The following is a 139,350-nucleotide window of genomic DNA, read 5'->3' on the forward strand; positions in this document are numbered from 1 at the left end:
TACTGTAAAAAATAAACTACTAAAAAAATTAAATGGTTAGAGATTGTCATAAGCACACGACTGCCCAGATTATTAGTTGCAATGATGACTGTCTACTGCCAAGTAATCTATGCTTTACAAGCCCCAGTTGTCAAGTGCAAAGACAATGTTTGCTCTTTTTGCAGCGCATGTACACACGGGATTTCCCTGCCCCGTATCCCAGCGCCCTTGCAAGGTCCGCACAAGCCCTGCTTTGCTCACTTGCTGCAGAGGGAGCATTCCAGGGGACATAAAAAACTGAGGGTGCACGTTGCAAATGTCAGGAGGATGATTTTGGCTGCGGAGGGCCGCTGAGACCAGACCCTCAGCGCATGAGGTGTGAGGGTTTGCTACTTCCCAAGCTGCCCCTGAGAAAATACTTCTGCCTGCAAAACACGACGCACGTCACTAAGCAGCCTCCACTCTTCCTGCAACCAGACCAAGCCCACAGGTACGTTGTGTGGTTGGGTCTTTGCTCTTCCATTTTTTTCTGAACATCTCTTTTCTGTACGGTGCCTCAGGACCTGACCATGATTTCCTTGAAGGTAGCTTCAGCTTGGCCTCATTTTCCCTGACCCACAAGCGTATGTAAACACTCCTCTCGCTCGCACGCCCGCAGCCCTGGCCATGCTTTGTGCTCCCTATCAGTGACACTCCTCTCTCATTTTGCTCATGATAATCTTATCTACGCTGACCACTCCTTGGTTGTGTTTGGGCGCTGAACTACCTCGCCCCTCATAAAATTATCTTGCTTCACGTCTCCTAGACCTTGATCCCACTAAACTTTCCAACCTGTTTTGCTGTCTGGCTCTTCCCCATCTTTTTCCTTATCCTGCTGCTGGTGCAGGCCAGGCGGTTCTTCCCTTTTGAAACCTGATCCCACCAAAACCAGACATAAACACAGTGTTGGATCTATCTAAACCAAACCTTTGCTTTCTGATGCCAGAACCATCACCATAAATGCTGGAAGACTCCAGCTGGAAGTCACAGCGCGTCCTTCTCCCCATGCCACCCAGCTTGTCCTAAAGACTCTGCTTGCTTCTTTGCTACAGATGCTCATCCAACTTGCTATCTCTCTTTGCACAGTGTCCAGTATTGGAATATCATTTGATTTTCTTGTTTAAACCAATGGCCCTAATAAACAATGACTTTCCCCTCTTGGCGCTTCCTTCTCCAAACCCACAGCCATGTATGTATACAGACCAATGACTTCATGAATCTCTTATTCTTGCTAACAGCTAAATAAAACAATTCATGACCTTCTCCAATGGGATATGAAAGTACAACTGTTACATCTCCAGGCTTCTGAAATATACTCCTCTCAGTAAATTTCTTTAGTCCCTTTAAAGGAAGGGACAAAGAACTTGCCCTGATGCTGTTGGGACCTCAGACCCAAAGGCAAGGCTCCTGTTTCTTCTACAGAAGGCACGCTGCCTCCCCAGGGAGAGGAGAGCTCCCTGCTCATGGCCATTGCACCCTTACCACAGTCGCCTCCTGACCTTGCTGTCCTCTCTCCTACACTCTTCCATACCATCCTTCTCCCCGCCCCGACAGAGTACCCAATTTAAATCTGTCCCTCAGGCTTTTAAATCTTCCCCTGAGCTCCCTCCAGCTGACATAAGTGACAATAACTCTCTGCTATCCTGCTTCCTTCTCCGTGTCAGGCAGTCCACAGCGTAAAAGCCTCCCCCTGCCTGCGCTCCCAACCATTTCACACCGCTCCCCTGTGCTCTCCAGCTAACCAGCTTCCAGCTGAAACCAGTCCAGCTCAGCTAAGTAACAAGAGATTTACAAAGCTCTCCTCTCCTCCTTGTCATCTTTCTGGGGATACTGAATAAGCAATTAGCTATCAATTAAAATAGCACAAAGCCACGAAAGAGGCAATGGAGGTGAAGAAGCCAAAACATCTGAGGCACTGCCTTTGACATAATCTTTTTTCAGTGGGTGACTGGAAGGCCAAGACATGATGACTGGAGACAATGGTTAGGACTGTGGACCAGGGTACATCAGTGGGGTCCATGGCCATGCATGGGTATCAAAAAGACTAATCAGCCACTTCTTCACCTTTCAGACCTGTTTTGTTCCTTTAGGCTAGGAGGTCCTCGGTGTCCCCAGTGCCACCGGGTGCTGGCATCCACCTGAGGGTTGGCTTCATCCCACATTTGCCAAGCAGCACAACTGCAACCCCTCAAAATCCCAGTGCCAGTCTGTGCAACCCTGGAGGCTCTGGTGAACTTCAAAGTAGGGGGCTGTCCTTGCCTATCATCACCCATCTCCACCATCATCCATCAACCACTGCGGAATTACCGAGGTGCTCAAGGCTTCTCGTAGGGGATGGTGCTCAGCAGCATTCTCCCAGCCCCAAAATCTGAAGGCCTTTTGTGTTCTGCTTTCTCTCCTCAAGGTGATTCAAGACAAACAGCTACTTTCTAGAGGGCTTCAAGCAACCCTGCCACATCTGAGAGGGACTCAAAAACGTAAGCACAACGACCAGGTTTATTCCAGCTACGAGATATGGTGCAGACTGCAAACGCACTGTCGGCTGAGCCAGGCAGTGCCCTTAAATATCAGTGCAGACAGAGCCTTGGTGCTGTTCGGTGTAATTGCAGTATTAGCTACCGTCGTTAATACCCACGTATAGCAGGGAGTAACTTCCACAGCAGCAACAAGGAACTGTCACCAACCACGTTCCCGTAGGGTACAGAGATCAGCTGTAAACGCCTGCTGTGTCAGAGCATGGATATGAGCCAGCGGCCACATCCACAGGGCATCACCTCCCCGAGCGCCTGCTTTGCACCGCTCCTCCCACAGCCCCAGCAGCGCCTCCACACCACCCATCCCCGGGGCTGCTGGCCCCAGCCTGCTCCTCAGATACCTGCAGAACCATTAAAACCACTGCGTTCCACCAGGACCTTCCCTTCTCTGATGCCCAGAGACATCACGGTGCCCATCGATGCCAATCCCCAGCACCACCATGCTTTCCACTTCTGAACATCGGCAGTAACGGGGCCAGTGACAAACCACCACCCCCGAGAGTGATGGGAACTGGTGCAGGAGGCAGCGGTCCCCATCACAGGGAGCATGGAGGAGCGAGATGGTTGGCACAGAAAAATAATTTGTTATTTTTGGCCCCAGCCCTGCAAAAGGCACTCTGAAAACGATCCTGGCACGTGAGCTTTGTGGATTAAATACAAGCTTCGTGATTAAGACTTGGAGCCTGCTACAGCTAGGGGAATTTTGTTGTGTTGGAAATACTGTCCCTGTCAGAAACTGCCATCACTTATACGAGGATGCTGTGTCTAATTAATTTAACCACCTTTACAGTACCTGTCTCTGTGTGGGATGATGCCAGCAGCTTTCCACACAATTAGGTGCTGGATGAAGACTTTATATAACACGTTATTTGCAGCACCAATGCCTTCTCATACAAACAAGAGCTTTAAAGCTATATACACTGAGATGTTTACTGTACACCTTGACCTCTGACAACCCATTCACAACAAAACAACTTCCCAAACCTGGAAATTCAGTTGTGACACTGATTTTCTACTGATTTTGAGGGCTGAGAGGATTGACAAATGTGCACAGGCTAGTGCTTTCCAACTTGAAGCAGTTATTTTACTGTATGTGTATATTTAACACAAATGTCACAGCACAGGAAGAGTGAACGGGTCAGGAAAGGGCAGGGGAGATCATTGCCTGTCAATTCATATATATTTGCTCTTAAATGCAAGAACTTTTCATCAAGGGATGGGTGTCCTAACTCCCCACTGCCCCAGATGGTACCTATTATCCATCTGATGCCCACAAAAATGTTTTGACAGAGCTCAGACTGTTCCTTAATATGCCAGCAAAGTGCCAGCACTGGGCTGTGCTAAATTGAGGCATGGTTCCCCTTGATTTAGCAAGAACCTATTGACTTTTTTAAAACTCCTTTTCACGAGCTGGTTTTCCCTTAGGGCAGCTGTATTTGCACCAGCCAGGGTGGGCGGGAGGGGGGGGGGGTCTCTGGTGGCATCTCCTGCCCCTGGGGTCACTCTGTGCGTGGTCCCACACACGGTTGCCACACTGGGTGCTGCAGCACCCCTTCTCCCTCCAAAATCACCTCCTAGGACCCTCCAGACAGGCTCAGTGGTGGGTGCCTGGCAGGTCTGGGGAGCTCCAGGCTCCTTGCTCATTTTGAAATTAAGACCTGAGCCCTCCAGCTGGCACCAGCCACTGAGCGATTCCAGCCGGAGCTGACGGGGCAGGCAGGCAGCCAGGCACCTCCTGGCACGGCCGGAGCTCCTGCCGCCGGCAGAGTGACACCCCCATGTCATCTGCCCTCAGCCACGTGCCCTGGGGAGGTCCCACACACAGCCCCTGACCGCGGGGTGCTGAGCGCCCAGCTGTGGCACGCACGGCCCACATACTGCCGCTGCCTACGGGATGCAGAAATCAATTAACATTTGTTGGGGCTTTTTTACTTTTTTAACCCTAAAGTTTTACATCCTGAAAAGGCATCGAGTTTGTCAATGTTTCTTCAGTTCCAGGACATTTTTGCAAGCGTGCAGCTAAAGAAAACTGTATATATTTCCAGGAAAGAGCATGAACTGCAAGAAGTGTTCTGGTTTTCGGTGACGTTATCCTGAGCCACAGTCATTACTGGAGTAGCCCAGAGCGGGTTAGGGCCACCTTTTGCACCTCCACCAGAGGAGAGGTCAGCTCACCAGTCCCGTCCAGAGGCATGTTAGAGTAGCCTACGGCAGCCCTAAATTACCCAGGGTAATTGCAAACTTTTCCTCCTGGCGCTCACAGCCAAAAAGGGCCATCAAGTCACATGCTGGAATAGACCAGCCTAGGCAGTGGGGGCCTTCAGGGATGTAGAACTGGAAGACATCATCTGAGATAACGCCTCCAGCCCTGGGAGCCCCCACCACATCACCTGCTGGTCCCAGGAAGCCCAAAGCTTTGCTGCTCGCCCCATAACTGCTCAAGAGAGCAGCCTGTTTGGAACAGCCCCAGGGCATCCCACGGCAGCCCCGCAGCACCCTGACAGAGATGCTGGGGCCTGCGCGGGGAGCAAGGTCCTCGGAAACCAACATTTGCTCCCCTGAAACCAACAGCAAGCAAGCACAGCCCGGAGAGGAGCAGGCAGTGCCAAATTTCATATAAGGTGAGGAAAGATGAGTGGCAAAAAAAGCCCAAGTCCATACTGGACAGCGACGCCCTACCCATGGCTGCACACTCCTGAAAACACGCTTCACTGGGAAGGACAAATCCTTCCTTGCAAATACATATCCAATAACTCCAGTGGCAAATCACACCCCAGCCCCGGGCATGGCCAGCAGCATCAGCACAAGGGGGGGTCCTGCCAGCTGGTAGCCCCTCTCCTGTACCTGAAGCTGCTCTGCCCATGGGCAGGTGCTGCTGGGAGCCACCGTTCCCCAAAACTGCACCCGCTGCTTCGGATGCTGATGTGCGGAGGTGCTGCCAAGCGAGGCATGAAAATCCCCACCCCACCCCCGGCCCAGGGAAATCCTGGCCAATGCAGGTGAATGTCCTGGGGACAGGAACCAGCACATGCAGCAGCCTCGGTGCCCATTCAGAAATGGGTCAAAATGCGCCGCATTGGGAAAAAAAGAGAAGGCAAGGGGTGGTGTAAAACCATGATGGTCAACAGGGCTTAAAATGCGAGAGGCTGACAGAGCAGCTGGTGTTTTCTCACACAGGCAGTGAGCTCAAGAGTCTGAAACTCAGGGCAGGGACCAGCTTTAAGATGACAGCTCTCGCCTTACTAATAGGGGCAGGTGAGTAACTGGGCAGCCAACACCAGAAAACCCACTTCAACCTGCTGTGATTTTGCTTCTGTCACTCAAAATGCCCTGCTCACCAAGGTTTTTAAAGCAAGTCAGTGTTATTATAGGGCAGTGTTTTCTTTTCACACCAGGATGTGGTTAATCATTCCCTAAGCAGCAGCACACGGTGTACCAGACACCGTGGGTAAGCCCTGCAGCCCACGGAGAGCTGTCCACGCCGCTTCCACGGGGCGTAACACCCATGCGCCAGGCAGGGTACCACTCCAAAGCCCATGGAGCCCCCAGCCCTTCCCACATGCTGGACAGGATAGACCTCAGCAGCGTGATCCAGGACTGCCTGAGGAGTTGACTTTCAAATTCTGCATCTTAGCAAACACCTTTCACATTACTGGCGGTTTGTACTGGGGATGCGGGGATCCGTGGGATGGGTTGGGGTCACTCTCCACGCAAGCATCCTCCTCCCTCCCCGCCGGGGAAGCAGCGCATCCCCGCCAGCACTGCTCCTTACCTTGATGTTGCAGAAGACACTCGGGGAGCAGGTGCCGGACCTTTTGGGGACATCAGCTTGGGATTTGCTGGCTTCGGGGCGGACTCCCATCATGGGGGCTTCCCGGGGAGCCCCGAATAGCTGGGCTGTGAGTGGGCTCCCGTCCCTCCCTGGCCTGTCCCACTGCTGGCAGCCCACACAGCCTGTGCCGAAAACCCTCCAAGCCTGCGAGTGAGCCAGGCAGCGTGAGCGCAAAGTTTTTATAAGTCTGCTCTCGGTAACGATGATGAAACCCTTTCTCCTCCCTCTTTTGCTTTGTCCGCCGAGGGAACTTTAAAGTCGCAGGAAGCTCACACCAGCGCACAGGGAGCAGGTGGGAGCAAGGGCTCGCTGAGCCCCAGCCGGTTTGGGGAACGGGAATACAGCGGGGCAGCGAGGCTTGCCCACCCGTGGGGGACACCCAGCACCCCAACCTGCTGCTTGCCCCTGCAGCAGCTCTCCTCTGCTGTGCGCACGTCCAAGGCTGCAGGACGCCGCTGGACAAGGCACCGGCAGCGCAGCCTTCCTTCAGGGAAAGCAGCGGGGGTTTTAGTTCAAGTCCCCCTGATGGGATGAGAGGAAGGGGAGGCACCTTTCAGCAAACCAAGATTTGGCTCCCAGGTGGTGGGTGGGGGGAAACTGGGTGGCCAGATGGAGAAATCCCTCCCTGGGTTAAGGGGTTACGGAGAAAGAAAAAAACCTTCTCCTGCTTTTCTTTTGTGGAAAAAACTGCATTTGTGAAGCCCCTAAGCACTGGTTTTTTACTAACACCTCTCTGGGACTTTGTTTATGCAAAGCGCTGATTTATTTTCCAGGCTCTTCACAGGGAGGAGGGAGAAGGGCAGCTCAGTCCCAGCTGAGGGGAAGCCAGCTTCAAGTATTTTCTCAAAGAGATTGCTTTTCCCTGCACAAAGCAGGGCAGGGAGAGAGATGGGGGGACCCCGTGGGAAGCAGTGGAACCTGTCTCGGGGTGCCCTGAGCCTGGAGAAACCAAATCCGTGAACAGTTTACCCCACAGGAGAGCAGGTGGGTCCCTACATATGCATCCTGGTACGATGCCAAGGAGCTGAGCCCCAACTCCGTGGGCACCCACTGACACCCTTGCCTTGCCCAGGCACCCGCCATGGCCACTCGCCACGAGAGGGTGCATTGCACCCGTGGGAGAGGCTCCTTGGGCACTCCCTGCCTCTTACCTCACCCAAACTGACCTCCAAGAGGACCCCCAGGTCAGGACCTTTGGGGTCCAGCACCAGTCTGACCAGACATAGGGCTTGAAAGCGGTGTGAAGATTAGCATTGCTAATATAAGACAAAAAGCTGATATTGGCTGCAGCTTCCCGATTTCTAACCCTGTCCCAGGAGCACTGCTTTCAGGGACAGGTAGGTATCACTAGCCTACGGGTGGCAAAAAAAGCATCCTGTTTTCACATCTCTTTTTCCACTTCCATCCCCAAATTTGCTAGATCTGAGGTCAGGATGCAATGTGAAGAGACCTTTTCCCCAACCAGAGTTCGACGAGCCCTTTTATCTGCCACTCAGTGACAAGACACAGAGTTTCAGCCTTACTGATAGAAAAACTCAAGCAATCCAACAGCTCCCCTGCTCATCTCTCATCCTCCTTGTAAGCCTGACGTGCTGCTGAGCTTATTTTTCAGGCAATGCCTAACTTGCTCGTTAATGGCCCTGTCTTTACAGTTTATTCTGCAGAGACCCGTGACTCTCACTTTGTTATAACAACCACCTCTACGCAGCAGCTGTTTTGGCCCCTAACTTCAGCTTTTCCACACAGATTTGTCTCCATGTAGCAAAATGTACTGGGGAAGAATCACAATGCCCAACAAGCCTGCGCCCTGCTTTAGCTGGCAGAAATGCCCATGCTCTGATGCCACATCCCATGGATGGGGTTGGAAACCCCATGCTGGTGGGGTTAGTAACCCCTACAAGGGGAACAAAAAGGCTGTGGTGAGTCAAAAGGGAATCAGGGCTCTCTGTATGCAGAGTAAACACTGCCCCAGGCTGGAAGTCTCTGCCCCACAGGGATGCAGGTTCTTGGTGGGAACCGACCCCATGTCCTGGCTGGCCAAAGAAGGGACAGAGGCTGGGGCAGCCTCTGATGTGCTCTGAACCGAAGAATCTGGGTCCCCAGGCAGCACAGTACTCCCCAGGTCCAACCACCTCCCAGCAAGCCGCTACTAGATTTTGGACATGGAGGGATGCCCCACTGAGGCTGATTTTCTGGAAGGCAGGAAGAAATCATGCTGGCAACACGTGCTGCCATTGTATTTCTCAATCCGCAGCTCCTGCAATACATAAGGCAAGAAAACACTTGCTTCACACCCAGATAGAGCCACTTAAAGAGCTGGGGAGCTCCCTGCAGGGCTGCACACCTTGCTTACCTATGACATGTAATGCCTTGATCTACTCTCCCATCAATAATACTTTGGCAGCTTATGTAGCTGTAGTAAATAATACAATAAAAGCTGACAAATCTGAATTTATAAGTCCAGTCGTGGTGGTTCCAGTTATTAGAGGCAGACACAATTCAAGGATGCATCCAGTACGTGGTGTGCTGCAGCAGCTCCATGAGGTTCCCCTTGGCCAGCACAGGTGGTTTGTCTTGCAGCAGAAGCAAAGGGCTATCCTGAGCAGGCTCTGTCGCCCAGATGGGACCATCAGAGAGCATTACTGACATCTCCCAAACTTTTATCCCACTGGAAGATAAATTCTCAGCCCTGAGACACAAATTCAGCTCTAGCTTCCTTACATTGACATCGCTTTTAAATTACAGACCTCAGACAACAGATTGTGCAACAGAAGTAACAAAATTAGATGCACACGAGAAAATAGGACGCTTGCCTCTTTTTGAGGATTCTCTGCTGCCTTTTCATTCCCGCAGGGCTACAGTCTTGGCAAGAAATGGTCCGGCCTGCAGACAAGCACACAGGAGGAAAGTGATTTACAGCAGCGCTGACAAGGGGAGGAGAGTTTACTTTCAAATTCTTCTCATCATGCTTTGTTAGGGCGATACGGTTGATGTTAAGTGCCTGGTAGGAAAGATCACACGTTGACAGGGTTTGGTTCATTTTACATGGCTCCTGGGGCTGTATTTCTTTCTCAGCCTTTGAAATGAGTTCCTCCTAGAGCAGTCATGCTCCCCTGGCCAAGGCGTCGGTTGGAAGGAGACGACCTCGCTGCTGCTAACCGAGCAGGAACCAGCTACTTCAACCAGCAAAGCTGAATCAGGCCCGCAGCTCTCCATGTACACCACCAGTTCATCCTCCACCCCACCACCTCCCCTCATCCAAAACAAGCTGCCACCTGCCCACTGGGCATGTTTCCCATGGGCAGATCAAGCCTGCACTGCTGCAGCCATGCAGGAACCGAGCAGGTCCCTCTTTGCTACCAGGGGATGCTCACCTTCCTCACAGAACATCAGAACCCTCAAAAGCCACTTTTCTTCTGCTGGGGAGGAGATTGGGTCAAACGCTTTCAACATGACCACAGCTTTTCTCTTTCCCCACATCATCCTCATCACTTCTTTCTACCAAGCAGTGAGTTGATGGGTGAGGACACGACCAGCCCTGCTTTACCACCTGGTTTCAATCTGGCAGGGACTGAAGCATCCGTTTTCCTCCATGGTATCTCCAACTGTTCTTCTCAATGATTTTACCTGTTGGGTTTTAAAAGGCAATGCATACCCACCAACAATGAATCCTAGAATATCTTGAGTTGGAAGGGACCTGTAAGACCCACTGGGACCTAAGTGGGAAGACCTTCGTGGACCCTGGGAAAACTTGTTACTAGATGAAGACACTGCATCCCAGCATGGAAGATGATTTCCCTCTGTGCTACACATGCATAGTAGGACAGTCTCTGCTATGTTTGAAGCTGGACCAGCAGATCCTTCTTAAAGGAAGGTGTTTCTTTCCCAGCAGCCTCCCTATCAGTGACTTAGGGCTGAGACTTTGACTTTTGCAGTCAATATGTAATTTCATACAGACTTGATTGAAGCATCACCCATGATCTGGAGCCAGAAAGTGCCGTTCCCAAGAGAACGATGGGCCAAGGAACTCATTTTCCTAACTTGGAGTTGGCAAAATGTGAACTGTGTGGTCAGACATCCCAAGGAACCTGGTTTCTGCTAGGTCAGAAGTTATTTCCCCACGTCCAAAGGAGCGGATCCAGAAGACTCACCTGACTTCCAAACTCTTTGGTAGTTGCCCATAGCAAGCCTGATGTATCCTGGGAAATCCTCTCTTACTGGATAAAACTAGAAGCTGGAGAAGGGACTGGACCTCAGGACCTCTGGCTCAGCAGGAAGAAGTGAGAAGTGAGCCAAGTGAATTTCTGGTCTTTTCAGACATAGCAACAATGAAGATCCCACCACAGATGTCAGCCGTGGGAGATGTGAGGATGGACAGATACTCTGAGAGACACATTATGTTGGAAAGATAGTGGAAGGTTCTGCAAGAGGGAAAGGAAGGAACAAAACCAGGATCAGGGCTCTACATACAGCTGCATGACCTGGAGGTTACTGCCCGACATGTGCTGGGTCTCCTGTTTTGTGGGTGGTGCTGTCGCAAGCAGGATTAGGAAGGGAGCAAAAGGTGACCCCTGTATTTATTCAGAAACCTCACTCAGCTTAAAACAAACTTTCTGGAGCCACGTGACCCCTAATTTACTTGCTGCACACCAGTACCAGGACAGCACAAGCCTCTGTGGAAGCAAACATGAAGCCCGCAGGGCTCCTGGAGGGTTTCAGACTTGCAAGTACAAACGTTGCTCTGGGAATGCGGATTAAAAAACAACTCCCCCTGCATTACCAGAGCCAGTCCCTGGGACTGCAGACCGGCACACCAAACCCACCCTCTGGAAACTCCATTTATTCTCCAGGGCCAGTGGTGTGGCAGAACGTGGGACGAGGACCAAAGGGGATGGGGCAGGCAGCATGCACCAGTGGCTCCTGCCAATGCCTGTGGTTGCAATGGAAATTACAGACCGTGACAGGCTGGGTTTAATTTAACAACAACATGTATTTGATCTGGAGCAGAAACACTGGTCAGAGGGAGGTACACCGCCATACCTGAAGAACAGGCTTGGCTGGCTCACAGCCCCACCGGCTCCTGGGGATGGAGAGTGAGGGGAAGGTGGTTTACCAGCGCCCAAGGAGCTGGTCCAGCCCTCGGGGAGGGTGGTCCCCACAGTGGAGAGGCACGTACAGAGGAACTTTTGGGACAAGTAACAGCCCAGCCCCAGAGTGGTGACGTGACACTGCTCTTACCCTCCAGCTGAGGCCACCACCAGCCCTGCAGGGAAGCCAGCCACGCCCAGAGATTAGGAGTGAGGTCAAGGTGGGATGGGAGAGGAGGTAATTTATACTGAAGATGATGGCAGAGGTGCATGTCGGCATTAAGCCATCCCTCCCATGGTTGGCTGCCCACAACCAGCTAACCTGAAGCAGAGGACGTTTGTCTGCACTGGTGACTAATAAATACATTAAGCAACTCTTGTGCACTCCATCCCATATGCAAACCCAGTCAGTGAGACCTCCTGCAGGACACTGGCAGGAGAAAGGTGCATTCTGGAGGAATAAATGGGAAGGCAAGCTTTGCAGGGCTGCAGTTGCACCGTGAGGGTGATTGCAGAGCCTCGCAACTAAGAGGCTGGGATTTTGGCAGGCTGAGTCTTTAAGAGCAGAGAGGAAAGCAGAAAGCTCCTCCACTTCTAATAGTTCTGTAAGTGAACAGGGGAGTGGAGGAAGCACTTTTAAATGAGCTCTGGTATGCTTTATGTCACATTTCTTAAACAGCCACTTTCTTTTCCTCTGCCTTTTCTGTTTTAAGTAAGTCTTGTTTATAACTAGGCCACTTGGGTCCATCAGTTGAGCACCTACCATAATATACCAAAGGCTCTTCAGTTAAACTGGAGATGACCTGATGTGTGGATTATTTTTGTGGGTCCCCACTGGACCAGACCACTCTTCTTTCTCTGTAACAGCTTTTGGAGATGCCAGCCCCCCAGGTATGATGACGTCTGGGGCCTTTTGCTCAGCACATTCCAGAGAAGAAACTGATGGTTGGTAAAAGGAGGAGGTGGGAGATTGGAATTAAGATTATTTATTCCACGCCCTCCCCAGATAATCATTTGCATGACATTTACATGCACGATAAACGCTGCCCCACCATAAACATGAGCCATCACAGGGATGGAAGATGATGTGCATCACTCAGTGCATCGTGGGTTCTGCAAATACCAGGGGCCAGCACCCAGTAGGGCTGTGCCAGCAAGGACCCCGCAAACCCTCACACCCTCCAGCCACCACTGTAAAGCCCTCCTGCCACTCACCAAGTACAGTATTCAAAATAACCAGATGTTTGAAGCCCTGTCCTTTGCTGCAGGATGTGTTCTGCAAACCCAGAACAAAGAGACAGTCCTTGCCTCAAAGGATTTGCAATCTAAAGCATCGGTATCCTGTAGTAAAAGTAATTAAATGAGGCAGACAAGGATCTGACTGTGCCATTCAAATCGGGATTGCATTTCCTTGAAATTGCTTCAAGTGATCGTGATGAGACAGTCTAATTTAACTCTGCCCACTGCCAATAAACTCTACAGTTGGTAAATATTTCATGAACAGTGCCCCTAAGCAAGGATTCTGCGGCCCAGAAAGGTAGAGAGTCAAATACTTTTGTAAAATTCCTTAACTGATTCCTCCAGGAATTTACATACCCAGGAGAGACAGACTTTTCCAGGATCTCCTGTGCCTTAGTATCAGTTGCAGGGCAAATCTGCTATTTCACACCAAAAAGACTGCATCCAGCAGCACCAAAATCATTTCTCCTTATAGGTATGTTGTTAAATCCCTGGCAGCTCTACAGAGTTGACTTCCTAAGGGGTGAGGGTGTGACTGAACTAGACTTTGAGCAGCTCAAGGAGGGTCCTATCCAGAAGGATATCCCACACCCCGGCTGCTGGCACATCCCAGCACAGGGAAGAAGTTGGTGACACCTTGGTATCACCTACCTCAACAACTGCTCTCCGTTGGGTATAATCCAGAGGCCCCGGCCTCCCCAGGAAAAGGGCCAATGCAGAGCTCACATTTCAGTCTCCTCCCCCTGTTGCAAAGGTCCAGCAGGCAACAGGCGAGATGCATCACCATGAGCGATGTGACACCCTCTTACCTTACTCATTCCTGGTGGTGAGTCTCTGCTCTCTGACAGGCAAGGGATCAACAAGACTACAGAGTCCCCACAAAAGCCCCAGGAAGGGCAGAAGGGCTGAGATGGTCTTCATGGTTTCAGAGATTGGGGGAGCCGTGTGCCCACAGCTGTCACACCCCACTGGAAATCTTCACCTCCTTGAAGAGCTAATGCTTGTTGGATATGTAGACCTTTTACCTTGGAAATGGTTTTATTTAGCTGTTCTGCCACCTCTAAAAGACCTCAGAGGGCTCTGGCAGCCACCATTCAAATGGAAATTTTTAAAAAAATAAAATAAGTACACAAAAGGTTTAATGAATTACATTACATGAAAGGAGCTAGTCCAAACATTGTGTGGCGATCATAGCTCTGATTTGCTCCCTCCTGATGTTGTGGTAAGGACAGTTAAACCACCAGGTTTGGACGCTTGTCCACTTCCCTCTGGAAAAAAAGTTAAATTCAATAAAAAGAGGATAAAAGAGAGTGAATTCAGCACATCTCATTCCTAATATCTGGCCACAAGGCTGTACTCATACTGCCGCAAGTGCTGAAGCTCTGGGCACTGTTAAATATGGAATGAGTTATGTGTTTGCAAGGAAAATGGTTCAGTCTCCACTAATATGCAGCAAAATATTTTTATTATACTATATATTGACTTATTTAATAACGATGGCAAACAGAAGTGCCAACAAAGTTGCATAATCATCTAACTTATTTTTTTTGTCAACTACTTAGAAGTTTCATAAAAACTCCTTGTTTGCTTCAAAATCTTCCAAGTTTCTGAGAGTGTGAGTGTGTGGTTTGGCTGTCACAGTGTAAGGGTCAACCTACTAAATAAAATAGCCTGAATTTCAGCAAGCAGCAAACCAAAAACAAACCAATAAAACCTGTTCTCCTCATGCTGGGCGCAAGGCAGAGGCGGTTGTGAGTAAGACACTGAGATTTGGCAGCCATCAGCCCCTGCTGACACGTGTTTTGTAGGGCTCTACTGGAAATTGGTTTTGACAGACCCATTTTTGCATGCCTAAAGCAGTTCAGATCTCTGCACTCCCCTCCTCCTCCTCCACAGAGGCCTTCCCAGGAGAGACTGCTGCCACATGCTCTTTACGCCCCCATGTAAAATACTTTCGCAGGGTGCCTCTTCCCAAAGGGTTCGCTCCAGCATTGATACTCAGCAGTTAGAAGCCCAAAATTAAGTGAAGGCTTGGTCATACCTTGCTGCTGGCAGCTCTGGTTCCACCTCAGGCCGCAGCCCAAGAAGAGGACCCGGGCGTCACCCAGGACAGGATGGAAAGCTGTGATGTCCGTTGTACAAAGAGTGCTGGAAACTTTGTTTGGAGAAGCTGAAATCAAAACAGCAAGGTTTTTGATCACAACAAGATCCTCTCCTAACTCCAAATGTGCAGCAGGGAAGGGCTGATTTTGAGACGGTATCAGTATTAGCCATTTCAAGTCAAAATGTATTTGTTTTCCTTGGAACAGGCAAGTTGAACTGGAACAATGGCTGGAACTGACATTTTGCAAGGAAAGATTTTGTTTCATCTTGAAAGGCTGAAACACCTTGAAATATTTTCCAATGGAAATGACATTTTGTTTCTGCTGATGCACATGGGAGTCATCTCATCACAGTTTCCATCCTTCTCTAGCCGCTCCCACTTCAGCAGGAGGGACCCGAAGAGCCGCCGAACACACATGTGGCATGGACTGAGAGTGATGGAAGGCCGTCCAACCATCACGCCCAGGGCGATGGAGGGCAATCCAGGTAGTCACCATGGGCACAGCTCATTAAAAAAAAACCTTTTTAAGGAGAAAAGAGGGGTAAAACACCCAATGAGATCCATTTTGGTCTGCCTGAGCAAATTATGAGAGGAGCTATAAGACCTTGAGGGAAGGTGAACAAATAAATAATCCACCTGTAATCTAAACGGGCTATGAGCAAGAAAAACACAGGTACTAAAATGTGGTAAGACTTCTCAACTCACAAAATAGGTGAACAGCAGACATGGAAATAGTTTTTAAAGTTCTTGATTTATACCTGAGAGAAGGACGCTGCCTCTTTGCATCTCCTTCTCAGGCTGCTGGAGGAGGTGAGTGTGGGACCAAGCCCCTACAAGAGCTGTGTCCAGAGGCACTGGTGCAAGGTTAATAAAGTCGAAGAGATCCTGTTTTAATTTTTGTGCGGGTACCAGAGGGGCACTGGAAAGAAGAAACATCAAAAACCCTGTCAGTTTTCCATAAAGAGTGTGGCAGAGGGGGAAGCAAAAGATAGTAATTCAGAAATCTGAGTGAGTCTTGCGTTGTTGTAGCCTCAGATGTCTTGTACCTGGAGAACCTGTGAAACCTCTAACCACTCCCATCTCAAATCCAGACAAAAAGCCCTATTCTTGAAAAGCCTCATCAACAAAGGAAAGTTTCAATCTCAGGTTGGCTGCAACATTTCCCTTTCACAATTTCAAAACATTTCCTTTAGATCATGGCTTTTAAGTACTATGGGATTAGTTCACATTCCTAAACAATCATTTCAGAGCAAAGTAATCTGCCACTGTTTCCTTTCAAAAATGGGCTGATGACACTGAAACTGCTGCTTTTTTTTTTTTTTCCCCCTCACATTCTAAATGAATGTGAAAAGTTTTGGATTTGAAACAAAATGTGTTGCTGGGTTTTTTTTTAATACATGAGAAAAAAAAGCTGTCACAGTCAAACAGGTTGGAAACAGCATCCTTTCTTTCATGTTCTTTATTTTGTGAGGACAAAACAAGGAGCTCCCAAGCTGGGGAGATGCTTGGGCTCTATTTGTGACAGGTTGAAAAACAGTCTTCACACAGCCAGCACTTTCCTCCCTTTAGTGACCACGTCTCTCAGTCTGGATGCTCTAAGTGAACATCAGTGGCGGGACACAGTCCTCTGAGCATGGTGTGACGCCATGGAGCGAGGATTAAAGGCTGGTGTTTGCAGTACTGGTGGACCTGAGCCTTGCTGTCCTGCTGTGCCCAGCGCACTCACGAAGAACCAGAGATTTAAGACAGCAGGGTTTTCTTTCTCGCTTTCATTGTCTTTTTCTAACCACATGACCGAGACTTTGGCCAGAATCTGAAGTTCTTGGTACTCCTGAGAAGAAGCTGCCCCGAGTCTTCCTGAAAACCATGCCGGTTGTGGCGAGCGCGGTCACGCTCTGCAATCCCTCTGAGAACAGCCTGTTGCGGAAAAACGCATCTGCTCCCAGACCTCCTCACGCACCACTGCGTCCTCTGCGGCAGGGCTCGCCGAGGGAGTGACTCACCCACTGCATCCTTGGACCAAGTCCAGCCGGCACGGTCCTCTACCTCTAACTGGGTTTCAGCACTACCAGGCCAGCTTACATTTAATGTCAGCAGAGAAACCAGACTATTTATAGCTGCTTTAAGAAGAGTAATGATCATTGACTGATGTACAAACAAGAGGGCAGAGCATCAAGAAATAAACACATCTGGTGAGGAGCTGTCAGCTCTGATGATACTCACAGCGTGTCTTCACACTTCACTGGTGCTTGCTTCAAAGCCATCCCGTCAGATGACTGATTGTCTTCTCAGCCAGGTATGCCTCTGCCATGGCTGCTTAACTTCACCCTAGAAAACAATGCAAATATTTATTTTTTTATGGGGAAATCAGTAAACTCTTCTGACAGCCATGATGGAGCACTCCTATACCTAAAAGAAGTCATTTGACCAAGACAGATACCATGTTCCTGATAGCGATGAATTTTTTCACCTCAGAAATTAATCATTTTGAATCAGAAACATTGTGTTCCTAGTCTGTACCTGACAACTGTTTGAATCCCAGAGCAAAAGGCATGGCTGAGATTTCACTAACAGGAGCCACGCTGATTGCTGGCACAGAGACCCCACTTCAGCTCTCTGACATCCCAGCACAGAGCTGGGAGCTCGAGGAACCGTAAGGGGAGGTACGCCCCAGCATAAAGAGGATGGGGTCAATGGTGGTCCACTGAAGATCCTCGGAGTCAATCATTTCAAGAGTGAGCTAACAGCTCAGGGAGCAAGCTAACTGTTTTCCCTTGGAAGTGGCATTTTAAATAGTTTCCCTGCACCCTGAGCAAAAGGAGATGCTATTCTTTAGAGAAGAAACTCCCTTGAGCTCCTCACTTGAAGGGAGGACCACCCACCACTGCTGTATGGGTGGGATGCCAGAGGCCAATGCCTGCACTAAGGGGGTTTGGTCAGCATTTAGATTGCACAGTCCTTCTGCAGTTCCATTTTTTCTTCAGATCTCCTTGTGGAGCTGGTGTTAAGGAGGAGTTGCTTCATCTGGCAGGGTTGGTCAATGCCTGGTGAGAACAATGGAATCTGCATGGACACCAATGCACATTTTGGGGCCAGCTGTCAAGCTCCACAAACAGCCTTTAGAGGATGATGTCAGTGGGGGCTGTTAAGCCATCCCTTCCTGAGTGCTATGTTCCTTTCAGTGAGGAACCACTTAAGTCCTCATCCCACTCGGCCCAGATGCCCTTCTCCACAACGCCCAAGAGACACCAGAAATCCCACACCCTCATGCTCCCCTCAGCACCGCGAAAGGAAAAGCTCTGACTCACACCGAATGGCATGTTATCCTTGCGAGTTCATTGATTTCAGCAAGGGATTGTTTCCTCAATGTCTCTTCCTGTTGTTTGACCCCTGGCTTCACTTTTCTTTCTTTTGCAAGGACAGCCGTTGGTCCAGGTCATACCAATGAGAAATGTCAAGCTGGTTCTGGGAACTGCTTCCTGAAACGTGTCCATCTGTGTTATCCGTGTGTGCCGGCATGACTGAAAGAGCCACTTGACTGGAAACATTCAACTGGGAAGAGAAATGGCTCATCCCATCCCGCTCCTGCCTCCTCCCTGCTCCTTTGGGGAACCACTGTAGGAAACAAAAACCAGTCCCTCACAGACAGGATGGCCAGCGGCACGTTGGGGCTGTTCTGGCACAAGGTCTTCATCACACGATGGCTCGTCTCGCCACGGCACCAAACATCAGACAACAGCTTTCATCATCTGACATTTTATTCCTGATTTAAAACAGGACACAATGGGAGTGCAAAGACAAAAATAGTGGTTTAAATTTAGGTAGACTAGACTGAGAGGCACGGTCGACACTTCCCCTTCCAGCGACAGCACTCTATGGCCAGGAAGAAGCAAACAAAACAGGAGGAGCCGCCAGGACAGCTGTAGGATGCAGTTGCTGAGAAGATAGCCAAGGAAAGAAGATATTATATCTGCCTGTCCCATGGAGACTCTCTGGACAATGACTGACTCATTGCTCTGGGCTTGAGCGGTCTCCCCTGCTAGACCAAGCAAGGCAGAGGCTGTTACATAGCTGGAATAGGTGGAGCCCAGGAACAGTTCCTCTCTCACATGACTCAGGCTACCTCCTCCCATCCCCAGAGGTCTTTGAATTTGGGGTCTTCCAGGGACCCAAGCTGCCCTCTTTGACAGCTCCAGATGCCAATAGAAGGCCAAAAGCACCTATCTCCTTTTCCAGTCCCACCAGATTTGCTCTCAGATGAACACCACCGCCTCAAACTCAGTCTGGGCACAAACAGAGCAGCAGTGGTGTGAGGGGAAGATGCCATGAGGGATTAAGATTAAGCCAGTCCCCCTCTGCCTCCACAAACAGCAGCACACATCTCACTCAGTCCATCCAAGCAGCAGGAAGTGGGTTCTTAACTCACCCAAATTAAGAAAAATTAACTCCTGCAGAGGTTGTTGGCACTGGCTGCTGGTGGGGAGCACACGCTCAGATTAACGTCCCTGCTGAAAGAGAGCTCTGCTGTTTCTGGTCTGCAGAGCATCAGCCAGCCACCACACGCACTGTCCCATCCCACCGGTGTGTGCTGAGCTCCAGCTGAGTCCCCAAGTGCTTGCTTCTCCTGTCCTGCCCACAAGGGAGGAGAGCAGGGCCGTGCAGGCGAGCTCAGGGCCAGAACACGCAATGCCATTAAAAAACAGCAGCTCATCTCCAGCCTTCATCATCCCCACCGCCCACCGAAGGCTCTCTGCAATTTTTCAGGACAGTGATGGAGCCAGACGGCCATCACTAATCCTGACTCACCCCTGGGCTGTTGCAAAACCCCACACCTTTCAGACAAATGCACGCCTGGCCCTCTGTGCCTGCCTGCGGCCCTGTGATGCTCTGTGTGCCAGAGTGAGACCCAGTAGAACAACGGTCTTCCAGGCTGGTGGAGACCCCAAACAGAGGCAGGTGCACATAGCACCCTGCAAAGGGCTCCGGGATGTGAAAGGACTGTTGTCCAAAGCCTCAACCAGGCTGGGAGGAGCAGTGTTTGGTTTGGATTCAGTGCCTTGAGTGCTGCTGCCCCTCCAAGAGGTGGGGGAAGACCCAAGGACAGGCACATCAACCAGATTAGTTACTGACTTGTCCTACCAGCCAGGAAAACTCTCCAAGGAGACACCAAGGGTGCAATACAAACCTGGGGATAAACAGAAACTAGAGAAGCTTTAACAATTTGTTCCATCTGGAAAAAAAAAAAAAAGAAGGGGAAGGTTACAGCCTGGTGTGAAGACGATCCACTGAATGAGCATCTGCGCTGCAGATGGTGCCATCCAGATGGACAAAAAGCTGGAGAGTGCAGCTGGATTTTCCTGTGGTTGCAAGGCATACCTCAGTCTATGATGTAATTGTCCAAAGAGATAGATACTTGGGAAAATAACTATTATATCCCTGATAAAAGAAATTGGGCATGCTCAGGTCTTCAACACAAGAAGTATTGAGAGGGCAGGGTGCAGGCTGTCTTCCCCTTCTTGCAGGGGACTTTGCTCCCCAGGTAACAAGCCGACAGACCTTCCCTGCCTCCACCATCCTGCACCCCTGGAGCCAGCCCTCATGGTATCAGCACAGGCTTGGTTCAGCCAGGAAGTTTCACAAGAGAGCCCGGCAGCACCAAAACAGGAGAAATCGTTCTGTAAACAGCCTGCTGTTTGCATCCCCAGCTGGAAGCTGGCCCGGGACTCCTCGTTCCGCAGCACAGCTCTCCATCACCAGAGATAAGAAGCTAAGCCACTCACAAAGAGCTGAGTGGCAGCCAACAACTCTCCTGGAGGGACCAGCCATGGGAACCTCATCTTTAGCACCCAAATCCCTTGTGGAGGGCAGCAGGTCGTGTCCCTCATCATGCTTGTGGTGAGGAGAGCATCTCCTGGGCAACAGCTGTGAGAGCTGCGGGCTGCATTTCTCCCACATGTATCCGTGTGGGTCGTTCCCCTCCAGAAGCCTGTGGCCACCTCCCTGAGTGCTCCTGGGCATGGCAGGGCTCTCCTGCAGGGAAAGGACAACCTCGTTGGGCAAGCGGTGCTGGGCTGGGGTCACACTGGAGCACAGGCTGTTCCAGTCATCTTTGGGACAGTCCGAAGATGCTTAATAGGGAGAGTTTGGCGCAGCTACAGCTCCCCAGGGTTGCTGCAGACAGATTAAGGAGTGTGCAAGATGCCGTGTATTGGTTGCCAGCTTGACCGTGCAAGCACTGCTGGGTACCACAGATGGACAGCGCAGACATAAGACCTTACGTGCGGTTTGATTTAACGTACTCAGTATGCAATAAGGCCCTTTTACAAGCAATTCCTCACTCATTGCTCAACAACGTACCCTGACAATTCCAGGCCCTCTCCTTTCCTGTCATAGTGTCCAGGAGCACAAGATATCTCTGATGAGTTCCCCACATCTCCCCCTGCAGCACAGAGTCCCTTTGCACTTACTAGACAACACCAGTATTCACAGAAGCAGCATGTTCTTATGACACAGAGTAAACCCAACATACATGGGGTGAGAAGAGGGAAAGCAGTAGCTCCTTACAGTAGAGCCTCCCCCACCATAAAGTGCCAAGTCTCAGATGTTTCTTACCCTCTTTCGCAACCCCCATGCCAGGAAGCCTCACCTGTGCTGCTGGCATCTTCTCGACTCAGCAAAGTGCCAGGACAGTCTTACTTCAAGCCTTCCCAAAGCCTTCCCCTTTTTTGGGGGGCCAGGTGATGCCAGGACATCTCCCATCTTCTCCTGCAGCCTGCGGAGGCCAAGAAGAAATGTAAACAGGACACTCGTCGGGCTCACACAGAGGGTGTGTGCCCCTCATCAAAAAATATTTTGGAAAGGATGACTGTAATGCTGGTATGGTTTCCTCTGTTTGTCTGACTGGGGAATTTCCCCTTATCACTGACAGGGTTTGGACCAGGACCAGACAAAGATGTGGCTGTACGCTGCCAGGTTGGTTAACACAGCTGGAGGTACACATCTGGGTGCTGGGTTTTATTTTCTCCCACCAATACATGATATAATAAGCACTTGTGAGGAGGGTGCTCCTCGGGTAAGGATTCAGCACTCAGGATGAAAATCAGCAGTTGCAGGATAGAGACACCCAAATCAAGTATGCACCCAGCTAAAAGCAGGTGTAAAGAGGCATCATTTTGCCCCCAAATTTAATTCTCCAGTTAAATGGGAATGTGCTGGACTCCAGCACAATGGAAAACAGCAGAAATGAGACAAAAAAAAAAAAAAAGGCAGAAGTCAAGGAAACCAATGTGAGCACACATAATTTGGAAACATGCATCGTATATTCAAGGGGCAGGATGGAAATGGAAACTAATGACCCAGTAGTAGAGCAAATGAGGACCAAGGATCTACCATCACAGCCATGTTTTTGCCAGCTTAATGGTGCAGTTTAAATAAAGAACTCCCTTTATAGTCATCACAAAAAAGGCTTATTTTTCTCTGCTAAGCCAGGAATACTCCACAATGTAACACAGATATTGGAGGGGAAATCCCTTCTGCCCCCCAGCAGGACATCTGATGGCTTTCTGTGACCAGGGTGGGTACCTTCCATGCCTACATTCCACAGGGCTCCAGCGCTTTCTGGCCCTGCCTCCCAGCGTCAGCCGCTGGTGGCCCCATCCAGAAACGCGATCCTGGGCCCGGTCTGGCCTGATCCTGTATCCTACCCGGCTGGTCCAACCCTGGGCAAGTGAACACGTAGGGTATGCATAAGGGCACGTGCTCCTGACGCAGAGACAGAGCGATAGGGATGTCACCGTGTTTTCAGTTCAGCACTGCACACCAGGCAATTATTCAAAATGCTCATTTCACATACATCTTGAGCTTTGCCTGCCAGAGCAGCACACCTGCTAATGCCAGGCTGTTATCTGTGCTGGCACTCGTCACAGACCGCGGGCAAATCACCTCCCCATCCTTCCTCCGCTTAACAAACAGGTCAAGGCTGGGAAGACACAGAGGGATGCGATAAGAAAAGCCTGCATGCCGTTAGCAAGGGAGGAGATGCAGACTCCCCTGATGCTGCTCCAGGCTCACCTCTGCCACTGGTGCTAGCCCCGAGAGCCACGGGCCACCGTGGAAACCTGGCCCAGAAGACACCCCTGAAGGACTGGGGCTGTGATGCTGCTGCCTCTGGGAAGAGGGACTAGAAGCAATCCCAGCATTATTTTTTTGCTTTGGGAGGGAAAATGAAAACATATCACAGACTATTTTAAACTCGCTCCAGCCTCTCTTGCCAAGTCTGGAAAGTCACCGTATAGCCCAGAGAGTCGGGTGGTCCCTTTCTTTTCCATGGCAGATGGAAATGAGCAAGGTATGAGTGGGACAATTTCCCTGCTTCATTGTTTTCAAGCCATTTCAGAAGCTAAATGAGTTTCCAAATAGAGGGGTGGATTGGCATCACCTTAATGAAAACTAATTAAACATAATTATTTAGCCTGTTGAAAATATTTGTGCTCGAGCAGGAACACCCTGCAGTTGGCTGTTAAAAGGCAGGAAGAAACTACTTTTTCCAGAAGCAGGTTTTCACAGAGGTTAGTCTGGTGGCTAGAGCTTCTCATCAAGGCTTTTCAAGCACTGTCTGCTTACAAACGTCAAGATGGCAAAGAGTCTGCACAACCAACCTGATCCCTGAATTTTTGGGGGTATGGAACTCCCCCACCCAGTTTTGTGGGCTTAGGAAATGCACAGGGAGGTGGGTAGTGTGAGGTTTGTCCCCACTTTTTTTTTTTTTTTTTCCCCTGAAAGCTGCTGGATTTGGGGGTGAAGGGAAGTGTTTTCAGAATAAGTCAATTCTTCCCAAGAGACATTCTTAGCTAGAGCAACTCCAAAACCATTCAGGCATGAGAACAAGCAGCCACAATGGAGTAATTTTGTCTAAATCAGTAAGTTTTATCAGATGATCTCAGTTTACAGGGAAGGCCATTTCTCAGAAGCAAACAGCCAGGGAGCTGTCAGCCCCTTGTCTGGAGAAACAGATGAACACCAAGCTAAGCTCTTAGTTTATTAGGAAGATTAAGCGGCCTGGTTTCCAGTGAATCTGTGTTTACATACATTACTTCCTCCTCTGCTATGCCACAGCTCCGCCCCAGTGATGCCTGGCTTGGGATCAGGGACATGCAGCACGTAACCGGCAAGGTTCAGGGGTCCAGGCAGCAAATGTCACCTCTCTCTCCTTGGGATGCTTCCCTCTGATCGTTCTGGGGAGCTGAATTATCCCCAAGCCCTTTGCAACTCATTCAAAGGGATCTCTCAACAGCCACGTCCCACGTTCCAGAGGGGAAAGGCAAGCGTGGCGTGGTGGCGTCAGGGCTGGCAAGCCTGGCAGCTCAGAGCAGCGCAGAAACTACCGGCACATGCTCCAAGTCTGCCCAAAATGGAGGAAACCATGAGTAGAAAGGCTGGGCTGGGTTCTCGGCACCAACCATGCTCTTCCCAGTACTAAAATAACATGAAAAAACCCCCTGTATGTTGCAAACTGCCAGATAGTGCAGGCAGAGTGCACCACAGCAACCTGGCCTTGGACAGGCTTTGCCCAGCAAGACCCCAGGGACAAGGGCAAGAAGCAGCAGAGACAAAACCCATGGATTCTTGGAAGTCAGGCTTTTCATAATCTAAGTTCCATAGAAAATATACAATTTTTAATTGAAAGAAGTCTGAAGTTGCCACCACTCCAACACCTGTGGCTGGTTTGGGGCAGAACCTGCTGCAGCTCCACCTTCTCCAGAGGCCTCCAGCCACACCAGTCCCCTTCCCTCCAAGGCTACTTGCCTCCCATCCCTCTCTCCTTGCAGCCACTGCCCATCTGTTCTCACTTCAGGCACAGCCCCCTCACTCTGAGCCACAGAAACCAAGCAAACCTCGGGCAATTCCCCGTGGTTACCCCTTGCCTGTTCTCCAGAGGCTTTGCAATAGTCCTGCACACGCAAAGCCTCATCCTTCTCGACTGTTGCGTGGAGCAAAAAAGCAAAGTGTGCCCACAGGGGGAAGCAGCCAACAAGCTTGATGGATTGCCTCCTCCCCTCCTCTGGTTGTTCTCCCTTATTACTGCTCCAAGGGCTTTCAGCTACCTGGCTCGTTGGTATCCGCACTTACAGACTACCACAGATGACCTTCAGCAAGATTTTCATGCTGGCTTGCTTCTCACAAAGCCCTGTTAAAACTGGATGAAAGTGACAAAAATAATCAAGTTTCTATTACAAAAAACAACTTCCATCTGATAGGTAAAGGCTTTCAGTCCCTTCTCCAGACAGGCTGCTGTACCCTTGAGAGGTGAGGGGGCTCCTGAGGGGATAACCAAGCCAAACCTCCTTTTGGGGTCTGTCCCTCACCTCTGCTCACCATCTACACAGGGGTCTACACAGCCCTTAAGCAAAACCAGGGTCGTATTCTGAGTGGAGATCTGCCTCAGGTACCTTGTTGTAGGCTCAGCCCAAACCCAGGCTGGGGCCTGTTTTGGAGAGGTAACAGTCCAGGATCCCCTCAGCCTCTAAAAACCTGGCTGCACCAGCAGCAACTTACCCCTACAACGTTCAGAGGGGTTTCAAAAGACAAGCCAAAAGAAAAACTTGAAGCACAGACCCCACTTCTTAATGGACAATGTAGCTCTCAGATTCAAGAGAAGACCACAGATGTTCAGAGAGAAAGAGGCAATTGCAGCAGTGTTAGGGCTGGGGAGAGGACTGGGCAAGTGCATTGTGGCCCCTGGTTGTCTGTCAAGAGAAGCATCTTGGAAAGGAGCAGAGGACAAGGTGGGACAAGCAGGAGAACCTGGGATGATCATCTACAGTTCCCCCATGGGGAACACGGAGGTTGCAGTCAGGAAGAGAGGAGCTAGCTGTCATTGCCATGCCAAGACAAAGCATGCAAATACCACAAGCTTGGCCCTGAAGTCCAGGAAAAAGGATGTTTAAAAAAAAAAAAAAGCCAGACCAACCAATCACTCACTTGTGTGGTTTTGAAAACACCTGATCCCATTCTCATCCTTCACTCCTGTGCCATGAGGCTGGCTGAACCTTTTCAGCTTCCCCAATGCTTCGGGTCATAGCACCTACCAGCACCAGTGTCATCAGAGCACTGAGTCTGTGGAAGAAAGAAACATCTTTTTTAATATTTCTGAACAAACCATCACCTCTCCTCTAACCTTGCTAAAGGTATGCACATAACTTCCCATAAGTCTTCCCAGTTTAGTGTCTACGGAAGCTTCTGGCACGCTTATGGTAATTTTCTCCAATTTGCTAATTATGCAAAGATATTCATCCAACTGAATTCTGAATGGTCAGATCTGGTCGTGGGTCTCCAATGCCCAGGCTGGGCAGCTGGAGCATTCATCCCCCTGGCTAAAGCCTCAGTGTGGGTGCGATGTCCATACCAGTTTGGAAATGGGTCCTCTGGGAACATCCGTTCTTCATCCCACAGTGTCTCCAGGACTCACCCCGTTGGGCAATCCCACCTTGTGTACCCACAACGAGAGTGTGCCAAGAACCATCACCCCACTGCTTGTCTGTGGGCAGGAAATGAGAGGCATAAACCCAGCCTCAGCAAATCAAAAACAAACCAGACAGATATCACCTAGAAAATGTTTTTTCCACTGACCCCTGGGGTGCCAGACAACACACAGGGCTTGGTCAAGAAGACAATGTAATACACAAGAGGATGCCGTGGGCTCGTGCTGTCTTTCTCAGGGCTATGAACTTGCACGCTATTTCTCTTAACGTCTCCCTGTTTTAAGAAAAGTGATCAAAGGAGGGGTTTTGGTGATCAAGTGCAGCTTTTATGTTTACAAAGAAAAAAAAAATGGAGTCATACAGCTCAAGTGTACCCTCTGGACCAGAATTTCAAGCAAGAGAAACTCCCTGCATACTTCTGGATGCCTCATTTGTTGGGGGAGGGCTGAATCATAGTATTTGACTAATCACACTGAGGAACCCAGCCTTCTCCAGAAAAACTCACCATGGCACAACTTCTGTTATTTCCCCTCCTCCACACCAAGAAATAGTCAATATTTCCCTGGAGATCTGAAAACTTGAATGCTTTGCTGAAACTCTTGCCTGGTGGATATCATCCAACTTTCAGTTTCCAAGGCTTCAAAAATACATAGTCAGGAAGGAACACAGCCCAGTGCCAGTGGTGCAAACATAACAAAAAGGGACCCTTAGTCAAGACATCAAGTAATTTGCTCCCATAGCTACTTACATGCTTTTGCACTATCCAGGGGTGGGGGGCAAATGAAAAGAAAAGAACTTAGTTTGAGAAGTCAAAGTAACAGTTTTACAGATTCCTTTGACCTTCCTAGCCATGGGCTTTCGGCTCTAGGCAGGGACCTGGAAACAGCTCACAGAGTTTCCACTTCCCAGGTAGGACTCAGGTTGTGCTCTAGGACAGTATCCACCAAGTTGCTTTCTAAGCCAGGAAAGAAAAAAAAAAATCCTTTCAAAGCTACTTATGATAACTCCTGGCTTCCTCTTCTTTTGTCTCCTCACTCCACATACTTTGCTGCCTTTTTTTTTTTTTTTAAATGAAAAATATTTTAAGGACAGTAAAGCTAGTCCTGCCGAGCAGCTGAGCCCAGGGAGTGGAGCAACTTGCGCCAGAGAGGTGGCTGCCGCTAAGCAGCAGGGCGAGAGTCATTTCCCTTGCGGGAAGGGTTGACTGCATTGACCGAAGACCTCGAGCTGCTTGGGAGCTCAAGTGCCACAGCAGAATGGACAGGATTTCCAGCTCGGAGAACAATTGCCATCAGGATGTGTTGTTAAGGTCATAAGTGGAAGCAGAAGCGCCAGCAGCTCAGCCTGGAAGCCATGGTCTCCATGCCAAGATTCCCCAGAGAGCCTTTTCTAGGCTCCAAAGCTAAGCAAGGCTTTGCAAGACAGACACAGAGGAGCTGGACCATTCCTGCAAGCAGCAACAACGGATGCTCAGGCTTCCTCAAAGCAGCAAGTGCAATTCAGATCACCCTTCACATCTCCTGATGCGTAGAGGAGGGATCAGTCCACAGCAGACCTTGGGTGTTGCTCCTGAAACTTATTCTCAGGAGAAAAGCAGCAGAGCTGAGCATAAATTGGCCAATGCCAAAAGCGACCTGGGCACGGCTTCCAGGGAGCATCCTGAAATGATCCCTCGAGGCAGGACAGTGATGTCCAGAGCTGGCGCAATCCCGACAGGGCTGAACAGCTTCTTCAATGATACATAATTAAGGAAAGGACAAAACACAACGCCTCTACCCTAGGCCTTCAGACAAGAATGAGAGGAGAGCAGCAGTCACCCAGCTGTAGAGACAACATCCAGGTGCCCACGTCAGCAGTCTCAGCTGGCTGGAAGGGATCAGGAGAGGGGTCAGAAATGCAGGTGAAAAGCTTATTGGGCACATATGGACCCTCAGCACAGGCAGGGGAAGGGAACTGGGCAGCACTTCCCAGCAAGCTGGATGTGTAAGGTGACGTTTTCTCCCCCCATCAGGGATGCTGCCTGACCAGGTGGACCTGGGCATGAGTCAGCCATCAGCTTCTTGGGCTGGCCCACGCTGCAAAGGAGCAGTGTCCCTCAGAGCTGCGCCCCTCTCTTCTTCTCTTCTTCTTCTCCCCCTTCTCCCTCTGTGGTTTCAGTGCAATGTTCTTCTGCTAAGCCTGCAAGCACACGCGTATGCGGAGACTTGCCCATTCCTCCCCAAAAAGCCCCCTGAGCCATGGGATTGACGTCAGCAGAGCACCAGCTGTCAAACAATGGAGATTAAGGCTTGGCAGGCATTGCCAAGCCATGCGAGCATGTGTGCCTCCCCGGGCAGGTGAGCAACATTCCCCGCCGAGCAGGAACAGGCATATTGCATCAACCCGGCTGCCTGCACCTGGACACAAGACCAAACCTGATCTCCGGCAGGGGCCAAGTCATGCCCAGGCAGCCGGCAGGGCTCGGTGGTCCCCATGTGCACACCTGGCAGGACCCCCCCGGGGCAAGGGCACCCCTGCCCTCCGTCAGGTCTGGGAAGAGGCAGAGACCTGGTACTGGCTGCTGTGGCTCCAGCCCCTGTAAAAGGTTAGTCTGCGTGCCAAGAGATGTGCGGCGCTGGGAACAGGCCCAGGGCACAGTCCCTCCCTGTTCTGCCCAGCACAGGGACAGAGGCAATGACATGCTGCCTCTTGCAGAGCCACGGCTCAGCCCAAGCCAAGTCCTTGCTCCACCCAGACCTCAAGAAGTTCAGCCCTGGGGGTCTGGAGCGGGGCTTCTCCTGGGGCAGACAGACATCTGCGGGACACAGGGTCCCAACCTGCAGCCAGAGACGGCATCAGGGCAGGCGTGGGGCACGGCCAGCTTTGGGGAGCAGCTGGAGCCTTGAAAAGAGGATGGGAGCTGCTCCTAATCATCATTTGACTGCCCCATGGGCCTGGCTTTGCACGTTAACCCTCCTGCTCCTGATGCTGGCACAAGGTGCCCTATTGCCAGCAGGTGCTGGGACCTGTCTTCTGCCAAAGCAAAGGCAGGAGAAACACAAACACAGAGGTCACCCAGCACAGGGAACTCTGTTCCTCACCACTTGTCTCCCAGGCGGGGCTTGACCTAGAGCTGGGAGCACTTAGTGGCTGGGACAGAGGACAGGCAGAAACATCCTTGTAACCAAAGCTGAACCCAAACCAAAGAGCAGAGCACCAGCCTTCCCCCCGACCTTAACTCCTTACCAAACAAGCAAACCCAGGAGGGCACCTGAGGTTACCAGTATACGACCTACAATGAGATACGGACACGCAAGGATTTGACAGTCCCAGCATGAGTCCTGCTGGACTCCATGCCCTGTTTGCTGTGATGATCTCCCAGCTTGGTGTGTCTGCAGCAGAACAGGAGCTCCAGTGGCAGGAGCCTGTCTCCTTGCTTGTACTGGGCAGGGCTCCTGTAAATCACACTACCCATGGGAACACCCTTTGATGAGGTTCTGCCACTAATGATGGTGACATCAGAGTGACACAGGCTGGCCCACGCTTCCCCAAGGAGGAGAAGGAAGGGAGGGCCGCAGGGCAGAGCCCATAGCAGCTCAGCTGGACCAAACCCTGCCCCAAAGACCTCAAGCTCGTAGGAAGGAGGACATGCCCTTCAAAAAGCAACTTTAAACGTCACAGTGCCCTCACACCTCAGGGTTTAATAAGGCACGCAGCTTAGAGGAGCCATCAGTCGGTCCCTCATTGCTCTCCATGAGTTGGGTCAGCTGATCTGTGGGTCACAGGGGATGCACCCTTCTGCCAGGCTTGCCTTCCCCAGCTCCACAGACCAGCACAGGTACAGAGAGGTCAAGCCTAATCCAAACTGGCCACATATGCTGGAGTCCCTGCCATACAGGCCAGCTGGGGTGGGCTTCAGGAGGTCCACCAAGAGCAGAAAGCAGGTGACCAGGGCAGGAGCTGCTCCAGGGGCAGCAGCCTGGGAAGGACAGCAGTTTCTCATGGGCTCTGTTGACTTCTGCTCCCCAAGATGGGTCCCTGGTCTGGTGAGATTCAGGAGGCCCCTACCCTGCATGCTGCACCTTCTCACGCCCTTCACACCAAACCTCCTGGCACGCTTTGCCTTTCACCCAACCTTATCACAGGGCCTGGCCCAGCACAGCCGGATGGGAGGGGAGCAGATGGCCTGTTCAAGTCCTTCCCATTTGTTCTCCCTCAAGACACTCTCAAAGGAAAACCCTTGAGGTCATTGTTCTATTTTCATCAAGCAAGGGCATCCAGCAAGACTCGCGTTAGGAGGGGCTGTGCTGAACGCCACCACTCAAGGAGAAAGGTCTGACTAGAGAGGCTTAGATGGAACAAGCCACCCAAAGTCCAGACAGCCATGACCACATCTCACTCACCTGCCTGGAGTATCTGCCCGTGGCTGATGAGACACCTTAAATGCTTCACATCACCTCCACCAAGAAGAAAGAAAATCCAATCCCCCCTGTATTGCCCTCTGCAAGCCATCCTGGAAGACAGCACCCCCCCCCCCCCCCCCAAGGAACCGTGCTTTGCAAGTGTCAGCGTTCAGCAGAGATGGTGTTGGAGTGACTCACACTTGCAAGGAGTGTTGCTGTGCCCCAGACACACGGGGCTCAGTGTGCTGAGCTGGTCAGGCTGCCTTTGTCACTCCCACACGTGGTGACCCACGGCACCTCAGCGTGCACAGGCAGGCAGATATCCAAACCTGCGTCAGGTCTGCTCCCCCACCGCGGCTGTCACAACCCTCCCTGCAGAAAGGGCTCTGACAAGGTTGTTCTGCAGATCATTGAGGTGGCAGTTTTGACACCATGGGTTTTTGTCCTGTGCTTCTCAGTCAAAATGTTTCCAGCCTGTGGGAGGAAAGTCCTGAGGGCTTTGCTGAGACAACCAACTTGAAGTGTCTATGTTCAACCCCAGGTTCTTTATCTGCTTGGTGTTGTGCTGCTCCTCTTCCAGGGCCTCAGTGCCACCAACATTACTGCAGCAGAGCTGATCTGTCCCATCAGATTGCCCCCAGAATGGCAACAGGGATGGACAATGCCATAAGTCAACAGCCAGGCCCTCCTCTCCACAGGAACATCACCAGGGCTGCCTGCCACCACCAAAGCCTGGGGTGGGGGGGAAGACAACATCAGAGGAGCAGTTGTAACACAGCTAGAGCTGCCAGCTCCTCTTCCAGCCACAGAAGTAGTGCAAAGAACCCCTGCGCATCTCTGGGATACCAGTCCACCAGTAACAGATGACCACCAATGAGACACAAAGTCAGGACACCATCACCAGCAGCACAGCAAGAGATGCAGCTGTCAGAACCGGCCACAAGTGAGAAAACTCAACAGAACCTTAAGTAGGGGCCCCAATAACAGATATATAACAGCAAAAAAAAAAAGATATGGGACCACCAGGCCTGCAGACCATGACACCTCTAGGAAAGGGAAGAGCAGCAGCTGCCACCAAAAGCCCTGGGTGAGAGTTTTCAGAGAAAGGTGCAGTGAATATGCCAACCCATCACCAAGGCAGAGCTGCAGGTAAGACCCACGGTGCCCACAGAGCCACCATGCAAAGCCCAGCTCTGCCTTCCTGTCTGGGCTTTGGATCATCACAAGGTCCTCAACACCCCAGAAGACCATCTTCCACTATCACCACGACAGCCAAGAGGGCTTTTCGTGACTACACAGCTCCCTGGATGGAGATCCCTCCCTGCACAAAGACGGTACAGGGAGGGACCAGATGACCCATCCTGACGGAGCAGTTCGGTAAACACCCGGCTCCACGCCGGGGCGCGGTGCAAACAGGCGGCAGCCAGCCACCGAAACCCCGGCGCTGTGTCACTCTGGTCAGACATTTGCTGCTCCCAGCCCTCCCCACACGTGTCTCCGTGCTATCTGAATCTCTCTCAGGTCCAACTCCACACCTCCCTCGTGTGTTCCCCACTGGGTTTGCTATCTTTAAAAAATACATCTACAAGTGGTTTGTGCTCATCCAAGTAGTCCTCCATCTTCTAGGCTGAAGTTTTTCCTCCTGCTGGCCCCAGGAGATGGATCTATTTTAGCACTTGTCAGTCCATACCACTGCTACCTCCTGCGAAGCACCTGTGCAGAGCCCAAGCCTTCACTGGGTGCTCCTTCTCTTCCAAGGGCAGAGCTTTCCAGGAAAATGCTTAACTGAAAGTCTGTGGCAATACTGACTTTGGAAAAAAAAAAAAAAAAAAAATTAAAAATTGGTGTTTCCACTAAATGGTACAGACAGGGATGAAGGAAAGAGGAAGGAACACAGTTTGTCTTCATTCACCCGGGAGTTGCGCAACAGATTGATGTCCCCTGCGTAGCTGTAAAAACCCCACGCGCACAGCAGTATATCCACACTGGCGAGCTCACGCTAGACTTATCTTTGTCAGCAAATAAACTAAACAGCTGCCAAACAATTTAATGGGGAGGATGTTCTGCAGCTCTCCCTTATCCTTGAGCACAGAGCAAAACCGCAGCAGTGACGCAAGCCTCGCCTCCCTCCCGCAGGGACGCCAGGAGATCACCACGCTCGGTACGCGTCCCACGTGCCACCTACCTCCGCAGCACCACGCTGCCGTGACACACCAGGGAGGTCTCCTCCGCCCGGACGGGCGATGCAGTTGACATCTGCCAGCTCTTCCCAGCCCAAATCTGACCATCCTCAGTGCTGCTGGGCAGAAGCATCCCTTCGCCAGAGAGAAGGTTGATGACCTCTCTGCACGGTGAGGGAAGCGTGGGGCAGCTCGGAGAGATGCTGGGAGGGCACAGCGTTTCCTGGGCTCCTTGCTGAGCAGCGACTTCCATGCTGCCTCCTGGCAGACTGTCCTGCCATCCCCTCCTCTCTCACAGAGGTTTCTCAGGTTGTGTTTGCAGTGTAGGGGCTGCACCCAGCTCTCAGCCTGCTGCGAGCAGATGTACGAGACGGTCCAGGACGTGACATGCAAAAAGTGCTGCTGCACCCTTACTGCTCTGGTCCTGAGGGGCTGGGAGCAGCCCTGGATGCATCAGCAGGGACAGGTTACTCAATGCTGCACTAGAAGCCTGGGGGTCATTAAGGAAGCAAAGCCAGGTCATCTCTGGGGACTCTCACACCTCTGCTGGGGGCAAACAGAGGGTAACATAAGATTTGCTCCCGGTTCTGACAGTCCTGGGAGCATGGGATGAGGCGCCTCTAGCCTGAAAATCCTCTTGTCCCCACATCGCCCTCCTGCTGGCTGTTATCTTGGATGCTGCCCCACAGGTGGTGCTTCACCTGGCCAGGGCACATGGCACCATCCTTGGGGTTCAGTGGAACTGCCCTGTGGGTCACTGGAGGTGTGTCAGCTGCTCTGACCTCTCTCTGGGACCTGCCCAATTTTCAGACCAGCAAGCAAGCTGTTTTATTTCTAGAGGCCCTTACCATAAAGGTTACAGCTCTCATACCTTTATTTTCTTTAGGCTGACCTCTGAGCACTGTTAGTGCTTCCTTCTCCGATCACATTAGCCACCTGCTTTTGTTTAAACAAGTGAGGTGATGAGGCTTTGCAGGGCTGGAGCCTGCTGGGCTGGCACATGCCACCCACAGGGACAGCTGCTTGGCAGACACTGCAAAGGGGAAGTAAATTTTGAAGATGTCAGACAAGTTCCCATGCCTTTGGTGGCACTAAACCCTCTGCAGGTTTTAACCACTAAACCAGGATACAGCCCCGCAGTGCAAAAGTGCCCTGTGTGGCCTCAGGGGAGCACAAGGTACATGAGAACTTTGGGCATCCCCTGCTTCTACTTGCTGCCCTCCCAAAAGCGCAGCCAAAGGGCTTGGAGAATTTTGGATCTCTTTAATGGGGGCCAGGAACCAAGGACCCACACAAGCAAAAAGCATTTACAACTCATTTGACAGTTTTTCATGGCTCAATTACAAAATAATTCACCCTAAAGACCCCATCCAGGGTGGGGGGGATGCTCATGGCCAAACCTTGCAGAGGATTCACAGGGTCAGGGAGACATCGCTTCGCACCACCTCCTATCAACCCAGCAGGATTCACATGTAAGGGCTGCACCTGCCCGCTCCTCACCAGGCCCCTTGCTGGGTAACATGCTTTCACAGGGGAGTGGGGGAAAGGGGAACCCTGTCCAGCCTTTTCCCATCCTCATTTACCTTTAGGGACCACTTGGAGCATCACGTGCCCACAGCTGGGAACAAGGGCTTTGCTCTGCAAGGCACAGTGACGGTGAGCAGCTGCAGGGTATCCCCTTCCCAGGGCATGTGCTTGGCCTTCACTGCTGGCGGTGGCACAGCAAGCCTGAAGCATCTGAGGGGCGCATGCCTGAAGGAGCAGCTCAAAGTAGCTCCAAGCCTGTCCTGACAGCAGAAATCCTGAACAGAAAGCTCCAGGACAAGCCACCCCGCTCCCAGGACAGGCAACTGCCAAGGAAAAGCATCGTGTGCTGCAAGCAAGGAGACACACAGACACTTCTCCTGAGGCTTTTGAGTCACACCTTGAAGCTCCTGGAAAGGCTGTGGGATTTTGCAAAAGGCAGACAGACACAACAGCTGAACAAAGTGGGCGACCTAAGCAGGCATCTTGTGTGGGAAAGAATGAAAACTTGGGATTGGAAAATTAAAATGTACAGAACAAAAAAATTAAGCCCAAGCAATTAATCAACACTTAAAACCACTTCCTCCACCAAATGGTATCAAAAGATTACGGTAGTTTTGCAGTTTAACACCAAGCAGCAACAATTTCCTCGTTTCCTGTGCTAGTGCTGTCCAAGCAACGAGGGCGATGCTAAAGAATTTACGTGTTACTGGTAACTACTCCACACGTGAAAACACTTTTCCTCCAACATGGAAAAAAAAAAACCCAAACCCAAATTAAAGGCTTTTAATTCCAGGGTGAAATTAAGGTGTCTCCCCTATTAGAGCCCATTTACTTTCCAGTTTTGGCTGTTGTTCTGTTGTTTTGGTTTGGGTGTTTGTTTTTTTTGTTTTTTTTTTTCCAGGGCTAGAAACTTGCTGTAGTTCCTTGATGAGATGTTCACATAAGGACACTTCTCAAGACCTCAGGACTTCTAAGAAAGCGGATTTGGAGAAGCACTAAAAATCATAATTTGGCAGTTTTATGCTTTGTGGCTTCCCTTCTGTTCTTTGCAGAGCTCACATCGATGCTGGGCTGGGCTGTCACAGACAGTAACACTAGTTCACCAAATCTGGGCTCTGTCCCTGGAATGACCTGACCACACAGGGACAGGAGAACTAGGAAACCCTCAGGTTTCTGAGCCACAGAGACCTGCCAGGCATCAATGTCAGATGAAAGAAGCCTAAATTGATTTTTAAAGCAGTAAAAGGAGATGCTGTTCCTGGCCGAGGAACCAGCAGTGGGTTTCTGCCCGGGCCAGCACAACCAGGATAAGCATGGAGGAGGGGGTGTACGTACGGCAGCCAAGTATCAGCTCTGCACATGGTCCAGCCATGGATTTTTGGCCAGCACAGCCAGGTAGCCCCAGGTTTCCACCAGTGCTAAGCTATCAGGGTCCAACCACCAAGACTCCTGTCGCACCCAGTCCAGCTGGAGACACGTCTTCACCAATGCCAGCGGAGCAAGAGGAAGAACAATTTCTGCTCCAGGGAGATGGAGAAAAAAAAAAAAAGCAGGCCTGACGCCCATTAATGTCAGATGAACTTTGTCAGGACACAGCAACAAGATAAAAAAAGAAGCGGCAGCACTCAAGCTTCCTGCGACTACGCGGCACCTCATCAAGAACTTGCAAAGAGGAAATATATTCGTGGGAGGGATGACTGCTTAACATGCTCTCCCACCCACCTCTCCTTCCTAATGGCTCCAAATTTCCCCGCTGGGATTCGGCAGCTATTGAGAAGATATGCTGAGAAATAGGATATTAATTCACTAAAAGCTAAACACCAGAGTTTTGAGCTGTTCTGGTCCAGATCAAGCAGAGATTCAAAGAAGGGATAATGGTGAAAATATTTCTGCTGTTTAAGTGATCATTTCATAAGGACAAAAATCAGGGGTTCTGTAGCCAGCCATGTAGTCTGGTACCACACCTCAGAAGCAACGCCTAAGAATACGTGTAAAAAATGGTTTAATTAACTTAATTTTTTTCCTTAAAGCTCACAGATTTCAAGATTAGAGAAACACACCCAGAATGGCTCTTGCTATCCCAAGGAACAAAGGAGCTTTGAAAGAGTTATGTGTTTCTATAGACTCGGAGACAATATCCACAAGTCCCTTCTTGTAGCAAAACTTAGAGCTCTGCATGTACAACCAAGGTCATTAAGCTTTTTATTATTGTTAAAAGTGTTGGGGTTTTTTTAACTTGTTTGGGAGTCATACTTAAGCTTTCCAGTATAGATAATTGTTCATGATGAGATGCATTCCTCATTACATGAGTGTTACACAAGGAAAAAGGGCAATCCTAATGCAGCTTTGCAACCAGGTGTTAGAAACAGCATTTTAATTTATCCCTGAAGACTTAAATGTACTTCCATGAAAATATCAGCTCCATGAAAATGTCAGCTCCTTAGCAGAAAACTTGAGCATGAGGTGTTGTGCAGACAGGATCAGAGGGGGAAAAAGACGACTACAAATTTTATTACATTGGTAGGTAAATCCACAGTTTACCCACAGCAGGCATTGTGTGCACATTTATGGCTCCCCAGTCCTTGTAAAATCGGTGACTTACAGGGGATATCCAGAGCTCTTCACACTCGAGAGGGGACTGTGTTCACGGCCTCCTCCAATGCAGCCAACCCAGGGCATCCAAAGGAGATGAAAAGGCAGGTTTGGAGCAAAAAAGAACAAAAATAAAACTAACCAACCAACCAACCAACAAGAGATGGTTCCCCACTCAATAGCCGGGCTGCAGAGCTCCTTGCAGGACACTGGAGATGTCAAACACCCACAGGGTTTCAAGGGAAGACTGGACAAGAGAAATTAATGTCTTAATCGACAGAAGCGTCATATGGCTCGGAAAATCATCCAAGCTGGAAAGGGCTGGAGGCTGCAAGAGGACTTAAAAGAATGCATTGCAACAGCCTGCCCTGCTCTTCCTCCTCTCCATGCATCCGCTTTGACCAGGGCTGGGGAGAAGACCAGGCCCCTGGATCTGCCCCAGTATGGCTGTTCTGAAGTCTTTAAACTTGGCCAGTAATTTTTAATGTACAAGGGAATGGGACTGCATAGGGTAAGTTAAGGCTGTTGTTCTGCTTCTTGTATTAACTTCAACACTGGCCCAAGACAAATATCAAAACTGTAATATGTCAGAGCAGAAAGGTGAATTTTTTATCATTGAGTTCTCCCAAAAGAATTAGCTCACTCTTTTGCCAAGACTCCTTGCATGTACTGGTAGGGTTGATAAAATTTGCTCACTGGAGCCAAACAATAAAAGGAAGATGTTTCAGGGAAAGCATTAAAGCACCTGAAAAGGTGAGCTGGCCTAACCCCAAGTGGGAGGGTGGCAAACACACAGCCCCACCAGTACCATCACTGAATTAAAATCCAAATTCATGCAGAAGATACAGCACTGAGAATCTCTTTTGTGGGTCCACTGTCACAATCAGAAGGAGAATTCAGCTAGAGAGATGGTCCTTGCCTAAGTAAGCACACGTCTTAAGATCTGTGACGCTGATGCGAAGGCAGTTTGTTCTGACCCAGGGAAGTCCTCCAGTTTCTAGGAAGAAGTGTTCATGTTGCTCCCAAGTACGCTCTTCTGGCTGAGAGTCTTCAGAGATCACAACCGAAAAGCCAAGACTCAAGTTGCGTGTGCAGTCAGATGTTCAGCAAAGTTGGCACTGCAGAGAGAGACTGGGTAGCAGCCAACATCTTCCCAAGCTGCATCAGTACAGAGGAGTCAAGCACACATCACTGCAGATTCCCCGAGGCACAAGAACTCCCTGCAGAAACGCAAAATTGGCTCTGACGTACAATAATATTGTTCTCCCCAAATGCTGAGCGGTGCTGGAATTCACAGCTTTTCCCAGAACCCACATTCTTTGTTATATCCCAAAACAAAGCTAGGAACACTCTCCACACATAGGACTGAGATATCACCACTTAAAATAACATCAGAGAAGGAAAGGTGACTGACCTGGAGTAGCCTGAAGCTTAACTTGTTCCCCAAGAACAGCAGCTACAAGCAGCTGAGATTTCTGTTGGACATACTGACACCAAAAGCACCTTTTTCGATGGACACAGCCTTGATTCGCACTGACGTTGCTGCTATCATACAGGCTACAAATGGCATTTTCTGAGACCAGCTGGACCCATAACTCAGCTGCCAACATCATCCTGCCTGAAGAGACGATGAATTCGGATGAAAATAGTCTTACTAGCAAGTTTTTCAATAGGTGTTCATCATCCCAGTGTGTTGCTGTAAGAGTTCAAGGCCAATGGTCTCCATCTCCTCAGTCCCTTTAATAACCTGCTCTTTGCTCTGGAGGCAGAATTTGGTAGGTAATTTATGACGGCATCCTATGGAAGGGCCACTTGGAGGTGCAGTATAGGTTTTTCCCCTCCCACCAGTCCCAGAGAAGCTGTCAGGAATTGCCTCTTCACATGTTTTATTTCCCCTGCACTATTCCCCATTAATTGATAACTCTACCTATCAGAAGTGGTGAGCAACTAACAGTTTTCTCCTATTTTTTTTCCTTAGCACAACACCCCTGTAACACAGGCGAGCGCTTCCTGAAGGGGAAACCAAGGTCTCAAGAGACTGATCAAGCCATCTCATGTGGCAGAAGCAGCAGGGAGCAGAGCAGCTAAATGAATCTGAGTCTCAATCACAGGTTAGCTAATTTTTCCCCCTCTCTCCTTTTGCCTACAGCAAACAGATTTCTACGGTTCCCCCTCCCCGAGTAGCAATCTCACTGCTGATGCACTTTGCTATGTCAGTTCTGTCCTCAGACTTCATCTGTATGGCCCAGACTGCCTTGCTACCACACCACTCCTCCCTGCTCCTGGAAATCCTTCAGCAAGGCAGCCTCAGCCACACATTTCTTTCTCTTATTGTGTGAAATAATTTTATTTTTTTTTAAATAATTTTTACACAACCTTGCCCTTAGTGATTACTGCTTCTTGGGAACCTGAATATTGCAACACAGGGGATGGATTGTCCACCAGCTTCGGCACTTTGTTCCTTCTCAAAATCCTTCGCTTTAAAACTAATTTTCTTTGAAGAAAGTGAAAGTAACAATATTTAGTCTGCCTGAAACCCTCCCTTTGGCCTTACAAAGCAGACATCACCACTCTGAGGGTGGTGAAGCACACAAACAAAATGAGCTTTAGAAGTGTGAAAAAAAAAAAAGATGTCACAGAGCTGTGCTGCACTCTTCCCAGGCAGGCAGCAGTCCTGCCTCCCCCTCCTGTCTGTACATCCCAGCTGCAGGTGCTCCCGGCTCTTCTCAGTGCCCTCCGCTCCCTCCACAGTGCCCGGCCGGAGCATCACAGCACACCACCGCTGGAGGCTTCTCACCGTACTCCAGCAGCAACACCCACACAGCAGTGTGCCCTGTCCCTAAACATCACAAATATCTCCTATGTGCTTTTATCTACTGACAGGTAAATTTCTGTCAGGAGGGCATTTAATGCTTGGATTTTAGCCCTCTGGCCAGCATTCAAACCAGGAATGAAGTCCTGCAAGCAAGACCTCAGAGCATATTACCCTTTTACCAGCTTTTTTTTTTTTTTTTTTCTCCCTTAAACTGCTTTTGTTCTTAAACAGCTCTCCTTTTCAAAATTAAATGCTGGTTTAGTGTTGGGTTTTTTTTGTTTCTGAGATTGCTTTATGGTTGGTTTTTCTTTTCCCTTTGTTCTTCTGCTTTTACTGCACCAGTGAGGACTGCAGATCTAAACACAGTTTGTTCACTAGTATGCAGCAGCTCCCCAGAAATTTTACAGCTGCTCCTGTGCATCACCCAGGACCAAGCTGAACTGGTTTCCTTCTGGGGGATGTTCTGTCCCAGCTGCTCCACAAAAACAGCCACTGACGCATCAAAGAAAACTCCAAACACAACATTTGCCCAAGACAAGGCTGAAGCCTCCTGCCAGGCCAACATACCTGTTCTCACCTGGTATCTGACTATCTCCCTGCTCATGTTGCTTGTATCATCCTTCTCTCCTGCTCATCATATCAATATTCTCAAAGCCAGCTTGCCGTGTCCCCACCTCCAGGGTTATTCTTAAAGACTTCTGACATTTCTGCAAAGGCAAGTTTAGTCAGTCCAGTTTCCCACTCCTATTTCAAACACAGATTATTATTCAGTCTGTTCTTCAGCATTTCCTAGGAAGGTTGTGCTGACATCTGTCCCACATGCATCACTAAGAACAGACAATTCATTTATTTTTCCTCCCAGAGCATGAATCATTCCCAGCATAGGGAAAGTGCTATCTGCGGGTTCCTCTCAGCTTAAAAATAAAGCTTGGAGGACAGTTCAATTTGAAGTCTAACCAGCTCAGCTCCATTTCAGTTGAGGGGAAGGCCATTGCTGGGGGACAGCCTGCTTCTCTGCAGACAAGGAAGTGCTCACAGCAGTGACAGACAGAGGCTGCCTGGACAGAAGAGGGGTGGGACACAGTGTCTGGGCATGTGGCTGAGCAGCCCTAAGCAGGACCTCTAGGACCAGGTAAGCTTCAAGACAGCTTTTACATGTTAGCTGCAACATTCCAGTTTGTATTCTGCACCAGATATCACATCTCAAGCGCATCCACAAGATTCCTACTTGCTTTCACCCAAGCTTCGCAGCAGAAACGCACCCTGCACCCAGGGCTCTACCCTCCAGCCTTCTCCGAGTCTATTCCAGAGGCTGAAGCATCACCAGCATATTGGATCTGCCTCCCCAAACCTTCATCCCTAACCCCCACCCTTAAGAGATCGATCAGCTTCTCTTGGGCAAGCAAGCCTGGGATCTGCACAGAACTTGGTTTAAAAAAAAAAATTAACCAAAAATGCTTCTTTTGAAGGTGTTGGACAGCTCCAAGAGACAATCCCCAAGTGGCCAGACTACTGCGGGTCTCTCCCACCCAAGCCGCACAATGCCGTGCTGCTGCAGTGCTCAGCCTGCCACACTTGTGTGCCCAGGGGCTACAAAAATGCAAGGGGGCTTTCACTGCAGTCTCAAGAGGATATCTGAGGAGGAAGGAGAGCCATTCTTGTGTATGCAAGCGAGGATTCCATTGAAAGCAAGCTCTCCTGCTGGAGGAGAGGATGGGATACAGCGCATGTGGCTGCAGACCAAGTGATTCCTTCAGGCAAGGTGACAGGGCACCACCATATATAACCCCACCATGGTTGCAGCATGTCTCTGGACATAGGTAAGTGTCTACATAGGCCTGAGACACTCGTCTACAGGAAGAACTGCGCCACGTAGGTCCTCCTCTTACAAGCTACAGTTTTAGCAAGATGAGTCTTGTCTCACTAATGAGCCCAAGTTCTCTGGCTGGGGGCTTGCTTGCAGCCAGTGCCAGGGTTTCTAGTCGCTTGCTAAGTGTTTTGGCTTTGTGTGGATGCAAGGCACAGAAAGATTTCTTGGATCCTGGAGGGTTACACCCAGGGATAACCCAGCTCATCAGGTCAAAAGCTCTGGGGATGTTAACACAACAGAATAGGCTGATCTAAAACTTACTAAGCAAAAGAGAGCTAGAATAAGCTAAAATGAAGTGCTTAAATATAAGCAGGAGAAAACAAGGTGGAAGCTGAGACTACAGATGCAACTGAGATGAAGAAGAGGCTGGGGGGCAGGAAGGAGGGAGAGAAGGAGACAGGGTCATTTGATGCATCTAGCCTCTCCCACCCTAGGAATGCGCAGAAACCAATAGATGAATCAGAAACACACTGGGGTAGTTATTTTGTTTAACTTCGCATATTTCTTGGGTTTCTTAGTGGAAAAACGTTTTGATTTTTCATACTGCTTTTGTAAAGCTGACACATCTGGCTGCTTCAGCTGCCATGCAGCTCTGAGAAAGGGACCTGCTATCTGGAGCATCAGACTTGGAGAGAGCTGATCCAAGAGTTAGCGAGCCACACTTGTTCATGAGACTGAGAACAGTTTCTGTGCCATGAAAGGAAGGAGACAGAACTAACATTATTGCCTTTTCCAGCCAAGGGAAGTGTGACAGCAGATGGCTAAAACGCGAGACAGCACAATCAGAGAAGCATTCAGCTGGCACAGTTCTGGTGGGGCTGTAGGACACCAGTACAAGCCAGCACACGAGAACACTGAGCTTTCCTGAGTCTAGTATAACTCAGCCCCAACCAGGCCAGTAACTGACCCCCCAAAACACCGAATCTTACAATCTAGTCTTGCCTTCTGCTACAGAGCTACAGCATGGTAATTCAAGCCTCTTCTTTTTATCAAGCAGGCAATATTTAGCAAGTGCTTAGCACACTATATATGTATGAGATGCTGCTCCAAGGCAAGATACAGTTAGGGGTCAGGACAGGCAAGGTTCACTCCTTACAGGAACGAGATGAGCCATCAGAAATAAAGCTTGTTCCCTCCACCCCCAAAATATTCCCCCTCCTTGTAATCCCATTTCAATCTTATTTCCAAGCACTCCCCCAGCAACAGCACTGCAGATTTCAGCTGCCAGGCTGGCTCCGTAACAGGCACTCTGTGGCTCTGGTAAGTATTTGGATCAAACCTCGCTCACATCAGTTCTCAGCAGGCAGCCTGCCCTCCTTATTTTAATCAGATTTCTTTTATTTCTTCCAGTGGCTTCTTACAAATTCCTGCACCAAGATAAAAGGCTATGGCTGGACTTACCTTGCATCCTGTGATAACAATCCAAGAAGAGTTCACCTGACAGATTTCTTGAGCAGAGTTAACACAGCCTCAAAGATGCACAATCCTTGGGTCACAGACCATTTGCACCAAAAATCACGTGCCAGGTTGAAAAAATATACCCTGTGTTAGTTAGAAAGCACACCAAGGGCTGCTTCCCAGAGCAGTACTGCAAGGCTTGCATGAACATCCTTCACACATGTTTACTTTGATTTGTGTTGAGAGCTTTTTTTTTTAAAAACACTGGCATTTGTATTTGTGTGACACATGTATTTGCCTATTTCAAAGGTAAGAATTTCAGAGCTGGGACCATGGGACTGAACTGCAGAAGACAGACAAATTTGCTCCTGGCCCTGAAGTATGCAGAGTTACCTGTAAGGAACATACTCATGCAATAATGTGGTTGATGCACTCATGGAACTCTTTTCAGACAACTTTTCTTTCTTCTTTTTTTAATCCTCCTTTTCTTCAACATGATTCATACCCATCATGTACCACAAAAATGCTCAAAACTCAATCCCCTTACACAAATTCCACAATCTCAGCAACATTTTCACTTTCTTATGAAAAGCACCAACTGACTCAAGCCTTTTCCATGCATGCAGTTTAGAGCACACCACACACATCTCTTTCCACAGCAAACAGTTCAAAACTTTCTCAGAAATCCTAGGACAAAGCCTGTCAGACACTTTGGGGTGGGGTGCGAATTCTTAGTGGCAAACACAAGCAAAAAAAAAAAATCAAATAAACTTCAGTAAAACAAGGTCACCTCTAGTAAAAACAAACAGCACCATCTTTCCTATGCAGCTCCTTTTGCCATGCCAGCCCCACTCTTCACTGGAAACCCAGAGACAGTTGCAGTAGGAAACGGAAGACAACCTGAATGTGAATGCTGGCCAAGACAGCCAAGAGTGCTTTGATCCTCCAAGGAAAAACTGCCCATGGAGCAGCCATTCTCAGCATCACTTTCCCGATACTCCCCATATCCCTTATTTAGGACCTCCACAGCTCCCAACGCATCACTGTTGATGAATTGTCTGCTCTCCACCTTCTCTCTTCCTGTTGTTTTTTCTCCACATGATTTGATCCCCTCCTTCACTCTGGAGCTCTAGTCCATCATAAGTGCTCCCACCGAACCCTGACCTCTGCCTCCACAGGAGTCCCACGACACCCTGCACTTAATGCTCAACCTCTTGCCTTTTACCTCTTCTTGCCTACTTTTTTCTCCAAGCATGGCCCCCACCAAAAGAACTTGTAAGACACAATCAGACTTGTCTCCTCCTCTTCCTGTAGCCACAGCTTGCTGTTCTTTTGGCTCTCTGACTTACCTACCAGTCACGCTCCATCTAGCTCTCCCAAGGGTCATTCTCATACCATTTCCTTTACTGCTCCACTAAGCCTCTCCTTCGGTTTTTCCCTAATACAGAAGCACTAGAATTACCAAAACACACTCTCTTCCCACATGGCTTACTCATTTTTGTCTCTAAGCCCATCAAGAGAACTAGTGACAGCTGCTTCCCCAGCCCTTTCCACACTACCTCGCATACAGTTCCAACATCAGCACTCCAAGCAAAACGGCTCTTGTGGAGGTCTCCAGTGACATTATTTTAGAAAGAATCCACAGCAAGGAGCTGTGCTCCAGACAGTTGGGTGCAGAGAGGACTGGTCCACCCCCACCCTACTATTTTCCCCAGAAATAGGGTTAGGGCTTTCTTCGCTGTTTCCTTCTTCTTTAGCTCCCACGTCCTGACTCTCCTCCACACAAAACATCTTGTCTATACATCAGGTTCACAGGTTGTACCTCTCTGCCAGACCCTGTTACCTCCTGTTCAAAGTCAGACATGTGGAAAAAAGACTAGAGATGGACTATTTGATATGTTTAGTACGGCCAAAGCAGCCACTCTTCTTTCATCATCTTCTTGTTGACATAAAATACATGCCCATCCTAGTCTGCCACTGGAGCTTTTAAGCCTGAGGAGGCTTAAATCAAGACATGCTCTTGATGCCTCTCTAGCAGGAAACATGTATTGGACCTTGGCAAGAGGGTGTGTATTTGTATTCAAGTAACAGGTATTGATCAATTCAAACTTCAACACTGAGACTTTTCTGTGTACTTTAAGAGTAGAAACTACCTACAGTATTCTCCTTCCAAAAAGTCTGTACTTTCAATCTTCTACCTGACTTGCTCCTCAAGAGCTTTTCTAAAAGGCCATAGAGCAAAGATTTATCACATGCAGCAGTGAAGAAAAATGCCAGCATGAAAGGTATTTGCAACCTTAGGTACAATAAATTCCTGCAAGGCATCTATTCAAGGTAGCTCTGCTATCAGCAAAATACCTACCTTAACTTTAACTCCGCAGGTGAAGCATGTTTAGATGAAAGTAGGATTTCCAGAATTGATAGTTTTATCTGGAATACCTTAATGCCACAGTAAACCACTTCTCAGCCTCTACTGATGTGTACACCCGTCTAGGAGTAGATGAGAAATAGCCTATCAAAGGGAAAGCTGAGAGTTTGCCATTCCCACAGCTTGTGCTGACTGAGCAGAGCAGCTTGAAGTGCAATACATCCCTAACCCACCTTAAGACCTGGCCTGGTTTCATCTGGGAGAGAGTTAATTTTCTTCCTAGTAGCTGATGTAGTGCTGTGTTTTGGATTTAGGATGAGAATAACACTGATAACACACTGATGTTTTAGAGTAAACACTGCTTAGCAACAACTAAGTCAAGGACTATTCAGCTTTTCATACCATCTGGCCAGGGAGTGGGTGGGAAGGTGGGCACAAGAAGCTGGGAGGGGACACAGGCAGGACAGCTGACCTGCACTGGCTGAAGGGATATCCCAGACCACATCACGTCAGGGTCAGTATATAAACCAGGGGGAAAGCTGGCCAGGGGCCACTGCTCAGGAACTGCCTGGGCATTGGTCAGCATGTGCTGAGTAACTGCATCATGTATTACTCCATTTTGTATATTTTAATTCTTTTATTATCATCATCATTATTATTTTCCCTTCCTTTTCTGTCCTATTAAGCTGTTTTTATCTCAGCCCATGAATTTTATTTTCGTTTTCTGCCCCCTGATTCTCTCCCCCATCGCACCGGGCAGCAGGGAAGCGAGCAAACAGCTGTGTGGTGTTTAGTTGCCTGCCAGGTTAAACCACGACAAGACTGCAGTGGTTAGATGTCACCTCAGATACCTATCAATGTGAACAGATTTTAAAAGATATACATCTTGTATGCAGGTGACTCTACCCTGTGAAGCACATACAACATGTGTAACACTTTCACCTTGGGCTGTTTTCCAATCTTGAGTAGATCTCCCAGCTATGACCTCTGTAGACCCCATCATAACACAGATGTGGGTATGAATAACACTGTCACTGATAGCTTTAACCACCAAGTCATTGTACACAAGTACATTGGGTAGTTTCCCTGGGTCAGAAAAGAAAGCGACACAACCAAAGCCTTACTGCTATTCCCAAGAAACTCTGACTCCAAAGCCAGCTAAATGAAACCAGTTTCCAATCATTCAAGCAAACACAGCCCATCATAACATGCCTAAACTTGAGCCAGCAGGAAAGTTTCCTTCCAGGATAAAGCAAGACTTGGTTCACTAGCCACAGACGACTAAGACACCACAGTACAGCTAGGAAAGCTCCTGGATTTTGAGGGACACTCCATTTTATCTCAGCAATGCAAAGGGGCAGCCTGTGAGACTGAGAACAGACTGGTCAAAGTTCTGCCTCGCGTGATACTAATTAGAAAGCGATTAATTTTCTTCAGCAAGGTTCAGAGTTCTGGAAAGAACAAAAGCTACACATCTGCATGACACAGCCAAATCCAGCCATGCAACACAGCCAAATCCAGCTGCTCATACTTGCAGACCAGTCTCCTAAAATGCTACAATTGCTACAGAGCCTGTCAGGGCAACGCTCCCAACCATGCAGTTGCACAAACACTTGAGGCTACGGGTGTTTCACTCTGAAGATGGCGTGAGACAAAAGGCCATTTTTCATGTTTGACACTGTGTTAAAGTGCAACCTGCCTCACAGTGCCACCACGTAGAGGATGCAACCTGCAGTTCACTTGGAGAACTGAAGTTACTCTGTAAATAAATTAGTTCTATATAGAATATGGAAGTTACTAAGGCTGAAGGCAGGCAGTGATCACCACACATTTTCCTGAAATACCTTATTCAGGACTCCTAATTAATGTTCCAACCCAAAATAACCTGGGGCAGAATGGATATTTAGGTTAAAGGAGGCAGTAGGACAATATATTCTCAGGGATAGTCCTGCAGGGAGGGAGGCAGGCAATCCACCTTGTCTTCATGCCAACTCCAGCCCAATGACAACCACCAACCTGCATGTTCGATACACAGGGCAGTGTGAGGGACCAAGCTTTCACATTAGATGTAATAGAAAAACATTCTTTACTCTGCAAGTGTCTTTACAAATATATATTTATATATTTAAGCCCATTTCAGGCCATAAAAGCCCATAAAAAAACAACCAGTACCTTTTTGAACAAGAGAAACTGTGATCCAGAAGTCTGATGTGAAAGACTTCCACACAAGGGCTGCTTTGGCGCTTCTCTGAAGGCCTCTATTTAGCACATAAAACCATCTTAAAAAAATCACATCAGCCTTTTATCTGAAAGGAGGGACACCATTTTTACCCCACTTTTAACTACTCTCCACATGAGGTAAACTGGAATCACTTTTACATAATCACTTACTGCTTTAAAAAGGAGATATTGTATCCTGAAGACCAGCTTTTCCAAAAAACATTCACGAATGGGTTAAAAAGGTAAGATGCCGCTTGTGGATCCAACCACAATGTGCTGTTGTCTCAAAATAGAAGAAGTTGATACTAAAAAGCTATTCCAGATACATACAAGTACAAACACTAGAGCTGGTCAGAAAGATTCAGTTTCAACATTTTTTTAAAAGCAGGGAAAATTTTCTGCAGTGTGGCTTTTGCATTAATTTCCCCTAGCCTCACTTTTCTACCAGTTCCATATACCCTTCAAAAAAAAATCACGTCTCTTGTAAGAGTGCAAAGTCCATTCAAATCTTGTGTTTAAATTCACTATCACTACACTTTAAAAATCCTGATGGCAAATAAAAAGGTCTCAATTTAACTTAGCAAAAGTGATATCTAGAAAATATTCAACATCAAGAGGTCTTACAAAAATCTTCAGACTACTAAGGCATTCTAAGGCACAGTGTTTTGGAAGAAGTGCTTTCTCCCTTTGGTGTTGCTTTATACACATCACGTGTGTGAGTCTGAGTGATGCATGGAGCCACAGATGTATGCCATGCCTTCTCCCAATCAGTGAATTGAATCATCTTCTGCAGTTTCAGACGTAGGCTCCCAATGCTGCATGAAATTCAGTTAGACATTGCACCAGCTGCTGAAACTTGGGTCTTTCTTCAGGATCTAGGGCCCAACAGCAAGCCATCACAGCAAACCTGCAAGACAAACAAATGGAAGACATGAGAACGTAAGTCAGACAACCACAGTCTCAACCTGAAAGCAAAAACCAGCATTTGCCACTAGAAAACCTGCTGACTGAAGAGAGAAAAGGACCCTGGATCTTCTGATACGCGACGCTGAACAACTTCAGAGGACAGACACTTGGAGTGATCAATAAATGTGCTGTGACTGGAAGCGCTGGTTTGATTTAGGATACGAGCTGGAGACAATCCAGGAGGAAGCAATATACAGTTCATCAAAAATTGCTCAACTATTGTAAAAGCACAGTTCTAAATGTTCCGGTGGTAGGCTTACAGGAAGGGGATCTGGAAGAACACATGAGGCAGAAGGTAGTGTTTGTGCACTTGCATTCTCCTGTACCATGAGGATTATGACCAAACCTCAAGCCCTGCCATTTAACTCAATTACACACAGTACTTCTCCACAGTCTTCCTGAGAGAACAGACTCCCTCTACCTACAAGCCTAGTGGCTTCCTACACTGCAGCCCTGCAAACACTAGGCTGAAAATCCCAGGTCCCTTTGCCTGCCTCCTCCCATCCTCCTGATCAACCCCATTTCTCTCACGTGTCACAATAAGGAAAAGAATTGGGTTCGGATTAAGTGAAACTCAACAACAACAAAAAGCATTTAATTTAAACCCAAGTTCCTTGATGTAGGTCACTGAAGCCACATGAGGTTTTGTGTAAAAGGCAGAACCAGCCCTCTCATTGATGAGGCTGGCTTAACAAGCTGATTACAAAATAGACATTTTATTCTCTCCAAAAACATGCACTTACAGTTCATCAGGGCAGTTGATTGGCTGAGCTATTCGATAGCCATCCTTTAAATAAGCAGCCATCTCAAAGGGGTCGATATCAACATACGGAGTCTGTCCTAAAGTCATCAGCTCCCACAGTGTTACACCGAAGGCCCACTAAACAGAAAGAGCATAGGGTATTAACAGAACATGGCAAATTTTGAGAGCTCCTTCAGATGTTCCACAAAATCAGTTACAAATAAGACTACGCAGAGTAAGAAAGCTTTACATAAATGCTATATACATCCAAGTTCAACAGCACAATACTTTGTCTTGATAAATTTAAGAATCACAGCACAGGTGTTAAGTTGAAGTAAAATTAAAATCTTGGTGCACTTAAATCTTAAGTGCTAAAAAATCATGTATTCACTGCATTTTTTCAGTATGACATTTCAAAACACTTAACAAATCTAAGGAATATTAAACACTAAACCACTGTTTTGAAAAAATTAACAGTTTATATCACATTTTACCTCTTCAAAATACTATACAGAATTCCTCAAAGAAAAGGTCAGTGAAATCCAAAAGGTTCAGAAGAACAGACTGGATGAAATCATAATTTTTTAAATCAAAGACATCTGTATATTTTCAGTCTATGCTCAGAAGTCAGACTCACAAGAAAAATAAAGATTTCATCTAAATAAACCTGACAGCTGGATCAGCATTCAACATACTCAGCTGACGGTGCTTGCCCAAAAGGAGCTTAAGGTGATGAAAAAAAAAAAAAAAAAAAAAAATCAATTAACATGCAAGCACAGAACAAGTAAAATGATTTACTGTCTGGTGTCAAGATACCAAAGAGACAAAACATAGATGGTGTTGATACTGCACACTGATGATTCACTGCTGAAGTTATAAGTGCTGCAAACATCACAATTTATTAAAGAGGAGCAGAATCCTGCAAGCCTCAAAATATTCTTGCTTTTAATTAAAAGAAATCCCGCCACCCCACCTCGATCAAAGCCTAAGACCAAAAACTAAGGGATGCTGTCAGCGAACACTGATGGGAAGCTCAGATCTGGAGAATTGCAGGGGGACTGATGCGGCCCTGCTCTCATCAGTCATCTATTAGCAGTGTGGGAAGGAAGGGGAGGACGTTTCATTGCAGTTAAGAAAAATGCCAGGGGACAAGTGGTGGTGCACCTAGAACATGAGAATAAGGGTGATTCAAGCAAAACAACTTTGAGAACGCAACCATTTCTAATTCCGTAAGTAGCTGCATGCAAATGGCATAAAGAGATGCAGAGCTTCGTGCCCAACACAGGGAAAAACCACAGAATTAAAATTCAGCAGGAATTGTGTTTTGTTTTTCCATGCTTTGGCTGATTGATACAACTGTTGGCAGAGGAGGAACGTATCAGAAACATTTCAAGCCAGCAAAACCATTTTAAAGAAATGCATTCAAAAAGCAAGCCTAGAACACACGCCAACCTCATCTTAACAGACAACACCTAAATTGTTTGTAACAGATTTCATCACTGATTAGAAGATAACTGCAACTGATAACTAGATTTGTTCCTAGCAAGCAGACAAAAACATATTACACCATATTTGTCAAAAGCATCCACGTAAATGCAAAGATGGTTTAGGGAAGATGGTATTTTCTACACCCAGAAAACCAGTCCATTTCTGCACACTGCAAAACTCAGATAGCTACGTATGCAAAGCTAAGAACTGTGTATTAGAAGCCGAGTTACATTTATCCCCATATAATGCAAAAAGGAGTTTAGAGTTACTGTGGACTATATGCTTAATTGTACTAGTTTTCTGAAATGGTTATGAAACCAAGGTGCCTTCATCCTAGTAAAGTTCTACATTTCACCGCTGGTGTTATAAGCTTTTATGTCCAAATCCCGTGTTCACAAACAGTGAACACTTTCATTTCTAGATGTAAAAAAAAAATAAAGTAAAATCAACATTTAACTGATCTCATTTAGTATTATACAAACATGCTTTTACAGGCACTTCTATTTCCTGTTCTCTCTAAGTTTGGTATAACACAAACCCCCAAACATTTTCCAATGAGTAAAGTAGTATTTCTGGAGCAGAGCTGGCTCCTTTCCTTCCTTTTTTGTTTGTTTGTTTGTTTTGGGTCTTTTGTTTATGTGGCTTGAGCACCAGTACAAAGACTATGGCAATGAGGAAAGAAAAAAACCAAACCACACCAGAACTTTTAAAAAGATTTTTAAACTACTAAGTTTTAAGAAGCAGTTTAGTTTCTGGACGTAACCATGTTTAAGAAAGCAGCATTAATTATGAAAGAAAATGCCCCTGTAGCACTAAGGGACAGATCACAGGGGCAAGTGGTTTACCATTAACTAGCACTCTAATTACCATAGGTCCATCTACAAGGACAAGCTCCTGTACGCACAGAAGCAGCCCCTTCTGACATGCAGGAAGCTGAGCAAGCACAGTAGAAGGCCACCATGGATGCACTGACTAAGCTCAGACACTAAGGAAGCAAAAAGAGAGTGAAAGCAGGAGAAGACTACTTGAGGAATAGAGTGAGAATGCATCAGCATGCAGGGATGGAGTTTGGAAGACCAAAGCTCAGCAAAAGTAACCTACCAAGAAATACCCACAGAGGAAAATTATCTGGGCTGCACTAAAGCCAAGTGCACACACACCAGACCACTGTACCAAATGGGATGCGGCCAAGAGTGCCAAGGGAGCAGGTGGCAGTCACTGCAACACTGCTCTCCTCATTCTGAAAGGCCACCACAACTGGGGGAGGTTGGTGACATCTGGAAAAAAGGCATCTTGAAGAGGGCAGATCTGGGGAACTACAGTCCAGATAGTCCAACATCAGCTCCTGCTAATGTTGGGGAGCACGTGATCTGAAAGTCACTTCCATGCACATGAAACAAAGGTGTCTGGGAACAGCCAGCATGGATTTACTGAGGGCAAACGGTGCCTGACTAACCTGACTAGCTCTTTGCTGAAAAGACAGTGTGAGTTGGCACAGGGTGAATGATGGATGCTCACACTGACTTCAGTTGACATAACCTTCCACAGCATCCTTATACCAAATTAGTGAGATGTCGAGATTAAAGTGGCTGGACTGCTGGACTCAAATTGCTATGACCAGTTCCTAGTGGCATTGCTCAGGAATCAATACTGGTTTATCTTCATTAACAGCCTAGACTCTCAAGAAGCTCATGGATGGAACCAATCTGGGTAGAGCAGCTGACAGGCTGGAGGACAGGGTCCTGCAGAGGGACAAGAAGCTGACAGGAACCTTGAAGTTCAAGGGAAGTTATGCTAACACTTGAATGCAAGAAGGGCCTGCTTGACCTCTGAACTATCTGCCATGAGCAGCAAATGCAGGAAGCAGACGTACAGATGCTGTTCTGGACAAGCCACTGTTACCTATTCATGGCCATGATTCTCCAACGGCTGTAAAAAGGGAGAAATGTCAACAAGACACATTTATAAAATGTAAGAGAAAAAAAAAACAAAACAAACTTACCACATCACTAGCACTGGAAAATTCATTGTTAACCAGGCTTTCAAGAGCCATCCATCGAACTGGTCTGTTTTCATTATCTCCCAGGCAATGGTAATCCATAGGAAATAGGTCTCGAGATAGCGCGTTGTCTGTAATCTTAACCTGAAGTGCATCGTCAATGCTAATTTAAAAGAACAAAAGTATTTATCAAATGTAGCATTACAGTTTTACAGAAAATATTTAGGCTCAACCTTGAGTTTCGGACTCAGGATTTAATTGGCCAACACCAATCACATTATTCATTTTAATTCTTCTAGATCAAGACACATTTATTCTGTGATTATCAAATATTATCAAAGAACGTATTTATTCTGCGTTAACAGATAAGCACTAGAAAAATCAGCAGTCTTAGATTAAACAAAATCAAAACATTTACAAGTGAAAAAAATACAGTTAAAGCAAACAAACAACTCCCTTAAATTATTCCTCCTCCCTCAGAGATCCCCTATCAGATCGATTAAACAAATTTTAGCTATAGTACCTCTGTAGCAATAATAAGCCAAAGATTTAAGCAAAGCAAGATCTAGTAATATCTTGTTAAAGCAACCAGTATTATCTGTGGCCTAACAGCTTGTCTCCAAGCAATCTGGTAAGATATTATTTATTTCTCTCAACAAAAGATAGTCATTCTGACCACTGTCAGAAATAGGATACTGACTAAAAGAAACTTACTTTTAATCAACAAAAGATGATTCAAAAAAGCACAGGGAGCTTACTGATTCCCCCCCCCCCCCCCCCCCCCCCAGGGATATTAATTCATATTCTTTGAAACTTAAAAAAATTGTGTAATAAAGTTCAGTGTTCTCAGACAGCTGACAATACAGGTGAGATGATGGCTTTAACATCTTATGACAAAAATATAGAAACAACATTGGTTAGGGGGATCGTAACAAAATGGCATTTGCTGTCTTTTCGTCTTGTCAATCACTTATTTTAATGAGAAAAATTAAATAGAAATGCTCGATTTGTGTGTTTCCTGCTTCACTACCTCAAATGCCTTCTTATTTATTCCATTCCTATGCACGTTCAGGTCAGTTCATTGCCCTCAAAATTTAAAGACCAGGACATTTCCATATCTAATCACTCTTATAAGTTCAGAGAAATTCCTAGAAGACCAATCTATAAACAAATACAAATCAAAAGGTAATCTCTCAGCAATGAGAGCACTCTGACTTGTGTAATCCATATGTCCACTCTTAACTAGGCCCTACTGTGCCATGGGCACACAAGGCCAAAAGTATCTCCTCCCTTAACAAACCTGCCAGGGCCACTGCAATCCTGGCTCCCTTCCCAAAATTAGGGCACAGGTACATAGGTCTGACATACTTCATATCAACTCCTCCCAGTCCTTCACCACACAGGAACAGACCTGGGGAACAAAGGGGTGGCAGATAACCAAAGCCCTTCAAGGGATCCTGCCTACTGGCACCCTCTTTCACTTTAAAAACCTAATGCTAGCCCAGGATTTCTTGTACTGCAGCACAGAGCAGTAGATGCTTGCCTCCTGCCTGCATTTCCCATGGAGAAGGAGCACCAGGTGCACCATGTATTGATTTTTACTGCCAGTACTCCAAATCACACATACGGCAACTAAAGTGAAGCTGGACTCTGCTCCAGGAGGACAAGGAGTCAAGCAGCCTGGCCTGCCGACCCTTTGCCCAGCAAGGGCACTAGGCTATTAATTTCCTGCACAGAAACGAGACGCTGCCACAAGGTAATTTCCCTGAAGCACTGTTTATGATCTTTGTCTCCTGCAGTACTGCTTCTTCCTGAACATGCTCACCAGAGAGGACAAGCAGTAAGAGTTAAGAAGAGTCTCTAAGGACCTGCATCGAACTTACACAGTGCAAGAAAGGCTTCAACTGTGGTCTTAAAAACTATGTTACTTTAATTATGGTGTTATTTCAGATATCATAAAACGAAGCTCAGGGACTAAATGGCCCTTTTGATATTTTCAGATGTTTAGTTAAGTTTAAGCAGAACCCTGTGTTTTCTGTTTCCCCTTATTAGGTATTAAAGCAGATGAAGAATGAGCAGAGTAGGCAGTCTGAATGATTTGGTTTGTGGAAAGACAAGCACCTCAATCTCTACATTTTGAGGGCATATTCCAGTCTGATGGTCTCAAACCCTACTTTGGCATTCTTACTATTATGAAGCACATACCTTTGACAACTAAGAAATCTACCAACATCCATCATTTGACAGCTAAGAAATCTACCAACATCCATCATTTGACAGCTAAGAAATCTACCAACAAAGAAAGCCATTAAGCCATTTTTTAAGACAAAAGAAAAACTACTTCATACAAAAATCTATCCATCAATAAACTGCCAAAGATATTCCAAGTTTTTATTGAAGCTTAAGAGAAGCTTTAATATTTTTCAAGCCTTTGAAAAAGTGATAGACAAAACCTAAAAAAAAAAGTATTTAAAACCAAGGATGTTCTGCTTCCTTGAAAACCATGCTTTATGGTTCAACATATGTTTAGAGGAAAACATCTTCCTGACAAAACTATTCATCCAAAATTTGTAAAAAAAATGGTAAAAAAATTTGTAAAAAACCCCAAATAGTAGTATATTTTGAAGTAGAGATCAGGCCAATTGAAGAAAGCCTGTTGTAGCTCTAGCTACTGACGTAACACTGTCTGCATGATGACTCTACGCCATCAAGTACTTACACACAGTTTCTAGCAGCCAGGTCTTTGTGAATGACCTCCCGTCTGGCCAAGTAACTCATTCCACAGGCAATCTGAATAGCCATATGTACAAGATCCTGCTGGGAAATTGCCTGCAAGAGCATAGAACAACAATCATTGCAAAACTGCAAGCCCAGTGCCTGTGAGGTTGGTGGTTTTGTTGTATTCTAGTGCCCCCCCTCACCCCCCCCTTTAGCAGCTGATGCTTTCTAGTAACTACAGACACTACCACCTAGTGAAAACTTACAAAGACTCCTTATTATAAATTTTAGCTTTTTTTTTTTTTTTTTTAACATGCCAGGGGCAAATGTTTCCAGTTTGCAACTGCCTCACTGCTTCACAGCTTTTCCTTTGATTAGTGGTGAACATAGGCAAAATAGTAAATTCTACCCTTCTTACCACATGTTTTTGCTTTCTGTTTCCCTGGAAACCAACTCATTTTCAGGAAGCAGAGCACAAATAACAGTCAAAATTCTTTTTGCTATCTATGAATATGTCTATCTTGCTATGCTGAGAACTGGTATCAAAGGCTGTTGGCTCCATCTACTTTTTACAACTTCACAGTCCTATATAAATTAAATCCTTGCACATATTTATACCTTGGGTTCCCACTTCCATTTCCATAGTGTTTCAGAAACTTCAATATGCACGTGGACACACTGAAGTTACAAGACTGGGGTTAAAATAAACCAAATACTAAATTAAAACAGCAATAAACTGGCTTCTTCATTAAAAGCCTGTTATTAAGAACAGTAGCCACATATAATTTCAGAAAACTCAGAGTTTGCGTTAGGTATTTGTAGAAAAGTTCCATCTTTAAGTATCTAGGACATCAAATGTCCCATTTTTTGATAATAAATACAGTCATATCTAGTTACTAAGAGATAACTCCTGTTTGACATAATACAGATTAGAAATACCATTTCTGCTTAAATTCTTGGAAACGGGTATTAGTACATTGCATAGGGATTTCTAACTCAGATTAAGCAACAAAACAAATAAAATTAAAAATTGAGAGATCCTAGGAGCCTATCACAATTTACAAATTAACAGAGGTATGTGGCCCTTGCTATTTTGTGGTACATAACAGGGACAAATGCTGACCTCAGGAAACAATGTTGTGCTTGATTCAGTTTGAAGACAGAAGTCAAGCCAAGGTGAAGTTGAAAAAAGACAAGGTAATCCTAACAAGAGGGACAGTTTTACTACATATACACATCCATCACTAAACGCTCAGATTTTTAAATATGCAAAATATGTTCTCATCTAGGCACTTATGAAATATATGCAAGAGGTTCCACTGAAACACAGTAAAGTTATGAATGCTGAAGAGCACCCCACAGCAGTTAAAAAAAATAAAATCTGCAGATTGCTTCCTTTAGTATCTAAAGTTAAATAAATCCAGTTATTTTAAAAGCAAATCTACAGCAGTACCTTAAAAGTTTAACAGAAGTGCTTTATACTTACAATTAAGAACTATAACTAGAGATAATCTATTAATTATACCGAAAATAAAATCAGTAAATCTGAAACTTCTCCATAGTTTTCCCCTGTGTATTCTAACTTAAATCCACAATCATATACCATTTTCTCTAGCTTTAAAATATTTTAATATGTACTGATATACCAGCTACTAGCCTAAGCTTTGAGTTTAACTCAGCTTCATGCTCTCTGAACATCTGCGATGCATGCAGCCAAGATCTATTATATGAACCAAAACAAACACTTGCCACAAAACCTGCTTGCTAATTCTCTCATTGTCACAACAGAACAGATGAATACCACAACTATTTATTTTAAGGCACATACAAAGATGACAAAGCAAATCTAAGTTTAATGGGCAAGAAGTCAGATTTCTGAGTGTACCTGAGGATTGTTGGCCTCTACCAGCTTGCACTGTCGCAAGAATAGTTTAAGGTTCCCCCAGTTCATGTATGGCAGCAGCACCATTGGTTTCTCTCCCTCTTCTATACAGACATGAGTGATAGGTAGAAGATTCCTGGAAGACAGGGAGAGTAAATCCTAATTTTATGAAATTGAAATTTGATAAACATTTTCTTGATCCTAAACCACAGTAAGTGAAAGTAATTCAACACTGAAGAAAAGCACTTATTCTTGCATTATGAAATGCAGAGGACAAGGTCTCCAAATAACTGAAGCCCTACACATCTGTTTCTAAAAAAATTAAATACTTGAGTAGTTTCCCATTGGAAGAATCCTTCAAATTTTTTCACTTGGTCCAAGAGGCCTGAAATAAATTTCTATGAATATGGGTTATAATTTATATTAAGAAGCAATATATCCTCAACTTGGAAGTGTATCATTCTAAATGCAGCTGTAGATATAAAATATACAGCTCCATTACAGTGGTCTAAAAAAAGTCAAAACATCATGTTTGATCCACTTCAAAGTGACAGAACAGAAAATTTTAGTTTTCAATCTGCTAAACTCTGCAGTCTAAATAAAAAAGTATCTCAGGAGTTTTATCACAGGTGTGTTACAATCATAGAATCACTCAGGTTGAAAAAGACCTTTAAGATCATCAAGTCTGACTGTAAACCTAACACTGCAAAGTCCACCACTAAAGCACTTTAAAGGTCCTTTCCAACCCTCCTTGTGGCTCAGATAACTCCCATGCTGCATTGTTCCTAAACATCTTCCTATAGTATCAATGTATAAATTTGTAGAAACTCAAAACAAACTGAATATACTTTCAATTTTCCATGAAATATTTCTTAGAAAAAAAATGCATCTTCTATTGAAAACATCAGTAAGTCTCCAATAAGTTATAATTGTTTTTAAAAGGGAACTTTGACATTTCCTCCTCTTACCTGAAGGTGTCACACCCATGACCCTACAGACCCATGTAGCTCTACCTTCAACCACGACAAGGGTCCCAGCTTCACAGGCAGTGTACAGAAGAAAAGCTTTTTGGACTTTTTGAAGAGTTTGACTTGTAATAGGGAAGAGAAGAGCTGATTTTTAATGATTGGAGGGAGGTTGTTTCATTTTGTTTCAGTTTTAAGAATGCTTCCCCAAGAACCTGCTGCTATTCTTAATACCCTGTATAACTAATAATTCTGCTTGAGCTATTTTAATTTTCTTCACATTACCAGTAAAAAAAGATCAATTACCAGTCTAGGGACTTGACAATGAGTGTAGGTTGTTTCTTACCTGCATCCTTGCTAGTAACCAGGATACTTAAGGGCAGTTTCAGCCTTGAAGCCAAGCTGCAAAACTGCCACTAACTCAAGCTGTTTGGAGCATTAATTTAAAAAACTTAAGCCACCAGCCAAAAAAACCATGCGATTACTTCTTAAAGAATAAATCCCATCAGTGATGTTATGATGCTATATGAGGACAACTCATGTGCAGAAGTCCTACAAAACATTTCCTTCTGTCCCTGTGGGACAGTACCTAATCACAGTACTTTTATGTGCCACCTAGAAAATGATGAACAATACAAAGCAGAGTAGTAAATTGGCTAAATGGGCAATCAACCTGCGTATATACTTACTCTCATCATCACTAAGATTCCCACTGCATTTAACAACTAACTTGTGCAAGAACCAGCATAAACAGGTGCCTGCAGCACCTTTTTCTGTAATAGCTAAGAATATATGTAATGAATATCTACCCATATTTCACTGTGAGGATTGGAACACCAAACCAAAGACTTCCCATTTTCCCACATGCCGCTACCATTTAATTTTACAGGCTGTGCTGCTACAAGAAAAATCTTATATCTACAATTCTGTATTTTTAAGTGCAACAAAAATAGTTTCAGATCTTTACAGCTTAAAAAAAAATTAATATACAAAATGTTGCTAAATTCTGAAAAAAATAAATTGTTGCTTTTCCCCCTAGGGAGCTTTAAGCACAAGTATTTTCAGCTCAGACAGATACAGCTTTGCTTATAAACACTATCTAGCTCACCTGTGATGAAGTCCTCTGAGTTTACAGCTTTCGGTCAGCATCATTGTCACCTGTACCTCTGAGGCTTGATCTGATTAAAAAAGAACCACAGATATAACTTTGGAAACAAAACAACATATTAATTAAAATTTGGTCCAGATTTGCGAGTCAGTTGAGGTCATTTGAGCACAAACAGAACTTGTTTGCCTACTTTTTTTTAAATGGATTTTAAAAAACCCCAAACAAGTAAGCCAAGTTCTAGGGCATATTTCTGCTTAAACAAATGGGGGTGACGCCAAAAAAGGAAATAAAACACACTCTAGGTGCTGACAGACTGTACTTTTGCCACTTCCTGACAGCTTCTGGGCAGGCACGAACTGCCTGCACTAGGCAGCGTGGGTCACATCCTGAACACGGGGCCGGTCCTGCTGGAAGAAAGGGAGCTTGCCATGCATTTCCCAAAAGCACAGAAGTGCTCAGAAGACACTGGTCTGCTGATGAATTATCAGTATAGGGTGCTGCAGATTACTTCCACGCCAGTGGAGACCATTTATTTCTAGATTTATTTATATTTACTGCTCTCTACTTGAAACACTTGACTCTTGGTAACCTTAGAAATGTTTACTGTTCTCTTCTCCACCTTTCCAAAAAAAAAAAAAAAAAAAAAAAAAATAAAAAAAAAATTACTGCTGCCAGCTAAAACTCAAGCATCTGTGGTAACTCCAGTAACCCACAGCAATCAGAGCATCTACTGGGCAGAAGCAGAAGTGTAACCCCTTCCAGACAAATATTTTTGTGTATGTTTGTGTTTTTTCCCTTCCTCTAGTGGTGAGAAGCAACGGAGAAGCTTAACACGATGTAAATCGGAACTCCCGCAATCCCACCCTCCTCATACCAGGGTGCATTTTCTGTCCCTCCTTCGTGCTAGAACTAGTACCAGTGTGCCTAGGCAGCATGCTAGCACAGGACAGAGCTCAACAAAGGCCAAATAGTTTTCCTTGCTGCATTAGGATTAATTTACATATTACAGATGAGTCAAACTAACATTTTACTGCCCTGGGAGGAAGAAGAGAGAACTCATCTGCTCTTTCTCCTTCTTCATGGTCTTACCCTCCTCCCTGTATGAGCTCTGACACCCTTCCCTAATTGAACTTTAACCCTGCAAAAGAAAACATGACTTTTGAGGGAGTTAAAAGTGGTGAATGTGGTCAGTGCAGATAAGCACAAGGTAGGAAAAGAAAGCACAAAGCCCCCAGGGAGAGCGTGACCTCCCTCTCATGGCAAGGGCAAGCTAAATAGACAGGCTCTAACCATAATACACTAGTTGGCATTTAGCTTTCCAGATCTGCTGGAAGTGGAGACAGCTTGAGGCACAACACAGTTCCTGCCTAAGAAGGATTCATCAAAAGAGAAACCGCGCAACTCAAGAACCTGTGAGCCACAAAACATCGGCTGGATTGAGAAAGTTCCCCTAAATCAGGGCAAGGAATGATATCCCAAGGCAAACTGCTTCAAAGGCTGCTTTACCACCTTGGCTCAGAAGAGATTAAAAAGGAGGCATGCATTTCTTTCCAAAAGCATACAGGCACTAAAAAAGGAGGAGATCAGGAAATGGAGGCTGTAAATGCAGATACAGGTCCCAGCCAGAGGCACTAAACCCTGAGTATGCTTGGAAAGCCCTACTGAGCAATGCTGCCCAGACTCGGCACAGGCTGAAAGGACCAAGACCACCACAAGCCAAAACACAGCGCTCTAGAGAAGTGCAGACACAGAGATGCCATTAGATTAGTGACAGTTATGGCTGCGGTATATTATGGGATGCACAGAACAGTGCATTTCCTTGTATTTAATAATAAGTCAGTATAGGGGAGGGTATGAACAGGTTCTTGCAGAGCAGAAGACATTTAAGTAATGGTTGGTTTGCACTCCAACACACAGAGGCACAAGAAAGAGAAGGTCCTACCTACTGTGCAGCAACAGCACTCAAGGGTTTCATACGTGATGAATTTGGTATGTAGGAGACAGACTTCAGAAGGCTTGCAAACAAGTAAGAAAAAACAAGATACTACATTAAAATGAAGCTACATAGGCATGAATGGCTGAATCATCCAACTGTTATAAAGGGCAAGAAGCATTAAAAATAGCATCTTGTAAGAAGTGAGAGGAACTGCCAGCAGGCTACTAGTACACAGCTTCAAGTTTAAATGCATTAATTACTACAACCCAAAGACCATAAGAAACCATGTTTCTTCAACCCAGCACATGACAAAGGGAGAAAAGAGATTACTAGGTGTGAGTTTAAGCTGATTAACTCACTTATACACTCCTTGGCCCTGTGCTTGCTTAACTGGTTTGCTTTTAATAATTAAGAGCCACCATGTAATAATTCGAAGCTCTGTATCAGAGATTATTTAAAACTGGCTTTAAAGTCTACAGAACAGGTTGATCTGGTTCAGACAATGCACCTATTCATCTCCTCACGCTAACAGTGTAAGAGATGACACCCTTCTGCCCAGGTTTTTCCCTTTCCATCACACAGGGTGTTTTTCAGCAGGTCACTGTTACGTTTCATTGTTTCCTTTCAGCCTGGAGACACCATGCTATAGTCATTGAACACCCAAAAGGACGATTGACTGCTATTCAAGTATATACGGAAATCTAAATTTTATCTTGTGAAACAGTCCCAGCATCCGTATTGTGTTTTCTTATCAATATTATTTCCGTGTTTTCTGAATGGAAAAAAACCTTAAAAAACACCAACAAATTCAACACACTAAGAACAAACAATAGCAGTACAAGGCTAATCCTTCTCTATCTTAGACTGGTACCAATTTAGAACAACCACACAATTTGATTGTTGTGGTTTTGTACTAGATATTATCCAAAGCAGAATATAAATCACCACTTCTTTGAGTGATTCTAGTCAAAAAGGGGCAAAAAAATACTGCAACAGTCCCTACTGCAATCAGACTTCCTTTTAAAGGCATTTTCTTTAGTTACACAACAAAAAGTACATTTCAAACAGTCACATTTAGTAGATCATAACCACTTTCAAGCATCCCAACAGAAAGGTCTTCACAGATTAGGAAGATGGTGATTTTGGTAATAATATATTTTGTTGTAGAGGACTTGGTGAATCTGACCATCCTGCACTGAAGACCCTTAAAAGCAATCCAGAAAATCCACAGTATTTCTGGCTTTGACACAAGAAATACACAGTCCCAGAGCAAAGCCAGTGACAGCCATAACCGAGCAATTCCAGCGTGGTGAGACATTTTTATGAGGACATACGAAGGTGAATCCTACAGATTTAGTTTTCCTGCCTGGGCCAAAGCGTAATCCTGTACCAAACCATATATCAAATCTCTAAGCATTACATGTAAGCACACACACGGGCATTTTATACACAGAATGTGGAGCCACACAAAATGAGACCTGGGGAATGATTTTATCAAACACACAAAAATGCCCACAGGCGTTCACTTTTTCTGTACCAGATCAGTGAAATCATTTGATATGAACACAGCCACACACAGCTAAAGAGGGGGGAATGGGGGGGGAAAGCCTCCCACAGAGCTAGAAACCTCTTAAATTAGAATATCAGCTTAAAGCCTTGACAAGAGGAGGCTACAGTCTGCCATATATTAAATCTGTGCATCAGGAAACAGCAGCCACAAGTTTAAGTCAAACACTCCAGGGCAAGGCAACAAGGGCTCATTGCACAACTTCTTCAAAGCTCTAAAAAAAGCTAAACTTCCCTCTGAGTTATTAACATTATTTGTGATTAATACGTCAGTGCTCAACAATTCATGCAGTTGCAGCTTGATGATCATGAGCTGTAGCCAGGTCAGTGCTTCTTAGCCCCCAAAAAGCATCATGCATTTTCAAATGGCTATTTTCACAATCACACACCAACAGATGAGTACCTGAACAGCAAAGTCTTCAAGTTACATGACTTAAGAAAGATTTAATACCCAGTAGTAATTCTAAATGTTCAATCAGGACCAAAAAGGTCCAACTTTAAGAAAGTACTTAAAAGCAAGTCTATTTTGAGATAGACGTAAATGCATTCCAGAACTAGGAAGATGCTTTTAAAGCACTGGTTTTTAACCTTTGTGTGCCAAGAGCCTGGCTGTGAAAGTCTACCCTAAGGCAGAGAGCAAGAACAAGCTAGGATTTCAAGAAGCTTTGATACGGCTGCGAGTTTATCTCATGATATTACGTTATTTGTATATAGCCAGGCACAATGGAGCTCTTGGCACTACTGTTTTTATACAAGAGCCTAATCTCTCCACACAATTCTGGCAAGTGTTACGTGTGCTGAGGCCCTTCCTGGTTCATGGGGAGCAAGAGCACCTATCTGATTTTTACCAACTTGTCAAAGTTCATCTGCAAAACTGCATTTTAAAAATCTTTGTTCATCACCTACATGAATCACTAACACTCATGTGAAAAAAATCTCTGGGGAGTTTTGCAATGACACTAACACTGCAGCAATTTGCTTGCTTTGAGACTGGGCACATTTAACGACTGTACAGCATCATGCTCTACATTCTCTATGTGGTAGCGTATCGGAAAAGAGTCACTCCACACCTCAAATTACTTTACTAGAGATGAAAAGCAGCAATTACCTGGATATTGCAGTGGGTTACCCCATTAGCTGGATAGCTTTCAAGAATAACATCTTAAGTCAGACCTCCTAGAATCTCAAAATAGCAAGGCGCAGCATTATGACTTAAAAGACTTTAGACTGTAGTATGGTCACTAAAATCTATTTCTTCAGACAGACAGCAGAGTCTTAAAAGACATATAACCAAAGGCTCCAAAGTTTAAATAATTAATTGCCGACACCCTTCATAGTCTACTATGAGCAGTAACACACAGCAATTTCTTCCAGCACTCCTGCGGAAGGAACTCCTCAAACACCACAGCTAGGACGTCTAAGCCTTCTGAGCAACACATCTCCTGACGGCAGTATTTAAAAAGAGATGTTTTACCGGAAACTTTTCTTGCCTTTGGACCAATTGTAACATCGTGTTCCTGTGAGAACTTCCTTCTGTCTCATATTGCAGGCTAATATTTCCCAACATCTAAATGCTTATACAACCCCTTTTCTATATGGCTACCTGTTTCCACAAAGCTGGTATTACCTTTATTATCTTTCAGACTTCTGGGCTTTGCCAAATGTACTGTGACAAAGTCCACAAGCTCAAGTTATTGAAGGGTGAAAAGCACAGTCAGGCACAATGGTCACAGACTGTGTCCACAGGAGTTGAGAGTGTAGTACTAGAACTGCCCTAAGTGTTCAGCTTCGGGTAAGAAATGTTCCTAGTATCAACACGTCTTTTACAATTACTGCTGCTTCTGCAGAGCAATTATGTAAAATCTCTCTCAAGGCAGAATTCAAGCCCAGTTCAAAGAGAATACATGCCTGAATTAACCCTTCTACACAAGTTTTTGGGTTTTTAGAAGAAATTCAACACTCAAAGACTATGCTGAGTTCGCATCTGCTCTACATGACATTTTTAATGCTGCTATCAGACGTTTTCAGAATTGTCCTTCAACAGAAGGATGAACTGCTTAAGGAACGCAAGTAGTCATGAGCCAATCTGCTTTTTCATAGATAGAAGGGAAAGTGCATACACAAAAATATCTGCTCTTTAAAACTTCAAGAGGCCATAACAGTTAGGCAGTGACAAGATACTGTGGAAGCCAGTAGCACATCCAATGGCTTTCTGCCTACCACGGAAGCGAAGGCAAACCACCTTGCTCCTGTTTAGCCACTCTCATTGCACACGCAAGTCAAACTAGCCAAAGGCTTGCAGGTAATGGCTATATTCTCACACATCAACATCTATCTGCTTTCCAAGGCAACCACACATCTTACAGAAGTCACATCTTCCGTATGTCAAGACATACATATACAAATCATAACGTAAGGAGGTTACAACACAGGACACCATGCTTAGTTTTGCAAAAGTTTCAGAGCAGGATTTCTCCTCCCATCTTAATGCCAAGGCTATTTATATTAAAATGTGTTTCCATACTGCACAAGTTTATTTTCCAAAGCAACACAGTTTATATTTTCAAACTCAAGCCTAACTTCAATATATTCTGGGAATGACTCAACACAACACTGCTAAAATGGGGAATACTGTTCTGGTTTTCCTACATTACGAATGCACATGCAGTTTTAAGCCACAGAAAAGGGTAGAGAGAAGTATGATTTGGGGATACTGCCACTTCCCTACGTAACAATACCAAAACCCAAGTAGCAGCAGCAAATAGCAACAAGCAAAATGACCTTTGCTCAGTAATACAATTAAAATGAAGCTGAAAGTGTAAGTAAATGAAGTGAAACTGGGGAAGCGACATATAAGTGATTTAATGTTTCAAAGCCTATCAACTGCTAAAGGGCAGCAGCTAACAAAATTGAAATACAAGTAGTGATTTTAGCTATGTAAATTAAAATGTACTGTAGATGATGAAACTTGCTTTTCCCTGCAGAAGCATATGGAATAGTAAATCTTGAAGTAGTATAGTACTTTGGAACCTCAGAGCTGCTACTGAGCGTTGTTTTAATGTATACTGTACTATTTCAGGTCTTGGGATACTTTCTTAATGAACTAGGATTGAATGACAAATACAGCATATTTTTAAGTTGATATTCAGAAATTGGCCACTTTTCCCTAATTCTTCAGATTCAAGTATATTCCTTTAGGAAGATGCTTAAGAATTTAACAGACTAGAAGCAGCTCTTTTCTGGGATTTTTTTTGTCATAAACTTTCTTCTACAGAAACAAGATCTTGTATTCTGATTTCAGGAGGTTAAATACTTTTAACTATTAACTTAAATACTGTACATTTAAGGCATGAACTTAAACTTATAAATATTTTCACAAGACAGGGCTTTTAAGAATGAATTGCCCAGAAATGTAAAGTCAAATGCAATTTAAATCAGCACCTTAGAAACAACTGCATATGCTCTAGGTTGCAGTATACTATATGTCTAATATGAACAAGAAACACTTCAACTTGGTTAAGGGTTTATAACAAGCTTTAACTCACCTAACTATGCCTTTTGCTTTCCCCTGCTTTGCATAGCCTAAGTTCTCAGGATCTCTATTCCTACACCTTCTAAATTTACTAAAGTAGTTCTAAAGGGTCACCAACTTGCACTCAGCTGGGCCGTAAGCAGGCCAAAACAGACAACACATGAAGGCAGTAACAGGTCTGCATGATACAGTTAAATCCTACTTGCTTTAACATACAACAACATCTAATAGGTTCCCTCATACCTACAACTCAACACAAACTTGCACTGCAGAGTGCATGCTTTGACTCATTCTAGGCAGCTGCAGCCCTGAGATGTACCTGATGAATTCATGGTAAGGTCCTTCGCCAAGGCTTCCATTACAGCATCATGATCCACATCGTCTATGTGGGTACACTTTGAGCATCCCATCTCAGATTAATAAGTGAAAATTTTAAAGAGTATAATGTTGAAGGTATCCAAGAGTGCTGAAAGAGTCCTTTAGTGACCTACGAGGATGTGAACAAAACTCAAAGCTTTGTTAAATTTAATAAAATTACGAAGTCTTAAGAGTTAATCTTCACTTACACTATGACTTTGTTTCCAGTGCTTTTCATGGGTGGTTTGTTTTCAAACACTCCTTCCTTGAACATAGGAAAAATTTTAAGTGGTTAGAAAATGAAATGGAAGCAGTCAGGTTATCTTGAACAGCACGATCGGTTGTTTTTAACAGAAATGTACCTTGGCCAGAATGTACTAAATGAGTCAGGGCTCTGCACAACTCAAACGCACTGCGTATGTTCCTGGAATAATACAATTCCATTTGTTCTGCAAAGAATTTTCTCCTTCACAGGAAAAGCACCATTAAACAAAGCGCTCTTTAAACCAAAGGTGAAAGCCGTGTGTTTTCTTCCTCTTCTGACACAAGATGATCTAGAAGATTCACAAGAAAGTCTATTTCATGCCATATAAAGGCAGAAGGGATCTGTCAATCACTGACAAGAGATGCAATGCCAGCTTTGAGAAACACGCCAACCGAGACACTTCCCAAAGTTCAGAGTGATTGGAAACCTCCTATCGGAAAGTGAAGCATTACAACCTCATAAAACAATTCTACTGTAGAGCAAGAAACACAATGAAGAACACAATGCCAACTAAGTTTCTCATCTAACAAAGAACTTATTCAGGTTGTGTTGATCCACGGATTCTAATATCCCAAATATAGTACACATAACATATTCTTGTTCTTACTGGTAATGAGACACACATCCTTGATCTTCAGGCATGTCCATTTAAAGAAAGAATTAAGGCAAATTATCCACAGAAAAGATGAAATGTGAAAACTTTTACAACAGTGACTAGCAAATTAATACACAGTGAAACTGTAAACTGCAAATAGGAAAAAACAACTGGATGTCCAACACTAAGGATCTAGAGAAAGTATGAACAAGGGACCTTTTGCCCAGGGCTTGTGATCTTTGTAAGTTATTAGAGCTTCCAGAAAGCTGTCTCTAATTTCATCAACCGATATACATTTTTCTTTTAAGCTCTCCTCTTTGGCACAGAGCACTGCACGTAATGGAAGACTCCAGGATCCAGACACACTCTAAAGCGTTAGATGATACAGCATTAAAAAAAAAACATTATAAATTTATGTATTTCATGAACATGCAGGTAGAAGCTTTGTCACTACCTGGGGCATGCTGCAACTTTTCTCTGGAGTGCACTACAGTTAGGTGAAAGAAAATTCTCTTCTAAGGAATCTGCAGTTAGCTTCTGGCACTCGGGGATGAATTCTGCCTTCAGACTCTCTTTATAAAAGATGTGGTGTTGAGATTTCAAGAAAACTGTCTCCAACTTTTCAGTCTGAACTATGGAACAAGTAATCACCGAATTGGTTGAAAAGTACTTCAATACTCAATGAACAGTTCAGATGAAAGACCCCAGACAAATTATGTGGAGTAGAAAAAAAACAGTGAAATAATGGTAAACAAGCAAACTCCAATATATTTGCCTTCTGCACTGATGTTGCTTTATTAGGATCAAACTTGCTCTTTCAGAGTCTGACCTAAAAGGTCAATCCCAGTTTGAGAAAACAGGGAATACAATACATTCCTGGAAACTAGTCTCACACACTCTTTCACTTACAGAGCTACTCAGGACAAAGGTAGGCAGGTCCAGGCTTCCTCAGGTTTTATGTATTACTGATTCCTTTAACAGCAGATCACTTCAGAAGGGAAAACAAGTATTAATTTTCAGAAAAAACACGACTTCTTGATTTCAGTCAGCACTCTTCTGGTTTACAGTAATGCTCAACACTTTAACAGAGGGCTAGAAAACATTAGGGAAGGAAAGTGGGAAGGGCTGCTGCAGTCACTGCCATAACCAGTCAACTATCTTTGCTTTTTGATCCTTTGGGGAAAAGGATCAACCCCAGGAAGAGATAAGAAGATGGCAGAGGGGCAAACTGACAAGGTTGCAAAACACACTCATCTCAAGAGCAAGAAATACTCAGGTCTATTGTCCGATGAGCACATCAGCCACAACATGCATGGTCTCCAGGATATGAAATGAGAAAACTGACAGCACATTCTCCACTCTCTACATTGTTAGAAGTAACCCGTCTTGAAAGGTTATGGATCCTATAATACACCAACAACTGAAAAGATATCCATTATGATAATCACCTGCTATCATAATGGTCATATCATGGTCATGCCTATTTTATCCATGGCATGACCAGTCTTCACAGGTTTTTCCTAACGAGCAGTATTCAGAAACCATTGCTTGAATGGCACAATAACCCTTCTTTGTCACGCTTCCTAGCACAGCAGATGTCTTCTCCTAAAAGCCAGCATACATGAGCTGCCCATGGCACAAGGAAGTCTTCCAGTCCCATACATACTGTTTGCTGGGCTTTCTTGGGCACGTCCAGTGGATAATCACTTACTCCACCAGCTTTACCTCTCCGCACAATGCAGACTTGCTCAGATCAATACAGCTTGCAGCGGTGACATCCGACACAAGTACATGGGTATTATTCTGCAGGGGTGAAGGCTGACATCCAGTACACAACTGCACCAACTAAGGTCATGTCTAGACAAAGTTCCCAGGTTGAAGGAGGGGATTCTGCCCCTCTACTCTGCCCTCATGAGACCCCAACCTTGAGTACTGCATCCACCTCTGGGGTCCTCAGTACAAGAAAACCAAGGACCTGTTAGAGCAGGTGCAGAGAAAGGCCATGAAAATTATCTGAGTGCTGGAACACCTCTGGTATGGAGAAAGGCTGAGAAAGTTGAGGTTGTGCAGCCTGGAGAAGAAGATGCTTCAGGAAGACCTTACTGTGGTCTTTCAGTACTTAAAGGGGGATTATAAAAAAGACTTTTTATCACGGCCTGTAGCGACAGGACAAGGGCCAACAGTTTTAAACTAAAAGAAGATAGATTTAGATAGGACATAAGGAGTAATTTTTTATTTTTTTTTCTTTCCCCTCCAGTGAGGGTGGTGAGACACTGGCACAGGCTGCCCAGAGCAGCTGTGGCTGCCCCCTCCCTGGAAGGGTTCAAAACCAGGTTGGACGGGGCTTTGGGCAACCTGGGCTAGTGGAAGGTGGCCCTGCCAATGGCAGGGGGTTGGACTTGATGTTGTTTAAAGGTCCCTTCCAATTCAAATGATTACATGATTCTAATATGAAATTCTAGTTTGGACACAAGTATACTGATCACATTTGCCATGTCAAGGTGTTCTCCTTCCAAAGAGTTTCCTCTATTGCCAGTTCCAGATTTAAAGCCATAGCAACTACCCTAATGTCAAAACAGCCAGTGCATTGTCTTAAGTTTCTCAAGCTCTGATCCTGGGGAGAAGAGGTATTTTTTGTCTCTGGAAGGTTATTCTTCCTCACACCATCTTCTGAGAGAATTTCAGTTCACATTTTTTCAGATCTGAAACACCCCACACTCCCTGCCCATTATTTTCTGTCATTCTGGGTACCACTGGATTTTATTTTATCAGAGTGCACCACTGGGTAAAACAAGACAGTTCTGGAGCAGCTCTTACTTTTCTGGGGGGATAACTTAGCTACACAGACAAAGCCTTTTTTCCTTGTTTCTTTTTCATGATCCTCAGGCTCCTTTCTTGCCTTCAGCAACAGAAATGCTTAAGTCAGTTTAATAGCTCTGCTACCCATCTCGCTTTTGTGGTCCTGCCCTACTCCTACGTTTGTGCCAAAACAGCAGTGTGTGTGTGGTCACAGAATGAACGAGACCAAGGAAAAAAGTGTGGTTAAGAGAATTTTTGCAGGTTTTTTTTTCCAAGCAGATCAAATTCCCAACTTATTACATGATCCAGCTGCACACACAGCTATCACAGCCAGGGTACGAAGATGAAGCTGCTTAATATTACCACTGCAAATGAACTGCTGTAAGGAGATGGGGCGATGTTTACAGTTATTTTCCTAGCAACGTTCTGCTGCCCAAACCAGTATTGTTTCACAGACAAGTATCAGCAAAATCTATTATAAACTTTGTCCATATAGATCCTTTTAAAAGCTGAGAAATTCTCCACAGGCAACAATTATGTGAATATCATTACTCCCTTAAGACCATGCTCCAGGTCACCACAGCCAGCAAGTCTTTCACTGCAAAGGGAAGGGCTAGAGAAGTGAGGATGTGTGTTGCATCAAAGATACAAGCCACTGAAAGGGAGAAATGCAGCTTTAAGAGTGGATTGGAAGCCCCACGGAGGTAAAGCAGTTGGATAAATGGTGATGGGAGGCAGCTAGATTAAGATCTGTTTTCACTAACATTTAATCCAATGCTATAAAGAGCAAGCACGCTTGAGTAGTGCTGCACAGCTGTCAAACTGCACTCGCTCACAACATTTTTGGGGCTCAAAGAGCTATAGCATTTGTTGACTTGAATCAGGGCAGAGAACCACCAAATAACACAGCAAAGGGGATCACAGATTGAGGTGACACTGGTGAATGATGCCCCAAGTCAAACTGCCTCATCACACACAAAGGAGCACCAGCACATGATATGGGGTAAGTCTTTTGGAAACTATATCAAATAAAAGCAATGTGACTCCCAGGGGGGCCAGGGCAACAGAAGAGGGCAGAATTCAGGAACAGTTCCTAAAATACTGTAAAGAAGCATACCTTTTTTTATTTTAATAGAGGACACTCCTTTGCTTCTTGCTAGAAGTCACTGCAAAATACTTGCCTTTATATAAGATGACCATTAATTTTGCTAAGGCTATGACTAACAAACACAGTGCTAGCTACTAACATCTTCCAAAGGGGCAGCGTATCTACTTCTTCAGAAGTCCTCTCTGGACTTAACAGGGAGGAAAAGTGCTACAGAACCAAAGTGTACCACCTCAGAGGCACTCCTGAAGAAATAATGGAAGTATCTTGTGATAAGAGTAACTGTCACTCTGAATCTAGGAACACCCACAAGGACATGCAAGAGAAAAGAGCAGGACAAGTGACAGCAACAAATCCTCACTCTTTAGCCCTCTGTAAATCTCATTAGCAGAAACACAAACAGTTGTTCCAGAGCACAGATCAGGCTCTGCTGGCTGACTCAACACTGAGACAGATTACCCTCCTGCTGCCCAGAGCAGTACTCACTGTCAGTACCCATCCCACCTTACAGTCTGGCCATACCAGGCTGATTAGGAGGTAGGGATTTCTCAGGCAGGAAAGGAAGCTAATTTCACACTGCACTGTGTTGATTACTCGCAGCTGGTACCTGGCTCATAATACTGACAAGTCAGACCTTTTAAGTTCAATATATTTTGTTTAGAGCAGCAGGTATGGTATCAGGCACTGCCAAAGCACACCATCCCACTAGGCCTGTATCAAGAACAACGTGCAGCTAAAGAATGCAATAGCATCCATCCCTAACTGCCACTTCTGACCATTTCAAGAAGTAGGGACCCCTTTTCTAGCTACTTTTATTCCAAATAAGGTTGGCTAAGAAATTTCTCCCCTTGAAGTGATCATGAATCTTTTTCTAAAGTGGCTTTCCACATACGCTTTATTATCACAAGCATCTGACTGTGTGGGAGAAACATACCAAGAATAATAGAAGGTTGCTTTCTTTAAGCAATATATTTTTCTTTAAAATGGCATGGAATAAATGGGTAGCAGAAAGATTCAACAACAACAAAGTTTAGCTTCACCAATTCCTACCTTCTTTACGATTAGTATCTTTTAAAATTACTAGCCAGGCAAAAAAATTTAAGACATGTTAAAATTACTATAGAAACCTGATTATATTTTTTTCAAAAAAGAAATTGTAAAATGAAAAACCAATAATACACCCAGTTGAAATGACGAAAATAACTGGTGAAGCAAGTACTGTACAGGGAATTCAGAGAAACTGTTGTGAGCTAACTACAGAACTCTGACAATGATGAGTGTAGTGGAAGGGATATATGCAAGATACATGTAATACTGTTTTCATCTATACTTACCTTGTTGTTTCTTAAGTCTACCTGTCATGACTTAAATCACTCCAACAGCATATTTCTTGAACAAAGCTGCTATATTTGTATAAATTAAGTTCTAAATGATAATTCTCATGCTTTGGTAGCAAAGTTTAAGGACGGCAGAAACTATGCCCTATCTTTTGTACAGCCACGCATGTTTGTAACAGATTTTTCAGAGGCACTGCAAGTGCCTTTTTCAGCAATTTGCAGGGGGAAAAAGCTGTGGATGGAAAGAACAGTGACATGCTAAGGGGGAAAACACAAATATAATTTTTACTTAGAAAAATAATAAACGAAAGTATTCAAGACATAATAACTGAAGGCACTGGTGGAGAACACATGCATTTTTCTTCCATATAAGATTTCTGTTCTCTCTGGCTGAAGGCAGCATCCAAATTGCTTTTGCTTTTTAAGCAGTAGCCATTTGCATATTTTGGGGAAGAGGTGATTCTTTTTAAAGACAGATTTGATACACTCAGCATGCACCATAATCTAAACAACTGGACACAAAACCACTCCTTTATGTAAACACATACCTTTAACAGTTTTGACAAAAACTTGTTTCTCTTTACTGGGGTCTTTTTCTTCTATTAGAATCCCATGGAAAATGCGCCCAAATGTGCCTATGAAGAGAACATAAAATCAGTAAGTATTATGTGGTTAAAATACACTGATAACATTAACAGAATTCAATATCTTAAGAAAATACTAACTCAAAATGCATCACCCACAACAGAAAATTAGGAACAGCAGCAGTTAAAGCAGAAGTCTTGAATGCCCTATTAAGTCAACAATATATAACCCAGCCACCTCTCCAGCACAAGGTAGATTCAGAACTATATGCAGTAAATGCCGGAAGGTTTAGATAACTAAAATTTAGGGGGACAAGCGTTAGAGTGAACTAACGATAGCAGAGGAATCCAGTTAAATTAAGTATCAATACAGATGATGGGTTTATTTGTGGAAGTTCAGACTTTGTCAATGGTCTGCTCTAAAACTCTAGCTCCATCCTTTTCTCATTCAGCCAGTCTAGAATTCTCCAGTCAAAACATTTCTCAAAAGATCAAATTCTTTTGGAAATGTTCAGAGGGAAACCAGTTTCAGCCAACTGGTACACATGGAACAGTTTGAAAAAATCCCAGTACCACATTACTTAAATATTTCATCTCAGCTGGAAGGTGTTGGGTTTGTCTGGGGATTTTTTCAGTCTCTCCAACATTTTTCCATTCACAAAATTTTTAACAATGCTATTGCATGAAGAGGAGATACATTGAAGAGCTGGAGTAAGAGCAATTGTGGCGTGGTAACACACACAGAATTAACTTTTTATACAACTCAGGTGGGCAATTCTTTTCTGTAACATTATCACTGTGGCACCAATGCATGCATCATCTTTGTGCAGTCTATTCATACATTACATCCCTTTCCCATTGATTTGTCCTGTCTGATTAGGCTGAAAGATCTTTGGTAGGATTGCCTTAGCCTGGTTGTACATCTTCTGTCATGAAGTGTGGGTCTCATTTGGTTTCTAAATACTTAACAGGGACAGTGCAACATTTCTATCACCTGCCCTGGGACTGTAAAGTAAACCCTGCAAGACAGGGGTCATCTCACTAAGAAGTAGTTTAATTAAGGAGACTACAAGGCAGCATGAATTATTTAACAGCAAATCAAAACCCTTCTATCCTGGTTTTTAAAAACATCAAGAAAGTGCCTTCAATACATATTTTCAGTATAAAGATACATGTAAAGGTCAAAGGGAAGATAGCATCTTGTACTGAAACACAGTATCAAGCTATCTGTAAATGCTTGAATTAAATAGACTGGGGAAGCATGTAAAAACTAGAAAGTAATTTTCATGCAATCCAGTATCTGGACACAATAAGACCATAACACAGCATGCCTCTGTGGTCCAGTTTGGGATTTTGTTGTTTTGGTGGTGCTTTTTTGTTTGGTTTGTTTTCCCCTAATAGTACCCTGAAAGACTCCTATCTTAGCAAGAATTTTATATCATTGGTGTGCTATAACATTTAGCAACAGCACTGTGCACATGCTATTTCTTCCTCACTCTCCTCTGGGCTTTTTACAGATTATGGTGTTTGCATTCCAGACGGGACATCTAAGCCTTTTCTCTGCTTTACCAGAAAATGATGAAAAAGTAAGTGGACATCTATATCTGTTCAATTTGCTAAAGCATAGCTATTCCACCAGAAACTTTTTTTTAGGACACCTACATTTTTGTCTTATATCTAGTACAATAGAGCTTGAAGCAGATTCAGAATCAGGTGCTGCACAAGCCCAGCAATACGAAAGGTCCCTACAGATCCCTCTGCCACTTTCAGACCTGCTGCTTTACTGGTTATACCACAGTAGAGTCATAATCTCCTAAATTATTAAAATGTTCAAATAGATTACGTTATGGAAGCTACTTGAAGTTTATAATGAATCTCTGGCCAAGGTGTGTAAGATATATTTAAGTTCCGTCAGCAGCACTTAAGAATTCCTGACAGTTTTATGCAGATGTTTCTATTATTCACTTCTTCCCCTCTGAAGCTCTTCTGTTCTTAGATGACAGAGACTCACGTCTGCTGCAGTCCTGAACTAAAACTGATGATTGTTCATCAGGATATGTCTTCTAGTCCTCTAACTCTTGAAGGTTTTAACAGACTCAGACAACAGCTGGAGGCCAAGAAACAACACGCCAATATTAACTGGGTCCACACTGCATTCAGCAGCCGTTTAAGCCACATGTTGCAGAACAGGGCAGCTCTGTCACTCCATGCTGAACACCTGAAGCGTAGCTGCAGCACTGAGTCACTTCTAGTCATCAGATGACTCCTAACATCACAGCTACAGGCAACAGACAGTACAAAGGAACACAAAGCACGTCCCGCATGCAAAGGAAGCTTTTTGTGGAACTGACACTGCAGTGGAGCACAAAGCTCCCTCCTTAGAGATTCAGAGGAATACATTAAATGGGGAGTGTTAGCATCATCCCATTGTTCTTTGACAGTAATGCAAAGCATTTAGCAGTTCTGCTTCCAAAGGATATCATCTCAGACCTCCAGCTTTGAAAAGTCTGATTTCTCATAAGGCTTAGGGAACACAGACTTGAAGTTGCAACAGTAAAGATTATTGACAAAAACCCCTAAATATTTAAGGCTGTTTCCCAAATTCAATATAAAAAATGTTGTGCATGAACACTTCCAAAGTAAACATGAAACAAGACAAAAGAATCAGGTAATCTCTGAATTTTTCATATCAGAGCTGTAAATGCTGCATCTGCTGATTAGATTTCCAAAGCAGAAGCTATCAAATTGAGACAGTAAGTTTGGACAAGAGAGGCTGTTTTGTTTTGATTTTTTTTTTTAGTCAAGAGAAGCTCACTGCAGTAACTTACAGCAGCGTTACTTTGCCACTTACAGCCCCAACTGATTACCTCATTCCTGAGCCATCTAACCCCTTCCTTTAAAGGACCAGATTAAGACAGACAAGCTCAATGATTTACTGAGCATGGTTAGTTGCTCCCCTGTACCAGTGAATTCTAGAAACTGCTTTCCCCACACCCCAAATGCAAACATTCATCATTCTTCTCCAAAGTTACGAAGATCAGAAACGTCATCCATGATTAATTTCAGAAAAAAAATCTAGCTATAAAAATATATATGTGTATATACACCATTTGTAACTAACAAGTGTCCGAGTCCTATAAATACCTTCTTGGAGCACATCTTTTAGAGTTATCCTCTCCCTGGAGATGGCTATGTCCTTCACTTTAGCTTTTGCCTCCATTAGAGTGACACTTCTAAGATCATTCTTCTCTATCCGTAACGTAGGATAACCTGAGGAGCCAGCAGAGCCAAACAAACCAATATAAATACCCTTATAACAAGAACACAAGCACATTGCTTCACCTCAGCACCACCTGTAGGTATAAAGACATGCAAGCAGCATGTACTTAAAAAGATATGAATTAATCTTAAAATTATTATAGTACTAAACAAAAACCACAAGAGAATCATGTGAGTATAATAATCTGTGGGGAAGAAAAATCACACAGGAATTCTATATAGCGTCATGCAATCAGGTCTCATTATTAACACCCAGCAAACAAAATTTCTTACGTACTGAAGCTGATTAACACCACACTGCACTTCCCTGACAAGGAAATAAAGACCAGTCAAAGACTGTCGGAAGCCTTGTTGGAGTGAGGAAGATGCCTCACAGCAGGACGTAACCAAAACTACCAGTGCCCTCTTCTGGCCCTTCTAGACACGTAGGTGCACTAATATAGTCAGAAAGCACCGAATGTTTTTGTACAAGTTAATAAATGAGAAAAATTGTGAACTACTTCGATTTTTTTTTTTTCTTACATTTAAATGTTACTGAAAATAAAGTTAGTACAGCTGTGGAAAGACTAAGAATGTTCTTTCTTTTTATTTTGTGCATCCAACCTTTTTTCTTCTTACATTCATTTTCACCATTTTCTGTGCTGCCGGGGGTGTCCCAAAACAGGTAAGAGACATTCCAAAACAATAGGGACTGAACACAGAAAACAGGTGCCATTTAGGCATCATGGCTACTGTCCTCGTCAAGGTGAGGAGGGTTTAATCATTATGGGCGTGGTCCTCTCCCCTTCTGCCAGAGGCTCAGTAATGAGTTTCCAGGGGTCATATTCAAATTAACCAAATGGTGTCACTCAGAGGGCCAACCTAAAATCCTGAGGTTGCTAGGACATCAACACCACAATGTGATCAGGGATAAGAGATGGAAAATAAAAAGACTGGGGAAGGACTTTGGGTGGCAAGAGGGGAAAACCAGCCCAAGAATCAGTTGCATGCTAAGGTCTCTTCCAAGCTCTATGGAAGGAAGGGGGGTTTTTATATTTTTTATTTTTAAATTAATGTTTCTAGTAAATAAATTTTAAAGACAGCTCTTCGCAAGGGAAATATGAACTTGTATGACAAAAAAATCCTTTCTTTCTTTTTTTTAGGGAGATATAGTACATTTCAGGAGAAAGCCGAAACTTTCCCAAGTTGCGGTTCAATCTTAGGTAAACACCTGCTTCCACACATGGGGAGGAAACAGGAAAACACAGTAGGGCTGAAGAGTAATCATGACATCTCTGCAGTGCTCCCTTATGAATTGGGATGGTCAGTATCACTAGTAAGTGCAATCAAAAGACAATGGGAGACTTGGTCTTATTAGTTGCTTTTAAAAAAAAAAATCAAGTCATTAATCATTATTAATGCCACCCTTCCTTTTAATTCACTGTTCTTTTTGACTATTTCATGTTCTTTCAATCAATGCTATAAACAGTAAGAGATTAGAAATATATCATGCTTGTAAAGCTTTTTCCCCTGTTCATTTCCATTGCAGACTGCAGCAACAAGGTGAAAAGAAAAACATAACCATCAGTAACACACACACTGCTTGCTTTGGTCTCCACTCAGTAACTATCCCAGGGCTAGGTGGATACTTCCACTTGCTGTTATCTCTTCCAGCTCTATACCACCCTCGGCTTGAACTGCCTAACGCAGCTTCTTTCCAGTGTTAAGAAAACAGATGCTTCACAGACACTAGTGAAGCCTTCGACTGATCTATGTGGAGGGAGAATATCCCATCCCATAAAACACAGTTATCATGCTCATATGATGACACCTGGGCCCCAGTACTTAAGGAGGCCTCAATCTTGACTCTGGCACGGCTGGATGAAACCACACACCACATGAACTCAAGAGGCAAACTGACAGAGCCAGGAGAGCATTCATGCTCTTCTCTTGTACTTGATACTAAATTTGTGACCCCTATCACCAAATACTCCAGCTGTGTCCATGAGGGTCTGTTGCGAGGGTCTGCTGCAAGGGTCTGTAATTAGATTAACACTTACTGGTTACTGGTGTTGCATTGTTTGGCGTGTCAGCTCGCAAGTACTGCGTCGTCTGTGTGGAAGGTTGGGATAAACCTTGTGAGCTACTGCTGTCACTAATGCTGTTTTAAAACAAAATGGACATGAACATGACTGCTTGCCACCATAATAAATACAAAATTAACTTATTAAAGTTAAAACCAGAAGATTTTGCAGGCTAGACCGCATGGCATTTTTAAAGAATGGCATTTTTAAAGTCTCTCACCCATCAAAATGTATTTTAGGTAACTCCAAAAATCTTAGCACTTCTGTCCTTTAAGTGTGAACAACTTCCTCCTATTTGTTTTGCAGAATTTGCTCTGTTCGCCAGTGTTTTTTTCCCCACTTTCAAAAAAATCAAGGTGACGAGATGTATGTTGCAAAAAGCACCCCATCATACCAGAAACAAAAAAACTACTATATTCCAGAGATGACCTGTATGCATTTCTTCCATGGTACCAACATCAACGACTGTGAGAGTCTGAAAGCAGTAAGTAGCCTGAGCCAAACAGAGAGGCACCCGTAACACCCTGCAAAACTTAACTAGCTTTTTCAGCCAGAGGGATCTCGTCTTGATTGCCCCGGGCATGCCAGCTGCTGGCTCAATCTGCTGCCCTTTAGTTCCTGTGCTGGAGATTCCCTACTTCACTGTTGCAAACAGTTGTATGCCCTATACCACTGTACCCATCTCAGCTCTCTTTTACATACCCAGCTGCCCTAGTCTACTTTGTCATTCCTCTCTCTAATGATATTTGTTGCCCCTTCCAGAGCCACCCACAATGTGCTTCTGGGATATTTTTCTTGGGTAGAAGGACCATAGCTGAATATAGCATTCAAGAGACACGCAAACCACAGCTTAAATGGTAACAGGATGTCTTCTGTCCTATCCTCATAGGCACAATCCTACTGGAAGAGTTGTTGGAGCTGTAACTGCCTAAGAACAGGTGAGCAAGTTTGCAGGCAAAGGCTGTACCTATTACTAGCTCAGATGGCAAGGCCAGAAGAAGCTTTTTTGATCCCCCTTCCAAACACACCAAACACCCCCCTGCTTTTTAGAAACTTAGAAGCTTCTCCACTTCTGCTGACTGTATCAGGAGAACAAAGAGATTGCTTCTGGATATAACCCTGTGCCTTGCTGCATAATCATCATTCCATTTACTTCTTGGGCTGCTATCGAGCACTGACCGAGCAGTGCTAGCCACCCTGGTAGGATTTAGACATGCCTGGTGATGCTCTCAAGGACCACTGTTAGCTTTGAAGTATGACATTCTTTAAATAAAAAAGAAAGCTAAGTCAACTATTCCTCATCATACTGTAATCAGAGATGCACACGCTGAATTTTTTCTTTACAACAGAATCTACTAATTCTTACAACAAAAACATCAGGCTTACTGATTTATAGCTGCCCTCAATGTCTCTCTGGAAACCATTTTTTTAAAGTTATTCCCACATTCACTGTCTTTCAGGTATAGGGTTCCAGCACAGTTTTTAGCATGAGATTAAAAGCCACAGTTGGTAGTCTAGCTACTCCACTTCAACTCCCTTGAGAGTTTTTGAATGAATAATGAATACCCTCTGGTGCTGGCAACTTATTACTGCTTATTTTAACTGTTCACACTATTGCACCTACAAGCTGCTTCCTTATGATCCACTCTCCAGCGAGTTCCCTGGGAAGAAGCATCCTGGCATGGTCACTGAAGTAAACACCGATGCAGATCTTGCATTTTGTTTTCCTTCTATGGCTGGAAACTCCTTTTGTAACCTGATCACCTACTAGCCCTACAGATTTCTTCAGCTGGCTTCCTGCTGCAGGCAAGTTTGAAAAAGGAATTATTCATTTTATGCCTGTTACAAGTTTGAAAAACTACATTTCTGGTTGGCTTCATTCTGGTTTTTAGGTTTAACTTGCTCAGGTTTATGGGCTTTCTTAGTTCTCACTTGCATACTATGTTAGCTTTTTGAACGATGCCTCCTTGCTTTTAATAACCTCCATTATCCTGCTGTTAAGCCATGCCAACTTTCTCTGGCACTTTTTCAAGTGCCTTTGATAGGAGGTAAGCAAGCATTTGCTCTGAACTTTCAATACAATGTTCTTAAACAGTCCATGTGCAGCCTGTAAACTCAGCTGCCTGGTTTTAGCTTCTATTTAACAACATTCCTCATTTTTATTTAGTTCTGGTTTTTGAAATTAAGAACAACAGCAGTGGGTTTTTCAGCCTCTGTTGCTTCTGGGAGGTCGTTAACCGTAATGACGTTATCTTCGATTCACAACCCCTTTAGAGCAATGTTTTGGGCTTGTTACTCAAAACCAAATCAAGAGTTGTTTCTTCTCTCATGAGTCCCTTGACTAGTTGCTACATTAAACAGTCACCAATCATATGTAATGCTAGTGCGTAGTAATGCCGAGGCTAAATTATAACACTGTACCGGTTTCTCCACCAAGCACTGAAACATCACCTTGCAGTCTCTTTGCTGGCTCCTATCCACAGTGCCCATTCTGAAAACAAAACTCCACAGATCCTCATTTCAGACACATTTTGCCTCTGTTACATCTTTGCTACAACACTAGCTGACCACAGCTCTTAGCCCATCCAAGATTTGGTCAGGTCAGGCACCTTTGGGCTCAAAAAAAACACATGGCGCTCTGAAGAACTAAATCCCACTATCTGCACAAACTTTGTAGAAATTTATCAGGTGGCCATATACTGATTTAGAGCAAATTCTTTAATGCCTGCAAATTACAGAGTATTAACATTAGATGAATTTTTAGCTCGTATCTCCACGGAAATCAAGTACACTGGAGTGGATGAAAGGGCATTTAATCACACCACTAGGCTGAGACACTCAAAAAAACCCTCATAGATGACACCGCTTTCACATTCTATGAATGTAATACTTGTCCCTTCTGAATTAAAGCAAGCTGCACATCCTCTAATGCCTGCTGTTGGTTAAAACTCTCAGTAGACCATTAGGCACAAATTAATTGAGGAAAGCTGACAAGTTATTTGTTTAGATAATCAGGCCTTCAGAAACCTTTACTAGTTACTACATTGACACCCCCCAAAAATCAGGTGGTCTGGGAACACCAGAGGAGTAAGCGGCAGGAAGTAAACCAAGGATGAATGGATAGAGAGAAACCTGAAGACAGAGCTACTCCAAGGGTGCAGGCAGGAACAGAAACAGTTCAAGATATCCTTTCGGCAGGGGTGACCACCCACGGGCCCAACTGTTTTCCAAAGTATTCAGTTTCAAAATTGCCTGCTTCTGGACAGTTGTGTTTGATGCAGCTTGTTCACAGCCTCAGCAGAGCCTCACTCCACCTGCTTTTTCAGCCTCCCTTCCGCCTCAGTGTTTAATCCCCACTCAGCTGACTGCATTGCCCTTGGGTTCACATTACAAGCACTTCTTGCACACATGTGCCAATTCGGCTTTTCTGGATTGAAAATACATTTGGGAGAGCGCTACATTTTCAGCTTTGTATCCAACCAGTTGTAATCCCCAAACTTTACCCTAAGGCCAAAGTGAATACTGGTAAATCAATCAAAATAGAGAAAATTGAAATTCAATCTCCTGTAGAAGTCAGCAAAAAACAAGTATTCTCAGTGTGCCCAGGTATCTATCAAATTTTTCTTCAATCCTGACAATCCCTATAGATCTGATTCTGTCCATGTTTCCCCGTTGTGTCCTCCACACACCTATCCTGGCAAAAACCCAACAGCCACAACCATCCCACCCCATAAACAGCAGAGCACCTGCAACTGCTGCCTTTCTGCAGTATAGCACTTACCACAACTCTACACAGGTTGTAATTGCTACAGCTTAACATCAAGAGCACAAATTGCAAGCTACTACAGAGTGCTTGTTTTAAGACCAGAACTCCCACTAATCCGAGTAAACATGTCACAAAAACGCACCTGAAAAGCTTGAGTACATACCTGTCATCCAACTCTATCCTTTTCATGCTGTGGAGATGCAAGACAGCTAATATTATTGCCACCAGGAATATAACAGCACAGCACACGCCTACACTGATATAAAACACACGGGTAGAGGTGGTGGGAGCTGCATTTACAGGATCGACTGAAATAGAAAGGTGAAAAGTTACTGAACCTCTCTCTCTCAAAAAAAACCCCCACAACCAGAAAACAAACAAAAAACCAAACAAACCCCACAACAAGTGACACTTTGTTAGTTCCCAGCACCCTGGCCTTGCCCCCAGTGCCCTGCCACTCAGGCCCAGCAGCAGCAGGGAGCAGGAGCCAGCCTGCAGCAGCAGACCATGGTAACCACACAAGAGTGGGCACCACAGTTCCTGCTGCAGCAAAACAGGGCACAGCCCAGGAAGCCACTCAATGCCTCCACCTATTTACTAGGACAAAAGGACGGTTCTTAATGAAGGATAAAAGCTAGCCAGGAACCTCCTAAAATGGTCTAGTTGGTCCTGCTGTTTCTATTATACCTCACACAACCTTCCTCCGTGGCTCCTGTGGAGCCCCAACGCAGTTAAGTGGCAGAGACTACCTAGGTGGGGCTGGAAGAGCAGGAGTCACCAATAAATGATATTTATATATCATTTATATGCCATTTATGTATCGTTGTAAATACCAATACAGCAAATAAAATGAGGCTAATACCTAGGTGCACTATGATGGGGGTGCTTACTGACTGAATGTGCCAGAGCACAACCTCAGCTTCTCCTCCTGATTTTAGGGTGTGTGGGATTATGGCCCTCCTGACCTGAATCTTAACGCCAGCAGTGTTAACAGGGCAGTTAATCCTCTTCCTCGAAAGAATCTCAACTGCAGTGAGTTTTACAGCAAAATTCTGCAGCAGAGGGCTGTCCTTCAGCCGATGCTAAGCAGCAACATGGGCAAAGGGACTGAAGGCAGGAAGAGGCAGTAGCCCTAGCCAATCCCCAGTTTTAGATCATACATCATGGAGAACAATTGCCCTGGAAGAGACAGCAGGTGGTAGAGAGAAAACCGAGGAATGCACTCCACTGCTTTCCAAAAGCATTTTGGCAAACACGTTTACATTCTGGGTACTGCAAAGGCTGAGCACAGTCAATGATATTTCTAGCCAGAATAGGAGTAAGAAAAACTACCTCATTCTATTCATTCAATACTGACAAGTTAAAACATCAAACCAGACACGTCCTGAAGTCAAGAAAATAGACGAGTCATGTACAAAAACCAGAGTCCCTAAGATGCGATTAAAAAAAAAAAAAGTTGTTAGGAGACTTGAACTAGGTTTTTTTTTTTTCCTTTTTCACTAGTATATATTCCCAGTTAAAATAATTAATTACAAAAAGCCCCACTAAAATACTGGGTATAGTAGACTACATGGGGAGTGTTTTCATAGGGAAAGCTGTGGAAACAGAACACCACAAGTTTTTCACTTTTTACACCTGAAGTTGTACACTCAAAACTACTTACAGATAGCCTTGCTGCTATTTTTATCAGATGTTGGAGATTTTACTTCTGGTTCAAGCTCTAAACAAATGAGAGAAAACCATTAGGTTTGGTATATATTTATTATTGTAGACCTTCACAGGAAGTCAACTGCTTAATTTATGGGAAAATAAATCTGCTTTTCTGAATAGGTGAGCTGACTCAAGGACTATAGTTATCTCTAGATTGCCATTTTAAATACCTTACCACTGTATAATAAGAATCACACTTAAGACACATGGGTCAGACATATTTCACCACTGATACACGTCTGTTGAGGCCGTGCTTGAACCCACTGGATCTACCTACCTCAAAAAGCCCTCCGGTTTCTCCGCCAAAGTCCAAAGCAGCAGACAGTAGAAAGAGGAGGTGCAGAGTATGAGAGTGTATGCTAGGACACTAAACAACAAAGACCTCACAGAATCAGTTACCACAGGATAGAAAATAATTTCTTGAATGTTCAACCAATACTACCCTAACCTTTTGGAAGAAATTCTGGCTTCAGTATAATGCTATTCATCCTATGAAGAAGTTAGAGATGCAGCCATAAGCACTGTACTTTCTCAGCTGATGCTACAGTCATGAGTGTTTTAAAACTGAAGAATGAAAAAGGTAATGCCTAGTTAAATACTCATAAATATGGAACAAGAGGTGCAATAATACTCAGGCTCATGTGTGAATGTCTTTTAGCAAGGGGATAAATCATCACTAAGCTTACTGAGTCTGGTCACTAAACCAAGGGAATGCAGGCTGTGGAGATAGCTTCAGATGAACCTCACTGAGGACTCGTGCAGCTAAAGCAATATAATGGATTTCTGTGGTTGCAAAGGCACAGTCCCACTTGCACACCCCCCTTCCTTCTCCCAGCTGTGACAAGCTGCTTCCTCCCCAGCACAACTCCTTCTGACTCCTTGGTAAGCCAGTTCAGCCTGATAAACTTGTCAAAAAGTAATCCAGGAGATGGGAAGAAAAAAATCTGAGGGTTTTTTTTTTCTTTTTAGACTTTAGGAGAACTATTAAAAATGCCTTGAGCAAAACAACTTGCAAGTTCCTGCATATTTTTAAACTTACACACTAAATTAAATCAGAAATCCACAGATGCTTTATACCAATCAACAGACATCCAAAAAAATAAGTCATTGACATTTTTATGAACCCACAGAAATATGACCTTTGTTAGAATCACTTCTGCATAATTTAGGAAGTGGCTCTATCTCACACACCCAGATAACTATGTGGTGCTTATGGAAACCTCCTCTGAACATTCAGCAGCTCAATAAGCTATGAATGCATAAGCAGTGATGACTTCCCTCAACTCAGAACATTTGAAAGAGTACCTAGGAAACCATAAAACAAAGGTAAAAATGTCAACATTATCAGCCAGACCTCCATTTTCACTAGAAAGAATACACTTTGAATTAAGAATGCTCTTGCCATAACACCAATGCAAGGAACACAAGTATCACAACGTTTTGTACTAAGCAGGCACACTACCCCACTCACCCACACCTTCAAGACCTTCATACTCAAGAGGAGTGACAAACTCCCCCTTGAAAAGCCAGTTACTGTCCTCAAAGGCTCCAAATAAACTGAATATTCAGGAAGAGCATGTAAAGAGGTGGCCATCCTCAAACGCTGCCCGAGAACAGGACACCACAGCCATTTTTTAAGGAGGGTACAGTTCCTGGGCATAATTTTCTCCCGATGCCTGTGAAAACACTTCTAGGAAGCAGCAATAGGAGATAGTAACAATCCAAGAGGAAATTGTCCTTGCAGATCCCCAAGTCAAAACACAGAAGAGATGATCTGGGATTTCTGAAGTTTGCATTATCTACCAAGATCATTCAGTATTCCATGTCTGAAAGACTAACACCTGCTTACATTCACTAAATAGCCAGTTTTAAGTTTATCACAATTTATAAGCTAAGTAGATTTTGCTGGCAACTCTTGGAACAATTTGCATATTTAGAGAGCTGCAGTTTTGAGGAAACTAGTTTCTTCCTTCCAAGCACAGAGAAAATGATTTTTGCTATTTATGTAAATACATCAGTCAATGCAGCAGAACACTAGGGGAATTTGTTCATCCATCAGCTTCTGCTTTTACCAAAGGTCCCCATTCATCCCTGAAAGGCAGAATTTTACTTTGTTTCTTCCTGTTCTCTCTAACATTCACTCTTGAGAACTGTTACTCATGCCCTGGATCATACACCTTCCCACTCCTTCTTTCTTATCATACTTTTCACACTAAAAGCTTTTTAATATTGAAACTTAAGGTCTTACTTTTGTAGCACATTTTCCTTCGTTTGAAATTTAAAACTGTGATGTTTTTTGATGAATTTATTGTCAAGTTGAGCTGCATTAGTATTGTGACCTCAGAGTCGAGTCTGCCAGTGCAGGAGAGTTCAACACGAAACACTGCAAACAGACATACAGTTACATTACAATTAAGTTTGAGCACTTTTCAGATGTTGTGGTGAAACAACAGTTAAATAAGGGTCTTTTAAAATAATGTTCAGATAAAGTACATTTTTAGAGAACTTGCTATTAAGAAATGCTATTTTAGTCTTCATGCCTTGTAATTTAAAGCATTAAAGGGCCTAGATTTTAAATTATGTGAATTATATTAAAAGTTTACAGATTACTAAAACTGTATTTGTGGATAAATAAATAGATAAAATGTGGATAACTGTATTTGTGGATCATTAGCCATCCATTAGCTTTGGAGTTAACGTGCTGTCACAAGAGAAACCTCCATAATCAAAGAAACACAGAAAATTTAGTTTTCCTCATTGCTTTTTTAAACACTATGAAGGTTCAGTTTTTTCACAACCATTAAGTTTAAATATTTTGGTCTCTGCAAATCTGACTGGAATCAAAGCTTAAACTAATATGACATTATTTACTTTCTAGTTTATATACCAGTAGTATTTATGCCATCAGAGCAGACACAACAAGTCTAATTCACCAGTGTCTGCTTTCACAAAAGTGGTACACAACCAAAGCACCAGATCTATTTTGTGCTCTGTTAGATAACTCAAGGAGCAATAAGACAGTGAGGAACCATACTAGAATATGCATGAATGATGATGATTTGCACATTTCCTGAAACAAATGCAACTGTTTCTAGTATAAATTCTATGGAGGAGCTGGTATATATTCAAACTAGTTTTCACAGTTTTAAGCTTACCATAAACACTTCAGTATATTAACAACTCTACACCTCTTGAAATGTCATCTCTGTAGGCTAGAGAAATTAAGAGGCATGGATTTTGAAATCCATGCAATTTGTTAATTATTATTATTGTTGAAAGAGAATGGAAACCTTGTGTGTGTATATATACATAAAAAATGTCATGTTTCCTTTCCTCTATCCTCCACTAAACAAGGGGAAAAAATACTACTCTCAGACTAATAGTCTCAGTCTATAATACCCTTTTAGCAACGTCATAACTGTGGCAGAAAGACTGTAACGATATTATGTTTAATAGAGAAAAACTGCACTCTTATACAACACTATACACATTTTGGAAAAAAACAAAATACCACCAAAAAGCGTTCTTAGTAAGAACACTAGCTGTGCACTTTCAGGGGGAGGGGAGTTTACCTGAAAGTGTTCGAGGAACTTCTCCTTGTAGAGAAATGTTGGCCTGGGGCATAGCCATAGCCATGGGATTATCTACCTGAAATCCCAGCTTATACTCAACCTGTAACAACAGACGGGAGACGGAAAACACGTAAGAAATCTCTACAACAGTAAAAAGAAATGCTACATAACTTTCCGTAATTCTTCTTGAAATTAAAAAACCTGTATCTTATTTTCAAAGAATGCTGGTGATTTTAAGCGCCCAAATTCAGAGTTTTATGAAGTCTAAATATCATACTTCTGTGAAAGTTCAAATTAAGAAAGCCAAAATAGAAGCCACTCCTGAAACAATTCTTGAAAATCTGGGGCAAAATTTTAAGTGCTGCATTTTAAAAAAACACCACAAACCTCGCCTGCTTGATACTTTTAAACTTACTTGTTCAAAAGCCAGTTTGTTAAAACTGTAAGAATTCAAAAAATTCCCCCACCTCTAGTCAGTTTTATAAACTACACAGCCAAAATTGCTTGCAAACAGTTTATTCAACTACAGTCAAGGTTTTGTTTCCACTTCAAAAGGTGATTCTTCAAATATTAATTAAAAAAAAATACAGGACCTGTTATAACTAAGTCATAAGCTCCTGTTGGAAATTCATCCTATCCCTCCCCACTCAGCTGAATGAGCTTGGTTTGACTTTGTTTGTACCATTAGTTTCCTTTTTTTTTCCCCTTTCTAAAACATAATAGGATGTATTTATGTAATATATTTTTCAGTCTAGATGCCAAGGGTAGAAACATAACCCAGTTTCTGAGTTCCTGTAAACTGCACTACACCCACCCTACAAAGTTAGCACAGAAGATGCCAAGCGGTGCAGTCATAGTAATGGAAGCAGGGCTACACAAACTCAAAAATTCCTATTCAAAATTCACACGCAGGCTCAAGGAAACTCAGGGTAGGGACAGTGATGCAGGTAGCTCATGGCTGAAGTTGTAGCAAGGAAACTCCTTCAAAGGTGCTACTCAAATGGCAATTGACTGAACTGCCTGTGAAGGTGGAATACGGTATCAGGTAGAAGGGCTGGCTGGCGCTCTACCCAATACCATTGCAGGCCAAAAGTCACATCTCAAGAAGTTACACCTCAAAGGCAAGAACATTGACAGAAGGAATCTTCAGAAATTGCACTGGTGGAGTTGTTGAATATTACTGTTCCTACTGCAGTCTTTCCTACTTAAGGACAGAAGAATAACCATCACTCAAGTTAAAAAACACTAACATCTGGCAGAGACTAAACAGATCATTTCATATACAAAAATAAATTGTTAAGTAACTGGAAAGCCTTCAAAATGTAAGAGCATACACAATCTTTACAACAGCTGTTGCTGCATGCTCCAGCCATGGTGATTAAGTGAAATAAAAATCCCTTTCCATTTAATCAGGGCTCGGTAATAACATACTAGATGCCACTTTTATAGGTTCTTCTTGTCTCCAAACATATGTTTCCAGAACTCTCTAAAACACAGTTGCTCTACACTCGATTTCCAGAGGCTTCAGTTCATGGCTGCCCCTTCTGTGTGTTCAATGAACCATCAGAAGAGATTCCACAGCTAGTAGCTTGTGTGTGTATATATATATACACACATGCAGCTTACAAGAAGTATAAAACCCTTCAAAAGAAGTGCTTAACCTTTCTCAAACAAGAAGGGAACAGTTTAGATACATATCAACTTATTGCCTGAAATCATATGAGTCATTCTTCTGCACCTAGCATATGCTAGTTTTTGCAAAGAAACAAGCCATTAAATTATAATAATGGGTATTCACAGAGCAATACAGATCATGTATCAAGTACTTAAACATAGAAGTTATGCCTGCTTACCTTGGATTTAGCATGCCAGCTGAAGTGAAGATTGTTGGTCTCGCTGGGTATTAAGAGATTGAAGGACAATGCATAGTGATTAACCACATCATTCCTCACATAAGACAACTCTGCATCAAGACCTGCAATGAGAAGTACAGGAGTGAGATGGGGAAGAACAGGACCGGCAGTAATACACTGGAACCAACAACTCAGTACCACCAACTCCACTTAAGCAAAGACTTCCTCAAGTCAATTGCAGGTTTGGAGATCAATGCTCGTGCATGTCAGTAGTAACAAGAGCACTTCAAATTCTCACAAAGCACCAATTTCAGACAGATGCCATAGCCTAATAAACAGGTAGAAGTTGGAATATAGTGGAAAGAAACACAACTTTTCATACAGTCCTCCAGAAGCGTCAACACAGACTCTCCTGAACGTACCTGTCTGCTTCTTAGAATCACAGGTCCAGTTTTACTCTTATTTACAACTGTGTACACTCAAAACAAACTGCTTTGCATTATCAGCTTGTTAATTACAGGTAACTCCTCCTGGAATAGCTCATTTCTTGAGCCTGAGACACATAAGCATGATGGAATTAACTTCAAGGTAATTAGATCAAAACACAAAGCACATAGTGAGAGGCAGGAATGATACTGGTACACCAACACTAATTTTTTGTCTACCCTTTAATAAACCTAGAAAATGTAAAGACCCACAAAACTATTGATTACAGAGCACTAAGGTGCATGTTCCTAAATAAGACACATACTCTGGTATTAAAAATACTGAAGCTGCCATTATCTTTTGTCAGGAGGTCAGGACCCTACAGCTTGCCCTGGGTGTTGTTAGAGTTAGCAGTAAAGTAAGCACTACAAGTCACTCCCCTTCCCTGCAGCTGTAAAATTAATCCCAGTTCCATATTTTCAGGACAAAACCATCCTGTATTTGTAATTAGTACCATTTTGTCTTGTCTCATACAGCTTTTCTTCCATTGCTCCCAGTTAAACACTATCCAGGCTCAGCAATACATTGACATGCTAAGAGAACAACTGGACAAATCAGCCACAGGTGCACGCTGCAAGCATGATCTATGCAGCAGGAACTGAGTTCAATTAAAATATTCACAATACAATTGGGAACATAAATAATGGCAGTTATTTTTATTATGGCTAGAAAGTCAAGAAAACTGGAGAGGCTGTGACTAAGACAGCAGCATTTAAGCATCCTGAACTTATTGCAAGAATCTAGGGAATCATGAAAGTTGGGGGGTGGTGGTGGTGGTGGTGGTGTATTTAAGGAAAAAAAAAAAAGATAAACTATGTAGACAAGCTGCATTTGAAAAAGGGGAGAATTAGCTGGAAGGAAATAATTCCTTCTATTTAGTGCAGAAAACTGGGCACAGATCAGTGCAAAGTGCTAAGTGTTCTGTTATTCCAGAACTTGATTTAATCCACCTTTTTTTCACAAGATACAGAAATGCAGCCAAGACATTCCTCTTCATTCTTGTTGCTGTTAACCACTTTTACTCCCTGTGGGCTCATTAGGGTCCTGAAACTTCATCAAACCCCAAGAGTATCTAATCACAGATACTAGGGGGTGGCAAAGGGGAGAACCCTAGAGACTGGATACATGAAAGGAATCAACAGAACAAAGTAATCCCAGGGAGAAATGCTCTCAAACAAGATCTTGAACAGGAAAAGATGCAGGTGATGCCTTAAGTGCTGAATGTGATGACACAGTATATTAAAAAATGTTAAACCTTTCTTCTCCAATTTGTCTGTATTTCCACTTAGTAATAAATGGAAAATGCAAAAGCATATCCACCAGTAAAACAGGGAGGAGGGGAAGCACACACATACACACCATGAAACAAAATAAAACTTTGAAAATGCATAAAAGAAACAGCAAACTTCAAAAATAACTTGCTCAGATAATTTTAATGTGTACATGTTTATACATGAAATCCACCTCAGATTTAGAAAACACAGGAGTGTGGAGAAGTGCTCACAACTATCAGACACTTGCCATTAGATCTGATCAAGATGGGAAGCTTTATGGGCATAAACTTACTAAACAAAGTATTCAAATCAGACTCAGTAAGTACAAGTAATTAAAAAATATTAGGACAACAAAAGGATTAGCAGGTGAAACAACAAAGCTTGAGAAATGAAAATGCTTTTGAAATAAAGAAAACCTTCTCTTGCTGATAAATGTTCACACCTGCGATTAGAGGTTCATAAAAACATTTCAGAACTTGCAACACCATGAGATTTTCAAGGTGATAATCCTTGATTTAATACAAATAGAGAAATTGGTCGTAGAAATCAAATGGGTACACAGCAATAAAACTGCCAGCTATAAAACCCCATCTTTACAAAAGTAATGTAAAAGGCAATCCTAATTGAAGCTGTCAAGCACAAATATCATGATGGGTAATATCTGAAGATGTACAAAACCAAATTACCCTACAGAAGGTCAATCAAATCTTTACACTTTGATAGTGGTACAACACCGAGTAATTTGGTTATACAGACCACGAATGTTTTAATGCCTGTACTGCCATACAAAGCTACACACTAACAGGTGATGCTAATTACATGAATTTCAACAGCATCATGTAAGAGCAGCATCAGAATGTCAAGTTTTATTGCTTCAAAAATTATGCTCTAAAAGACTGGCATATAAAAATGATTTAAGAGGTTTTGTAGTATAGCTCAACTCATAAAAAAGGCAGAAGATTGCTTGGCTTAGTATCCTGTTTCTATCAGGGGTCTAAAAAAAAATGCCTAGTGAAGAACATAAAACCAAAGTAAATACACAGTGACCCTTTACCGGTAGATCCTCTGTGCTTCTAGTGCTTGTGGATCACAAACTTCCTAAACTAGTAGGCAGTATCTTACAACAGCTTCTCACTAAATTTTTTCTTCTATGAATTTGGACAAACACTTTCTTTTCCTGGAAACTGATAAACATATGCCTGGGAAACGTCAGTGTTTCAATACCATATGGTACTTTTTTCCTTTTAAGTTTACCAACAATTAAAACATTTCCTCTATAGCACAGACAAAATTCAATTTGCCATAAACAGATCAGAACCTGTGTCCACACTAGACAAGCAAGCCCGCATCTCCCTACCTCCAATCCACCACAGCACAGTTTTGCTTCCAGACCAGCCTTCCACCCCTCATTTTTCCATCTCCTCACTACCTTCCACCACTGTAATCCTAAATTCCTGAAGCACTCTGTCAAAATAATTTATTTCAATCAGGTCAGCAAAACTCAAAAAAAAATTGCAGTTGAACCTGCTAGTCAAAAAAAGCACCTTGCCTGTGTCCCGGGCAGGCAGCCAGGCAGGAAGGTGTGTACTGCCCGACACAAAGGAGCCCCGGTGCTGATCACCAGCAATTCCAGAGCTGCACCACGTCCCAGCCATGAGGGGTGATGGCACTGGAAAGGTACGTACAGATAAGCAATTGCACGGGGCACACTGGCCAGCAGCGGAGAAAGCCAGAGCTCACTGGCGGGTTGCATGATCTGAGTACGCTTGATGCGGGCTGCCATCGCTTTGCTCACTGCGTTCCTGGGCTTCCTCTGTTTTGTGAGTCTTCTGTTTAGAGGACAAGAAAATCTCCCTATACCCACAGGAATTGCCTGGGCAATGCTGCAGCACCATGCACGCTCAAGAGCTCCATGGCAGGTGGACTCCAGGATCCCCCAGTGAACAGATTTTAGCCAAGATAAGTTATGTTTTTCTCAGTGGGTTGCACAGATTAAATTCTCACTAAGAAAATCCACTGCACAGCCTGACAGGCTCCAACAGCCCTGCACTGCTCAAGACAGAGGATGAGGACACCACTGCAAACACACTGGGCAGATTGCATCCAATGCCTCTCTTCCCACAAGTTCAGATCAAGAGGACAATGACTGGCCTCAGGCAAATGTCAAACGGGTTCAGTTATGTTCACTGAGTATTGGCTGTGAGCTACCTCTATTCAGATTGTTCCTTGTTATCTACATACCCTTTTATACACAGTGAAATCGTGTCTCCTCACTGCTCAGATTTCCAGACTGATTCAGTGCTATTATTAACTCTCTCTGAAGTAGACATTAAAAATGGTTAAAGACTTTGCAGAAAACACCTTAGGTTCCATTACCATGACAGTTTAAGTCTAACTCAGAATTGCTTTAATTCTGCATTTCCCCTTTTTCCTTCAGACATGCATATTTACACCTGCCTTGCAACGTTCCTTATTTAAACCTACAGCAAGTCAAGTTCAAGAGTCAAGCTGGCACTATGCAGGGAGAAAAAAAAAAGTTGGGGAACCACTCCTCAGTCAGTTTAACTCCTTGAATTAGGGAGGATGCTCAGGAGTGTCCCATATGAAGGGCAAGACTGTAAGCAGCAAACACTTAGATGGAGCTAGTAAATAGTACTATTACCTTATCCAGAAAGTCCAGGCTGTTTTTCAAAGCATGCTTTGGGCACAGGTAGCTTCAAAAGATGTTTTCAAATTAAGCGAGTCATTGTCAATACACAGCCTGAACCAGTGACCTCAATTTTTTACTTTTTCTAATGTACAAATCTCTTGCAGCATAAGATGTAATCAAACTATGTAGCAAGTTGCCAATGAAAAGAATACAGAAACAAGGTTCATTTTCCCAACTGTTTCAGATTTTGAGAATGCTTACTAAAACTACTATGGTAAAACCTACTGAACTGGTGGGGAAATGTAATTCTGCAAGGTGTCGGTTCCTCCTAAAGTGTTGAACACTTTTGGACCTTGAAGTAGGGCAAATACACCAGCATCCTGGAAAAAAATCAAATTGGTATGGAATGTTTTATGTCATATATGGAATGATAAAAGGAGAAAACAAGTGGCTCTAGAAGAAAAACATAGACACATTACAAAGAGCTGGAGAAAACAGGCAGTTCTTCAATAATCATTTTCTAGGCAAAACGGTCAAAGAAAGAAAGGGGTGGAGAAGCTCACAAAGAAATACCAAAAAACTGTTGGGTTACACAAACTACAGAGGAGGAAAAGCAGCTTTTCAGCAATGTTTCTATTCATTTCAGCAGTATATTGGCAATCAACAATAAACAGTTTTAAAACATCGGCTGCAGTTTTGCCTTGGCAAGCCTCCTTAAATAAGTCCATATGCAAACAATGCACAACACTAAAGGATCTAGTTTCTCATTGCTTGGACTTGACTAACCTACACCAGCTCACATGAAAAGAATAAGACCAATGCTTTGCTTTGATTTCAAGGCAAAACCACCACCCTTTTACCCAGGCAACCCCTAAATCTCATTATTAACTTCCACATCTTTGTACTTCCCACCCTTGGGTGCAAACTTGAGGGAATAAATTAAAGTTGAACACAAACAAAAAGGTAAATTTAAGCAGCACCACAGAGAAAATCCGTCATTCTTTGCACTGTTTAACATAACAAAACATCTGAAGAAGCTCAGAAAGGGAGAGGCCAATTTTCATTCCCAAATGCAAAAGATGCTAGGCAGCCCTTGTGTTCATGACAAAATTGGATCATGTCAGTCTAGCAGCCTAACAAAACACTTCTTTTCAAATGTCCTTGTGCAAATGCAGTCTAGCTTCAACTCTTTTTTTTTTCTTTTTGAGCACAATGTACAAAAGAAACTTGCCTCCATCAGCATGGGAAAAATTAGATTTTATTCTTATGAAGCAAGGGTTACTCTTCATTACTTAATTAGTTCAAATCATCATAACAGTTCTGGCAAAATTTTTGTCTAAAATCAAGAAACACAAAATGAATGTGCAATGTAAGAGGTAGATGAGACTTATCAGACTAGGGCTAATATTCATATTACAAAAAGTAGTATTCCATTAAGAACAATCTGGTAACAACAACTGACATAACTGACTCCCAGCCGCCTACCCAACCCTCTGGCAGATTCCTGTCTGTGTACAGAAATGGCTGAAATTAGTGCCTGTTTTCTTAGTACACTAGTCTGTAATTTGCAAGAGTTTCTTCATAAGCAGCTGAGAAATCACCACTGCAGTGGGACATCAAACCACCACAGCCCTCACACAGCAAGCCACTCCTGCTCCTGACTCACCGCCACTGAAATAAATTAATTGAGAAGAGTTACACAGTTAAGCACGTTATTATCTTTATACAAATATTCTATTTGTTCAGAGGTTTACCTGCTCCAGAGAAAGATGCCTCCGCTCCCGAGCAGCTCATCTGGGTCAGCCCTCTGGCAAGACCAGAAGCTTCCACTCCAGAGTGAACATCCACATGAATGAGTAAGAACCTCAAGCCTCAACATCCCTTCACCACCATCCATCTCCCAGGTCTGTGCAACCTAACCCATAAACACACAGGATTTGCTCAACACTGCACAATCTACCTTGCTGAAGATATATATATATTTTTCCCCTTCCATTTTCCTTTCATTAAAAAGTGCATGATAAATCTGAAACACTGACTTTAAATCTGAAGCTATCCTTTTTTGGCAACAGGTTCTCCAAATACATGCTGGAAAAATTCATACTATCAGCCTAAGCACAAGGAAATATGGCTGAAGAATCAAAAATCAGCTCTTCTGATACTGTTGTAATCTTCCCAGTCAAAACTCAACCACCTAACAAAGGTATGTCAGACATCATTTGGACTTGTGAATAACATGCATTTGCAGTATCTGTGTCACCTACCCACGGAAGTTATGTCACCTTTTTTTTTTTTAAGTAATGCACCCACATGTTGATTCAGTTATCCCTGTAGGAAAGACTATTAAGGTACAAGAGCATAAGTTAACTGTAGAACAGTGTCCCTGCCAGTGGCCATGACTATTTCAGTAAAAAGTACCCAAAAGAATAGATTTTAAAAAATGTAAAAAACCACACACACACCCCTCCCTCAATGCATCAGAGCTCTTTGCCTCAAAACTCATGCTTCTAGTTCTGTGACCGATGGGACTGCTGAACGGGACACCTTTCACATCTGTTGAGATGCTTTGCAAGACTTCCATCACAGTGACACTAATTGTTTAACACAACACCAAGCTCAACAAAAACTAAAACAGGTCTATTTGCTTCTGTGACAATCTCTGCACTCACGAAAGCCATGGAGTTTAGTATTTTTTTCTTTTATTAGGAATTACTCTTACACAGTCATCAACTAACTTCGTAAATGCTAAAAACAGTTTTGAGAGGATAACCATCTTTGTCAACCTGCTCAGCTTCACTGGTACTGCTGGCATTATGTATTCTGAGGCTGCAGCTTTTCAAGCCTACTAAGCAGCAGCTCCAATGCTTACATTACTGCTCTTATCTTTCCCAAGCAGCATGGTGAAATCAATATACTAGTTAATTTAATTACGGCTATTCAACACCCAGTAAGTGGCAGCGAAATTCTAAAGCATCACATTAGTTTCATGCTGTTACTTCTGCTCCCAGATCTCCAAAGCAGTCAGTGCAAATATGTGAGTTATCCGCTTGAAAGAAGGACAAAGGCTGAGATGGAAGAGAAATAATGCGTTTGAAGCCTCTACCATCGCACCCTTTGTACCGCCACAAGGCATTTTCAGAGAGCGTTAGCATTCATTCTTACATGGGATCTGCTGGTGCTGTTGCCATTGGGGGGGGGGGGGGGGGGGGGGGGGGAGAATCAATTCATCAGGCACAACTCATTAAATGCGTTTCACCCTTAACACGCTCCCTGCTTTCACAGTTGAGACCTCAAGTACGATTTTAATAGTACACACTAAGTTACTAGAGGAATAGCCTCTAACTAAAGACCTTCCACTGCAAGAAAAGTAGGAGCCTCAGTGGTATTCCAGTCTGGACAGTTTCAGGTAGGAATTAGTCATCAAGCAATCCCATTTCGCTAGAGCTCAGAACAACTGCAAATCAAGATACATTTGGAATTGGTCTCATGAATTCAGCTTTTCCAGTATCCAAACACAACTCTGAATAGCAGAAGAGAAAAACACAAGTCTTCCCCAAATACATCATCTGTTAAAGTATCCACACACCAGAGTGTGCAGTATAGCTGCCTCCACAGCTCCCACTCTCAGGAAAATGCCACCCTGAGATTTTTTACACCTGTGAGCATGATCCTTATCTCTTGTATTTCCCTCTGCCCAGGTGGTGTTTAGCAGCAGTATCAGTCCCTGCCTTCCTCCCAGTACTGTGATCCTTTCTTGCTCACTTTTCTCATGTATGAAGAGAACTCTTTGCCTCCATTTCCTTTCTCTTGTTCCCATTCTGTCCAAGCACAGGAGGGAGAAAGAGAGCATGTACTCAAATACACCAAACAATCAACAGTGATAAATAAGACGCTGCCAAACAGAACACAGGTGTAAAATCACAGCAGTGAGGAATGCAGCTGTGGGAATTTCCCCCCACCCCCTCTCAGGCTAGCCTTCAGTCTCAAGAGGTCAGATTTCTTCCAAGTTCCTGACACACAAATGTTACAAGAGCCACAAACATTTATCACTAGACAGACCTTGGCCTCTCGGGAGCTGAAATGGCCGTTTCCTCCCAGCGCCGAGCGCAGACGGAGCGCCGCACAAGGAAGCCAAGCCGCCCGAACCGCACATCTGCAGAAGCAAATTGTCTTCTCCCGGTAGGATTCAGAGCAAGCCCCCAGCATTTTTAAATCCCAACACATAAGCTGGTGTGATAAAGCAGGCCCCAGAAATCAACCACCCATCTCAGCAATGCAGAGCAGATCAATACACACAAGAACTTAACCATTTCCCAGACTTCCCTCTTAATGGTAGTCACACAGAATCAATTATTTCAAAGCAATCCTAACCAGGCTAAAAGCTGCCTCCCACTGGCATCACTCCCTTCCACAGGTTATGTCAAATTTCTAGAAGAGTACTCTTCTGCTGGTTTGCAAGCATTACAAATATTGCAGTGGGTTTATATGACTACACACATCTCCAAAGAAACATCTATCCACACACTTTTTGAACTTTGCAAATTAAAAGTGAGGCAATAGAATGGAAAAGGGCAGAGGAACCCCAAACGCAGCTTGTTCTCATAAACCTCAAAACAACATTGACATGAACCCTGGTACTCGGTAAATCTGACGGACAAGCATCCAAGCACACTGAAAAGCTTCAAAATGAAAACAGATTGCTCAACTCCACGATGCAAGTAACTTGTCGCAACCTGCTGCAGCTTGCAAGCAGCCAGATGTTGCTGCATGCTCCCTCCAAACACCCTGCCAGCCTTAATCCCTCCATTTCTCCAGACCTGAGCAACAGTTGGCCTGCAACACTAGAAAGCCTGTCTAAATAAGCACCAAACACAGACTATCATTAGGCTAAAGGGTTTTACAGGGCAAGGCAATAAAATAATTTTATTAAAAACCAGCAGTTCCAATTAAGTGGAATATATCAGAATATTTTCAGGCCATCATCAGCAATTCAGTTTTGTTACAGTGCGTGGCATCTGTCAGGATTAGAAGCTCACTTTCTATCCAGCAGTGTGCACCTACAGTAATCTTTAAGTCCCTTTGAAATGGTAAAAAGAAATATTATCATGCAAGTTTTTGCATTTCTGCAAAGACAGGCATGTGGACTATAGCAACATAACACTTATTTTTGCATAAAACAAGCAAAAAAGCTACCGTTCTTTGGAGTCAAGCACTTAAAAGCTAGAAAATGAAGATTTAAGAACATGTATACAACAGAAACAGATTCTGAACTGTAGGTCACATACCACAGACACTTGCTTCAAGACCTTAGGGTACTTTGCTTTTCAGTGGACATCTCAGTCATCCTCTTGCAACTTTACAGAGGTTCTTCACTGTATTTTTTCTGTCCTAAAGAGGCACCACGTACAAGCACCTGTAAGTTACACATCTCACACGGAAGTTTAACTTGGGTGCTACTAACAAAACTTATTCAGAGCACAACACTGGCTCACTGGTGGTGCTGTAGGTTGTGATGCTGTCAAAGACAGGTGCGTGTAGGCTTTTAACAAGGCCCTGAAGCATTTCAAGAATCACAAGAAACAAACACTTTAACCTTTCAATAATCTGAACATCTAGCTGATCCCAGTACACTGATTTTCACCTCCCTTTCATAACAAGGACAACCAGGTGACAGACAAAGGAACAAGAGGATTTCCAGTCACTATAAATGCAGCGCAAGCGCCATAAAGCACTTCTGAAACGAACTCCTGTTGCTAACTCCCCAAAATAGCAACATTAAGAAAGTTCTTCACACTATAAAATTAAGACATCACTTGATCAACTGCTGCAGTAAGCAGGAGATGTTTAGTGTCCATCTGAAATTCACAAAGCTGTGAATTATTTGATCTATAATTTACCAGGGCTCTGCTGAGGCCACACCTAGAGTACTGGGTCCAGTGCTGGGCTCCCCAGAACAAGAGACATGGAGCTACTGGAGAGAGTCCAGCAAAGGACCACAAAGATGATGAAAAGGACTGAGGCATCTCTCCTCTGAGAAGAGGCTGAGAAAGCTGGGGCTGTTCAGCCTAGAGAAGGCTCAGGGGGATCTCATCAATGTATGTAAGTATCTGAAGGTGTGCGCAAAGGAGTCTGAGCCAGGCTCTTCTCAGCAGTGCCCAGTGACAGGACCAGAATTAACGAGCACAAACCGAAACACAGGAGGGTCTGTCTTAACATCAGGAAAAGCTCTTCTACTGTGAGGGTGACTGAGCACTGGCACAGGTTGCCCACAGAGGTGGTGGAGTTCCCATTCCTGGAGATGCTCAAAAGTTTCTGGACAACCAGCTCTAGGTGGCCCTGCCTGAGCAGGGGGCTGGACCAGGTGACCTCCAGAGGCCCTGCCAACCACAACCACGCCAGGAGGCAGCAGTGCAATCTAAAAAACAACCAACCAACCCTCTGATGGAACAGATTTTGCATCAATTTTGCATCTTACAAGCAGACAACTCATTTGAGTAAGCTGAACACTAGCTTCAAATGAAATTCTAAAGCATGTTAAGAGTCACATAAGTGCTAAATTAATTTAACTCTATAATTAAGTGCAAATAAAAAGCTACCAGAAGACAGCATTCAATATGATTACTCAGAAGAAACCGGGCCAAAGAATACCAAGTTTGTAAACTCAATGCAAACATTGCAGGACTTGACTTTAAGATTCTCCTGCAATACTATTTTAGCCCCCTGTATGTATGCATTATGATTGCCCTTAGTTACGTGATAACATGTTATTTTTTCCCCCACGGGACTAAAGTCTCATTTAGTGTTCAGGCTAGACTTGTCTCTAAAAAGAACCAGAGCCATGCGATGAGGAGGGCTATCCACAAGACCGATTTCACAGCTGAAGGATATGTAGTCTACAAAAAAACAAAACCCTGCAAGGACAGAAAGAACTGTCCTCACTGCTTAAGCATCTTGCTGCTTCCGTAAACAATTAGGTGCCATCTCATGAATAGTGCAAAAGAAATGCCTGCAATGCAAGAAAAACTGCTTAAGCATTAAGTGCTAAATAATGCCATGTACTTTAAAGAGACCAGATCAAAACCTTAATTATTAAAGCTAGCTACCTCATATTAATGAATACTTATTCTCTAAACCTTAGTTCATTATCTGCAAAGCAGGGATATATGTGCCTTCATAACACAGGATCCTGGGCAAAGCAGGTCAGTGGAGCATTTCAATACTAGGCAAACACCACATTTTGATTTCACAGGACAATCTGAATGAAAGCCACTAAATCAAGCGTAGACTCAACGCAAATTTAACACCATGTGCCCTGCATGTTTAGCATCATAAGACGGTCGCTGGAAAAATGATACGATCAGGTAGTGGTGTTAGGCCTGTATAGTTAGCCACTCTGTAAGACTAACACTGCCTTCTTCAGGTTTACGTGCAGGCCCAAAAAAGATTCTCCATATGTACCAACTCCAAAAAGTATGCACCACAGTGCTGAGAGAGTTCACAGACACCACCAAAAAGGGCTGTGGTGCTCTGGATGTCTCTCCTCAACAAGCAGCACTTCACTTTCTCCTCCCTGACTCCCCATCCATCACCCTGTACCTCACCCTTCATCTCACTCAAACACCTCTGGCTCCCACTGCCATCGCTTAAGTCATCTCAAGCAAGTCCCCTTGACTAACCTCTCTACCTTTATCCCATCTACCACTGAGTCTTGCCAGGTGTGAGTGGAATCTGACAAATTCAAGTATGTGAAAACCCCTTTTTTTTTCCCCCCCAAAGGCTTATTGTTTGGGTGGCTGTGAACATTTTCCATGGGAATGGCAAGAGGTATTTCTGACAGAGACACCATCTGCCTGCCATATAGCAAGTCCTGCTTTCAGACCATAAGAACTCTGCAACTTTTCAAAACAAAAATCCATCTCACACAGAAAGACAAGCCAGATTTCTTTAAGTTTTCTTCTCTGTAAAGTTCAGAAGATTTCAAGACAATTTCTCCTAAGGCAGACACAGTCAGAATCACATAGCATAATGTGGAAATCTGGCATAAGCATACCAGAAAGTAGCCGGCAGTTTTCACTATAAACCATAGTATCTGTCCTGCCTCCACGCCACAGAAAGAACAGCAGCCACAAATAATCTTGAGCAAGTCACTATTTCATTTACAAGAGCCACAACCTAATTAAAAACACAGGCCCTGGTTCCATAAGACACCAAACTCTGGTTTTGAGGAGACTAGAAGCACTGCGATGTGCCACCGAATTGGTTCAGCCTCACTGGTGGAGAGACCACGCAGGGGTACAGCCCCACAAACCCTACACCAGACCCCGGGGATGCTCCAGCTTTGCATGGAGGAAGCATGCTGATTCTACAGACAATCACGTGCTTACATTTGTTCCAAATCAAATTTGTGACATGTACGGGGACAATATTAGGAGACATGAAAACACACCACAGACTGTAGTAACTCCGTGTAACATTTGGGTTTATGAGCACTTCACGAAGTCTAAGAGTTTTTCTTTCAACCACAGCAAGACAGTAGCAGAGACAGAGTTTGTTTAGAAACAAAAGGTAAAAGAAACTAGTTTCTACATTTTTATTTCCAGCATCACTGAAACTAACAGTTCACAAGCAACATCATTTCCCAATCCGCTGTGAATGATTATCCTATCTGCTGAACGATGGCTTCCCTCAAAGAAGCTGTAGAAGCTGAAACACCTCCCTGCTCTCTGAAAGTTCATGCACACCGATACGAGCACTTAAACCATAAACTTGATTGCACATAAACACAATTCAGATACTACAAAACTGAACATTTTAAAATAGCCTGTTCTGTTTTCAGAAGTGTAAAGAACTGGAACAAACCTCCATGTCCCTTTGGGCTTTCTTCTGCCTGAGGAATACATGAAGTTACTGGAAATGTGACTGCCTGTGTCAAGCTGCCTCATTAAACTACATCTTAGCTACAACAGGTAGTAAATGGAAAGGATACCACTAAAATCAAATCTGCTTATGCCAACAACACAAAGTAAATCCCGAAAGTTTAGTTTACAACAGATTTCTAGTGATCTGAATCCCACTAACTGAAAAAAGTGCCAGTGTATCTCTACATTAGACTCCAGTTTCTCTAACCCTTTGGGGTCGCAGAAGCAGAACAGATCATTAAGTGCCAGGTAAAGCGATATAAAAGAGCTACAAACAACTGGAGTAATAAGTGACTTTAGCCACATTAGCAACAAGACACGCATAAGGGAGGTTCTGGGATACAATTTAACTTTAAAAAACAGTAATAACAGCAGATCTTCCCTCCTCAGTTGCTACTTAATGATGAATAATTTTGCTAGTGGACCACAGAAGCCTGAGCAAATTCAACTAATACAGAATTCAGGCACTCGACACAGGACAGCTCAAACCTTACCATTCAGTACTTCCAAGATTAACTACTTGTTTAGGAACTTAGCTAAACAGCAAGCCTGACATTTTTATCTTGTATCTGTAACAGAGCACCTGGCAGCAAGCACATGCAATGTAAATATCATGGCAACAGAACACTAATCACCAGAGCAAGCCATAAGAGAAAAAAATATTTACAGTGTTGTTTACTCCCCGGGTCTCCTGACTTGGGTCAGCTACATGCTTACAGAGTTCAAATTAACTGGAGATATTTTTACTTCGTCCATTTGATGCAAATAAAGTCTTATACTGCTCATTTTTCAGTTTACAGAGGTATATAGGACACTTGCTGAAAAACAAATCACTGGGGAAACCAACATATTTGTTTTGAGACTCCAGTCATCAACTCTAAACAAGAGCCTAAACAAGCCAAAGCCTACAGAAAACAAATCTTTGTTTAAATCAAGAGGCTCTCCAAGCACAAAACTACAGCAAAAGCGGGCCAGATGGAGGACTTCATGAACTGTCTCCAAGTACTTGCACAGCAATTGTCAGCCTGCCTAGAAATTAAGATTCCTTTCACACACGCACCCAATTATTGCCAGGTCTCCTCTCTGCCCTCTGAATGTCACTCACCTCGCTAATTAAATCACGGGCCTGAACTCACCTCTTCCAGGGCTCACCCTGCTCCCACAGGGCACCATCCCCAATCACTTGAACCTAGGGACCCCCTTACCATCAGGGTAAAGCCCAGGACAGTTTTCTTCCCCCAACCATACACACTCTTTCCTGAGTCCTCAGCCTCCTCCACTCTCCTCACACCCCCCTGCTCGCCGAGTCCTACACAGATCCCCAGATCCACCCAACCCCACCCCAGTCCCACAGCCCCTCAACCCTCTCCTGAACCCCAGGTCCTTCATACCCGCTCGCAGACCTCTCCATCCTCCCCGGTACCCCCAGATATGCCGCCCTCACAACAGTCCCAGAGACAGCCCCACCGCCTCCTGGACCCCCCAGTCACCACCTCAGGCCTCCAGTCCCACTGACCCGCGTCACCCCCACCCCCAGGCCCACCATCTCCACCCCAATCCCACAGACTCCCCCATCCTCTTCCAGACCCCTAAACTGCCACTCGGACCCCGCAGAACTCTTCTCATCCCCTTCTGAGCGCTCGGACCCCCAACACCACCTCAGTCACACAGACCCCCACCGTCTCCTGGCCCCACACCCCCTCCCCAGCCCCACAGGCCCCCATCTCCCCCCAGCCCCCGCGCCACAGACCGTCCCGCCGCCGGGCCCATCCCGCTCCCCCCGCCGGGCCTGGCGCGGCCCCGGCCCGCACTCACCGATCAGCTGGCGCACCTCCTCCTCGCTCAGGTAAAGACTGAGGCTGGGCCCGGGGCCGGCGGGGGGCCAGTCCGGGGGCCCCGCGGCGTGTGGGCCGGAGCTGGGGCCGGCCTGGCCCTCGGCGCCGGCGGGCAGGAGCAGCAGTAGCGGCAGGAGGGGGAGGAGATGGCGGCGCGGGCCCCGCACCCGGCACGAAGACGACGACGACGGCGGCGGCGGCCGCCGCCGCCCCGCGCTCGCCTCCCCCGCCGCCGAAAGGGGCCGGCCCCGCCGCCACCGCCCCCCGCCGGCCTCGCGGCCCCCGCCCCGGCGCCCCGGCACCATCGCTCCGCGGGGAGGGCGGCAGGCAGGCAGGCAGGGCCGGGGGGGGAAGGCCGGGAGGGGACCCCCCCGCCCCGCCGAACCCCTCACACGCCGCGGCCGCCAGTCCCCGCCCCGCCGCTCATCGCTGCGCGCGCCCGACGCCGCCGCTGGCGCCGCTTCCTCCGCGGCGCCGCACGCCCCGCCCCGCCCCGCGCGCACGCGCAGTCCCGCCCCCCCAGCGGCGGGAGGAGCGGCCGGCGGGAGCCTCGGCCCGCCCCGGGAGCGGGGGCTGCTGCCCGCGACGGCCGGCTGCCGGGGAGGAGGAGGGTCACAGAATCGTCTGGGCTGGGAAAGCCCTTGAACCCCTCCAGCCCAACCACGAACCTCCCCCTGACCGTTCCCAACTGCCCCAGATCCCTCAGCGCTGGCTCAGCCCGACTCTCCAACCCCCCCAGGGATGGGGACTCCCCCCCTGCCCTGGGCAGCCCATTCCAACGCCCAACAGCCCCTTCTGCACAGAAATACTGCCTCAGAGCCAGTCTACAACTCCCTGACAGGAGGGTGCAGAGAGGGGGGATGAGTCTCTTGAGCCAAGGAGCCAGCGCCAGGCCAAGAGGGGATGGCCTCAAGCTGCCCAGGGCAGGGTCAGACCCATTTCAGTGATCCCTTCCAGCCCCGCAGCCTGTCCTGACCATCCGCCGTGACCTGTCCTGGTCACCTGCCTGGCGCCCCAGCACGTGGGGCCTCCTCCACGTGGCTGGAAATGCTTCGCCAAAACATCCCAGAAAAAGATCGGAAGTAACTGATGCTGATTAGAAAGGCACCTCACTGGAAATACTTCCGGAGTACCAGCATTTTAGTTTGAGAAAATTTACTTTTTTGGTATTTTTTTTTTAAACTTTGTGTACTGATGTTATAGATAATGTTTTAATCTGCTGCTTTTTTTTTTTTTTTTTTTTTTTGTCTTGAACTTACAGTCCTTTCAGAGCTAAGAAATAATAGCAGCATTTCATTTCACTGGAACAAGGAGGGCCTTTGATATACAAAGGAGGGTTATCTCAATTTCAGCCAGGCCATCGCTGCCTATAATGATCCTAAAGTAAAATTTAAACTGTAAACACATCTGCTGTTTCATTATAGTATGAAATGCCAGCAGCAGTGCTGCATGACAGCTGACACATTTTGAAAGAATGCAATAATAAGTCAAATGATGAAAACAACATTAAATTCCAACAAGAGACTTTGAATCTCCTATACAAACATTCCTGACTTTTTCCCAAAATCCTCTTCTGTGTGGAATTTCAAGAGTACGTATTTCTGTTGCAGTTTGGAGCAAACCCCTGTTTCAAGATGTCCGCCTTTCCCCTGAAACGCAAAACCTCTGTTGTGATCGCCTCAGCAAGTGGATCTTGTTTTTCTGAGCGGAGATCTTTCCTAAACGTGCCTGGTTCCTCACCCCTCCAGGCTGATGATGGAAGAGCTGCCTCCACCGTCGCCTTCCTACCTGCGTTCAGACCCAGCTGCTTTCCAGCTCCGTTGTACTCCCTGAAGATCAGTAACAGCTTATTCATCACTGGTAGCTGCCTGCTTGATTGAGTTTTTCAGCAGATGTGTCACAATATCCATTTATGACCATTAATTCAGTTAATAGCTTTGAATTATACGTTCCCTTCTGACCTGCCAGAGGGAATTTTGGACCTACGCAGGACACCACACCGTGACAGGAGGATACTGCAGGCTAATTGGCCACGGAGGGTTTTTAATCAGTGACTCTTGCAGCAATATAAGATTGTATAGAAAGTTCTGCTCTTCTAATTACTGTGGTGAAAGAGAAATTGCTCGCACACTTCCCCACAATAAACATCACTTACTTAGCAGCATGAGGCATAAAAATAATAAAATGGCAAACTGAAAAGGAAGCTGGAAATTACATGCAAGCCTTTGTTGGGTGGATGTGGACCAGCCTGAACGGCGCTGACTACTGAGAGAAAGTCCTCCATACCACAGGTTCTCCACAGACCATTTCCTCAGCCCCTAAACCCAGAGTCTGGGCTTGTGTGTTTACTTGCCGTTCAGACCCAGTCTAAATTTCAGACTCTGGGTGTTTTCTAATGCACCTCATTTAGGGACACAGACGGGCAACTTGTGGTGTCTGATGTGATTGAAACCAAAACTGAGGCTCATCTTTGGTTTAGGATTCCTGAACTGCCCGATAAAAAATCATCGCAAAAGCACTCGCAAAACTAATGCACTAAATGAGCGTGAATTTGCACCAAGCTCTGTTTGAGAAACACAGAGAATACAAAATCAACCTGTTTCAGCAACAGTCCTCGTTTAGTCTCTTAAACTAAAGACTGTTCACAGTAGCAATAACCAACCATGCTTCAGGCTGCGAGAACAGAAGGCTGTTAACATCCTAATAGTGTATGACTTACAGGTGACTAGTGCAGTGTTAGCTCTTGCACTTAGAGTATTTTCTCAGGCAGAGCCACTCTCACCTGGGTTTCAGCATGTGTCTCCTGAAAGGCTTGCCCAGAGACCAAGCCCGATTTTGATAGCCTTCTCTAGGGAAATTAGCAGGCAGCTTACACACTGAGATGCTGCCAAAGCCACCTGAACATAGGCATGGAGACATCACACTGAGAGATCCCTGCTTCGCTCAAAGTGTTTCTGGTGCAATGAGGGAACAGCAAGAAATTCCTGCTGCTCTCCGGAGGTAGGATGAGCCCAGCAAGACATGGTGTAGGCACCAGGCAGGAGACAAACAGCTCTTTTTTCTTTCCGTGGGCTTGTTGAAGACTTGGCAGAAGAGACGGGAAAATGCAGGCACTCCTCAGCTATAAAACAGCCTGTAATGGTGACGGGACCCATAGGAAGCCCCACATGGTCACTCTGCCCCAGTTTCCCCATTTCTGGGCTGCCATTCTTCATTAGGAACAAGGGGGCAGTATCCGTACTGCCACCCTGCCCACCACTAACATTACTTTAACCTTAACCTCGCTCATCCCTGCCTTGGACACGAGGATATGGTATGCATCAGAAATGTAATATTCAGCAGAAAGACCCGTGCTAGGTTGTTTTACTGCATTTCTTTTTAGTGAGTATGTAACTTGCCTCCTGGAAGTCACTGGTTGATTTTAACAAAAGGTCACCAAAACCACATAAACCAAAGGCAAATAAACACATTCTTAGGATACATCTGCCAGCCTGTGCAGAGACGCTTTTAGGGCTAAAGTCATTGCTGGTGTGTCTGTTCTGTTATGCCCATGAAGCTGATTGCTTGCTGAGCCCTGAAATTATAATTAAAATGCAGTCTGCTACACTTAGAAGAATAATTGGGGGTATTAGAAGACAAATGAAAGTTTCATGGATGTCATGAAACATATCATTTGAAAAAGGTGAAAAATGCAACTCAGAGGCCAGCTCAAATGCTAAAGATCTTCTGTTGATTTTTTTTGGCTGCACAGACTATTTTCGGCAGGATCGAGTTCACAGTCTTTCAAAACCATTCTGGATAAGATTATATTGCAAGAGGATACACAAAGTCTCTCCGTGGAAAGCTGCTAGCAATAGCTGCGAATGCACCGCGCTCGTCTGGAAAAGTTTTGCTTGGCGAGGCCATGGGATGCATCACTGCTTGTGCTCCGAGCATGATTGTATCAGCATTTACCACCACTGTGTCCCGAGAGGCACGGAAGAGCTGGTATTCATTTCTGGATGTAAAACAAATCTGCAAAGGCAAATAGCTGACAACTGATGGCACTGATGAGAATTTGATTTATTAAGACCTATCATATGTGGAGGAAATACGATATAGGGATACTGATGTGGGTGCTGGAAGATGGGAGACGGGGCTTTGGTAACGACTGCTCCATGTCCAGACTCGCTTACGCACGCTGCTGCGATAAAGGGTGGCTTTTCCCACCTCCTCCTTACGATTGTAAATGACTGTGTAACATTCCCTGTAGAGGAGAACTGGCCCCTTCACGTAGACACTGGAATGAAGTCCTTCTGCCTCTTTCAATCAGTCTTCCAACATTTTTGCCTTCAAATAGTTTCTCTTCTTTATGAGTACCAGGTGACCTCAGCGCTTGGATGTCTTCCAACAAAACTGCACGTTGGTTACATGGCCCAGGAGCCTTCACCTCATTGCTTGAACAAAGACCTCTGCCAGCTAGGCTTCTCCACAGAAATGCTGCAGAGCTTTGGCTTTGCTCACTAACAGTTGTTAGAAACGGGCGAAAGGGATTTCACATTTAGGAGACGCAGAAAAAGATGTCACAGCTGAGCGTATGTAAGCACTAGGCTTTCTAAGCTATTTATCTTCTCAGGCAACTCCTAAAGGGCTCTGTAACAGCAGCAAGAACACCCTTCCATGGGCAAGGACACATGTACACCTCTGAGTAGGGATAAACCCCATTCCTTTCCTCTGCTTTACCTGCTGCTGTTTCCTGAGGGGTGTCCCATTTCTGTCTCTCACAGAGCAAGGTGTCCCAGGGTTTCCAGTTCTTCTCTCTCATCTGGGTGGAACAGACTGCTTTTTTTCTCCCACATCTCTAAATTTGCCATCCTTTTTCCCACAGTGCAAGGAGGAGAACTGAGAATGAGGGAATGGACTACATACTGAATTGTATAAATATAGATGGCTTCCCTCGGATCATCAGTCTTTCAGGGTAGGGAAGAGCTGAAATTTCAACGTTCAAAATGTACAGAACCTGCCCTTTCCCCCCCCCCAGCATTTTTATCCCATCTCATCAGCCATAAACAAGAGGCACTAACTGGAAAGGCTGGTGTCCCCTCTTTCCAGAATAGCAGAGACCCAGCACTGAGGCAAAGATAAAAAGCCTGCTCCCCCTTGCAACAGACTTCTACTTTTTCTTTTTTTTATTTTCTAATCGTGTATGCAGGTCCTTAAAGCTGCCCTTGATAAGGAAGGGCAGGCTGGTCAGTTGCTGTAGACGGAGTCTGAGTGCTTGGGCTGGAATATATAACGGGAGGAAAAGTAGCTCACACAGCAGCAGAGGGAAACACCGTACAGAAGTTCCTGGAAATGTAGCATTTAATGGAAAAAACATCCTGGGAACATTAAGCTAACTGAGAGCTACTATGGCATTAAACAAGCAGAGGCTGGAGGAAAGCAGAGCATCAGACTACGATTTCAGCTTGTGGTTGTTAAGGCACATGTCATTCCTTTGTTTGCCTTATAAGGGGAGCGTTGCACACCATGATATTGCTAAATATGAAATAAATTGCGTTTGGGGGCTGGGTGTCTCACCTTTTCCCTCCCCAGGACGCTTGTGGGATGCTGGCTGTGGTGTGTGTCATCTGAAATGTTTTCCTTGCCAACAGATGCCAGATCTGGGGCCATTTTAAGCTGTGGGTTGCACAACAAGGCTTACAGTGCTGTAACATTTTGTTCTGCACTTAAGACAATTGGAGCTTAATGCTCAGGTGAGAGTTGGTATCAGGAGAGGACAGAAAATGACAAATAAAGCCATTTTGATGAAAAAAATGAGAGAAAATAAGAAGTCTGCTAGAGGGAGCAGAGAAGGCAAGCAGGCACCTGAACCTGAGGGGTCCCTCCTGGCAGAGGGATGCTGGACCTCGGGAGCTGGCAATGGATACTGCCAGCCCCAGCTTGGTGGGAACACCTCCCATCTTACAGAATACCCCATCTCACCTTGGGCCAAAGGGTTTGTCTTCAGTACGGCTTTGTCTGGATCCGTGGCTAGCGCAACCTGCCAGACACAGCGTGCTCTGGATGAGGCTGAAAAACTTTGGGTTTCTCCTATCTCACCAAAGGGCTGTTGTTAAAACCAACCCCTGACCATCCTGACCCCTGATGTTAAAACCACCTCAGCACAAGTGTCCTGAGAATCACTCTGCGGCAGTAGACCCCAAACCAGCTCAACCATGCTGCACCCCAGAGAGCTGCCTCCAGGGCAGCCTGGTGCTCCTGGGTTTCTGTCTCCTACTTAGTCTTTCATTGGCTTTTCAGTGTAAATGAACCTTCAAAACTTGTCTTCATGGGCTTTCTTACACCTCTGCTAAAAAGACAGACTGTAGTTCAGCACACAACTGCAGATGCAGCACCCATCCTCAGAGAGCTCAATCCTCCCTGTGCCTTTCCCTTTTTCCCTGGGGAAGTCAAGTGAGCAGCAGTTATAAACTTATATGGGCATGTTTTACAGGTCACTTATGTGAGTTTTTCCCTGTGCTCTGGCAGTTTGAGCTGTTTTATGGTTTACCAGAGTTTTTCAGAGCCCACACATGATAAAGGAATGGAGATAATTAGTTGTAGGAGTCACTGTATCCCATCCTTCTTTTACAAAAGCACAACTGGAGCATTTGCCCAGGAAGTGGAAAATACTTATTTGGCTTCCTTTCTGAGAAAGTACTAAAATCCCCATTTTCACTAGGATAAAAGTTACTGCACATGAGAACTAGAAAGAAATACTGACCAACTCACCCAGTTCACTGAATCCCACTCCCTCTACAGAAGAGGTTGTGGAACCCTTGGACCCATCAAAGGAAGGAGCATGGGAGAGCATGACTCTCACACTCCTCTCAGGGTTTAGCACCGAGTCTGAATTTCTTTAGGCTGCAGACATCTAACTCATGTCTCCCATTTTCTGGCCAACTGGCGCTACAATTTTTGCCAAGTCACCAGCACCAACTAAGAAAATGGCTGGGAAAGAGCAAACCCTGCTTGCTCCTTGCACACAGGGAACAAACAGCCCCTTTTGCTAGCTAGTGTTTTGGACTCTGGGTCCTGCATGGATGAAATCTCTTGCCTGTGATCCTAATTCAGATGCCCATACTCTCCTGCACGCTCCAAATAAGCAATTCCTAGGTGAGTCCTACTCAGCAGGAGGAATACTTCGGGGATTTTTGCCTCTGCACACACACCAGAGAGACACCTGGGCTCCAGCTCTGGTCTGCGGGCTGGGCACCTATGGTTAGATCCTGCAGATTTGGCAGTGGTTGAGTTATTGGTGTAACCAAATACACTAGACTACAGTGAATGCTAGGTGATACTAATGAACTCATTGTGGTCAATAGGAATCTTCCTGTGGCTTCTGGTGGCCTTTAGACCAGAGCAGAGGGTGTTCAAACCCACCAGAACCTGCCCACGGGGATGAAGGGGAGCATTGGTATTGATTTCCTCAGTCACACAAAGGATCTGAGTCACTTTTATATCGTGGCCAAACCAAGGTATCTGCTTCTCTTCCCAGCACCGGGCAATACTGTTATGCCCTAAACTCAACTGGACACCTTTTATTAAAGACATACATTTGACTTCTGGAAAACAGATTCCTGCAGCTGATATATTCTCCTATAGATAAAACCAGGTCCATTTTAATCATGCTTACATTGCAGATCCTGTAAGGCAACTATTTTAATAGATTTTTTCTGAGGCCTTTTCTTTGGGCTTGGAATGTACTCAACACCAATAAACCAAAAGACTTAGCAGGATGTTTTGCCTCATTAAAATGCTTTGTGTTTTTGACTGTATTCTGTTCTTCCAGGGCTGCTGTGTTTTCACAGATCCTCATCCTGAAAATGAGGTAAGGGTCGGGAAGAAGGCTGTGGAAAGGCAACCTGGCCTCCTCCCAGCCAACTGTTCCCGGGTGTTTACAGAGTCCCTGCTGGACCATTCATTCATTCTCCAGCAGCTCACACGACGTAAAGTCACGTATACCCAAAATTCAGTGAAAACTCCTTGCTTCAACAACAAAAAAAAACCCCAGAACATTTAAAAAATGCTTTTCACAAAATATCCAGTATTCTGGCACAGATTTCAGTGCTGAAAAAAAGTTTATGGCCCCCGAGTCAGTGAGGAGGGATCCTGTAAGCAGGCACTTGCTTGGGCCAGGTCTCTCCCCATCTTGGATGACAGCTTCCAGGAGTGAAGAAGTCATCTGCAGGAATGATCCTTGCACATTTTCACCAGCTCATTCCTCTGCTGGTTAAAACATTGTTACTGTTATGACAAATATCCTGAGCTAGGTATTCTAGACCAGATGATTCAGCAGCAAGTCCTTGACCTAATGGACTGCAGAAACGGGAAGAGTTTCTCTGCTGGATGCCTCCATTCTCTCTCCAGGCTGAATTTTAGTCTGGCTGTGAATCGTCCCCAGCTGCATGGCTCAGGGATTATTTGCACTCCTGGTCCAGCATTTGCTCTGGATAGTCAGATGGAGATTTACTGAGAAAGGGAGAAAGGGGCAGGGGACCTGAAGGGGCTGTGTCCTGTGGGGAGCAGAGATGGGCAGCTGTTGGCTCTCCCATGCCCAGACGGAGCAGAGCAGCCTCTCACCGTGATACATTTTGCCTCAGCTCCCCCTGACATCAGCTTTCATTGTCTTTAAAAACCACTGACTACTGGGAACTTTCTCGCCTTGTGATCTCTGCAGTCAGTCATTTCACATAAGCAAGATAAGCTGTTTCCTTGGCCTTTCCCTGTAAAGCGGAAGCCTGGCCTTGAATCGCTTCCACAGGTCTTATTTCAGCATTTTCCATTTATTCAGCTTATTTATTGAGCTGTGGGTGACAGGACTGGACACAGCAGCCAGTGACAGACCACAGAAATTAATTCTACCTCCTGTTTCCTACTGGAGGCATGTCCACGCAGGTCAGGGTGAGGGTTAGGTCAGGTGGAAATGAGCTTTCTGCTGCGGGTGTGGTGCTTAACATTTCTTGAACATCACTAAAAGCTAAAGGCTGCTCTTGGAATACCATCTACAGGCATTTTTATGGGGTGAAAGCCATACAGAGAGTTTACAGTCATGCTGCTCAGTTTCAAGACTGATTTTATGTTGGTAATATTGGCATCTCACAGCTCATGTTAATAATCCCTCCTGGAGAGGGCAACAGATTTCCTATCCTTAATCTATAAACTTTGTCTCACACATGGAGTGGAGAGCGCGGAGGCCTGCATTAAAGACCCATTATTGCACGCAGAATGAAACCAGACAGGGAGAAAAGCTCTGTAATGAATCACGCAAAAAAGCCCTCAGCTGGAAACCATCATTGCCACGCTAAGACGTGGGAAATCGTTGACTAAATGCAATTTTTTTAAAGAGCCCTCCTCCTGTCATCAATATTTGCAGCAAGGAGGATGGTATGAGCGGCAGGTTCCTGTGTGGGTTTTAAGCACTGGGGGGGGGGTGAGTAGGTGTCTTCTGCATCCAGTTAATTCCTGTGCAGTAACCAGGCAGGTGGCTATGAGAATCACAGAATCATCTGGGTTGGAAAAGACCTTGAAGCTCCTCCAGTCCAACCATGACCCTCAGCCTGACTGTTCCCAACTCCACCAGATCCCTCAGCGCTGGCTCAGCCCGACTCTCCAACCCCTCCAGGGATGGGGACTCCCCCCCTGCCCTGGGCAGCCCATTCCAACGCCCAACAGCCCCTTCTGCACAGAAATCCTTCCTCAGAGCCAGCCTGACCCTGCCCTGGGCAGCTTGAGGCCATTCCCTCGGGGCCTGGCGCTGGGTCCTTGGCTCCAGAGACTCATCCCCCCTCTCTGCACCCTCCTGTCAGGGAGCTATAGAGGGCCAGGAGGTCTCCCCTCAGCCTCCTCTTCTCCAGACTGAACCCCCCCAGTTCCCCCAGCCGCTCCCCAGCAGACCTGTGCTCCAGACCCTGCCCCAGCTCCGTTGCCCTTCTCTGGACACGCTCGAGTCATTCAATGGCCTTTTTGGGGTGAGGGGCCCAAAACTGAACCCACTCATCCAGGGGCGGCCTCGCCAGTGCTGAGTAGAGGGCTCAGATCCCTTCCCTGTCCCTGCTGGCCACGCCAGTGCTGACACAAGCCAGGATGCCATTGGCCTTCTTGGCCCCCTGGGCACACTGCTGGCTCCTGGTCAGCCGGCTGTCAGTCACCCCCCAGGTCCCTCAGGTCCCTCTCTGACTGAGAAGGGGTGATGGGCCCTTGGGCTGGAACCGGCTGCTCTGCCTCCATCAAACCCTCGGCTCGAGGCTGCTGTTCTCCAGCCCCAAGTGCGAGCTGTGCTCTGACGACACCGCGTGTCGTGTGTCCCCCCCAGGGCCTCCCCGCGGAGAGCGCGACGTGGCGGCACCGCGTCCCCCCGGCCGGGGGCGGAGGCCGCCCCGGGAGGCGGCGGCGGCGCGGGCGGGACGCTAGGGGGCGCTGTCCGCCCGGGCTGGCGGGCACCGCCTCCCCCCCGGCCCCGCCGCCGCCTCCCCCGGGCCCTTCCCTTCCCCCTGCCCGGGCCCCGTCGCCCCTGCGGTCAGTCACGCGTGTGCGCGGCCCGTCGGCAGCAGGGAGCGCGGTTCTCACCCCCCGGTGCCTCCCCTTGCCGCTCAGGCGAGCTGCCGCACCCCGCGCGGGGGTGTCCGTCAGGGTCGCTCCACGCAGGCTGAGTGCGGGCGCGGGGTCCGCGGGACCCCCCCCAGCGCTGTCAGCGCCTCCTGCACTTGGGCTTAGGCTGCCTCATCCTTCAGTGTGGCCTCGGTCCGTCAGAGCCGCCCGCTCTCCGATTTCATCCCCTTGAAAACGCTCCGGCGGGGACCAGGCGGGGACCAGGCCGCAGAGGGGCTGTAGCGCGGGGGCCGCCGGCCCTGAGGCTGTGGCACCCTCACTCCACGCCTGTGCCCTGTAATTAACACCAGGGACGGGGAATCCCACAGGAGAATAAACATCGCTGCAGAGCCAGATTCCTCCCAGGAGATGCGAGTAGAGCCAAGGGTGCCGTAACACCGCAGGGTTTTAAAACCGGGCCGGGTTCCAGCATGCCTGTTGCTCCCGCGCAAACCCCAACTGGTACCACGGGGACAAATGAGCCACACTTGCCCCATCTGCAGACTGGACATTAGGAAAAAAATTTTCACAGAGAGTGGTCAGAGAGTGGAACAGGCTGCCCAGGGAGTGGGGGGGAGTCCCCATCCCTGGGTGTGTTTAAGCGTCATTTTGATGAGATGTTGGGGGATGTGGGGTAGGGGAGAACTTTGTAGAGTCGGGCTGAGGGTTGGACTCGGTGATCCCGAGGGGCTTTTCCAACCTGAATGATTCTGTGATCTTGGCCAGGGTGGGAACTCCAGCCTCCCGCTGCCCTGCATTGCCTCCACACGAGGAAGGGATGCTTTACCCGAGCATCACAGACACCAAGTGCGGGGAGCAATGGATGCCTCACAATCCGCATGCTGAAACCTGCTCGTAAAAAACTGCCCGTGGAGTGATTTTAAATACCCAGTGCATGGATATAAACAAGTCCCTTCAGGATCAGAGGAACTAGGGATACTGCCTGCCTGCAGGCGTGAATCTCGCCTTCTCTCCACCGATGACGGTAAGGTGTGTGAGTGAGTCCTGCCCTAGCTCAGCTGCGTTCTCACGCTGGAGCCAGCCACTGGCCTGTCCTTGTTTAGCCTCTCCAAGGATTTTATCTTGCTCGTAGTTTCTATCCCACACTACTCTGTTTGCCAGCTCTGCCCCTGGGCCCTGCTCGCTGGATAGACTTTCCCTGCCACCCTGCCAAGCAGCTCATCTGGGCACAGACTGCCTTCTGCAGTATGGGTTCCTTCCAACACCTCTCAACTGGTCCTGGAGCCCAGAACTAGCTTTTAATAATGTTTCTGAGCAGTACACAGTGCCGTTGAGCCCCAGCTGGTGCCAGGAGTCATGGTTTAAGTAACACACAATAAATATTAGAATAGCCTGAGCTATGGAGAACTCCTCAGATACCAGTTTCTAAGGATGATCTAATACATTTCTTGGACTTGCTAGTTCTTCTCATTACTCTTCTGCATTTTTTCGCCCCACTATTTTTCTTCTCTCCCAATGAAATGTTTTGGGTTTCTTCTTTTATTTTTTTTTTTTTTTCTGCTTAGATCTCTGAAATATGCAGTCATGGCAACAGGCTGGAGGAGCAAATTCCCCAGATCCACCCGCGTGTCCTTGGGGTCTCGTGGGGAGTGAGGGGAGAGAATTCCAGCCATTCCCTCTCTCTGGGAGCAGTGGTTAGTAAACACACACAAGCACACACATGCTAACCCCTGCCCGGCTCTGCCATACACCCGCCAGCATGGTAAAGGCTTTTCTGCAGGCTTAGCTCATCTCCTCCCATCCCCGCAGACAAAGCAGCACCCCTCTCCCCAGCACCATTCTGGGCTGGCATTTTTTGGGAGCAGCACTGGAGAGGAATGCAAGCCCCTGGCGTCAGGACAGGAGCTGACATTCCCGGCCCCGAGCTGAAGAATGTGGACATAGCGTCCGCTCCAAACTCCAGCACTGGAGTTCATTCACCTCGTGCCCTGGACGAGAGGGACACAGGGATCTGAGCGGGGCTCAGCCCTCGGTAACAAGGCTGCTGTGACATGGGGGATGATGCACTCCCTCAACACCTCCAGGCACTCAAAGGATTTCCCCAGACGGGCCACGTTTTGCTATGGTGTCTGGGGAAATCGCTTGTCCTTGTTTTGGTGTCTCCGTGGCCTCTGCCCCTCAATCTGCAGATACGTCAGCCTTTTCTTGGAAAAGTTGGGAGGGCATGAGGTGCACTGGATGCTGCTGGGGTAGCTGGTTTCAATGCAACAGGCAGCTCTCAATCTGGAGCAGGCAAACCCATCCTTGGTTGGGCTGGAGGCTGGGATGCTGCGCCCCTGCAGTGAGGCAGGGACCACCATTTAGGAACCAAGCACCCTGGTTTGATGGGCGTTACTTAAAGACTGGAAAAAGACTGTTCATGCTGAAGGTTTCATGAGGTTTCTATTAAGCAAAGCTGATCTGCTTTAGTGTCTGTATTGTGGCAGAAACCAGAATTGAATGTAAATTCAAGTCGTAAACCCACTGCTGGCTTTCAGCTCATCTTTCTAAGGCAAACATGGGTGTTACAATTCCCCCTGCCCCTCCGGCACGCCCAGACTAAGGCCAGCAAGGGCTATTTATACACTTTATAATGTTACACACTGATTGGATTACTACATGGCATTCAGTTTGTTTGGAGCAGGGTCTCATGAACCAGAATAGTTTTGCATTAATACAGTTCTCACCAGTTCATAGGTTTGAAATCGGATACGTCAGAGTTACTCGCCATTTACTTAGACTGGATTGTAAGGGGCTTTGTGGCTTAAAATAGCAAAACTTCAGCAATAATAATGATACAACATGGTTCAGGCAGAAAGATCCCCACTGATTCACCACCCTGTTATGTCAGTGTTACGACATTAAGGAAATGCTGCTCATTCCACCGGTTTTCGAGGATGGTGAAGCCCCGAGATTATAGGGAAGCTGAGAAAGTTGGGGAGTTTTGAAGGAATTTGTGGAATTCTCAGTTTTGAACAATACCAGAATACGGGAGGAGGTTTATCCCCAGGCCATGGGAAACTGTGGTTGGAGAACAGGATAAAATGAAATAAAGTATCACAAAATCCACCTTGTTTCTGCTCCCGGGGAGGGGGTGAGTGCTGTGACACCCTCCTGACCCGCTGTGCTGGAGATGGAGCTCAGCAAACCCTCTGTGTGGGACCAGAGGCTGACCCAGCCCGGGAGGCTCAGCGGCGCAGGCTGCCCTACCTCCCCTACCTGCCCCAGCTTCTGGAAAGTCTCCAGGTGTTGCACAAAAGCAAAGCACCAGCGGTTTGTTGCAGAACCTGAAAGAAGAGGCAGCACTTGCCTCAGCACGTTGGAGCCAGCCAGCACTTTCTAGTCATGCTTGTAAAGTCAAGCTCGGGGAGCATCCAGGGTTACCTGGCAAATTCTTGTCTGCATGAGGGAAGACTGAGTGTTCCTGAGACCTCGATGTGTCAGTGGGTAGCACAATCAAGCCCACGTCTTTCCGTTGTCAGAGCCCACTGCCAAAACACAGGAGTTGACCCATGTCCCTGGTCACCTAGCACAGGTGGAGAGCAGGACTGAGCTGCAGAGACCTTTTGCCCCAAACCAACATCTTCAAGGGAAAGAACAGCCCAGAAATCAGACTGCAAAAGCCATCTGCCTCCATTCTTCCAGCAAAGGAAAGGACTGAGCTTGTTTTGGACCTGGGCGGGAATAGTCCGCCCCAAATGAAGATGTTTGGGAATGCTCTGCCTGTGCTGTCTTTCAAGGGTTAAGCCTCGTGTTTGTTTTACGGTGGCAGAGCTCACCCTGGCACGCTGCTGCTTTGTCATCCCAGGATTTTGTTCCCTGGCATATGAGCGAGGTCTGACAGTTGGGGAGATGCACAGCTGTGCTTCAGTTGTGCAAGGTGAGGCTGTGTGTGGAGGCAGCAAGGGGGATCCGCAACAAAACAGCAGCCTGTACGCTCATGGTTCTGTTCGTAAGGATTTGTGTCATGGTCATGCCAAGGATCCCTAGTTTTAGCACCAACGATCCCCAGTGCTAGAGCCAGGACAGGTTGTGGATGCTCCAGACTCAGCTGTTTTCAGAGCTCTCCCACCTGCCTCCAAGGAGCCGGGGGAGTAGAGAATAGAGATGGTGTTTGGACCATGGGAGTGGAGATGGTGTTTGTGGAGCATGAAGGGTTGGGGCTCCTGTCTGGAAGCAAGCACAAGCCAAGGAGGCAGGTGTGATGTCTTGCTTTACCACAGAGTGATGCTTTCTGCAACCTTGGCCTCCTGAGCAAGGCCTCCTGCTGCCCGTGGTGCAGCAGTCCCCAGAGCAATGTCCATTCCCCTTCCCTCCTATTTCTCCATGGCACAAATGCCCACAAAGCCATCAGCTGCCTCCCTGAGCTCAGCTGCAGCCATGGCACACGTGTCCCTCTCTTGTGTGCATTGTTTTCTCCCTCACAGTCCTCTCAGAGCTCACAAAGCCGAAGTGGGTTCTCCTGCATTAGCTGCCTGGCTTCCCTCACACCCTCCTGGCTGCAGCTCCGTGGCAGGGCAGGGACTCGCTGCTGGCTTGGAGCTCGCCCAGCAGCACTGCCAGCAAATGCCTGGCATAGAAGAGGAGGACAGCAGGGATTACGCCCTGCAAGCAGTGATAAACAAGAAAGCAGAGCTTAAAAAAAAAAAAAATAAAAGCCTGGGACTTGCGATCTGGTCTTCCTGAGCTGGGTGGGCCAGTGAGCCCTGCGCAGGGAGGCTGGGATGCTGGGCAATGCTGAGCCTTCCTCCTCGCTGACCCATGGTCCTCCCCGAGCCGGGTGGGCTCTGCACACAGCCCAGCCTCGGAGCCAGCAGAACGTGGGGAAGAAAAAGCAATGCTGCTGGTTAAACAGATGTGCCGTAAAGCCAAGCAGGATGGGGAGAAGAATGAATGGAAGAGCAGTGAGGCCCAAGATTAAAATATAGGAGCTCTTGGGCAGAAGTGAGTTGTGTTTGGGCTCCAGGAGCCTTCTGAGTGCTGGATACACACATTTAACTCTGCAGGGACAGAACCCGAAATAGCCTCCATGGGGTAATGTCTCCATGGTGACTCTATTCCGGGACGGAGCCACTCCTGGTCTGGTGCACGGGGCAGCAGCTCAGGAATAGCCCCGGCTGGCAAGCGTGGCCCTGCTGTGCTTCCCTCGCTGGGACCACGAGCATCTTCCCTGCCCATCCCCAGCCAGCATTCGTCAGGGAGGGCAGGGCCTGCAAGTTTTCTGGCTGATTTCATTTTCTTAGAATTTCCTCTACTGGTTCCGTTTCTTTTTCTTTTTTTTTTTGCTTTAATTCCACTTTTTTTTTTTTTTTTTTGGACAGCTGGAAAAAATAATATGTTTTGGTTGCTGTGGAAACACGCTCCTAAACTTTTGGTGGGTTCAAGACATACCAGGAGTTCCAGGACGGCAAGTCATGGTGGCAGTGGCTTGCTCTCACTTCCCGAAAGCGTCAAACACTGTTCTCCATCGGGTCCAGGCACATGTGGCCCTGATCTACCCTCCGTACTGACCCCTGTTTACTCGGCAAATACGATGTTGCTTACAAGTTGCTGGGGCATGCCATGCGATCATGAGGCTGGGCTCTGCTGGCGTAGTGTTACTTCATGCTGGACCCTATGCAAGAGGAATTCAAAAAAAAAAAAAGGATTGCACTTTAAGGCTGTAAAAATGCGGGTGGGAATATTTTCCAGCCTGTGTCATTTTCCATCAAGGCCAAAATTCATGTTCTGCCTCTTGCTGTTTGTGTTTTTCTCCCTGAAACTTTTTTTTTTTTTTCATTTAAGGCTCTGGAACGCCTTTCTCGCCCCCCCCCCCAGCTTCCAGCCTGCAGTGGCGGGAGGCAGGGTGTGGGGCAGGCAGCCGGGGTGTCCGGGCTCCCCGGGGAGGGGGCACACAGGGAAGGGGCTCACCCCGGCACCTGCCTGGGCATCTTTCCTGTCCCGGCTCTGACGGTGGCTGTGGCATCCCGTCTTTGCTTCAGCATATTATGGGTGTGCAAAAACCCATGGAGAAAAGCACCACAAGGGATCTAAGCATGACGTTGGGCTTTGAAGTGTCAGCTTGAGATGAAACACGCTCCGACTGTCTCAACTAAAGAATTAGGAAATTCAAGGGAAGTAATACTCCCTGCCCTCCCCACCCCCGCCAGTGAAAAATTTCAAGGAAACCTTGTACATGTAAAACTTCAAGCATTGGGAGTTAAAACTTTCCTTTGGCCTCAAGCCAATTGTTTTCCACAAAATTAAGTATTTCTATGATTTTCCTAAGCATGACAACAGTGAGAAATAGGCAATTTCTCTTCAATTGACCAATACAAATTCTTACATGCTTGGTTTTTAAGGAGAGTTTTAGCTCTACAGTGGAGAGAGGAGCAAAATTACAATGAAACATTCCCCTCCCAGCAGGCAGGAAGGCCAAACATCCAATTTTTCCTGGAAGGAAGAAGCCAGGCGTTTTTTATTTAAAAAAAAAAAAAAAAAAAAGAAGAAGCCAAGCCATTTCTGTATGGGAAAATGTTTCACTTGAAATGTCCTGAGCCGTGTTACTGTGCAGTGACTCAGTGCTGGTGTTAAGACCTGGGAAATGAAGTTCAGTGGTTTTTGGAGGCTTTCCCCACCCTGAGCGATGGCTCCGACTGCCTCCATCCCCTGTGGCTGGATGGATTTGCCCTTCTTGCCGAGGAGGTGCCATGATCCCTATCCCCCTTCCCAGCCCCTTTGCTTCCAAATGAGCTTGTAATGACCACAATTTTTCTCCATTCAATTAATTAATCCCTGGCTCCCTTCGGATATTTGGCCTGAGCACTTTGCAGCACCCTGCAGTGGGACTTGGCCCTTCACTCTGTGCCAGACCCAGCCCTGTGTGCTCATGCTGGTCTCACCAGGACAGTGTGCTGGGACCTGCCGCGAACCTCTCAAACTTTCCTGCTGCAGCAAAACCCAATGAGCCACCAAAAAAACCCCACATCAACTCTATCAGGATGCTCAGCTCCTTTTCTTTCCCATATTTCCCATGGCAAGTTTGAAAATGAAAAGCAAACAAGCCCTGCCTGGTGGGAAGCTGGGATTCCAAAATGTCATGGTGAAACACTTAGTGTTGGGTTTTTTGGTCAAAATAAATGAAAAAGTAAAAAGGCATCTTGGGCCATGGACAACTCAAACACTGATGGAGGTGACATGAATACTGTTTAGCTAAAAAAATGTATTTCACTCAAAAATGTTTCTTGCACCTCTCCCCTTCGCTCGCACTGAACTGCCGATCCCAAGTGATGTGTGTGATGGTTACTGCTGCCCTATATAACAGAACTTGCCTATAGCTGTCAGGAAGTGTAGAGATACATAAATAATTTACACACACAAGTAGTATAATGAGCATTGTGCACAGCAAGAGATGGCATCGCATGAGCTCTGTGGGGGGCAGGCATGTGGGGGATGGTCCCCAAGCCTCCGCTGATTTCAGAGCCCCCCCCCTTCTGATACTGACAGACCGAATATTAGGAAGTATTTCTTTGCAGAAGGGGCTGTTGGGCGTTGGAATGGGCTGCCCAGGGCAGGGGGGCAGTCCCCATCCCTGGAGGGGTTGGAGAGTCGGGTTGACCCAGCACTGAGGGATCTGGTGGGGTTGGGAATGGTCAGGGTGAGGTTCGTGGTTGGGCTGGAGGGGTTCAAGGGCTTTTCCAACCCAGATGATTCTGTGGTTAAGCAGGAGCTTAAAGTTATTGTGTGCTCAGCTGTCGTCACTGTTCACGTCTCTAGGCAGCTTGTCCCCCTCCTTTCATTCGTCAGTGATGCTGTGGCCAGCAGCCCACTAGTCCTCTGCATGCTCCTGGTCTGACGAGCCAGTGGGGTCTGCCTGTGTCCTGGGGGACACCCACCCCCACAGGCAATGGCAGCTCCACTCGACAAGGTCCTGAGTCTCCTGCTGTGACTTTGTTCCAGGCAGGGGGAGGTGACCCGGGGTCTCTGGGGGTCCCTGCCAACCTCAGCGATGCTGGGATTTCCCATGGCCCAGCTTTGCTGAGCAGAGAGCCCTTTGCTCCTGCTCTCTTGCCTGGTTATCACCACTCTTGTGTTCCTGGGAAGAGTCCAGTCCTGGAGGTGAGGCCTTGCTCTCACATCTCTTCAGACATTGAATCACCCACATCCCACCCGCCAACACCTTCTCATTACCGGAGTGGGGCTGTTGGCCCCCACACCTTTCACTCAACACTCCCCTGAACCCATCCATGTGGGTGCTCCTCCACCACAGGGCTGGTGTCTGGAGCCCACCCGTACTGGGTACCCACCATCTCCCAGCTCCCTGCACAGACAGGCCCCCTGCAATTGTGTATCCTCATAATGGCATTACACAGGCAAGGGGCATGGCATGGGTCCTGCCCATCCTCTGCATCCCACCTCCTCTTCCTCGCCTCCCTGCTGCCAGTCATCTGGGCTCACCCTTGCTCCTTGGCCACTGGAGCATCCAAAGCATCCTGAAAATGTTGCCGAGATATAAAAAACAGGGTCTGGACGTGGAGCCCTCCCAAGCAGGCATCTCCTCCTCCAGCAGGCAGCTGAGCGTGGGGCTATCCCCTGCCTGCAACTGGGCCTGGCCCCATACCCCACCCTGCCCGCGCTGTCTGCAGCAGCAGTCCCTGTGTGCAGGCAAGGGTGCATGGCCACATACGGCCCTGACTCTTTTTTTGTGTGAAGAAGCATACCCAGGGAAGAGGAAGAAGCTCCCAAAGAAACAAACCCCCCGTCCACGAGCAAACCCTTGCAGTCAAGGAACCAGAGGAGCTGGCCCATCCCCTGCCTCCTGCCACTGTCTCTGACCTCCTGGAGATGTGCAGGTGCTGAACCCGGGGCTGGAGAGGGGCTTTGGCCACAGCCATCCTCTGCCTGGCCCCTGCTTACCATGTGCCCACCCAAAGACCCCCGGTACCGGGTCCAGGGAGGGCTTTTGAAGATCATACCTAAGAGCAAATGCCTACAGGGCTACCCTGCAGGAGGATGAGGAGGCAGAAAAGGGGAGGAAAGGGTCCCAGCCCTCCCAGGGGACCTGTGGTCTGAACAGGGGAATACCTGCTGCCTGCATGGTCAGGCTGCTCTCATGCTCCCCTCATCTCCCGGCTCCCTGCATCGCCCCCAGACACACATTTTCCAACCCTTGGGGACACCAACGAGGAGCATAGGCAGCATCCCGTGTCCCTGCACCAGCTGCCTTCACGAGCTGCACCCCTCAGAGCATCCCCAGCCACCTTGAGCATCCCCAGTTGCCTCACCCAGGGGAGGCGATGGGCAAGGTGCCCAAAGGGCCGGATCCTGCCCATCACTGCCAGCCCAGGGCTGCTCCATCACCAGGCTTGGCCCCAGATTCACCCACCGCCGGCTGCAGGGAGCAGCGGTAGTGGCAGTCAGAGCACAGTCGGGGAGCGGGTGCAAGTGGGGAGAGTCAGCGAGCTCGTCCGCCTGGTTTTTCAAGGTCACAGAGGTGGTGGGAAGGAAAGAAAAGAGAGCGAGAAAAAAAAAGTTGACTCAGAAACCGCAGGGAATTTTTTGCCTTTTTAGAATACTGGGAAGAGAAAAAATAGCCACAGTTATTCAAAGCATCCAGGATAATAACAGCCTGTTTACTGTTTGCATGCAAAGATGGCAGGCAGGCAGCACAGCACAGGGAAGAGGAATGAGGAATTTGCCGCGCTCACGCCGTGGCCCAACCACTTCTGCTTAGCGCAGCAAAGCGCTGCACGTCTCTCCCGACCTGCCTGCGCTGCCTGCGCTGTCTGCGCTGCCTGCCAGGGCAGGAGCCCCACGGCCCCACCACAGCACCCTGCTGGCCCCCGCCACAGGCCAGGGAGGGACCTGGCGCCGGGGAGGATGGAGAAGGAGATCCCGGTGCTCATGGATGCTTGCACATCCGGGAGGGAGTCATGGCCACCCCCCTGGCCTGTGCATCTTCCCGAATTAACAACACCCACCCACCCTGCGGGTCCCATCTCTGCTCCAGCATCTGCTACACCTGATGCTCTGCAGGGAGGGGACATCTTGGGAGCAGCTTAGAACTGCAGCAGGATACAAAGCCCCACACAAGGACTTTGTGGGGGGTGGCCCCCGAGCACAACAAAGCCAGGGGAGAGCCCCCCAACAAGTGCCATGGCCTTGGGGACCCCTGAGGAGGGCTTTGGAGCAAGGGAAAGAGGAAGGGTGAAGGGTTCAGCAGGCTCTGTGGGGAGACCTTCATTCCTGTCGGCCCAAAGAGCAAGCCGGGACTTGAGGCAAGAGAAAGCACCGTGGTTTGCCCAACTGGTTTGCTGGGAAGCTGACTGCTGGGCTGGCCCGCAGCATTGCCAAACTTCCCCCACAAGAATCAGGGATTACTTGGAAGGGGAGTGAAATCCCCTTTCTTCCAAATCCTGGTGGGGATTTTTCAGCTTTTCAGAGGGACTTCTTCCATCATAAGGAGGTTGCAATGAGCTTGTCTTTCCCTGTCCAACTCTATCATTTGGCAAGTGGAAAAGGAGAGGAGATGCATGAGAAGAGGACGAGGAGGGACCAGAACCAGTGGAAGACCTGAGAAGCTCCAAAGATGCTCCAAGGACCAATCTCCAACCTCCAAGCTCCAAGGAGAAACAAGGGAAATCAGGAACCAAAGCTGCAGAGATGCTGCTGTGGTGTGGCACCAGGGCAACGAGGTGCTCCTGGCTGGGAATGGGACTTAGTGGACAGCCATGGGACTCCAACAAGATCCTCAGCTTTGTCCTGACCTGCTGTGACCACGGGAGGGGCCATACCAACCCGAATAGCCCCTGGGCCAGACGAGCCGTCTCCCTCTCACCTGCTGCCCCAGGACAGGGTGTCTCACTCAAAGCCACTGTGGTGACAGTGGTGGCACTTGGAGCAGAGCCCACTGGCCCTTTTCCATCTCTCGAGGGCTGCGGATGTGCAGCCCACAGAAGGTGTTTCATCCAGGCACCAGCCAGCCGGCAGCTCAGCAGACACGGCCAGCCATTCCCTCTCAGGGGCATGGGGACACAGGGACACATGGGTGGCAAGGACTGAGGACAAAGGGGTGCAGGGTAACAGGGATGCAGAGATCGATGACACAGGGATGCAGGAGTGCAGGGATACAGAGATCAGGGACACAAGGATGTAAGGACACAGGGATGCAAGGATTGAGGACACAGGGAGGCAAGGATGCAGGGATGCAGGCCCGCAGAGATAAAGGACACAGGGACACAGGGATTGTAAGGATCAAGGATGCAGAGATCACAGACACAGAGATAGGAGCAGGAGTGGGAACAAAAGGTTTGGCTCCCACATGGTATTTCAGCCACACCGCGGTGACAGAGACCTGTCCTGAGCAAGACTCACGTGGGATAAAGGACTGTGGGTCCCAGCGATGCTGATGGTGAAACCCAGTGAGACGGTGTGGAAAGGGCGGAGAGAAATGTCTGTGGTGACAGAGCGATAAAGCAGGTGATAACACACCCCCATGCCAGCCTTCCTTGCACCAAGGCACAGACCTCCATCAGGCTGTTGCCCTGGCTGAAAAGCAACCCTACCAAAACAAATGAATCCGGGTGCTGCTGCACATACTCCGGGGCATAGCAGGAGGAGCCGTGACCTCCTGTCCCAACCTGCTGGGCTCGAGCATTCTCTCCCCATGGTCCAGCTCCCGCATTCACAGCTGGGCTTTGGAGTTTTCCTTTCCCTTCCCATTTTTCAACGCTTCTCTGTCACCTCACTCATACAGGGCTGTGCTCCCCCATCTGCTGTCTGCTGGAGACTGTGAAAGCCCTGGGGATGGGGGTCACAGGGCGATGGGCAGGGTGGGGGATGGCCAAGCAGTCAGCAAAGCTCTCAACAGGAGCCCATTGCCTCAATCTCTGGACCCGGAAAATTGCCTGCAAACAGCCAGACCTGCTGCAAGGCCGTTCCACATCCGGATTCGGGTAAATAAAGCACGGGCTGTGAGAGCTGCGGTATGCCAGGAATGCTGCAAGCCTTCCCGGGCGGCTGCCTGCAGCTCCCCGGCAGCAGGAGCTGGGGGAGGCAGGGCAGGTACGGCCCCTGGCCGGGGGGGCACTGGGACCCCCCGACATTCCCAGCAGGAGCAGCTCTCCGTGAGCTTCCCACCCTGTCCTCCCCATGATTGGCCCCATTCCAGGGAGGGCAGAGGGTCCCCTTCAGACAGGCCCGGTGCGGGAGGGGGAGCTTGCTTCCCTGTTTGCAAAACCCAGAAGGTATGGGTAGAAGGAGGAGCCCAGCTCCGACCTTCCCATTCTCCAAGTCTCTCTAACCAGCTCTTGCAGGGATGGAGACTGGTTCCACCCACACGAAGCCCCAGATTTTCAGCCATGCTGCTTCCAGGTTCCTGGGTGGGAAGGGTCGAACTGAGTCAGCGTTCAGCACTGCAGTCCCACCAAGACCGGTGACCCTCAGCGGAGTCCTAAGCCACCTTCCTGGGAAGAGTCAGCAGCAAAGCTCGTTTCTTATGCCATTGTTCTGCAGAATCTGAGCTAAAGCCCATTGCAAAGACTTGCACAAGATCTTCTGGTCCCCAGGGACGGCAGGGTAAAAAAACCTGAGCTACCAATAAATGCCAAGTGATGCACAAAAGGGAAAGCCCCAGCCTGGCTGGTGATGGCTCCTGCTGGGCTGCCAGTGCCCAAGCAGCCAGAGCAGAGTCCCTGGGGATGCTCTGTGGGAATCATTAACGTGACAGCTATTAAAAATAAAAGTCATATGATAGCAGCAAACAAAAAGCTTAGAGGAGAAGGGCTGGGGAGCAGCATGGCATGGCTGTGGAAGACTTAAGGTAGCCCCAGCTTGAACACCAGAACTTCTGGTCATCCAGAGGATGAATGAGCCAAGCAGGGCGGGAAGAGCTTGGAGGTACCTGACAAAGCCAGGCCCAGGCGTGCTTGAAGACATTGGCCATCAAGGAGTCCCTGTGGCAGGGGCTTAGGAGAGCAGAAATGGGTCTTGTGAGGAACGGAGGATGATCCCCTTGGGACAGTTACCAGAGCACTACACCCAGGGAGAAAACTACATCAACATTTCCAGGCAACTCCATCATTTTCTCCCATCAAGGTGGGGGAAATGGAATCCCAATGGGATTTTGGGGAATGCAGAGATGCTCTTGGGCATTTATTTCCCCTCTCCCACACAGCTGCACCCCAAATTGCTGCCCCGGGGAGTTGGGAAGGGCAGGTTTAGGCCAGGGGGTCACTACTCCTAGACGCCTTCCCCTCCATCAGCACCTCTGTCTTGCCCCATCACATGGGAAAAAAGAGTACCTGTGGGTCAATGTTTGGGGTTTTTTTATTAAAATATTGTTATACCAAGTGGAATGCTACAGCAATCTCGGTATAGGGCAGCATAACGAAACAGCCAGGTTTACGTTTAAATACTTAAGATAACTTAAAACGCACAAACAAGAACTCATCATCTTTGGCAGGAAAAAAAAGTTCACAGCACAAAAAAAAATTACTTAAAAAGAAATACCAATATTAATATAAAATATATTAAGTTGTGGGGTGTTTTTTTTTCCTCTTTCATAATTTTTTGCTTGTTTGTTTTCCACTTTGTAAACAATGCACGAGAACCGAACGCATTTTTTACGTGTCTGGGAGAGAAAAAATAAAAAATGCAGTTGTCCAGCAAATGCACACATGTTGAAAGAAAGAAAGAAAGAAAGAAAGAAAGAAAGAAAGAAAGAAAGAAAGAAAGAAAGAAAAAAATATATACACAAAGGGCAAGGACGGGAAGTGTCCGAGCTCAGAGGAGCAAGGTGTCGGCACTGGCTACAGGCAGAAGCCAGCTGCCAGTAGCTGGGGAATGTAGCGGTGGGATGAAGCCATGAGAGGGGGAGCACATCCCACCACCTCCATCAGCCGTCGTCAGTTTACTCTGAGCGTTTCACCTCCGGTTTCAAGGGGGTTTCTCCTCCACCTTTCATTCCCTCATAATTTTCTCTTTTTCACCACCACCACCCCATCCCCAAGCCCTCACCCACCCATGATAAAAACAGAGGCAGGATGCAGGTGGTGGATGCAGATGATGGAGGTTTGGGGTTCCCAGCACTCAGCTTGGCCACGTGGATCTGGGCAGTTGACGGGACCCACGGAGGATCCCTCCTGGCTCTGCCCTCGTGCAGGCTGGTGGGTACAGTTTGGGTGAACCAAGAGGGATTTTCCAGTCAGAGGCCAAGCACCTGGGTGGGCACAGGTGGCCAAGACCCAGAGACGGGATGGGGATGGAGCCAAAGAAGGGGGGATGTGGAAAGAAACCCCCTGCCTCGGGAAGGAGAAGAGGCTGAAACAATAAATAGGTTTGCTCCCGTCGTACAAAAACCCGGTGTATTTACAGGGGGGTCATGAGGCCCCACCGCCACTGCAGGGTCCCCAGGCTCCAGCGCGCCCCGCGCAGCTGGGGACTGACGTGGGTGTCGAGCGGGGACGGTGGCCCTCCCCAGGGGCTGAGACCGGTCGCCGGGATGCCACTGAGCTCCAGGCTCGGTCCTCCTTCCCGCAGGCTCCTCCATCCCGGGCAGGCGCTGGCAGGGAGGGCAGAGGGGCTGGTGTGCAGCCCCTGGGTGGCCTTAAATCAGGATCTCCACCATGTCGGACAGATCTGGGGCTCTGGCAGCGGCTGAGCTCTCTGCAGAGAAAGAAGGTGAGAGCTGAAGGAGAGGTGAAGACCACTGGCATGGCACCCACTCCACTGAAGGACCAGCAGCGAGAGTGCTGCTGATCCAGCCTTCCCCCCAAGGTGTTCACGAAAAAAAGCCATACACCTTAAAAATAAAAAAAGCAACGAGTGATTGCAGGGATTCCAACCCACCAGATTCAAGGGCCTTTAAATGCCTTAAAAAATGACCGATGCTTGTGCAAAAACCACCTCCTGGCCACTAAGCCCAGGTGCTGGAGCATCCCCAGCTCTGCCCCGTGCCGCCCCCGGGGGACTCACCCAGCAAACCGGCCGGGCGCTCCGTGCCCTCGCCCTGGCTGCCACTCTCGGCCGCCCCGTCTGTCTGCGTGCTGCCATCCTTGCTGCTGTGCTTGGAGTGGGAGGGCAGGGGAAGGGCAGCAGGTGCTGCTGCACCTTCAGTGGTGGCTTTACCTGCTGGAGGAGATGCTGTTAGGCATTGCCAGCTCCTCTGGCTGGTCCATATCGCTCACCAGAGAAATCCCCCTTTCCCAAGCTCTCTGCTTCCAAAACCTCAGGGTAATTCCCTGCTGCCAAGTGAAGGCAGGGAACAAGCAGGTACCTCTATTTACCTGTGCTGCCCCGGGAGCTGCCTTCGGCCAGCCGGTCGCTCTGGCCAGTCCCTGGCCAGCTCGGGGCAGCGGAGGCAGCAAAGATGGAGGGCACGGACTTCGCTGGCCGCAGGGAGCCCTGGAGGGCTTTGCTGGGGTCCCTCCGTGAGCGCTGCTGCAGGACCTTGATGACAGCATCCTTCTCCAGGATTTGGGCATGAAGGGCTTTTAATCTGGAGAGGGCAAGAGGTAGAAGCTGGGAGAGGAGCCAAAGAGGGAGAGGAGGATGCAGGCACTGCCCAGCCCAGCCCATAGCATGAGCTTGTCGGTGAGATGGGCCTACCTGTTTTCCATCTCCTGGTGCTTGTGGCTGGCCAGGAGGAGGTCCTCGTTGAAGCTGCTGTTGGGGGAGTGCCGCGGAGAGTGGCTGATGAGAGTGGTGTCCCGCTGGGCAGCCGCGGTGGCCGCGGCATCCATGGCGAACTGCCGCATGGTGCACTCCTCCAGGTACTTTTGCTCCCACTTGGTCATGTCCGCCTCCAGGGCCAGGATCTTCTCCTCCTTCTCCCTCAGCTGCTCGGAGAGCGTGTGAGCACTCAGCTCCGACGTCCCCCCGCCCATGGCACCTGCCTGCCTCTGCAGCAGCAAAAAAAAAAAAACCCAAACATAAGAGAGGATGAGGAGGTTCTGAGAGGGTGCAGACCCACCATGGCTCACCGGCACCCACCACCACGGCTCACTGGCACCCACCTGCTGAGCCCGCAGCATCTTCAGCTCCTGCTCCAGGCGGGTGCGGAGCCGCAGCTCGAGCTGCTCCCGCTTCTCGCAGGCAGCCTGGAGCTGGCCCAGGGCTGCCTGCAGCCGCTCCACCTTCTCCACGTAAGCCCGTTTCTTCCGCAGCTCAGCCTCTGCCTTGGCTGCCCGCGCCTGGGCGCTGCCCAGCGCCTGCTCCAGCAACTCTGCCCGCTGCCGCTGGTCCTCATTGGCACTGCGCAGCAGGGACACCTCCCGCTCCAGCCTCTCCTTCTCCTGCTGGTGCTCGTAGCCTGCAAAGACAGCCCCCAGGTCTCAGCTGAGGAGGCTTCACTGCCCTAAGGCTGGTCCACAAAGCCCCACGGGGGATTTTTGCTCCCCAAAACCCAGCCGTGCCTTCCCTCCTGCAGTACGCGGGGGCCAGGGGCATTCTAGCCACATGGCCAGATGGCCAAAAGCCTCCATTTGCCACGTTCCAGCCTGAATTTTGGCTCTTGAAGGGTAAAAGCTGCCCAGCATGAATCCAGGCACCTTAGGGAAGGGGATGCAACTCCACCCATGTAATATCAACACCGTGTCTCTCTGCTAAAATAATGGATTTAGGTATATTTTCTCCCCAAAAAAGCCCAGGCCTGCACAGCTGCGAAGCAGAGGAGGGAGGAGGGAGAGAAGGGCCAGGCTGTCGCAGGGTGGGAGTGCGGGCTTGGTGCTGGAAGAGCCGGCGCGGCGGCAGGAATGTGGAGAATGCGGGTCACGCCGCCGGCCTGCCGGGATTAATGGCTGGAGTCCAGCGCCAAGAGCGGCTCCATCCTCCCCAGGGAAGGGCGAGAGCTGCCGCCTGCCACCCGCTGCCTCCTCCTCCAGCTGAGAGGGAGAGCGCCAAGCCCTCGCCATCCCGCTCACGGGTGCCACGGGGAGCCGGGCGAGGATGGGCATCCCACAGGACTTACTCTGTGCCAGGAGTTTGGCCATGCTGCCCTGGTTGCTTTCCTGGCTTTCCTGGGTCTTGCTGGCCAGCTGCTTGTTCGCCGATTCCAACCGCTCTGGTCCAAAGGCAATTAAACCCAATTAAGATTTAAATACAAGATTTCAGCCAGAGGAAGAGGGAGAAGCCTGTCTTCCCATGGAAACACCCAGGGGGAAAAGTCGGGGGACAGAGACTGCCTGTGGGGATGGGCACACGGAGGGTCCCTCACCTTTCAGGTCCCGGTTGAAGTCCTGGAGCCGTCGCATCTCGCCGTCTCTCTTGTTCCTCATGGCTTTCTCCAAGGCTTCCCGCTTGGAAGAGGCCTTGACAAGGTTTTCGTAATCCTCCGAGATGCGCTGGATCTCGCTCTCCAGCTGGGGTGGAGGAAGGGACAGGCCAGGGTTAGATATTCGTGGAATGAGGAAAGGAAAGGGAAATGCTGGCCAAAGCTCACCCGGGTCGCTCAGCCCAACCTGAGCTGCCAGAGGAGCTCAGTACACCCATGGAATCCCCTGGGCTGACCCCCAGCTTACATTTTTTGGGAGAAAACTAATTTTTTCTGCCTTTCTTCTCGTAAAAGAGTCCCTCTGCAGGTTTTTGGCTCTGCTGTAGCCCGGCTGGCGGGGAACAGCCGCTCCTTGTACACGGCCGCACAAAGGGCTTTCTGTGGCGGCCAGGGATGGGGGGACAGGCGGAGGGAGGGGGTCACCAGAGAATGGGCTCCTTCTCCCCCGTCCTGCCTGCTGTGCTGCTGAAAGGCAGCTGCTCGGAGGGGAACAAGCCTCCAGAGCAAGGGGGAGAAGGGATTAAAACACTAAAGGGGGTGAATTTCCACAGCAGCTGGTTGAGCATCCCCCCACCCCGGGTGAGGGGTCACGATGCCATGGCCGCGGGGCTGCCGCTGTTCGCTCACCTTCTGGATGCGGCTCGCCTTCTCGGCACAGCTCTCCAGCTCCCGCCGCAGCTTCTCGCTCTCCCGCTGGAGCCTCTCGTTTTCCCGCAGGACCGCGTCTGCCCGGGCCAGGCGGCTGCTGGCCGAGACCGCCTGGGCGCTCACCAGTGCCTCCACATCGGCGGGACCCAGCGTGCCCGGGCACAGGGCACCTGGTGGCGGCAGGAACGTGGCAGGGACGTGGGTGGGCAGCACCCTGCAGGGAGGGAGGAGAGGGATGCTCAAGGGGCTTGGCAGGATGGGAGAGCCGACTGCATCTCCAGCATCCCAATGACCGCTCTAAAGCTAGGGGCCAAGCGGGTGCCAGTGCCTTTGGGTGGCCCCAAAGGAGGATGGAAGATCTGGGAAGCTCCTATCCTGCTTTTCAGAGCTGGGAAGTGTTTGCTTTCTAAAAGGTGCTCACCTGAGCACTCCCAAATGTGAACCAAACCCCATCTCACAGTGATGCCTTGACTTGACAGCTCCAAGATCCAGCCTGTGGGTCAGGATGGGCTGCCAGCCCCCCGAGGCCCTCCCCACTGCTGGAGATGCTGCAGATGGACACAGTTGGGCAAACAATGCACCTTAGGAGCCAGCAGCACTGCCCCTTTTCCCTTTTTCCTGGGCAAAGCAAGGGCTCCTGGCACAGCCCCTCACCACCACACTATTAATACATCCTCACTGTATTCGGAGGAGCAGGGCCAGCGCAGCCACCCCTTGCACGACCACTCTGAGTTCCTCGACATCCTGCGGCCGCCTCAAATACCCTGAGCAGGGCGGCCGTGCATGGCCCAGCCCCGCTCTGCCGCGGGCGGCCCGCCAAGGGCCTGCATTCCTGCGGGATGATATAGGAGCGAGGAAGAATAAATACATCTTCCTCGCGGCTCCCCTTCCCCTCTTTGTTCCCTGGAAGGAGGTTTTCCTGCCGGAGAGGCTATTGCTGTCTGCCTGGGTAGGTCAGCAGGACTGGGCACAGCCTGCGTCCTCCCATCGAGCCTCCAATTCCCTTCTTCCCATCTTTTTCAACCCTGGAAGAAGTTGCTTCCAGCCCTCCTCAAACACTAGCCAATGCCTGGGCCCCCAGACCTCTCCATGGACCTCTTGGTGACAACCTGGGGCTTTGCTGGCAGCGTCAAGCTGCCCAGCACTGCTCGTCACCTCCACAAACCACACAGTGCCAGCGCAGGCTCGGCTCAGCAGCAATCCCACAGCAGCAGACCGGTGCTACGTGGACATCCCCGGCTCAGGACCACAGAGTAGGTTTCCACAGAGCAGGGATAACGTTCGCCTTCCACCCTGCCCCATGCCTGTTCCACATTTAGCCATTTCCTGACCCGGTTTCAGCTCCTAAATTAACCCCAAATTCCTCCCAGTGCATGGAGAGGGGGCAGGGTCTGCAGAAGCGGTGGAATTTTCATCACCAGTTGGAAAAACTCAACTGTGCTGGGGGAAACTGGGGAGAGGAGAGGGTCGGAGGGGTCCCTGCAGACTCCCATGGGCTGAGCCAGATCTGGGCCCACGAGGACAAGAGGTTGGGCAACAGCTGCCCTGGGGTCCCCCCACTGCTCTCTGTATCCCACATCTTCCGAGCATCCATCGCGGCCACTCCTGGGGCACCACGGCTGGGAGGCACCTGGCGGGTGCCCCAAAAGCAGGGGCTGGGGACCGCAGGTTACCTGATTTCGGGATGCTGAAATCCAGGACCTTCCCGGGAGCAGGGTCGGGGTTCAGCCAGGTAAGTATCCTGGGAAGGGATGACGTAGGGATACTCCGGGGGAGGTCCCCGCGGCTCCGGCCCCTCGGGGTGCTGCCCTCGCAGGGCAGCGAGCTGGTGGTGGCGGGAGAGCTGGGGGTAGCTGTGGGAGGCGCTGATAGGGCTCTGCGCCTTGGCTCCGTTCCTCTCCAGAGACATCCGCATCAGCCGCTCACTCAGCGACCGCACGTGGCCGTGCTTCAGGTCCTTCAGCCCCTCATCGGGGCGTCGGGCGCCACTCTCAGCCCCGCGTAGACTGTTTTCACCCTGAATCCCCAGGCTGGCCCCTCCGGGCTGCTGCCCGCCCCGCTGCGAGGCGTAGTACTGGGAATGCGCCTTGGCCTCCTCGTAGGTGGGGAGCTCCTCACCCTTGTGCTGGGGCTGGCAGAGCCAATAGACGTTGTTCTCCAAGTAGACGTGGTCGGAGTGATGCTCCTGGCCCTGGGGCTCCTGCCGCGTGGATTGCTGCACCATTTGGCTCTCCTCCGGGCTGAGGCTCTCCAGGGAGGAGCGGGGGCTGCCGGCACCACCGGCACCGCCGCCGCCGCGCAGGGCCTGCTGCTGGATGGCCAGCAGCGTGCGGTTCTCCGTGAGGTTGCCATAGCGCAGCTGCTCCTGGATCAGGCGGTGCAGGACCGTCCCATTCGAGTCCTCCGCTGTCCTCATCTCCGCCCGCGCCGTCGGCAAAGCCACGTTTCCACCCGAGAAGGGCGTCCCCGGGGACCTTTAGCAGCAACCGGCCACGCCGAGGCACCTGCACAGGGAAAAGAGGGGATAATTGGGAACCGGCCCGGGCAGGACGAGGCACAGACCCTGATCAACAAGGGGTTGTTTTCCAGGAATCCCGCTCGGCACGCTGGCAGGCTGGCCGCGACCTGTGGGCCGGGCTGGAGCGCAGACGCAGCCTCTCCGCTGCCGTGGCTGAGCACGGGTGCTCTCATCACACCCACGGCCGGGACTGGCTCCGGGGGCCGGGGCTGGGGCCGGCTCGGGGCTCGGGGCCGGCTCCCCACGGACCCGGGAGCTCCCCCGGGCACCGGCGCTGCCCCGCGGCCCGGGGATGGGGGACGAGGCGTCCCCAGGGGACCGGCCACAGTGCCACCGGGAGGCGGACAGGACCCCCCCCACCCCCCCTCAGCCAGAGCGAACGGAACCGGCCCCGCACGGAGCTCTCGGTCTCAGTCGCGGTCCCGGGGGGGGGTCCCGGTGCCGGTGGGGGCCCCGTCGGGGCGGCACTTACCGGGGCATGGCGGAGCGGGGCGGCGGCGGTGCTGCCCGGGGAGCGCGGCCGCGGCTCTGGGCGTCCCGCCGGCAGCGGGGGCCGGCCCGGGCGCTGCTATGCCCGGAATGCAGGGGCCGGGCCCGCCCGCTCCGCCCCGCCCCGGCACGGCACGGCACGGCACGGCACGGCTGCCGGCAGAGGGAGCACGGACACGGACACACGGACACGGACACACGGACACGGGGGTCGTGGGGCAGTCGCAGCGAGCCCGGGATGGCGGCTTCAGACCCCCGGGGGAGGGAGGGAGCGGGACGTGCATCTCCGCCTCAAAATCACCCCAAAACTCGCCCAGATCTTCCCCGCACCCACCGGCACCGGGACCCCCGGGAGCGTCGCTCCCAGCACCGGGAGCGCACCGGGAGCCCGCCGGGGTGCTCGGGGTGCGGGGCTGGCTTGGGCCCCCCAGCATGTGCCCGGGGTGTGCGAGGCCCCACGCGTGAGCCACGGGCACCCACGGGCGTGCGAGGGGCCTGCGGGACACCCGCAGCGGTGGGCCGGGAGCCGGGGTGCGCCGCATGCGTGCGGGGAGCTCGCAGCTGCCGGGATGGGGGGGCCGCCCAGCTCTGCCCGCCAGCTGTCCGGCAGCATAAATCTCCCTGTTTATAATCGCAGCTCGGAGAGACGCGCCATTGTCTGCAGGACCGACCCAGCCCACAAAAACCTGCCAGCCCCATCTGCTCTGCCTTCGTGCCCCCCTCCCTTGCATCCCCCCTCCTCGCATCCCCCCCTGTCTGGGAGATCATGGCTCACTGCAGCCGTCCCTGCCAGCTCTTGCCTGTTGAGCGCTGGGCTCAGACCCTTTGGGGATCCCCCACCTCTCTCCCAGCCTCAGTTTCCCCTTTCGGGCAGGTATTTTTTGCCACATGGCCACAGGACCACAGCAGGGCTCGGCCTCCCGCCATTCTGCAGGCTGCAAGGGGATAGAGGAAGCCATCAGGGACCAAACTCTGTCTCCCTTTTCGACACTAAAGAGCTCCAGCTTGTCTTTGGGGGGACATCGAGAACCCCCAACCCCAAACCAGAGAAACACAAGCTCTGCCTCGGCCCCGAGCACCCGAGGCTGCCTGTGGGGCCCAGAGACAGCAGATGGTCGGAGGGGAGGCGGCGGCAGTGGAGAGGCAGGTGCAGGGGAAAATTGCTAATTAGCTCCGGGACATTAAGCTCCCATTCTTGTGAGAGGGTATACGGCATCTTCCGACCGGCACAGACCCGGGAGGCAGGTCTGGAGGGGGGAGGCACGGCGGTGAAATCCACCCCATCCCACCCCAGTATCACCCCCAGGCCACACCAAACACCCCAAAAGCCACAGGATGTGATACCAGGCAGCAGCTCTTTCCCTCTGGGTTTTCTTCCCAAAAATGGGGGAAAAAAAATAAATCCCCAATGGGGAGCAGGTAACAGACTCAAAGGTAGGGGAGTGTGCAGAGAAGGTGCACAGGGAGAAGGAGTTGATGCTTGCAGGAAGAGGAGTACAGCGTTACAGACCCAGAGATGAAGGACGTGACTCTGGTGTGGTCAATCTGGACTCGGGATTAACAAAGTCTGGCAGTATCTCCCCCCAGGCAAGGTCCTGAGCCTGTACTTAGCACCCAGGAGCTCATCAAAGAGTAACGGGGCTCAAGAAACAAGTTGTTCAGCCCAGTTTTACCAGTAACAAGTCAAATCCACCCAGGTGGAGTTCTGGAGGTAGGAATCGACACTGGCCCCACGGGGGTGAGGAAGACTCTGAAACCTTGGTAGGGACCCATGGGGAGGGAGAGGAGGGCACGGTTCTTGTCCGTGTGTCCCCAAGCACATGCTGAGCCTGGAAACACCAGCTCAGGCCCAGCACTGGATGGATGGATGGATGGATGGATGGATGGATGGACAGATGGACGGATGCACTGCTCCAAGATACCAAGCCCCACAGCAACACCTCTGAGGGGGCCCTGCTGTGGTTCCGTCCTGCTCTTTCCCCAGGGGATGGGGCAACCCACCCTGAGCCCCGAAGGAGCCGGCCCACCTCCCCTGGCAGCTGGGCTGCCTCTCCCAGCTCCTCGGTTGCCCTTATCTATGCCTGCGTCATCCAGCTTCCCTTCCTATCTTAACACCACTCTATTTTTGGCAGCAGGAAACCCCTCCTGGGCTGATAACACCCCTTTGGAAAGTGATCTGAAGAGCTTCCTCTTTTTCTTTTTAATGCTGGAGGTAAGAAAAAACCTCAATCTTTTCATTTTCCCCTGGAGAAGGTGAAATAACAGTCGGCAGCCCCGCCGGGGGCTGGACCCGTGGGCAGTGGTGGGGGCACCACGGGGGGCTCCCGCACAGACCCTCTGCCCAGGTTGGAGCGTGCAGGTGGAAGGCCCGGCCGGGGCCGTGCCGTGGGGCAGGGACTCGCCGCTCTGGCTGGAGCCATGGGAGCCGTGGGCGAGCGCAGGTGCCGGTGTCCCGAGCTCCCCGAGTGACACACGGCTCCGCAATGCAAAACCCTCCCACTGACCTCACCGCCGAGCCTTATCGGCGAGGCGTTGGAGTGAGACGAATGAGCCAAGAAAATACTCGTGGGATGAGATCACCTCGGCTGTCTTCGTGGCTCCCAAAATGTTTTGGCTGTGGCAAGCCCAGAGAACTGGGGCGTTGTGGGCAGTTGCAGGTGCCTGCGATGGAGAGGAGGCTTGCAGCCAGCTTTAGGCCAGGCTCAGCACGTCTCCTGGGGCAACAGTTACAGCAGTGAGAGCATCCCCAGCTGCCAAACCCCACTGCTGGGCTGCGGGATGCTGAACTCCCCAAACTTCTCTGTGGAGATTGGCCCCATCAAGCTTTCTCCAGGGAGCTG

At 47.2% G+C, this 139,350-nt stretch overlaps 3 protein-coding genes across 5 annotated transcripts in view; all 3 read right to left on the minus strand.

The window, feature by feature from the left end:
* Positions 1-6,515, minus strand: part of SLCO2A1 (solute carrier organic anion transporter family member 2A1) — a 30,148-nt gene extending 23,633 nt beyond the window's left edge. The window contains exon 1 of the mRNA XM_074911913.1: positions 6,325-6,515. Within this exon, the coding sequence (XP_074768014.1) occupies positions 6,325-6,417 (93 nt within the window). The 5' untranslated portion in view covers positions 6,418-6,515. The remainder of the gene's footprint in view (positions 1-6,324) is intronic.
* Positions 6,516-47,524: 41,009 nt separating this feature from the next.
* RYK (receptor like tyrosine kinase) lies at positions 47,525-105,451 on the minus strand. 2 transcript variants are annotated; one of them, XM_074912525.1, is made up of 15 exons: positions 104,977-105,451; positions 89,834-89,955; positions 87,981-88,080; positions 86,657-86,791; positions 84,362-84,418; positions 82,862-83,006; positions 78,909-79,009; positions 76,735-76,860; positions 73,555-73,641; positions 59,515-59,584; positions 57,445-57,577; positions 55,561-55,670; positions 52,845-53,004; positions 49,356-49,492; positions 47,525-48,553 (listed from the first exon to the last, which is right to left on the minus strand). In XM_074912525.1, exons 1-15 carry the CDS (start codon positions 105,299-105,301, stop codon positions 48,442-48,444), a joined length of 1,920 nt encoding a protein of 639 aa, XP_074768626.1. In that variant the 5' UTR covers positions 105,302-105,451; the 3' UTR covers positions 47,525-48,441. The 2 variants fall into 2 exon arrangements, with proteins under 2 accessions (XP_074768626.1, XP_074768627.1); XM_074912526.1 differs by having other exon boundaries at positions 76,735-76,869.
* Positions 105,452-128,894: 23,443 nt separating this feature from the next.
* Positions 128,895-136,556, minus strand: AMOTL2 (angiomotin like 2). 2 transcript variants are annotated; one of them, XM_074912356.1, is made up of 10 exons: positions 136,494-136,556; positions 135,177-136,007; positions 133,483-133,717; positions 132,799-132,943; positions 132,553-132,645; positions 131,600-131,895; positions 131,193-131,485; positions 130,871-131,082; positions 130,560-130,712; positions 128,895-130,250 (listed from the first exon to the last, which is right to left on the minus strand). In XM_074912356.1, the coding sequence occupies exons 2-10, from the start codon at positions 135,917-135,919 to the stop codon at positions 130,192-130,194; spliced, it is 2,229 nt and encodes a 742-aa protein (XP_074768457.1). In that variant the 5' UTR covers positions 135,920-136,007; positions 136,494-136,556; the 3' UTR covers positions 128,895-130,191. The 2 variants fall into 2 exon arrangements, with proteins under 2 accessions (XP_074768457.1, XP_074768456.1); XM_074912355.1 differs by having other exon boundaries at positions 130,560-130,715.
* Between the last annotated feature and the right edge of the window lie 2,794 nt (positions 136,557-139,350).

The sequence above is a fragment of the Athene noctua genome, chromosome 8 (genome assembly GCF_965140245.1).
Source record: "Athene noctua chromosome 8, bAthNoc1.hap1.1, whole genome shotgun sequence".
Taxonomy (NCBI): domain Eukaryota; kingdom Metazoa; phylum Chordata; class Aves; order Strigiformes; family Strigidae; genus Athene; species Athene noctua.

Bases quoted from the DNA above. Each gene is read 5' to 3' on its own strand.
- AMOTL2 (XM_074912355.1), bottom strand. From the start codon at position 135,919: ATGAGGACAGCGGAGGACTCGAATGGGACGGTCCTGCACCGCCTGATC. The intron at 131,896-132,552 runs GTAAGTCCTGTG...CTGTCTTTGCAG, and splicing joins GGCCAAACTCCTGGCACAGA to GCTACGAGCACCAGCAGGAG. The intron at 131,083-131,192 runs GTAGGCCCATCT...TGCCCTCTCCAG, and splicing joins CACCAGGAGATGGAAAACAG to ATTAAAAGCCCTTCATGCCC.
- RYK (XM_074912526.1), bottom strand. From the start codon at position 105,301: ATGGTGCCGGGGCGCCGGGGCGGGGGCCGCGAGGCCGGCGGGGGGCGG. The intron at 76,870-78,908 runs GTAAGTGTTAAT...TTGGCTCTGCTG, and splicing joins CAATGCAACACCAGTAACCA to GCTCCTCAGGTTATCCTACG. The intron at 57,578-59,514 runs GTGAGCTAGATA...CCTGTCTTCCAG, and splicing joins CTCAGAGGACTTCATCACAG to GAATCTTCTACCTATCACTC.